The sequence below is a fragment of the Macrotis lagotis genome, chromosome 8 (assembly GCF_037893015.1).
Source record: "Macrotis lagotis isolate mMagLag1 chromosome 8, bilby.v1.9.chrom.fasta, whole genome shotgun sequence".
Classification (NCBI taxonomy): Eukaryota; Metazoa; Chordata; class Mammalia; order Peramelemorphia; family Peramelidae; genus Macrotis; species Macrotis lagotis.
In genome coordinates this window covers 3710213-3846056 of record NC_133665.1, presented here as the reverse complement: position 1 = coordinate 3846056, position 135844 = coordinate 3710213, and the positions used below count along the sequence as shown (strand labels likewise).

General features: G+C 38.8%; 2 protein-coding genes and 1 pseudogene across 6 annotated transcripts; 1 reads left to right on the top strand and 2 right to left on the bottom strand.

Annotated features, from left to right (window-relative positions):
* Nucleotides 1–5672: 5672 nt before the first annotated feature.
* On the bottom strand, nucleotides 5673–6947 carry LOC141494692 (RING-type E3 ubiquitin-protein ligase PPIL2 pseudogene; annotated as a pseudogene).
* A 9561-nt stretch (nucleotides 6948–16508) lies between these two features.
* On the bottom strand, nucleotides 16509–135103 carry MGRN1 (mahogunin ring finger 1). Of its 5 annotated transcripts, XM_074196283.1 has the most exons (18): nucleotides 134283–134527; nucleotides 100675–100793; nucleotides 93588–93676; nucleotides 91386–91532; nucleotides 85077–85194; nucleotides 59504–59570; nucleotides 58365–58414; nucleotides 53394–53441; nucleotides 50216–50284; nucleotides 47587–47746; nucleotides 35799–35908; nucleotides 33832–33897; nucleotides 31701–31924; nucleotides 31409–31532; nucleotides 31027–31072; nucleotides 26313–26417; nucleotides 22578–22622; nucleotides 19537–19625 (listed from the first exon to the last, which is right to left on the bottom strand). In XM_074196283.1, the coding sequence occupies exons 1-17, from the start codon at nucleotides 134368–134370 to the stop codon at nucleotides 22582–22584; spliced, it is 1671 nt and encodes a 556-aa protein (XP_074052384.1). In that variant the 5' UTR covers nucleotides 134371–134527; the 3' UTR covers nucleotides 19537–19625; nucleotides 22578–22581. The 5 variants fall into 5 exon arrangements, with proteins under 5 accessions (XP_074052385.1, XP_074052382.1, XP_074052383.1 ...); XM_074196284.1 differs by lacking the exons at nucleotides 22578–22622; nucleotides 134283–134527 and adding an exon at nucleotides 134824–135103 and having other exon boundaries at nucleotides 16509–19625; XM_074196281.1 differs by lacking the exon at nucleotides 22578–22622 and having other exon boundaries at nucleotides 16509–19625; nucleotides 134283–134526.
* On the top strand, nucleotides 68713–69471 carry LOC141495034 (oxaloacetate tautomerase FAHD1, mitochondrial-like). The gene has a single exon (XM_074196092.1). The coding sequence runs from the start codon at nucleotides 68761–68763 to the stop codon at nucleotides 69469–69471; it is 711 nt and encodes a 236-aa protein (XP_074052193.1). The 5' UTR covers nucleotides 68713–68760.
* Nucleotides 135104–135844: the final 741 nt, after the last annotated feature.

Here is a 135844-nt window from a genome sequence, read left to right as displayed (position 1 = left end):
ATTCTTCCTTTTATGACATATTTCTTCAAGTATCAGTTTATCTGTAAAATGAAATGGTAAGAAGTGATTAATTTTCATTTCCACACTATTGATGAAAAACTAGTTATAATTAGGTTGATGTATAATAGGGGAGTGGGAAATTTATTCAGGAGCAGGGATTCAAGTGAGGGAATGAGGCACTTCAGATAGGCTGCTTTCTTCTCCAAGGCAGTGCCTGCTTTAGGGATCATCAATTCTTTTTTTTTTTTTTTTTTTTAGGTTTTGCAAGGCAAATGGGGTTAAGTGGCTTGCCCAAGGCCACACAGCTAGGTTAATTATTAAGTGTCTGAGACCAGATTTGAACCCAGGTACTCCTGACTCCAGGGCCAGTGCTTTATCCTCTGCACCACCTAGCCACCCCGGGGGTCACCAATTCTTAAGAAGCTCACAACAAAGGATCCTCTGATTCACTGATGGCTGTTCTGAATTCTTGTTATAGCTGGGGGCTCATGCGAGATCCAGATATCCTGGGGGAGGGGGAAACCACAAAGACAAAGTCTCAACCCATCAATTTCAATGTGCTGGATTGCCCGGGTGCCCTTCTTGTGACTGTTCAGAGATCCTAGGACTACTGGTAACCCACACATAACTGACCACAGACCAAGGGAAGGAAGAAGGACTAACCAATATTAACTGTCTGTAGGAGTCAGAGACTAGTGGGTGAGTATCTGAGATGTGCTGGGATCCCAAGACTAGTGAAGCACACAGAACCAATAAGCAGAATGGGGAATAAGAATTCAAAGACACCAGGGAAACAAAGGGATAATGAGGAAACCCCCATGGACATTTCTATCTCTATGTGTGTCTCTTAGGGAGGATGTTGAGGTATTGGGAAGATATAACACAGACTAGATAGAAAAATAAGATAAAAATGATTAAATATATTTGTCTCATTTGGTCAAAGCAAAGCATATTTGCACCAGCTATGTCAAGCCTTTAATGTTTTTTGTTAATGAGAAATAACCCCTCTCAAGAGGAATTAGATTATACCTTCTGCTGGAAAGGAGAGGTGGATACTCAACTATTTCCACTTAAAACTAAGGATCAAGAACCACCTGGGAGGGCTGCTAGAAGCCAGAACCCAAAATTGAGAACTTTTTTGTAAAGGTTAAGAGACAAAAGAGAAAATAATTGGGAATGGATCAAGTCCCCAGTGGCACAAGGTCTCCTAAAGGTCCATTTTGTGACCACAGCCTAACCAGACATATGGTCATTCATTTCTTAAGCTCTTCTCTGATAGCTTGGTTATGCTGTTGTTTGTGTGTGCCTGTCATCTGTGTATGCCCGGTGTCTGCATCTCTATGTGTGTCATCATTGTCTGCTACTGTCATTGTCTGTGTGACTGTCTGTAAACTCCCTTTCTGTTTCTTTAAAAAGATAGCATAGTGCTATCATCAGATAGGCATGATCTGATTCTTCTTGGGAGCAGAACCAGAAGAACAACACTGGGTGATGATCAACTATGATGGACTTGTTCACTTCAGCAGTACAATAATCAAAGTCAATTCTAAAAGACTTGCAATGGAAAATGACATCCATATCCAAGGGGGAACTGTGAAATTTAAATGTAAACCAAAGCTTAATATTCCATAGTGTTCTTAACAGACCATCATCAATCAGTGCAGAAGCCATTGACCCTTTACCTCAAGTGAAGTCAATCTATGCCTAGCTGAAGTTCCACCTGAAGAAGAGGTTTTGAATGTCATTAGGCTCCTTTCAAATGGCAAAGTACCTGGAGCTGATTCTATTTTAGCTGAGATCTACAAGGTGAGGGGTTCATTGTTCATCCAGGTTATCCCCCAAGAATTCAAGGTTGCCTCCATCATCCATCTCTATAAAGGTGAAGGGAATAGACTGTCCTATGACCATCACAAGGGTGTTTCTCTTTTAGTTGTTGCTGGTAAGATTCTTGCCAGAGTCCTTCTCAATAGGCTGATCCTTCTCCTGGAAGTTGGTCACCTTCCTGAGAGCCAGTGTAGCTTCAGAAAGAGTAGAGGAACAGTTGATATGATGTTTGCTTCTCAACAACCCCAGGAAAAATGCCAGGACCAGAACAGAGGTCTGTTATCAACATTTGTAGATCTGATCAAAGCCTTTGATACCACCAGTCATGAGGGTTTATGAAAAATTATGTCAAAATTTGGTTGCCCAGGGAAGTTCATCAGTATTGTACATCACCTTCATGACTGTAACCTTGCCTGGGTTCTGGATAGTGGACGATGCTCTCAGAATTCCCCAATGGCATGAAACAAGTCTGTGTCCATGTTCCCATGCTTTTTAGCATGGTGTTTTCAGTCATGTTATCAAACACCTTCAATGAGGATGAACATGACATCAAAGGTCAGATACAACACTTATAGCAAATTGTTCAACTTGAAAATGCTACTAGCCAAGACCAAAGTGGAGGGAGTGTTGGTGCATGATCTTCTGTTTGCAGATGACTATACGTTCAAGGCAGCCTCTGAAGCTGAGATGTAACAAAGTATGGATCAATTCTCTGCTGCTTGTGCTAACTTTGACCTAACAATTAACATCAAGAAAACACAGTGATGAAGGGGGTGGAGCCAAGATGACGACAAGAGAGGATCTTCTCTTAGGCGCTCTCTCATAAAACTTATAAACCAATTTTCAAGAGACAGAACCCACAGAGGGACCCAGTGAAGCAGTTCTCCTACTCAAGGTAACCTGGAAAAGAGCAGAAAGGCTCTACGCCCTGGGTTGGAGGGGCGGCCCGCCAGAGTGAAAAAACTTCAGCCTCCGGGAGGCAGCTCCCAGGGTGCTGGGAGCCACAGCTCACAGCAGTGGAGGAGTTTCCTGATGTATGCCCTGGGGAGCACCGGGCACAACTTGGGGGAACAGTGGGGGGACCTCTGCCAGAGCGAGCTCGTGAAGCCCAGCCCTCAGGGCACACAGCAAGCAGCCCAGATCCAGGAACAGGAAGCAGAAGCTGGTAAGCAGGAGCCCCTAGCACACTGAGCCTAGGGAGGGAGTGGAGAGAGACTGCTGAGCTCTGTCCTCTGCCCCTGGAACAGGACTCTGGGGCTCTGACCACATTCAGATCCTGATCACAGTCTAGGCTCCCCCCATAGAACAGCAGGGCCCCCCACCTCAGCCCCATGGCAGAGGGGGTGCTTATGGTCATTCACAGACCAGGAGGGAGGACAGAGCCTCACATACTGAGATCCTTGTGGGAGTGTCCCAAAAGCTCAGGAAGCACCCCGAAAACAGGCTCACGCCAGGAAAATGAGTAAGCAGAGTAAAAAGAGAAACACCATTGAGAAATACTTTGCCTGTGAGCCCAAGAAGGCTCAATATACTCAGTCTGAAGATGAGGAAGCACAAGCTCCTGCCTCTAAAGACTCTAAGAAAAACAGAAATTTGTCTCAGGCTATGACAGAGTTCAAAAAAGACTTTGAAAATCAAATGAGGGAGATAGAAGAAAAACTGGGAAAAGAAAGGAGAGAGACGCAGGAAAAACATGAAAATGAAGTCAGCAACTTAGTGAAGGAGATTCAAAAAGTGCTGAAGACAATAGCATGCTAAAAACCAGCTTAGGTCAAATGGATGAAACAGTTCAAAAAGTTATTGAGGAGAAGAATGCTTTAAAAAGCAGAACTGGCCAGATGGAAAAAAGATGTAAGAAAGGTCTCTGAGGAAAACAAATCCTTCAGACAAAGAATAGAACTCAGGGAGATTGCTGAATTTACAAGAATCAGGACTCAATACTTCAAAACCAAAAGAATGAAAAATAAGAAGAAAATGTGCAACATCTCATTGAAAAAACAACTGATATGGAAAACAGATTTAGGAAAGATAATTAAAAATTATTAGAATACCTGAAAGTCATGATCAGGAAAAGAGCCTTGACATCCATCATTTTCAAAGAATTACTACAAGAAAATTGCCCTGATATCCTAGAAGCAGAGGGCAAAATAGAAATGGAGAGAATCCACCAATCTCCCCAAGAAAGAGATCCAAAAAAACCAACCCCCAGGAATATTATAGACAAGTTCCAGAACTCCCAAGTCAAAGCAAAAATATTACAAGCAGCCAGAAGGACACAATTCAAATATCATGGAGCAGTCAGGATCACACAGGATCACTTAGCAGCAACTACAGTGGAAGCTCGCAGGGCTTGGAATACAATATACCGGAAGGCAAAAGAGCTTAGAATGCACCCAAGAATGAACTACCCAGTAAGGCTGAATGTCCTCTTCCAGGGAAAAAGATGGACTTTCAATGAACCAGGGGAATTTCAAATGTTCCTGTTGGAATAGCCAGAGCTGAACAGAAGGTTTGATCTTCAGATACAGGACTCAGGTGAAGCATGGAGATTGGAGGAGAAGGGGAAAATATGAGGGATTTAATGATGATGAACTACATGTATTCCTGTATAGAAAAATGACACTGATAATACTCAAATGAACCTTCTTAATTAACAGAGCAGGTAGAAGGAGCTTTTATAGATGAAGCACAGGAGAAAGCTGAATTTGAAGATAAAATTTGGTGTAAAAATGGAGTCAGTAGGAAAAAAAAGGAAATGTAATGGGAGAAAGAAAAAGGAGAGGGGGAATAGGCCAAGATATTTCATATAATAAGATTTTTCTTTATTACAATGAGCTATTGAAATGATATGGAAGGGGGGAAGGCAAGGGGGAATGAGGGAATCTTCACTCTCATCAGAGGTGGCTAGGAGAAGAAACAGTATATATACTCAATGAGGTATAGACATCTAGAGTAAGAAGGAGGGTGGGGGGACAGGGGGAAGGGGTGGGGATGTGAATGAAGGAGGAGAGGATGGATCATGGGGGAGAGTGGTCAGATATAACGCATTTTCTTTTTTACTTCTTGCAAGGGGCTGGGATTAGAAGGCCTGTCCAGGACCATAGGGCCGGGTGGATGCTGGGCCTAAGTGGTGGTATATGGGCTTGGAGCCTCTTGGCCCCAGGGCTGGGGATCTGTGTGCTGCACCACTCAGCTACTCTACAGCAGAGTCAGTGAAAGGAGAGAGAAAATATAATGCATGGTAGTGGAGAAATACAAAAGGAGGGAGCTGCGATCAGCAATGGCAACAGTGGAAAAATATGGAAGTAACTTTTGTGATGGACTTATCATAAAGAATGTGATCCACCCACGACAGAGTTGGTGGTGTTGCAACAAAGACTGAAGTAATTTATTATTATTATTATTATTATTATTATTATTATTATTATTTTGGGGGGGTACAGAGCAAATGGGGCTGGGTGGCCTGCCTGGTGCCACATAGCAGGGTCATCGTTGGGTGTCTGAGGCTGGATTTGGACCTAGGTTCTCCTGGCTCAAGGGCCAGTGCTCTGTCTGCCACCCGACTGCCCCTACTATTATTACTATTTTATTTTATTTTGGGTCTTTTTTTTCTTTTTTTTTTTTTTGGTTTTTGCAGGGCAGTGGGGTTGGGGTGTCTTGCATATCACACAGCTGGGTGATTGTCGGGTGTCTGGGACTGGATTTGGGCTTTGGTGGGCTCCAGGGCTGGTGCTCTGTGTTGTGCCACCTGGCCATACCTACAATTATTATTTTTTTTTCCAAAAAGCCCCTGCTTTATTTCAGGATGACAATCCTTTCCCCCCATCAGATTTTTCCTGATCCTGCCCCAGAGCCAAGGCTTGGGCTCCTCCCTAGCTGAGGTGTCACCAGGAGCTGAAGTCCCCAAAGCCCCAACTGGGTTTCTTTTTGGCAGCTGTGGCAACACTGGTCGAGGTTGGCTCCTCTGCAGTGTGTTTTGTGGCTTCCGGGGAGATGTATTTGCCCACTCCCTGATGGTAGGCCTGAGGCCCTGAACTCTTGGGTTTTATTCCACTCTCCTTGGCCTTGGCTTTGGGGGCCTCCTGCTCCTGTTTGATCTTCTTCCACACCTCAGCCACCTGAGCATCTGCCTCTTCATATGGATCCACAAAGACTGTGGCTGACTCGATTCGAATCTCTTCTTTGGGCTGGTCAGTTTTGGGGTCACTCTCCACATTCTCCAAGGCTGTGAGGGTGTCAAAGCCACCAACAACTTTTCCAAAGATAGTGTGCTTCTTATCCAGGTAAGCGCATGACTGAAAAGTGATAAAAAATTGGGACTTGTTGCTGTTGGGCCCTGAGTTGGCCATGCTGAGGATGCCTCGGCCTGTGTGGGACAGGTTGGGCCAGAACTGTCTTTGAAGGGTTTCCCCCAATAGGACTCGCCCCCTGTCCCTGTGCCAGTTGGATCCCCACCCTGGATCACAAAGTTCCGAATTGACCTGTGGAAGATGGTCCCATTGTAGTAATCCTTCTTGCAGAGTTTGATGAAGTTTTCACAGATTTTTGGAGTCATGTCACAGTGCAGCTCTAGGTTGAGATCTCCCTTGTTTGTGTGCAGCTGGACATACCCCTTCTTCTTCACAAACTGATACCGGACAACATCATCATCATCAATGGCAGCTGCTTCATGGGTTGTTTCGGGCACCATGGCTGTGGATGTGAAGGAGGCACTGACTTTCCCAGTTGAGTAATGAGCCGCGTTTAACTTGTCCACCTTCTTCTCTGGGGCCCTCATCGTGGCAGCCAGGATCTCGTCCCCTTTGAAATTTTTGTAAAGCTCCTGCAGGGTCTCTCGAGTCTCGGCATTGGTGTTTTTCAGATGATAGGTGGGATCCTGCCGCGCTTTCTCTTCATTTGGGTCCAGGACCCGGAGGTTGTTCTTAACGTGGTAGAAGTTGGCCACATTAAACTTGTCCAGGTTCGTGGGATCCTGAAGCGTCAGGATGTCCTGGCGGGAAAAGGGCTGGTCCGTCAGCAGGTCTTTGAAGTTCTTGGTCTTGATGTTCAGCTGCTCAGGCCTCATAAGCGTACACGTTGCTGGTTGACTTGATTGCCACAATGTGGGAGTTGTTGGTGAAAACCGTGAACGGCACCAGACAATGATATTTACCTTCGTTATTCTTGGAGAAGTTCAGCTTGATCAGAGACTTGGCATCCAGCTTCTCTCCACTGCTGGGGTTGGTCCCATACTTCTTGATCCAAGGCACAATATTCAGTAAAGTCAAAGACGACTCCATCAGAGGTGCACACCGGGTACTCAAAGGGCTGCAGCGACAGGCTGCAGTGATGGAAAGGCAAACGCCAGAAGTTTGCTTGTGGGAGATCCGGCTTCTTGCCCCTGTAGAAGTGCATGTACTCCGCACAGGTGATGTACCTGGGGGAGCGGGGAGTCAGCTGGGCGGGGCCAGGCCCAGGTGCCCCCCGGCCCGGCCCACTGCACCTGCCCGGCCTCAGGAGGACCCCGGGCTGCGTGACGTGGGAGGGGGGGGTCTCCCTCCCTGACCTGTGACCCTGGGCCGCCCCCCTCCCCCAGGCCTCACATCTTGTCCTTCTAGTGCTGCCGCTTGCCCATGGCGGAGGCAGGGTCGGGGCTGGGGTCTGCCGGGTCCAGGCTCCTAACGGGTCTCCATAACTACAATTATTACTATTATTTTTATATTTAAATTTAAATTTTTTTCTCTCCCCTTTACTTTATCGCTCAAATGAGTCTATATTTTTTGGGGGGAGGGAGTATTAATAAGAGTACTTAAACAAGAATATTTTATTAATGTATAAAAACATTTGTACAGAATGAGAATGAATAAATTTTTTTTAGATTTTTTTTTCAAGGCAATGGGATTAAGTGGCTTGCCCAAGGCCACATGGCTAGGTAATTATTAAGTGTCTTAGGTCGGATTTGAACCCAGGTACTACTGACTCCAAGGCCAGTGCTCTATTCACTGTGCCACCTAGCCGCTCTGAGAATAAATACTAAATTTTAAAAAACAAAACAAAACACAGTGCTCCATCAGCCAGCACCACATCATTCATATGTAGAACCACTGATGACAGCAAATGGAGAAATTTTGAGTGGACAAGTTCACTTACCTTGGCAGCATCCTTTCCAAGGAGGCACATGTTGACAATGAGGTTGACACATTGCCACAGCTAGCTCAGTATTTCGGAGGCTCTGAAAGAAGGTATAGAAGAGTTATTAGATTGACTATCAAACTGAAAGTGAGAATTAATTGCTGTATGCTTGTGAACCCTGGTCTACCAGGGCCCCATCAGGAAACGAATTGCTTCCATTTAAATTGTCTTAGGAAGATTCTGAAGATCACCTGGCAGGAGAAGATAGCAGACACTGAGGTCCTTTCTCAAGCTAAACTGCCTAGCATTCCAATATTACTACAAATGGATTAGCCATGCTGTTACAATGCCATATGTACACTTGCTAAAAAAAAACCCAACTATTTTATGGAGAACTTACACAGGACAAGAGCTCACAAGGGGGCCAGGAGAAGTGATATTGCCACACCCCAAGGGTCTCATTGAAGAACTTTAGAATTGATTGTACAGCATGGGAGACATTGGCACAGGATGGCCCAGCCTGGTGGGCCCTCACCAGTTGAGGGTACTGTGCTCAATGGAGGAAGGCAGAATTGAAACAGCTTAAAGGAAACGTGACATCTGTAAGTTTAGAGTAAGCATCCCAGGTGTTCACAAGGACCATTTGTGTCCGACCTGCCGTAGAATATTCTAACTTCACATCGATCTGATCAGTTGGACACACTGTACTTTGTCTCAAACAGTGATGTCATTTTAGTCTTCTTCAATAACGAAGGTCAAGAACCAGCTATCTTCAATTTTTTTTAATTTTTGCAAGACAATGGGGTTAAGTGGCTTGCCCAAGGACACAGGGCTAGGTAATTATTAAGTGTCTGAGGCCGGATTTGAACTCAGGTACTCCTGACTCCAAGGCCAGTGCTCTATCCACTGTGCCACCTAGCCGCCCCATCTTCAATTTTTTAAAGTTGTCTTATGTATGATGATTTTTTTTCTCTCTCTAAAGTATTTTTCTTCTATTTGGATTTGATTCTTCTTTCACAGCCTATATTAGATTGCCTTCTTTCAGGGGAGGGGTGAGGGGAGGAAGAGGGAGAAAAAATGTAAAACTCAAAACCTTGCAAAGATAATTGGTGAAAGCTACCTTTGCATGTTGTGGAAAAACAAATAAATAAAAATCTTTTTAAAAAAGAACCAGGGTAGCTACTAGTTAGAAACTCAAAGTTTTAATAAAATAGGACTCAAAATAAGAGATATTTAGGTTTACCTGGGTATTTTAAAAGTTATAAATGAAGGATTATTTTATTTTATTTAGTTTTTTTTGCAAAGCAATGGGGTTTAAGTGACTTGCCCAAGGTCACACAGCTAAGTAATTATTAAGTATTTGAGTCTGAATTTAAACTCAGGTCCTCCTGACTCCAGGGTAGGTGCTCTATCCTCAGTGCTACCCAGCTGCCCCAAGGATTATTTTATATAAAATGTTTTGTTGGAATTTGGATGCAAATTAGATAAGAAACTTAAATACATTTTTAAAATCACATTTTAAATTTTGGAAGAAATGTTTTATTCTTCCCCATGTTAGCAACAAACAATGAATGAATGAATGAAGAAAAACTAAATCTCTTATGTATTGCTTATTGTAACTAAAGCTTTTTGGCTGACATGAATTTCACAAGATTGTTAAATGAAGTTAAAAGAAAATCTTGTAATCATAAAAAGGAATTTTAGAACTATATATATCTTTACTGTTCTGGGGAGTAAAGAGAAAAATCTTTGCATGAGAACTTCATTTAAGGATGTATTTCCTATATAGGTTAATTTGAAAATTTAATATGGGATTATCTCTAGAATTAAGGTAAAGACAAAAAATATTGGAGTAAATCTTTAGACATCAGTAAACATTGTTGTGATAAGAGTAATTTAATTAGTTACATTCTCTCTGTCTTAAACAGACCTTTCCCTTTGCAAACATCTTTTGGTTCAAGGAAGGTGATTCTTAGAAACTCTGTGGTAATTGGGATTTATTTGAATTTTTGAAACTTTTGGGAATCTATTTGTGATGCTTGGAGATAATTTTGTACCACTTGAATTTGATAAATTTCAATTTAAGATTTATTTTTGCTTTTAGGTTGAATAGGAAAGTTATCTGTCACTTTACAAGTTCCCAACTAATATACTTCATGATATTGTTTGTTACATCTGGAATTTTAAACACCTGTAGTACTTACTATATGTAAATTATTTGTAAGTCTCCTACAGATGTTCCTTAAAGTTCTTTTTAAAGGGTTCTGGAAGCAATGGTTTGTTGTTTGTCTCTTTGAATACTAACTGAATATATTAAAAGAGAAAATTGTTTTCTATCTGCAATTTGAGATTATTGTGTTTATACATCCCATATCTTTGTTGTTAGTTTTGAAGTAAAATCATCCATGCAACATGGTGAAAATGAATTGCAAATTTTTTGTGATAATCTTTTGCTATTTGAATATTTGATCCTTGTGAGCTGAACTCAAAGTTCTGATTATTTTGAATTTGCTTTTTAAGATCTTATGCAACAGTTTGATTGATAGTATTACTCTATGTCTGACCAGGTGTGATCAACAAAAGAAATTGGAGCGATGTTCTATTGATGCCTACAGGTGACAGGCTCATTGAGAAAGGCTGAGAAAAACGTATAGTAACACAAGACATACAAGTCAGGTCATCCTTGTTCACTTTAAGTGTCCTGGTGGAATAATGGAAACCCTGCAATGACTCTAAAATTGTGATGGTAATTAAAGTTAAGCACCTAAGTCAGACTGTAGGAATAGAAACAGGATATAGAGACACAAATGCCTAGGTGGAATGGATACAACATCCTGTTAAAAGCTTAAACAATAGTAATGTTATGTCTGTGCCCCAAGTCAACCAGTGACTCAGACAGTCCCTTTCCCTTTGGATGGGACTAAAAATGAACAGGGTATGAGGTCTATGGTTGCACTATAACAGAATACCTCCTGCCTTCTCCACAGTGACAGGGTGTGAATACTACCAGAGGGAGAATGGGAGACTTGTGTAGAGCTGTGGAAGGGGACTGAGGCCAAGTCAGGAAATTGCTCTGCCTTGAAGGTCCCCAGGGCAGACCTATGGTGGTGTTGCAGAGGCAGTCTTAAGACTACACTTCCCTCTGTTTGCATGAACTGATGCTGAGTGAGATGAGCAGAACCAGAAAAACACTGTACACCCTAACAGCAACATGGGGACGATGATCAACCTTGAAGGACTTGCTCATTCCATCAATGCAACAATCAGGGACAATTTTGGGCTGTCTGCAAAGGAGAGTGCCACCTGTATCCAGATAAAGAGCCCTGGAGTTTGAACAAAGTCCAAGGACTATTCCCTTTAATTTAGAAAAAAAAAGTGATCTCTTATTGTCTGATCTTGCTATCTCTTATACTTTATGTTTCTTCCTTAAGGATATAATTTCTCTCTCATCACACTCAGATTGGAATCATGTATACCATGGAAACAATGTAAAGACTGACAAATTGCCTTCTGTGGGGGTGGGGGTGGGGGGGAGGGAAGTAAGAATGAGGGAAAATTATAAAACTCAAAATAAATAAAATCTTTAATAAAAAAATAAAAAACTACACTTCCCTCAGATGGAAAAGACACCTGTGCACTGGTCCAGTTGGCCATTCCTTTTACCCTGGCATTTCAAACAGAAAGTAAGAACCAAATGACTGAATTAAGGAAGAATAGGAGTTTACCACACAGGTCTTAAAAATGTATCTGGATAGTATAGGGGTACTGAGAGGAGTACCAGAACTCTTTAAGGCTAGGAATAAGGTAGCCTCTGGATTTGAGTCATTACTATTTTGGTGACTATTAACAAAAATGTGGATTGGATTAATTATATTCATTATAACCAACAGGGGTTTATTAACTATACCAGTGATGCAGTTAAAGGAATAGCCAGTCAACTTGATGCCACAAGCAGAGTGGTGTGGGAGAATAGGATGGCACTGCACATAATGTTGGCAGAAAAGGGGGTGTCTGGCTCATGATAGGAGGTAGCTGTTGCACTTTCATCCCTAATAACACCACTCCAGATGGGACTATTACCAAAACCTTACAAGCTCTCACAGAAGAACTAGCAGAAAATTCAGGGATTGACAACCCTTTCACCTGATGGTTAGAGATGTGAAAAGGGATGGTGGTTTCTATCTTAACCTCCTTAAGTTAGTAGTGACTGGAATATTAATGGTGGTTGGATGCTGTATAATTCCTGTGTATGGGAACTAGTACAAAGGTTAATAGAAATTGCCAATACCAGGCAAATGCCTGTACAGTATAAATAGAATAACCTTTACTTACTTGATGAAATACAGAACAAGGGAAAATATCTATATGAGAAAGTGAAAAATTGTTGACTAAATTTAAGGAGTTGGAGAAGGATGTAGAAATGAAATTTTGGATGAAAGGAGGGAATGAAAAAAGTGATTAATTTTCGTTTCTACACTAGTTATGTGAGATGGTGAAAACCAGTTATAATAAAGTTAATGTATAACAGGGGAGTGAGAAATGTAATCAGAGGCAGAGATTCAGGAGGGGTAATTAGGGGTGCTCTGGATAGGCTACACCTCTGTAGTGCCCAGGATAGGGGGAACAAGGGGAGGGACTTGCATTTCTCCTCTTTGTTTCATTACTTCTCCACTTTGCCTATTTTTTAAAAAATTTGTAAGGCAATGGGGTTAATGACTTGCCCAAGGTCACATAGCTAGTGGTTATCATGTGTCTGAGTTTGAGGGGCGTCTAGGTGGCTCAGTGGATAGAGCACTGGCCCTGGAGTCAGGAGTACCTGAGTTCAAATCCAGCCTCAGACACTTAATAATTACCTAGCTGTGTGGCCTTGGGCAAGCCACTGAACCCCATTGCCTTACAAAAACCTAAAAAAGTATCTGAATCTGGATTTGGGGCCAGTGCTCCATCCACCACATCACCTAGCTGCCCCACTAATGGCTGTTCTGAATTCTTGGTAAAACTTTTTTTTTTAGTTTTTTGCTAGGCAGTGGGGTTAAGTGGCTTGCCCAAGGCCACACAGCTAGGTAATTATTAAGTGTCTGAGGCTGGATTTGAACCCAGGTACTCCTGACTCCAGGGCCAGTGCTCTATCCACTGGGCCACCTAGCTGCCCCTAAAGCACTTATTTCTTACAAAATGATTGAACTGGATGATTCTAAGAGCCCTTCTAGCTTATATCTGTGGTGCCCTTTGAGAGCTACCCCCATTGTTAATACTCTTCTACTCCAAATTACTTGTATTTCCCCCCACTACTTCTCTGTGGGGAATGCAATGTAATATCCTTGAGGGCCAGGGCTATTTAGTTGTTTGTTTTGCATTCCCAGAGCCTGGAGCACAGCCTCACTGCACAAATGCCTTTTGAATTGTTTTGAAATGGTCAGTTCCTAAAAGGATAGGATGGCTGATTTCAGTAGCCAATACAGATTTAGTTAACCTCTCACACCTTTCCCTCACCAAATCAACTGACAGGTTTATCAAGCTAGACTAAGTTGCAATCAGGATCTCTTTCTGCTGTTGAAAATACAAAGGAAGAGCCCTGAAGAAACCGTCAACATTCTGTCTGCCCAAGAATAAGACAACTGGCAAGAATCTGCAGGATATAACTAAATTAAAACCATACTTTTAAAATGAAATAACAATAAAGTGTCAATTATCCATAGTAGTGTTTTGAGGATTTACAAACCCTCCCTCAGAGATGGGGGAATTTCCAAGGCTTTACTTTTGCTAATGTCTGTACCTAAGGAGTGCTAACTTTGTGGAACTGAAACCCAAAGTTCATATATAAAAAAAGAATTTGAAATTGGTTTTCCATCTGGGCAAATGTATGATATTTAGGGAGAATACAAGCTTATTGGCATAATTGTGATTATACTTCTGTCTGGTTGAAAATGTGGATGGTTATCTTGTTCAGAAATTCAAGGGTTTTCAGTGGGTCCACAATCTGACCCCAATCTAATTTCACAGTTTCAGGTCAACACAAGCTCAAGACAGGAGGGTCTTACTATTCCTCAACCATGTGCCACTTATCTCCAGTTTGGCTGTTTGGCTCATGCTGTCTCCTTTCCTATGAAGGTTTCACTGTTCTTCTTGGCCTCTATCTATCCTAGTCATCCTTTGAGGCCCAGCTTCAATCTCCTATCCCACTTTTCTAAACTTTGGTAACATTTGCTTTCTCTTTCTCTCATATGATATTCTCTTGTTGTTTGTTATTTTCCCAATAAGACTGAACTTCATGACAAGAACTAAATCTATTAATTTATTATCAATTCAAGAACTACCAATTCATGGATAAACTTGTAGAAGGGGGGGAAGACTACTAGTGAGAAGACAGAGGACAAAGAGAAGCAGGGGTTAATTGACTGCTAGGTCAGAGAGGGGTCTGAACAAATATAAGAGGGGCAAGAATGCTCAAAGTTTGGGGAGCAGGAGTTCCCAGCTAACACCTCTTTCCTCCCACATCTATCTCCTCCCTCCAAGCTCCTGTGTTAGAGGAAATGTTCGATTACTTTCTTCCCACCCTGAATTAAGCCAAATGCAACCTTTATGGACAAGAGAATTAAGACCAGAGTCAAAGGTAATAGTAATATCTAACACTGGTATAGGGGCAACTTGGTGGCATGGTATATGTAGTGCCGAATCTGGAGTCAGGAAGAATCATCTTTCTGAATTCAAATCTGCCCTCCTGCCCTTACTAGCTGTGTGACTCTGGGTGCTTCAGTTTCATCTGTCAAATGAGCTGGAGAAGGAAATGGCAAACCATTGCAATATCACTATCAAGAAAACCTCAATGACTAAAAATCAATTACAATCATTAGCAGGCAAGTAGGTAGCCCAGCAGACAGTAAACTGGGCCTGAAGTCAGGAAGATCTGAGTTTCAATCTGACTTCAGACACTTTACTAGCAATGTGATCTTGGGCAAGTCACTTAACCCTGTTTGCCTCAATTTCTCAATTTGTAAACTGTGCTGGAGAAGGGAAATGGAAAACTACCCCTGTATCTCCTAAAAGGAGGACATGAAGAATTGAATATGACTGAAATGCATAGGCATGTTATCTCCTTTGGTTCTCACAGCAACCCTGGGACCAGATGTTATCATTACCTCTATTTCCTGATGATCACTTAACTAGTAAAGTATCTAAGGCAGAATTTCAACTCTGGTCTTCTTTAAGTTTTATGTTGACTCATGCTAGAGGACTTTCTAAAAGTGCTTCTGCTACTCATCTGTACATGCTCTTGGAGACTAACCCCTAGGATCGAAATATATTCCTTCTTCATCTACATTTTTCTGAATCCACTCCTATTACAACTTAGTTCAGAAGTAGCCTCCTCCATGAAGACTTTCCTAATTCCTAAAAGTGTTCTCTTCTTCCATGGATATTCCTAGGAGACTCTGAGGGAATTCTTCTTTTATCCTCCCCACATTCCACCTTAGAATATAATTGTCTGTATATGTCCCCCCTCCCCCCAGTGTGATAAGGACTATTGTTTTTAATCAATATTACTCTGAGTCTCACAGTGATGCGTTGATTTAGCAGTGTTCAATCATGTCCAACTCTTTGTGTTCCTCTTTTTTAAGAGTGTGATTTCTTGGCAAAAGAGGCAACGAGAGAGAGAGAGAGAGAGAGAGAGAGAGAGAGAGAGAGAGAGAGAGAGAGAGAGAGAATGAGACTGGCAGGAGGATGGAATTAAGAGAGAATTAATCAATGTCTATGCTGGGCAAAAGAGTCAAGGAATATTTTCTTCTCCACTGAACCCAAAGGAACCCAGAAATAAGTTTCTTATACTGAAAAAGGTAGAGCTAGAAGATACTTTAAAACAAGACAAAAAATGTTTAATTGAAACTTTCAAAAAACTATATTCTATGCTCAACTCAGAAAAGACTAGAGAGGGGAGCAGAGAAGTTGGATAATCTTATCTCAGTAAAGGAAAATGTTTATCTTTCCCAGGAAAGTTACGGATTGTCTGTGCTGCTCTGGGGGGAATCTTTTCTGACTAGGTAGAACTCTGATACAATTTTAGACTATCACCTCAGTCATTATTTTTCCTCCAACCTGGAAATCAAGAAAGAAAACTATGGCATTGTTTCTCAACATAAATTCTGGTGGGGTCTGGTGAAAGCTTTAGCTTCTTTGCTGCAGCTTCTCTGGCCTCAATTCAGTAGCTATGGCAGGGGCAAGGCCCTGGGAAGAAGGAAGTGAGGAGGGGGGTGTTTGGGTAACAGGAGAATGTCCATTTTAAGAAGTGAAGCCCTTCAATAATAATGGTCTTTCAGAATAGTAAAAATTTAGTGAAAGCTGATGATTAGAAAACACTGAGGGGTGGCTAGGTGGCACAGTGGATAGAGCACTGGCTCTGGAGTCAGGAGTACCTGAGTTCAAATCCGGCCTCAGACACTTAATAATTATCTAGCTGTGTGGTTGGGCAAGCCACTTAACCCTATTTGCCTTGCAAACCCCACCCCCCCCAAATACTGAACTAAAGAACCAGTCTCAACCCACTTGACTGTTATTCAGAGGAAATCAAACACATGGTATATTGCTGCATGAATTTATTACTATAAATATATAAACAAACAAAAACTAACCAATCAGACTACATCAAATAATAGTACATTTCCAGGATGAGCAAATCTGCGTTCCATCTTTAAACAAAGTACTGGCACCAAAATTGAAGAGGAAAGGTCTTAAAGGGCTTGATGGGAAAAGAGAGAAGCAGCGTGCAGGGAGGAGAAAGCCAGACTGTGTCTATGAGCAGCCAGGTCAGGAGAGATTAGGGTAAGGAAAACCATGGGGTGCTGCGGGGAAAGCAATGAGCACAAAGTAGCCTGCCTCCAGAAAGAGCCATGAGTAGAAGCCAAAGGACAAAATTCACAAGTGGCAATTACAGGGGAAAAAGTGTCTTCAGTACACAACTCTACTCCAGTTTGTCCCACTGTGCAAAAACAAGGCACCCAATACAAGGTTTCTGGACAAAAACTATATGCATTGATGAGGATAGAGAAAAAAAAAAATATCGCCTGTTCACTGATCTCACACACACACAGTGTGAGAAGGCTACCTCCAGGAGTCAGCTGTTCTGGCTCTCCATTTGGACTCTGATGAATCTGTCTTCTCAGCTGGAAATTTGTACCTCCACGTTTATTAACTCGTTTAAGTTGAACATAACTGTTTTGTTACCCCAGTAGCATTAACTAGATTGGGGCAATTCCTTATGTTTCTGGTGATTGCAGCTTAAGAAGGAAGACTGGGCCTGTTCCCACCTCCGTGGGTCTTCAGAGGGGCTTAGCTAGGGAGGAACGGCCAGGCCCCCACTAAAGTGGCTTCACATTTCAGACAGGGTCTTCGTGTCAGTTTCAGCATGAATATTGAATGACCTGAAAAAGCTTGGTTGAGGAGCGCAGCCTTGGAATGTTGCTACAACTCGTGCCATATGGCTTGTGCCTCAGGTTCCCTATTAAGTTCCACACAAATGCTGGAGAGAACTCCTTCGAGGGGGTCCCAACCTGGGACAAGAAATGCCAGACATCCTGTAATGTAAGCTCAAAGAAAGGGTCCCATTCAAAGGGCTTGGTCTCTTCCTTGAACTGTCTCTGCCATGTCTAATCCAGTTCTGAAAACCATTCACCTAAAGACTAAATCCTGAGGGTCCAAGATGGGGATCTGGTGAGCAAAAACATATTCTAGAACAGTTTGCTCAGTCCAACCTATTTATATTAGACCTCCCATTTTACTAAAAAGAATCATGGATACAAATGGATATGAAATGTCTGCCTACTGAGGCCATTGCTTTTGCTGGAGACATTCACTGCATTGTTGTTTGGCTACTGCTGAGCAATGGATTGAAGACTAAGAATGGAAAGTTCTGGGCTGTTCTGGTAGATCGACACTGGCTAGACCAAGTAAAGCTGATACAAACTGTATCGCCACCAAGGCCCCACTATTCTGCAGTATGTATTAGCTGGTATATTATGTAGAATTTTCCCTTTCTGCCTCGACATTTGCTTTCAAATGATAATGCAGAAAAGAGTATCTTGGAAGCATTGTACCTATTCACCACCTGAAAGGGCCAGATAATGAGGATACTGAAATCCTAGGCAGACTGTGTTAGCTACTGGGGATGGAGAGTCTTCTGTCTCTCAAACAGATTCTTTGAATAAACACCTACACACCAGGAGGGAAATACTAGATGATCAGGGCAGGAAGCATATCAAGTGCTCTCTCCATGGGAAAGACAGCCTATTTCAGGACTGGTCATGCCAGTTTGGCAGCTACTGAATTCAAAGGAGTCCCTAAATCTACCATATGACTTAGATACTCTGGCAACTTCTGTGAAGCTCAGCACTCAAGAGAAAGGCACCTAACCAAGAGAAGGTGCATCTGGCAGGCAAAGTGCTGACTATGTTTAAAACCAATATCTTCCTTTTCTGTGGCAATGAATCCCAGCCAAAATTCATGTTCAAATTGCAGATCCTTTGTCAGGGCACTTGCAAGGGAGGTCAAACCAAATGAAGGTAAGCTCTCCAGACCTTCTTGGTAGGTCTCAACTCAGATTCAAGTAGTCTGAATTACCTTCTCAGAGAAGAGGATGCTATTTTGACTCACGCATCCCTTGGGGTTTGGAGGTCGTTAAGCAGACCCGGCAGAGTCTGTTTTGCTTCTGGAAATAAGTGTCCTCCAAGTATATAAACTCTCATCCTGAAAAGTCTTGGGAGAGGGAAGAAAATGGTCCTAGAGTCCCCTTGGAGGAAAGGACTAATTGCCTTAAACCCAAATGGCCAACAGGTGAAATAAAAAGCAAAGAGAGCAGTCACAACAAATGAGAAGACACTACATGGACAGGTGCTGTTGCAATAGGATCATGCTTGTGACAAACAAGCATGTTGATGCTGCATACACTAGCAACAGCAAAAGGCTACTACGAGCCACCTTGAGTTACAAAATATACACTATATTTTCCTTCATCGACTTTGATTCCCCTCCTTCTTCTGTAAAGTTCTCCCCACGAAAAAAACAAAGTTAAAATTCCCCCTCAAAACCACCTCTGAGGAGAATGTTTCACCTATTCCCTAAAATTTCTCCTGTGGACAGAAATGCCACCCTAGGGAGCTGACCAGTCCTGGACCCCAAGTTTCAGAAATATGTCAGGCTTTAAAAATGCCAACTGTGTCAACTCCAGGCTGGCTCTAGAAGCAGTTACTTCTGCTCTCTGAGAAGGAACTCCCTCCTGAGTTCTGCCTACCCCAACCAACAGGGGACTGCAGGTAAAAAAAAAACAAACCCTCAGTGGCTTCGTGATAAAAGCTGCTGTCCTTCATCTTGTACCATTTACAAATAAATTGAACATACAAAAAGGGAAGTAATCAGAGTGTAAGGTTAGCTGTGCTCTTTTGGTCAAAGTCTATGTGGCGTCTCAGAGCCTCGTATTCCCACGAGGATGGAGAGAGAGGAGCCTGTGCGTGTGTCATGGTGTCCAGATCGAAAGGCCCTTTCCAGAGGCCCAAGGAGCTGAAGGCTTCAGACCACTCCCTGGCTGAGATCTTAGAGAGGAGTCACTTCAGCCTCCTGATATTCAGGGTTGGGGTCACAGACTGGAGGCCGAGTAGAACCGTTCATACTGTGGCTTTGGGGAGTCTCCATCGAGGCTGAACTTCCTAAGAGAGGAAAGGAAAGAGAGGTGAAGACTACTAGCAATGGGAAACACTAGTTAGTGTGGCAGGCAGACCAGCCCCTGAGCTATTCTCCCAGTCAGGGCTGAGTTCTCCTTCCTGGACCAGATGTGTACAGTCCCTTTCTCTATTGCCAGATGGGCATCTGTCACCAGTTCTGCTGGCCTGAACCCTCCCATCTTCTGTGAGCTCGGAGATCAGACAATCAGGCTGGTCAGAGCAGTGTCCAGAAGTGTCCAGGAACTCCAAGAGGCAGCAATACCCTTGCTCCCTGGGACCCACTTTCTACTGGACTGAATTTCAGACTGGAGTCACTTTGGGTAGAAACAACAGCTGGGACTCAACAGAGGACTCAGCATATGAGGAGTTGACATGATAGACTCCTTGTCACAGATTTTGACCATCTAGAGGTTTTGGGAGTTCACTTCCTGGTTTTATTATGCACTGAGAACAGCTATATGTGCATGCGCGTGCACGCGCGCACACACACACACACACACACACACACACAACCTGAATTTAGATTCTGAAGATCTCAGCTCAAATCTCATTTGGTCCCCTGATAATAACCCTAATTTCCATAGCTCAGGAACCACCGGAATGGGTGATTTCCAAGGTCCCTTCCAAGGCTAAATCATCTGATCCTACATGGGTGATCATAATACTATCTAGATCAGTCACTTTTACTACTTTGGGATTCTAAAAGCTGGGTCAATCCTATATTAGAATAAAGCACAAGGAAGAGGTAGAGAGAAAAAGGACCACTCAAGTAATTCTCCTAAAAACTGATCACATCCAAGGGCAACTAGGTGGTGCAGTAGATAGAGCACTGGCCCTGAAGTCAGGAGGACCTGAGTTCAAATTCAGTCTCAGACACTTAATAATTACCTAGCTGTGTGACCTTGGGCAAATCGCTTAGCCCTGAAAAAAAACAAACAAAAAAAATGATAACACTCCTTAGTGGCCAGAAGAAACCTGGCAATTATATATCTTGAAACACTAAAGTTTCCTGTTTCTTGTCATCTTTTATGGATATCTTCAAGGGGGTATTGTAATCTGCAAAATTAGTTGGACTATTTTCCTCAAACCTTCATGAAGGTATAAATATCTATGTCATGCTCCATTTCCTTGGAAGATGCTTTAACTTTCTGGTGGTTTAGTTTCCAGATAAAAAATTGAAGGTCCAACATTGAATAAGAGTGAACATAGCTAAGAGAAGAAGGTTACCTGGGTATACAAATGTGAAATTACCTAAACCACTCATATTTCTTCCCACTCTTAAGACCTTAGTTTTATTATTACATCACATTTATATAATTCTTTAAGGTTTGCATAACAGAATAGCTGGAAATTTGGCAATACTCTTGTTTTCTTGTACTTGTATTTTATAATGGAGTTTTCTACTGTACTGCATTTCCAACTAGAGTCATTTTCATTTGAAATACAAGCTAGTTCTCAATATAGTTGCAAAACTTGGCATCTGCCTCTTGCTAACCCTGGGAACTTAGGAAAAGGAGGATCAATAAACCTTGTTTGGCACAGCTTGTTTCAAGGCTGATCCTGCTATCTCAGCCTCTTTAAAACTACATCCTAATCTAATGGATATATAAAAATTCCCAACTCAGTATTAAGCTTTGGGCAGGTTTCTAGGTACAGAAAAGTCAGTTGGGCCCAGAAAGGTATTTGTAATCTCTAGTGGGCCAGCTGTGGTTTAATTACTAGGATGCTAGATGCAGGAATCAGAGAACTTAAGATTTAAATCCTGGATTTGCTAGCTACTATTTATGTGATCCTAGGCAAGTCACTTACTTCTCTAGAGTCTCATTTTCATTATAATTACAATAACAGGATTATATTGTATTTCTAAGTACTTTTCTCAATGATAAATCCCAAGACCCTAAGCAATGGAAGCCGGTGAGAGAACATCTCAATTCAAACCAGGACAACAACATTAAAGGGGCAAGAGACCATTCAAAAAGGATAACAAGGCAGTAAGACTTTCCCTGTTCTGACAGAAAGAAAAAAGCTTGATAGATCTGAATGTCCATTTACACTGGGACCTAGTCTATTTGGGATGGTCCATTCAATAATGCCCAAACAAACACAAAAATTGATACAATAAGGCTTCTGGATTCAAAAATCTCCTTTTAGGGGCAACAATGATCTCTCTTCATTTCATTCCTTTCCTTTTTTACTGCTCCAAGTCACTGTGGGTGATTCTATTAGTTCTGAGTCACATGAAGAGATAGAATTGACTGAATCATTCTTTCTGGAGACCCCAAAGGTATAAAAATTGCCCAATGGACCATCTTAGTTCAGATATGAGGGGAAAAAGTTAGCTTTTCATTTTAACATGACCCCCATTTTCCTACAAATCATCACTTGGGCTTTCCCCAAAGCGGGTTTCCCTTTAAAGCAAGGATTCTTACCTGGAATTCACAGATTAAAGGGGGACTGTGAACTTAGATGGGGAAAAAAATTACAACTCCAAGTTCATATAACTAGTTTCCTTTGAAAGTATGTATTTTATTCTGTGCATATAGAAAACATTATTGGGAGAATGGGTCCATAGGCTTGATCAGACTGCCAAAGAGGTCCCAGATAACAATAAGGTAAAAAGCCCCTGCTTGAAATTAAAGATCAGACCTCAGCTGCATTATGAGATCTTTGGATTAAAATTTATTGAACATGGAAAAAGTCTGGATGTAAAAGCTGTGAAATTAGGACAGTGTACAGGGTAAGGAGTAGAAGAAATAAGTAAAACATCTATCTAATGGTAAAAACCATTTAGATCACCTTATATCTTGACAACTTAGCTAAGTTTTTTATCTATTATTAACATAGAGTTTTACATGGAGCAGGCACCCAATACTCAACTGGACTGAATTTATCAAATAAGATAAAACCCAATTAGGCATATGAAAGGAGAAAACATACCATATTATTCCTCTATACCAATAGAGCAGGAATCAGGACCCAGTGCTATCCAGATAGGAGGCAGGAGAGACAGAAAATGAAGGAATTATTAGAAGAGATCTTAGAATAGACTTGTAAATTTTGCAGCAACTAGAATAAAGTTAGAGCAAAATGAAAGGGATGTGAGGTCTGGAAACAATGTATTCAGCGAGAACATACTGTTTTGCAGAAGCAAAAAACAACAAACAAACAAACCAAAATCATAACTCTTCTTTATCTTCTTTAAAAAAAAGGGTTGATCCAGGGACAAATTTTATGAATATAAATCAAAAGCAATGTTAGCTCTTCTTCAACTGCTGGTAAACTATGTAACTGAAAAATGTTTTCTACACACAGAAGAATTAAGTGAAATTCTTGGTTTCTAACTTTTTAAGTTTTTGCAAGGCAATGGGGTGAAGTGGCTTGCCCAAGGCCACACAGCTAGGTAATTAAGTGTCTGAAGCTGGATTTGAATTCAGGTCCTCCTGACTACAGGGTTGGTACTCTATCCACTGCAACACTAGCCACCCTGGTTTCTCACTTCTAAGACTCAAAAGGGACAAATAAACTCTATAGTCATGGGCCCAGGTGCCTGGAAAACCAGGAAGAGAGAGCTTGTTCATAGCTATTCCCAAAGATCTAGAAGCCCAAGTTCCAGGAGACTGAGAGTTTACTATCACACTGTAAGCTATGGGAAAAGAGAGAAAGTAGCTTTTGGAAACCCAAGATCAAGTTCCTATTGTTTTAAGGATCTCATTTTGAGAAATGCAAATCTCTTTCTCTTTATTAAATAATGAACTTTTGCTTTCTCTCATTACTGTTCATGTAAATGAGCCTCTCTAATGATTTTTATGTAACTGGCAGGTAAACTGAGCTTGTCAGATGATACTCTCTAATTAGACTGTTCAAAGCCAGAGACAGGAACAGGGAAACCAGCAGACAGAAGAGAAAATGCAGGACCAATGTTTTGAGGATTGCAGCTCTGAAGGATGTTGCCCCTTGATGGACACGCTCAAAGGAAGGGGCAGGGAATCAGTGCCCACTCCCCTCACTGACTGCCACACAGTGACAATGGCTCAAAGATGGTCCATATCTAGCCTTCTGGCGTTTTCTCTGGCCTGGATTTTTTTCTTCCTCCTCAGTCTCTGCCTCCTCTAGAGGAAGCCTTTCCCAATCCCTCCTAATTCCAGAACCTTCCTTCTTTATACTCTCTACAGCTTGTGTGCACAAAGCTTACAGCATGTTGCTTCCTTCATTAGATAATGAACTTTTTGAGGGCAGGGTCTGTCTTTTACCTCTCTTTCTAACACTATAGCATAGTGTGGGGCACATAATAAAATGTCTATTTATATAAAGATTAATAAATGTTTACTGACTGATGAGATGAGATAGAAGACCTGGGGTGGGGGGCCTGAAAGCACTGGTAAGTGGCCTGGTCTCCCTTCCATTCCCCCACCCCACCCCCCATGGACATCTGGGCCTTCCCTCACTCCCTCTTCTTCTACTCCCCCTCCTCCTCTAACCTCTTAGGCCAACTCCTTGGACCAGTTTAGCTTTCCCTAAGGTCCTGAATTTGGTCCTTCACTCCTGGGGGGGGGGGGGAGTCAGCCCCAAGTGCTCCTGCATCAGTCACTTAGTAAGAGCCCCCTCTGAGAGGTACCATGATAGGCTATGATCCTGTTGAGCATCCCTAAACACCCCAGACTGCTGCTCATGAATCAAATAGTTAATTGTTACAGAATCACTGGATCACCCCCCCCCCATTTTACAGTGAAGAAAAATTAAAATTTTAGTTCCTTTCCCTCTAACATTCTTCCAGAGTCTATCTAACAAGTTATAGCTATTGACATGTTATACCCAAATCATATTTTTATGAATAGGTCCAGGGAAGCTCTCCTGGAAGCAATGTGACCCTGAATTCCCCAATATATTTTGAGTCAAATCCAGCCCTTTATATCTACTATGTTTTCTGCCCTTAGAAGAGGACCAAGTCATAAAATCATAGATTTGGAACTGGGGAAAAAACCTTAGAAACCTCATTGCATATCTTCATTTTAAAGATTAAAAAAAAAAAAAACCCAGGGAGATGAAGTAGATTTACTTGCCCTGGGTCACACAGCTAGTAAAACTGACAATTAGCTAGCTCCTTTCTCCTGAAATAAGTGATTACAACTAATATTCAGTAGCTGAAGACAGTTTCATGGTTGGCTTGCTCAGACTAATTCAGCCAGTTCTTTCAAGTCTTACTCAGCTCAGGAGTCCCTTGAAATGCTTGTTCATTCCCCTTCCCTGAGAACAGCCAGAACAGTAATCAAGTACTTTGGGATAAATCACAAAAGGGACATTTAGGTTTTTTAAAAGATGCTTTCCCCATTTAAAAATTTTTTTTCAAAGCTATAATGAAGTTAACCTGAATTGCCCTGGTTTATTCTATTGTATGATTTAGCAATATTATATTCTTGCAACATAGTGCTTTTGCTCTGAGGGTAAATTATTTTTTTGGGCAACAGATTTTAGTTTGTCTTTAGATACTTACATTAATTATTCTGTTAACTAAGCCCTTTGTGGTTCTCTGTTGACCCTAACCAAGTCAGTGGTAAAAGAAAGCAATTCTAAAAAGTAGTCACTTAATTACCTCCAAGTTTTATATAAAAATAGCAATTTTCCTAATTCTTAAAATGGAATCTAGAATTCTGGTTGTTTCAGACATCTGTGTGGGAGATGCTCTCCATTCTTTGCAGTGAAATTTTCTAGCATTACGAGAAAAATGGGAAAGTTGGCTCTACCCACTGCCTAACTAGCTACCCTAAATTGGAGTCAGGAGGATGGGAGTTCCAGCCTCAGACACATGCTACTTACTACCTGTGTGACCTTGGGCAATTCACTTAACCCACATCCAGGGTCATCTCCAGTCTGGTACAGAGAAGGCATTTAATAAATACTTGTTGACTTGAAGTTATCTACCCTTTCACACTACTCTGCTTCTGATTCACTGGGGCTAAAGAGTGAAGGTGAAAAACATAAGGCACAAGGCACTTCAACAAATCAGATAAGACAACAAAGAAGGGGGAGGATCTCCTAGTCTGTGTTTTGAGGGAAGCAGAGAAGATTAGGAAAAAAAAAGACATTTTCCCTTTCAGTGTCTGGGTTGGAAGAGTTATTTAAAGGCCTGAGCAGAGTTACAATAAAGATTCAATAGCTGACATGGAAAATTTCGTTGTCAAAGAAAGAGCCACTATCCTGGGGAGTAGTTTTGTCAAGGTGGAGGTGGAGCCATTTCTCCTGTTGTAGTCTCCAATTTAAAAATTAAGCTCTCAAACAAGGGCTGCTAAGATATGCCTATGTTAGAGGTGCCCTCCAAGTTGTTTTTTTTAAAAAATTATTTGTTTAAGGCAATGGGGTTAAGTGGCTTGCCCAAGGTCACACAGCTAGGTTAAATGTCTGAGGCAAATTTGAACTCAGGTCCTCTTGACTCCAGGGTCAATGCCCCCCCCCCCCCCATTTAATCTCCATTAAATTTGAGGAGATAACTTGAATTTCTAAAATCTTATCCTGTATCTTGAAAGCTTAAATAATCCTGAAGCACAGAAATAGTACTTTGGTTTGGTCCAGGTTTTTACTATATTTTTTAGGATATAACTACATTGTGCACCACTGAACAAGGATATCTACCATTCTCCCATCATGTAACAAAAGGGAAAGCTGGTTAATTGTTACCTGGCAGGTAAATGTCTGCTGGAGGATCAATCCCAGGCTGATTAAGGCTTCTGTGCTCAGTGCTGCTGTCCTGTAAGACGTCCTCTATGGAGGGGGTTTGGTTCTCTAAATCAAAAGGAAAAGAATCAAATTAGGGATAAGTTTTCATGGAGCCCCATTTTTTTTTTTAAAAAGAAACTATCAAGGGGCAGCTAGGTGGCGCAGTGGATAGAGTACCAGTCCTGTAGTCAGGAGTACCTGAGTTCAAATCCAACTTCAGACACTTAATAATTACCTAGCTGTGTGGCCCTGGGCAAGCCACTTAACCCCATTTCCTAGCAAAAAAAAAAACCAAAACAAAACCCTAAAAAAACCCTAAAAAAACCTAAAAAAGCAAAACAAAACCAAAAAAACAAACTAACAACTATCAGTAGTCCTAACAACTAAGGCAACCTGTCCTCCTAAAGAGATATCTCCAAAGTGGCAGAACATTGGAAAAAACACTCAAATTTAGCTTCTATTAAGATCAAATATGACCTAACATTAACCCAGTAGCTTCTTGTATATTTCAAAAATTTAAATTCTAAGAATAACCCCTTATGTGTGAGTGAAAGAAATTCGCTTAGAGAGACAGGGAAAAGCCTTGCCATCTATCTATTGGGAAGACACCAGCTTTTGGATGGCTTGGTACTTAAAGAAAAATTAAATGATCCAGATAGTTCTCTAAGATTCTTGTTTGTCCTGAAACTTGCTTTAGCATTCTTCTTAGCTAAGAAAGGCAGCCTTCCTATGAAATCTGGAAAATCCTGGGGATTCCCAAAGCCTAAGATTCAGACTGGGAGACTGTCATCCAGCACCACCATATCAGGGTTTCTTCATGGAGCAGATGTGCTACTCCTGTCTGCACAGCATCCTGACTTTGGAACACAGGCCCTGCAAAGATGGCTACAAGTTCTTCTGTTCATCTCTCCCACTTTTTCCCAACTGAGAGGGGGCAATTCTTCTGTGACTATTCCCACGGAAAAAGCTCAACTCACTTCACTGGGGAAGGGACTGTTCCATTCTCCATATTATTCACAAGACTTAAACACAGTGCTCAAAAGATTGTCTGCAGAATAATGAACCCCTATGGTTTTTAGACAAAAGAGGCAAAAATCCATTTCTACTTCAGTTTTGTTTAGTAATCTAATCTTGGTGGAGAGAAGGGAGTATTTAGGAGAAGAAATGTGGGTGGTTAGAGTTATATTACATGGCTGGTGGCAGTGCTCATAACAATTCTACAAAAAGCAAGTCGTTATCACATATTTTAAGGTAAGAAATTTGCTTATTCTTCATTCTCTTGTCCTTATTTGTTGAAAAAGAAGACACTTTACCATCCAATGTCAGGATGACCCCTACCACATCAAGGAAAGGGGGTAGAAATGGGGGTTTGGCTTCAGGCAAAGGAGGTTGATAGGGTTATAAAATATTGTGATAGGGGTTACAAAGGAGAATGAAAAATTGTTCAGCTGTTTTTATTCATGTCTGACTCTTTGTGAGCCTGTTGAAGATTTTCTTGGCAGAGAGGAGTGGTTTGCCATTTCCATCTTCAGCTCATTCACAGATGAGGAAACTAAGGCAAATAGGGTGAAGTGACTTGCCCAGGGTCACACAACTGGTTAAGTATCTGAGGCCACCTTTGAACCCTGGAAGATGAGTGTTCCTGACTCCAGGTTCAGAACTCTGGAAAAGAGAGATGATTAAAAGATAATTTTCATTTATTAAACTCCTATTGTGTTCTAAACCTTGACTGAAACTAAAGAACTTGACAATTTCCTGTTCTTTTTTATTTATACTTTTTTTTGTGGGGCAATGGGGCTAAGTGACTTGCCCAAGGTCACATAGCTAGTAGTATCAAGTATCTGAGGCTTGACTTTAAACTCAGGTAATCTAGGCTCAAGGGTCAGTTCTCTATTCATTGTACTACCTAGATGCCCCATCCTTATTCTTTTTTGGGACAGACTATAAAATATGCTCTTGCACCTTGACAACAACTCCCAAATACATTTTTATGTTTAAACAATGGCATTATATTGAACTACTTTTGCTTTTCCCTTGGCTTTATATTTATTGGATTTTCATCAGACACTATCTCAAAAATATTTTAGAACTGGATTTGAATTTAACATGTAAAGAAGGAGAGTACTATAGTGGGAAAACCCTAGACTTATGATTAAGAAGATCTGGGCTGAAGGCCCAGTCTTATTATTTATTAGTCACAGGACTTTAGACAAATGATTTTATTTCTCTAAACCTCAGTTTGCTCATTTGTGAATTTAAAGTATTAAAACTAAATTTGCCTTGCCTACATTATGGAATTGTTGTCAAACTGAAAAAACAAACTATATGATATTGCATGAATGTGAATTATTATCATCTTTTATATAAAGACCACAGACTTAAATGGAAAATAATTTAATTGAACTGCATTTGGTTTCTCTAAAATAGAACCAGTTTAGGGGTGGAGGATGTTGCTATGAAACAGAGGGACATGAGTCTGGACAGTACTGCAAACAAAGCCAAGCAAAGGAGGTCAACTCCTCTCCCATAGATGGCAAGCATTATGGCAGGGGAGCATGGAACAGCTCCTCATTCCTACCTTCTGAGCACTTAGGGCTGGGGCTGTCATTGGGATGACAGAGGAGAGCAGTGTGCAGGGGCCCAGCTGATGCTGTGAAAGTGATAGGCCTCTTCCAGGGAGAGGTCAAAATTATGGAACATCTGCTAGGTTATCCCACTGGGACAATGATATGGTCTCTTCTGGCCCTCTGGTGGCCAGGAAGGATCAATGCATACTTTTATGAATAATCAGAGCAATGCAAGAAATGAAACTGAGCAGCAAATATTTAGAACAGGATATTAGAGCTTAAAATGATCTTGCGGGGATCATCTAGTACAATTCCCCTTACATCATACAGCCCAGAGATATCTGCCTAAGGCAAACAGGCCCAGGTAGTGGTAAAGTCAGGGTCAGAATGCAGATTTCATAGCCAAACAAGAAAAATACATAATTTTCAAACCTTACATAAATGTGGAATGAGAACTCTTAATGTAAAGGAATTAAAAGGGATATTTCTATGTTTTGTTAAATCTTTAATGTAACATCTGTCATTAGAGGAAAATGTTCACTTAAGTATCACAGTGGACATTCCTTTGTAATCTGAGCCAAAAGAGCCTACAAACAATGCTTCCTTACATCTTCACCCACTGAAGTCACTGGCTTTCAAACTCTATCATTTATTTTTATTTATTTTTCAAGTTTTATCAATGCCTTTTGTTTTTAATATAATAGTTACTCTCAAACATGCCCCCTTCCCCCTTACTCCCTAGGGTGTAGCTTTCCTTCATAACAAAGAATAAAAAACAAAATCAACCTTCACATGAACCCTAATACCAAATACAACAATCCACAATCATAGCCTGGGATAACACGTTCAAACTCCTCTCAGAATTGTCCTTGACTACAAATTTATTCTTTGACTGGTTAACCCCACAAGCACTTATTTATGTACCTACTACTGCCATGCTATTGGGCTGGGTCCTAGGGATCACAATACAAAGTTGAAACGTAACCTGCCCTCAAAAAACTTACGTTCTACTTAGAGAGGTGCATCATTTTCCCGTAAGTAAATTCAGGACATATACAAAAGAAATGTACAGTGAACCTAAACGACAGGGGAAATTAGAAGAGCCCTATTAAAAGAGGGAGCATTTGAGATGAGTTTTATAAGGAGCCAGGGGTCTCCCAGATGCAGAAATGAATAGTGCTAAATGTCCAAACATTGGAGTCACAGATGTATAAAAACAGCAAACAGGTTAGTCTGGGCCTGGCTTGAGTGCCCAAGATACAAGAAGGGGAGAAATTCTGGAAATATGGCTTGGAACCCAACTGAAAAAGAGTTTAAATGCCAAAAAGTGTATATGCATTTTATTCTAAAAGAAATGGGCAGGTACTGAAGACCCCTAAGCAGAGGAATGATATCGTCAGACATATGCTCTAACAATATAAATCTGGTGGCTAAGTTAGTCAATATACATTTGTTAAGTGAACGGAATGTTGACTGAAGGGTAGATTCCAAGACCCAGGGTGAACCCTGGACCCAGGAGGCTATTGCAGCAGTCCAAGTGAGAGGTTAAAAATGGATTTGAAAAAAAAAATGGATTTGAGTGACTGTGGTTTGAGTAGAGAGGTAAGTATGAATATAAGGGATGGTGAGGAAGGAGAATCAAAAAGACTGAGAAAACAATCTGAATAATCCCCAAAGGAATATCAATGAATATGAGCCACGAGTGTTTATTTCTACTGAGTTAAAGCTGACATGAACAATCAAGGGAGTTGGTATTTTTTTCTCTCAGGTTAAAACAGAGAAAATCCTATACAATTCCCTAGAATTGAGTTTAATTTTAATAAAAGATATGTCTCAGATAGCCCTTTCCCAGGAGCTGCACTATTGCTAATGAGCATTGGAATAGGGGAAACACAAAACGTCTGCTTAGCCAACTGTATTTCCCAGGGTAACAGACTGCTCTGAACCTAGAAGCCTTTCCAAACTAGTTATGCATAGATTAAGGACAATTGAAGTTCTAGCAGAGTTTTACTACCATCCTAAGACTACAAAGAACCTTGTGTAGAGCTCATTTAAAACAATGTATGCTCCCAAAGTTATAACTCTGAAGGAAGTAGAAGATAGTTTACCTTGTTTAAGAGATGGCAACTCTTCAATTTCCTCAGTTATGAAGCTCTTTAAAGAAAAAAAAAAGAAAAGAAAAATAGACCTCATTTGGCATTACACATGAATTTCTATCAATGGCCTAGGGCCTAAAACAGCATTTTACACTTTAGCCAAGTCCACAAGCTACCAAAATAAAAAGCACAACAGGGACATAAGGTCAATAACTTTAATACTTAAGGTTATTGTTGTTCACCTCCTCTTTAAATAAAGATTAACAAATGACCATTGCTTGCTTTTTTTTTTTCTAAAATGTCAGAGAAAATCTTAAAGCAAGATTCTTAGAACAAGGCTGCAGATTCAGTGACTGCCCACATGGGTCAGTCTCAGGCTGAGCAGTCAACATACCTCCGGTGAGCTGCTCTCCCGAAGGACGAGCTCAGCACCACTTAGTGGGGGAGGTGAGTCAGAATCTTCAGATAGTTTCTCTTCATCTTCTTCATGGATAGGAGATGATGGGGAACGTAATGTGCTAGAAGGATATAAGGATGATCAAAAAGATAGTCCTAGTTGCCTGGGCATCACAGAATTCATCTGCTCTGGAGATGAATACACATGAGTTCATTTCCCATGGTCCTCCCAGAGCTTGGAGGCTCCAGACTGCTAAACTATTTAGAACACTCCATACAATGCTACTGACCTGTCTGGAGATTTGTTTGGCTTGCTCTTTGGAAGACTGCTGTCCAAGGCTCTATCAAGCCCAGCAAGAGGACAACCAGTTTGAGAGAGCCCATCAGAAACCCCTGAATAAGTGATTTCTTCATAAAGAGGAGCTGAAGGAATAGCTGGAGAGACAGAGCGAAGGCCGTTCAGAGCTTCCAGCAAGGAGATGGGTTCATATCCAGGTGGGATGTTGTCAGAGTTCTGTGAATTACAGGGAGAGTTCAGGATAAGGCTGACCTTATACAGCCCTTAAGACATGGGGCCCAAAATGAGGTTCCTGCCTTAAGACAACCCTGTATCCCAAATGACATCATACTTCTATGAAGATAAGCTTTCTACAAAAACCACCTATCCAATTCTAGCTGGAAATTACTTCTTAATGGGGCCTCAGAAAGTGCTTTCTTATTTATGACATCACCCTTGAATTGTATTCACTAATATGGAAACCACCCTCCTTGCAGGTCCCTTTTGCACGCTGCTGAAAAGCAGGTCCTTTAGTTGCAGAGGGAAAAAATAAAAAGGTGAGTGTTTGTAAAGGTGAAGCAGGAAGCCAATAACCCCCTACACCTGAAGGATGAGAATGTAGGTTTGAGTATTTTCTGACCATCTGTGCTGTCAAGGAAAGGACTTCTCTTTATTTTTTAATATTCTCTGAGAGATCACCAGATCTTTAGCTCTCCCTGAGGCTCCCTGCATTTAAGCAGAGATGCAGGTCATGCTATATGGCATCAAACTAGTTAGGAAAAAGGTAAAATTTGCTGCAGAATATATGAAAATTCATCCTCATGCTAAGGCTAAGAGCTCCCTATTGGTTTTCTGTATCTATAATTAGAGAAAGAATTGACAGCTAGTGAGAGTTAGTAGAAGAATGGAGAACACAGGAGAGCTGGGAGAGCAGGGCAGGAGACATGCCAGTACCTCCCAGATAAGCCTGACATACATGAGAAACTCTTGCATTGCAGCCAAATGCTCAGTATCAAAGCATGTCACCTATCCGAACCTTCCAAAAGAGAGGGCAAAGAGCTCAAGTGTTGGGCTGAAAGACTGATGTGACTGATGGAGTGAAAGGATGGGGATTCAACTCTCCCTCTGTCTTTCTGGGTTTGACCAGTAGCCTCACTTACAAACAGAGGAGGTCTTTCAAGGAGATGGAAAGAAGGAAGTAAAAGGGCCCATGGCATGGGAAATGGAAGTAAAAAAGGGAGGCAGGCAGTAAGGAATCAAGGGTGCACTCCCTTCTTGTTTGGGTAACTAACATTCCTATTAACTTATTAGGTCAGTTTAGTCTTTGGTAAATCACATAAAATTTTTTTTGTATTTTTTCCTTTTAATATGATTTGCTTTGGGAATCCTCTCTCTTTTCAGATTCAATATTTAAAAGTAGAGATTTACTCTCTTAATACTTCCTACAGATATATTTTTATACTAACAGTTATAACTTTTGAAGAACTCTCTCTGTTCAAAAAGACAACTTCCTAATTAATCAGTGACCATTAGGAGACATAGCAATTCAGGTGACATTTCAGTGAGGCTTACTTCTAACTACATTTAAAGGTCTTAGTCTGTTCTCCAAGTTGCAAAGGACATCTGGGAAAATTCAAGTCCTTAGTCTAAATAGACAAAAACCAGTGAATTCAAACACCTAGTGCAGAAAGCAGGGTGATAAGAAACAAACACTTATAAGAAATGCCATTTGCAATAAAAAAAGCAACAATATTAATTCCACCTTCAACATTAGTTTCATTTGCCAGCAGGAAAAAGAAAGGTGAACAAGAGCATTTAAAAGAAACAAAAGAAGTTTAGCAAAGCTGGCAAGAAAACTTGTAGCTCATGGCTTGGCAAACTAGCCCCTCGAAGGAAGAAGCCCCTGTGCCTACCAGCCTTCAGTCTCAACTTTCAAAGGAACAGTATGGTTCAGAAAGCGCTCTTCTTGTGCATGCACAGAGTAGTCACTCAAGGAACTGATCCTGCTTTAATGGGTTAAGTAAATGAAACACTATGTAAGTAAATCCTAATGTTTGGGGGGGGGAAATTGGCTTTACATGAGAGTTTGTTTCCTGGTTGGGGGATGGGGCAATAATGTAGCCATATAGACCAAATACACTTACTGTTTCCCTTTTAGGTTTCTTGCTGGCCAATGAGACAGGGTTCGACTTTGATTTTTTAAAGGGACACTGTCAAGATAAAAATCATATATTTTACAATAACTAACATCCCTCAAACAATGCTAGAGTTTTCTGAAAGGGAATCCCCCAATTTTCTGAGGACTTGCTTAGGTGAAGGATTCCTTGCCCACCCCCACACATCCCCCACCCACTTTCTGGGTACCCTGGGGACAATGAATGACAACATACAGGTTAGTTTCACTCTAGAATTAGTGAGCTCCTCCAGCCAGGGAGTTTGACATAAGACTAGTTATTAAAAACAAAAACAATCCTAAGCACAATCCCCACCATCCTACATTCTCATTACTGATTCACTTGAGAAATTTACTAATTTCTGCTCATATCATGTTATCTGAGAGCAGCCTTATAAACAGCCATTTGCCCAAAGGTTAACAAATAATCTATGCCACATGAGCAGCAAAGGATATTATTTGTTAAAAAGCTGAATCTCTTTAGGGAAGATAGGTAGGAAGAAAAGCTTTGGACTCTAACCTGACAGGTATGGAGACTGATTTTTTTAATGTATACAATCTAAATTTGAGGCCTGCATTGCTTGACAGTGTCCCTTTAATTTATCACCTTTATGGGAAGGTGCCCATCCCTGTACTCAAGAAGCAGGACATCAAGCCATGGAACAAACATTCTAACATTCAACTACATGCAGCAGAAACACTGAGTTGTTGTAAAAGACAATTTGGTCACCAATTTCTTCAGGTAATTACTAAAGAAATTTTAAAAAATGAATTAATCATACAAATATGCTTCATTGTATGCTAACATGTTTCTAGGTTTTTTTAGTTTTTTTTAGTTTTTTTTTTTGCAAGGCAAATGGGGTTAAGTGGCTTGCCCAAGGCCACACAGCTAGGTAATTATTAAGTGTCTGAGACTGGATTTGAACCCAGGTACTCCTGACTCCAAGGCCAGTGCTTTATCTACTACGCCACCTAGCCGCCCCTGCTAACATGTTTCTAGAGAGCTGTGTATAATCCAAATCTTTGAGAATCAAACTATGTTTTCTGTACCAGATTGGCTTGCTATGTTACTTCAGTATGCTTTTTAAAGCAAAAAATACTTTGCCATAGCAATTATCAGTCTCCCTAATTCAAAGCACTTCTGAGTTGTTAAGTATTTCAAATTCTTCATTTTACAAAGGAAGAAACAAAGACCCAAAGAAAGTCAAGTGACTTGCCCATAGTCACACAGATGTTTGGTGCAGAACCAGGGCTAGATCTCAAATCTCTTATATCCCTTGATTTTTCTACTATGCTGCTGCCTCCTCACATTTCCATTTTCCTGTTATTTTCAACTTAAGTGAGAGCCACCTGCATTAGTAATATTAAGAGCATCTGGACTGATGCCATCAGCAGTAACTGTTTCCTATATTCAGCAGGGGTATTCAGGATAGGGGAGTGGGGGGGGGGAATCATAGACCTTAAATGCTATTGTCTTTCCTAGGGAAGAAATGAGACATCTCATTACAAGACTTAGTCACTCAGTTTGTTTGAGGCTGGAAAGTAGAGTTCTGTCAGGAATGCCAGTCCCTCAAACTGTGTTCCTGAAACAATGTAATGCAGCAGGTGCACTAATTTGTGAGATACAATGGAAAGGAAGGCTTCTTCCAAGCATAGTTCTTTACTATTTCATGCCAACTTTGACTTTGATACATGTCCTGTCAAAGAAACTGAGGCCCCACACAACTTAAGAGACTCTGCTTGCCCTGTGTCAAACAGTTGATTATTCAGAAACATTTGGATGATAAACTGAATGTTTTGGCATAACATATGTAGACAGTCCTAGGCTTCCGGGGAGTGAAACAATCTCTTAACCTTAGGCCTTGCTGCTACTGCTATGAGCCATTCTGACCAAGAGTCCCCTTTTGCTGATGGCTCAGGCAAATATGAGTCACTTACAGAGTGTTCATCATGGTCCATGCTCTGTGCTAAAACAGGACTGAATGAGACAGGGGATAGTGCTCCTGGCTTCTTCCTCACTGCCCGGATCTGTAGGAGGGCCCGGAAAGCTAAGGAAGAAGAGTGAAAACATATCAGTCATGGTAACAGCTGCTCCTGCTGCTATTTAGAATGTACATAAAACTGTGTGGCACCAAATACTCAACGATTCACCAACATGACTCCCACAAATGCAGGAATAAGAGTTAACAGTAGTTTAGAATCAGAGGCTGATTTTTATCTTGTTATGAAAAAGAACTGGTATATAAATCTATTGGTCAAATTTTTTTAGCTTACTTGAAGTACCTAAAGTGATAAAGCCTAAACATCTGAAGTGCCAAGGAGGACACCAGTATAATCAAAGGTCATATAAAGTTAAGTTGGATGAACAAAGGATGCTTAGCTTGAAGAAGAGAGTATTTGGGAAGGATAGAGGTGGGTAACATGATGGCAGTTTTCTAGCATTTGAAGGGCTTATTATATGGCAGAGAGATTACACTTATTCTGTTTGGTGCCTTAGGCCAGTACTATGCATAATGGGTGGAAACTGCAAGGAGAAAGAGTCTTGATGCAAGGAAAAACTTTCTAATTAAAGCCTTGGGAGGTGCTGGGTTCCCCCACACTGGAAGTCTTCAAGTAAAGGCTAGGTGACAGCTTATTGGGTTTGCTGTTCAGGCTGGGCTGGAGTAGACAGCCCCATCACCAAGCATCTTGTCATTAGAATTCTAAGGTTCTGGAAGAGTATGAGGTTGATGACTTTGTATAGTTCTGCTTCACTTAAATCCAATTCATGTGCAAATCAACATATTACTTGCTTAATGAAGTTCTTTATTTACCTTCCTCCCTACCTTATCCATAGTTCATGGAAATAAAAAGACACAAGCTCTTGGACCCAACACTTGTTCCAGGCCCCACAGATCAGTAGATCCTAAGCTGTTTTCCAACAGTCACCTTTTCTCTTCTCTACTCCCTAATGGTCTTGGCAGAAAGGTTTAATTTTGTATATGCCTTTGTTAAATAGGCTAAGTGAAGTTGTTAGGTAAGGGAAAATTCACATTACCTAAAAGTCACTTTACATAGGGGTCTGTAGAATGGCCCACTTACATAAAGTGAGAGTTGTCTGTATTCCAATTGAGACACGAAGACTACTTGAAAGACTTTCAGTGACTGATGAATTACACTTGATTTTGGCAGGATCTAACACTGCAGCTGGCAGCTCATCCCGTGACAAACTAACAGCAAAGCTGCCAATTATTCTGAATGAGGTACATTAAGTTACATAAGGACTGATGTTTGAATGACAACCAGTGAGTTGTGACCCACTGGACTGAATGATCCCTTGAACTCTCTTTACTCTCAGTCAAATAATCCTTTAACTAGAAAAAAAACTGCTTTGTCAATTCCTTACATGACAGCTCCCATCTAATTTGCTTCCTCTGCTTCTGAATTGTGTTGCCAAAAAACCAAACAACAACAAAAACCAGTTAAGAGTTCTAGACTTTAAATGAATTAATTCACTCTAAATGGGGAGTTTTCCTGCTCATCCACTACTGCTTTTTTTTTGTTTGCTTTTTGCAAGGTAATGGGGTTATTAGGTATAGGTAATTATTAAGTGTCTGAGGCTGGATTTGAATTCAGGTCCTCCTGACTTCAGGGTCAGTGCTCCATCCACTGTGCCCCCTAGCTGCCCTACCACTGCTTTTTAGTTGAGACCTAAAAATTTATATATTTATTTTTTTAGGTTTTTGCAATGCAATGGGGTTAAGTGGTTTGTCCAAGGTCACACAACTAGGTAATTATTAAGTGTCTGAGGCCGGATTTGAACTCAGGTACTCCTGACTCCAGGGCCAGTGCTCTACCTACTGTGCCACCTAGCCACCCCTGAGACCTTCTTTCAAACACTTTCCCTTTGTCTGTTCTTTTCTGCCTGCCCTTACCTACATATGACTGATATAAGAAAACAACCATTCCCTCATAAACTTTCTCATTCTCCACTTAAACATATCCCCATTTTTGTATCTATGCTCCTGACCTTTCCCTAAAATCTCAAAACTGTTTCCTTCGAGAAGCTAACACATTTTCCCAGACTTAAATTCTAACACCCTCTACCCTCTGCATTTATTGAGCATAATATAATTATTGTTGTTATTGTTGTTCAGTCATTTCAGTCTTTTTACACTTTTTGTGATCTCATTTGGGTTTTTTCACAAAGATACTGGGTGGTTTGTCATTTCCTTCTCCAGTTCCATTTTACAGATGAGGCAACCGAGACAAAACAGGGTTAAGTGACTTGCCCAGGATCACACAACTATTAAATATCTGTGCCAGATTTGAACTCAGAAAGATGAGTATTCTTGACTACAGGTCCATTACTTTATCCATTGTGCCACCTAACTGTTCAATAAAATATCTGATACATGCACATATTTACTACTGCATCTATCAACAAAACACATGAAAACAAAAGAGTAGGCTTAGATTTTTCATCAAACTTCTGCAGCTTAACAAACAGCTTCCAAAATGGAGAGATAGTAGCCTGGTGAGGTTTTTAGATTCAGTATGGCATGAATATGAATGTCATTTAATTGACTGTTCTTAATAAGTTTTGTTTAGCCTTTGTCCTCTTTGAGATGTACCTGATATTCTATATCAGGTATAGGGTTTAGGTAAAGATAGAAATATCAAGTAGGATTCTCTGAAGTTTCAGGAGAACTATGGGGTCCTAATTTAATATTTTCATAGTTCTATTGTTAATAAGATCAAAATCATAAGGCTTGAGCAGGTTTTCATCACATGGGCCAGTTACTGGAAAATCAAATTTAGAGATTATCCTGAATTATACTGTCTTATTTCTAGCAGATTTAAAGAAAATTACCTAAGATTTTCTGCAAGTGACTTGGAACCAAAAAACCAAATCTATTTAGTAAAAGACCCCTTCAGAGCTACCTTGAGAATAAGGCCTATTACAGAATGTGCAAGAGAAGATGTTTCCAGGGACCAGACACATATCATAAGACATTTGGGAACCAAGATGAAAAACGTTGATTAAATGGACATTGAAAATAGGTATTAGGATACAAAGAAACTTGATGGTAGCTAATACTTATAACCATTATCATATTATTTTGTTTTTTTGTTTCATGCTGCTGTTTATTGAGTTTTCTTGGTTACTACAGTGACATACACATCTTCCCTCTTGCATGAGTCCTTGGTGGTTTCTCTAGATAGTGTGAATCTCTCATTTGAAACTGAAAAGTTGGCACAGGCCACAAATGAGTCCATCTTCTTCTTCTAGGTTAAGGTAGGTTCTATAGTTCAAATGCTTTTACAAAATCACATGGTTTTAGATATTTTTTCTGCAACTCAGGGAAGGACTTGTGCTAAGGTTAATCAATGTCGTTGTTCTTATATCAACCAGCCAAGAGAAACTGTGACAAGTCTACATAATATCCAGTAAGTTATAGCATAAAAACAACTACCCATTACTGTTGCAACTCCACTTCCTGGTTCACTTGACTACAGGGAAACAGCCTATTAGGTACCCTTGTAAATGGGCCATTATTGTCCTCTGACTTATTATTCTCTGCCTCAGTTTCTGTGTTAAAGCTAGCTTTAAAATGTATCAGAAAAGGAAGTACACAGATAAGTTTTAAACAGTCAATAGAGGGAAGGCCCCAGAATAATGGAGAATTGGGAAAGGCTTCCTAGAGAAAGTAGAGTTTTAACTGGGACATGAAGAAAGTCAGAGAAGCCAGGAGATAGAGGTGAGGAAAGAGATGTCCATGCATGGAGGAAACTTAATGAATATTTAAGGAATTAGGAGATTTGGAATCTTATTCCAGGAATAATGAGGAAGCCAGTGTCACTAGATCACAATGGCTGACAGTATAACTCTGGAAAGGCAGGAAAAACAAAGAAAGGACTTCATATTTTATCCTGGAGGCAACAGGGAACCACTGTAACTTCTTGAATGGAGAGAGGGGGAAGGATGATATGATCAGCCTTGTTCTTTAACAAGATCACTTTGACAGCTGATGGGTAGCATGCAGTGGGGAGACTTATTTAGATGTTAAGTGATGATGGCCTGCACAAGAGTGGTAGCAGTGTCAGAGGAGACGACATATATATGAGAAATGTTATGAAGGTAAAAGTGACAGAACCTGGCAACAAACTGGGGGTGTGAGATATGAGGGGTAAGAGCAGTCAAATTCATATCTATATATTTATATTATGTAAAACAAGTTATATAAAATTATATATATTGGTATAAATTTATACCAATAAACAACTAGGTTGTGAGCCTAGGTGATGGAGAGGAGAGTAGTACCTTTAAAAGTAATAATAGTAATAAAAGTTCAGAAGAAGAGAAGGAATGTGGAGAAGAGAATGAATTCACTTTTAGATATGCTGAGTTTAAAATGTCCAATAGGAAGTCAGAAATGTAAGACTGAAGGTCAGCAGAGAGAACAGGACTGGATAAGTAGATCCGAGAATCATCAATTTATTATTATTATTATTTTTTTTGCAAGGCAAACAGGGTTTACCCAAGGCCACACGGCTAGGTAATTATTAAGTGTCTGAGACCGGATTTGAACCCAGGTACTCCTGACTCCAGGGCCGGTGCTTTATCCACTACACCACCTAGCCGCCCCTGAGAATCATCAATTTAGAGATGATAAATGAATACATGGAGATGAGATCTCCAAACAAAATAATATAGAGAGAGCAGAAGACCAAATCATCCCTGGGGGAAATCTCTCAACAAGAATGACCTCGATGAATATACATACAGCAAAAGGAAATGAAGATTAAGCAGATAAGTAGAAGAACCAAGAGAAAACTAATGTCACAAAACCTGGAGAAGATCAAGTTGGTGATGGGAATTATCAAGGGTCAAGAAAGATGAAGAATGAGAAAAGAACATTAGATTTCAGATCATGTTTACCCTAATTCATAAGATTATAGATTTAGAACTAGAAAGGACCTCAGTCCACTAACAGTAAAACTGACTGGCCTAATATCAAAGAAGTAATAAATGTCAGGACTCAAACCCAAGTCCTCTAATTCTGAATCCAGTATTTTTCCTCCACTGTATAACCTATTCTAGTTTTTTCTTCTCTTTTTCCAGAGTAAACATTCACAATTACTTCAATCTATTCTCATAAAGCATTAATTTAGGCTCTTCTTATCCTTGTGTCCTTCTCAGGACAATCCCCAGATCAATCACATCCTTCCCCAAATGTGATGCCCAGAACTGGACATATTACTACTAGAGGCAGGATTTGACCAGGGTAAAGTACTGAGATTCTATCACCTCCCAGTCCTTTATACAAGGGCCTTCATGTAGCCTAATAACACATTTGCTTTCCTGGCTGCCAAATCTTACTGCTAACCATACAGTTCACTAAAACTCTGAGATATTTTGATAACAAACTGCAGTCTTGCCATGTCTTCCCTATCTGACACTTGTGAAACAACTGATCAATTAATCAAGAAAAATTTATTAAGCACCTACTGTAGATCTGGCACCATGCTGAGGACTGACAATATAGTGTAACAGAGGATATGATACATACATATATAGGGGTCTATGCACACAAAATACAAGGCAACCTCAATATAAAAGGCACCAGCAACTGGGAGTGTCACCTGCAATAGGTGATGTCTGAGCTGACTCCTGAAAGAGAACAAGGAATTCCAGGAAGTAGAGATAAGGATGGGGATCATTTTAGGCATGAGAGGCAACCAATGTTACAGGATGGTGTTGGAAGGTGGAACAATACTATGTGTGAGATAATCCAAATTCCAGATTTTTTTTTTTTAGGTTTTTTGCAAGGCAAATGGGGTTAAGTGGCTTGCCCAAGGCCACACAGCTAGGTAATTATTAAGTGTCTGAGACTGGATTTGAACCCAGATACTCCTGACTTCAGGGCCGGTGCTTTATCCACTGCACCATCTTGCTGCCCCATGAGATAGCAAGTTTATTTTTTTAACCCCAACATAATATTTTATTATATGGCATCCTGAAATGTCAAAATCATATCTTATTGTCTGATCTTGTTACCTCTTAGACTTCTTGTCTCTTCCTTAAGGATATGATTTCTCTCTCATCACACTCAATTTGGATCAATGTACAACATGGAAACAAAGTAAAGACTGACAGATTGCTTTCCGTGGGGGGGTGGGGGGAGGGAAGTAAGACTGGGGGAAAAATTGTAAAACTCAAATAATATCTTTTTTTTTTTTTTTTGCAAGGCAAATGGGGTTAAGTGGTTTGCCCAAGGCCACACAGCTAGGTAATTACTAAGTGTCTGAGGCCGGATTTGAATTCAGGTACTCCTGATTCCAGGGCCAGTGCTCTATCCACTGCTCCACCTAGTTGCCCCTAAATAATATCTTTAATAAAAAAAAAAAATTTAAAAAAATGTCAAAATCATTTTGAAATGGGATTGTTATTTAGCACATTAGAGATCCCTAAAAGTTTGACAAATTTGATAAGCAGGCCTTCTAACTTTTTATCCAAATCAGTTATAAGAAAGTTCAATCATAGAAAGCCATTTGCATAGATCCCTGGAATAATTTCCTGGAGAGCATCTGTTTAGTTGACATAGAATGATTAATGATTCCTCTTTGGGTCTGACCATCTAACCAGTGCTGAATCTACTTAATTTTACTATTATCTAATCCACATCTCTATTGTCCTTAAGAATAGCATTACAATGGGCCCTGTAGTCAGGAGAACCTGAGTTCAAATCCAGTCTCAAATCTGGTCACACTTAGGTGTGTGACCTTAGACCCCACCACCCCACAAAAGACAAATAAAAAAAAAAAGAAAACATTACAGAATTTATCAAAAGATTTGGGTAAAATCTTGGTATATTATTGCTGCATAGATAGATAGATAGATAGATAGGTACGTATCCCAAAAAACTTAAAGATGGTGGGAAAGGTCCTACATAAAGCAAAATATTGAAAGCATCATTTTTTAGGGTAGCAAAAAATTGTGGGTACACATTCACAATAGCTAAACAAAAATAATGAAAAAATGAGTAAGTTTTAAGACATAATGAACACAAGGATATCAGAGAAACTTGATAACTTGTAAACTGAACAAAGTGAAGAAAACAATCAAAAGAATAGTATAAATAATGACAATAACTATAAGCACTAAAAGATATCAGAATTCATATTAATATGATGGGAATATAATTTTGAGGGTAGAAGACTGATAATAAAACTTACTTCCCTCTTCTTGGAAGAAAGGAGAAGGACAATACATATGGTAAAGCAGCATATATTGCCAGACATGGTTTATGAGTAGCTTTATTTTGTTAATTATTCTTTTTGGTACAAGGACAAATCCAATTGAAGGAGTATTGTTGAAATGCAATAGCGATGTTATAAACCCCACTATGACCTTTCTGCCCCAAATTTAAAAAATCAATTTTATATAAACTTTTGCTACAGAATTCTCCTAACCTACCAGTATATGGTAATGCTGTCAAAAAAAAAAAAGGAAATCTGTTCTTGATGAAGACATGAATATATTTATTATCACCACTTCCTTTTTTAGATGTTTGATAATTATGCTTTATAAATTTACTAATAAATATTCTAGAAATCTGTCAGGCATTAAAACTTATTGATCCATACCTTTCAGACTCTGTTCTTTTCTTCTGCTTTTTGAAACTTGAGACTTTCTTGAGTCCTTCCTCAATCCAGCAACAACTTTCCAGTTCTCTATGTTCTATGACCCTTCTAAGTTCACCTGAACTCATCAAGAGCAGCTCAGTGTTCTTATTCTATTTCTTTAATTACATTAGGTATCAATTCCCCAATGAGTTTTATATTCTCCTGTCCATTCCACTGCAAAGATCATACTCCTCAATAGAGAAAAGAAAAGCAAAATAAGAGTTTAGCATCCTTCCTTGATCCTCCTCTCTCCATATTAGGAAATCAAAAAGGTTTCCTATACCCTCTAAAGGACAAAATGATTATTAAGGCAAGTTAAGAAAATATTAGCTATGTTCTTCATAGCTACACATTTTTATCCTATAGCAAGCAATTTGCTTTCTTTAAAAAAAAAAATTATTTAAGGCAATGGGGTTAAGTGACTTGCTTAAAGTCACACAGCTAGACAATTATAAAGTGTCTAAGGCCCAATTTGAACTCAGGTACTCCTGACTCCAGGGCTGGTGCTCTATCTACTTTGCCACCTAGCTGCCCCATAATTTGCTTTCTCAAAGACAGGGAGTAGGGTGGGAGGAAAGGAGAGAATTTGGAACTCAAGGTTTTGAAAGTAAATGTTGAAACTTGATTTTTGCATGGAGTGGGGGGGAGATTTAAAAATAAATTTAAGAAAAAATAGAATTATTAGCTACTATGCTTGTGGTATAGAAAGCACTCAAGCATATATACATGGGGTGGCTAGGTGGCGCAGTGGATAAAGCACTGGCCCTGGAGTCAAATCCGGTCTCATACACTTAATAATTACTTAGCTGTGTGGCCTTGGGCAAGCCACTTAACCCCATTTGCCTTGCAAAAACATAAAAAAAAAGCATACACACACACACACACACACACACACACACACACACACACGGGAATTTTCCCTATCCCGGTGATTTACAATGTATGTCAATGAAAATATTGCTTCTCTCTTTTCCTGTCTTCACTGGCTTGCATCCAAATGTATTATTCTATAGTTTTCCTATCACATTTCTAGGTTTCCTCATTTTTTGGGGGGCAGGGTGGAGCTTTTTGCAAAGCAATGGGGTTAAGTGACTTGCCCAAGGTCACACAGCTAGGTAATTATTCAGCATCTGAGGTCACATTTGAATTCAGATCCTCCTAACTCCAGGGCCAGTGCTCTATCCACTATACTACCTAACTGCCCACACACACACACACACACACACACATACACACACACACTAAAAATTTTCATTTATTTAAGGCAATGGGGTTAAATGACTTGCCCAAGGTCACACAGCTAGGCAATTAAGTGTCTGAGGCCAGATTTAAACTCAGGTCTGTCCTGACTCCAGAGCCGAGGCTCTATCCTATGCACCACCTAGCTGCCCCAAATACATTTTTTCTTTTGGCTTTTGCAAGGTAATGAGGTTAAGTGACTTGCCTAAGGTCACACAGCTATGTAATTAGTAAGTGTCTGAGGCTGGATTTGAATTCAGGTCCTCCTGTTCCAGGGACAGTGCTCTATCCTATGCACCAACTAGTTTCCCCCCCATATATCTTTTTATTATTTTAGGTTTTTGCAAGGCAATGGGGTTAAGTGACTTGCTCAAGGTCACACAGCTAGGTAATTAGTGAGTGTCTGAGGCCATATTTGAACTCAGGTCCTCCTGACTCCAAGGCCAATGCTTTATTCACTGTGCCACCTAAATACCCCCCATATATCTTTAAAAAAAGTTTTACTAATATTCTCTTCTTTTTATGAGTACTTCCTAATGACGTCTCTGCCTAACATAACTCTCTCTTATGACAAAGAAGAACATTCAAGAAGACATCAATACCCTGGCTATGTCTGAAAATATATGCCTCAATCTGGACTAAATAATCTGCTGCTTCTCTTCAGAGAGGAAGAAGTATGCTTCCCATCAGTTTCTGAAATCATAATAGGTAATGCATTTTTTCATAAACAATGCTACTCCAGGGGCAGCTAGGTGGCACAGTGGATAGAGCATCGGCCCTGGTCAGGAGAACCTGAGTTCAAATCCCGCCTCAGACACTTTCTAATAGCCTAGCTGTGTGACCTTGGGCAAGTCACTTAACCCCATTGCCTTACAAAACACCCCACCCCAATCCAAAACAATGTAACTTCAATCTTCCCTTCTCCTCTTTACTAATTTTGTTTCTTTTGAATAAGGTATAGCCTTCCAGAGTTATATCTCAGTCAAGGGTCTTATCCCCCTAAGTCTCAAAAATCTTTAATTTGCCTCTTATTTAAGTGATAATCTCTGGTTCCTCTCTAGTTATTTTAAAACAGTTTTTCCAACTTGTTAAGAATAGTTAAGAAAGGAATAATCAAGTAAAAAAAAACAAAATAAGGCAAGTGATAACGACAACACACTACAGAAGTCTGCTGATGAAGAGGTAAAAAAAGACAAATGGATGGGTAACTGGAAGTGGAAAAGACAAACAGAGATTTTTCTGGGGGGGGGGTATTTAAATACCAAAGGAAAATAAAAAGCAAATGAGGAGATGTGAAGAAGAAGAAGAGATTCCTCTAATAGCTAAGTCTTTCCTGAGGCAATGAGGGATGTAATCCAGAGGAGTAAATTTTGAAGAGAAGGAATATATTGAGTCTTGTGGAGAAGACTAAAGGAACAAGTCAAAGTGAACACTTAGGGGAATTCATGCTTGATGGCCTTGATGTATAATGTAAGATTTGAGGATATGACATATATATAAGACAGAAAGTATGACATAAGGTTTTCAACTTCAGGTGAGAGGAAAGAAAGAGCCAGTAGAGCCTTAAAGAAGAAAAACAGATTCCAAACTGCTGAAGTCAACTGAGAACTAAGAAGAAAAGAGAAGGGAGAAAAGCAGTTAACTGGCTTCTTGTAGTTATGACCAGATATCCTAAAATTCCTGAAGCCGGGTCAAACCAGCTCATTTTCAGTTCTATACAGTCCCTACAATGGGCATGTAGGAACTCGAGGGAGAAGAAACTAGAAGTTATAGCGAGGCATTTCATTCTTCTGGGTCAGCCTCTTTTGGGATAGTCTTGACATAGCTCATGTCAAACTTGTATCTCTGGTTCTTCATCTCAATCTTTTGTCTCTACTTTTCCTTGAAACTTGATTTGTGCTCCTACAGGTGTAGGTATCTGATAACGCTTTTATTCCAGATTGTTTGCTTTGCTTGGAGGTTTGACATCCATAGTTCTGCCCTCAGAATAAGTTCTGAGTATGATAAATTCATTTATTGCTTTTCATATGGAAGAATCAGAGTCCTGTATCACTGGCAGAAAGCTGAGCAGAAAAGGAAGGCAGGGATTTCTTAGGATCATGATCAACCAGGATGCGAATGATACAAAGACAGCAAAGTAGAAGGTTATTTAGGACAAATGGAAAGGGTAGAGTTATTCCAAGATGAGAAGCAGTGGTGCTGAAAGAAATTCTTTCTTTCTCATCCCACTGCTTTCTTCCTTATTTTCATGTGTTTATAGATTAGAGTGGGGAAATTTTTTTGAAAAGTTTTATAATGTAAGTTATTCCTACATTGATCTTCCTGCTTCTTGTTAGAGTAAATTGGGAAAGGCTGCCCAAGATACAGGATATATTCTATAAGGATGAGGACAGAAATTTTATCCAAGTATCAACAGATGAGATGGCATGTTCAAATTCACAGGGCATGGCATTGGTGGCATCAGAATTAATATTTGAGTAGGCAATGCCCAAGATTGGAACATTCCATTCTTAGTGGCAAAGGTAAAAGAAATAAACTTTAAATAGAAACCCATCCTTCTCCCTTACAGTTACTCATCCTAACAGATGTTTCATTAGTACCCTAAAAGCACAGTGACCTTGTCCCATGCTATTTCCCAAACACCCAGGACCAACATAAAAAGGCAAGGATGGGTAAAAATTGAAAACAAAAATAAAACTACACAAACAGATCAAGCACAGGCAGTGTTCAAAGGCAGAACTAGTTATTCTTGTTTCTTTGAGAATTAGTGTGTGGGTCCCAGTAGGAAATGAAGAGCACATTCTCCCAGAATACTTACGTAGCCTGCAGATGGGGCAGTTATTTGCTTGATAGCGCAGGGTATCAGCACAGGAGTTACAAAGGCAAAGGTGTCGGCAGGGAAGGATCAGAGTATCTCGAAGATCAGAGAGGCACACAACACATTCATTGCTGTTGTCACTGTTCTCATCATCGGAGGGCTGTTACAATAAATAATTTCCAAGTTAGCTTCTAACAAGGTTCCACGAGTTAGAAGCAGCAGATGAATACAATGCAAGGAATAAAAAAGAAGCTTAAAGAAGGCAGGTCCTTCCCAACCAACTCTTCCTATTTGCAGTTCTTGTGCCAGCCTTGATCAAACCAAGCTGTCAGTCTTATTTATTCTGGGCAAGAAAAATTTTGAAAAATTCAAGTCTGACCAAAAGGTTGAAGCTGGGTGTTTAAAATGTGAAATATAATTTACCTGACTTGCCATCTCTCCTAGCTGAAACCTGCTATAGTTCATTAAACTCTCAGATTTAAATCTTCTTTGCTGAAATGGCAAAACCAAAGCACCATATTAATGACAAACGAGTCACTATTAGGAAGACCCTTGGCCCTGGGCATCAACATGGAAACCCTGCTCTTGCCATTCCATCAAGTGGTCTCCACTCATGCTAGTGGGAATATACAGCCCAGTCTGTGGCAGGACCTCAGCATGAGAAGCACTGAACACTGGCCAGGAAGAGCAGATCAGGTGGTGATCCACTGACCAGGTTCATTCAGGAATATAAAAAGCTTCCACCATTCTGACACTATCTCCCCGAGGAGAGGGAAAGATAAGGGTTGAGAGAGGAAAGAGACAAAGCAAGTCCTCCTACAATGTCTAACAGTGACCTGGAGGAGAGCCTGCACAGTGCTTCTAGACACTGGTAACTCACTGTAATGCTCTGCTCACTATATTGGTGGGCTGTGGGACTACTGGGTTATATCACCTTATAATGAAATCCTCCAGGCATTTCAATACTTAAGTCCCATGGACAGACAGATTATTGCAAAATTCTCACCTACTAACATACCTTAGAGGAGTTCAGAGTCTTTTACAGACATTATCTCACCTTAAGTATAGCCTTGAATGGTAGAGACACAACATAAAACCTTTTATGATGGGGAAACCTCATTAGGCAGAGAAGAGATGTGGAAAAGATTTCAGAAACCTTTATTGCTGCATTCCCAAGTTATGTCTCAGATGGGACAGAAAATGGCAAAAAGATATACAGAATATTCAGTAGGCACTTAATTCATACAGAAAGAAATGTCTATTTTCTTTGAGAGGCTAAGATGGCAACAGAAAAGTGAGTTAGCCTTGGAGTAATTGAGTTTTACAGGATCTACCTGAATCTCCAGGTAAAAGCAAAAAGATAAGATCTTACAATTAATTATAATTCCCTTTCCCTCAAATAAATCTCATCACTTAAAACCTAGTTAGAAGAGGTGCTCAATAATCCGGACTTTATAGGAGATATATTCAGAAATTTCCCAGAGTCAGTGTGGCATACCAAGTTTTGCATATACTCATCTATTTTCCTTTAGAACTCAAGAGCAACTCCAAACCAAGTCAACTCTAACCCAGTCTTCCACACAAAGCCTGACCTAATACCCAGTTGCTAAAGCCTAAATTGTCATTTATTTTGAATTTATTTCATATGCTCCTGTCTACACATTTATTTCTTCTGACAGAATATATACCTTTTGAGGCCAAGAAGCTTTATTTTTGTATTTGAATCCTTGGCATATTGATTGTTTAATCATTCAGTTATGTTCAACTCTTCATGACTGCATAGAGGACAGCATGCCAATTAGTTCCCATGGGGGTTTCTTGTCAAAGATATTGGAATTATTTGGCATTTCCCTCCCCAGGGGATTAAGGCAAACAGAAGTTAAATGACTTGCCCAAGATCACACACCTACTACATGTCTGAAGTCACATTTGAACTTAGGTCTTCCTGACTCCAGTGCTCCATCCACTAATTCACCTAGCTGCTTAATGGTAACAGAGTACAGTATATGTCTGTATGTACTAAGCACATTATCAATGCTTTTTAATGGATGGATGTGTTCTCCCCTTTTACTTCCTACTCGATAACAAGTAAACTCCTAATTTGTGAGTGTAGCCTTGTTTTGTCATCAAATGACTCAGTTCTTTGCACCTTATAGGAAATGACCATTGTATACGGTTGGATGGGATCTGAAACTATGTTCCACATCTAGAAGCTTAGTTAATTCATATTTAACTTAATTGAATGGTGTGATTTTTTATTGTCAGGGGGTCATAATTTCTTTTTAAATTCCTCATGACCAGATCCCATTCACAACATCTTCAAAAACCATCTTAGCCCTGGACTGTCCTGAAATTGTCCACCTGAAATTCCAATTTCACAAGCTTTTTTCTTTTTTGTCTTTTATAAGAACATCACAAAAGAGGTCTGGGATAATTTATAATTCTTAATTAGCTTTTCTGTCTACTACAAGAAAAATGCATTAAAAAAGTAAAATTCCACGTAGATGTTAACACTGATTTCAGTCTCCATGTCTTATTGTTGTTTAATAAATGGAGCCAATAAAAACGCATTTTAAAAATACAAAAAGAAGTAGTGCTCAATAAATAGTTATTCATTCATGAGTCCTACCTTGGTTTCCTGGTTGTTTTTGTTTTCAATACCATAGATTTCCTGGAGGAGGTAGCTGACTCGATCCACCTAAAAAATAGAAAAACAACATCATTTGTTTCTATTCTACTTTGCCTTATCACTGTAGAGAACTTTCCAATGTATCAGTTGGCATTTGATGTTGGTCCTATGCCTACCTATCCACCCCTAGATCAGATTCTGAAATTTCTGGGAATGAAAGGAAAGGTAATAGACTCCAGTCTTAATCACCACGGCCCTGTAAAGGGCACATGTACGTACATACCTGTATATATTATATAGATGATGCTTAGCACCAAAGAAGAGATCCAAGAATGTACTGTCCTGTATTTCTGAATGGGTAGAGGACTTCTAGATGTGGAACATAGCTTCAGATCCCATCCAACCATATACAATGGTCATTTCCTTCCAAACTGTCCCTTAGAGTGTCCTACAGACAACTAGATCAATCAAATGACTCCCCTATATAAGCTCCATTTACTATCTTTGTGACTCCATTAACTAAAATATTCTTCCCTGGACACTCTTCATTGTCTTGTTTATGTTGTCTTTCCCTACCAGAGTTTTAAATTCTTTAAGGATAGAGACTGTTTTACTTTAGTATTTATATCACTAGGACCAGGAAACAGTGATTGTCACATAGTAATCATTTATATGAGGTTTTTCATTCACTCAAATATTACTGGATTTGACCGATGTTAGGTGTTTTTTGTTGTTGTTGTTTTTTTTTTTAGTTTTTGCAAGGCAATGGGGTTAAGTGGCTTGCCCAAGGCCACACAGCTAGGTAATTATTAAGTGTCTGAGGCTGGATTTGAACTCAGGTACTCCTGACTCCAGGGCCAGTGCTCTATCTACTGCAACACCTAGCTGCCCCCCCATGTTAGTTTTAATAAATTGCTTCCCCTGCCCTGCTTTCTTTTTCTTTTTTATTATAAAGACTAACTCTCTCAATGGGAAAGGAGAAAGGAAAATATTGGGAATTCAAGTGATGGAATAAAACAAAAGATGTCCATAACATTTTAAAAATGATTAACAAGCCCATTTTAAATACTTAATATATATTGCCAATCTTCTTTGATTTAAACTTTTCACAATGACCATTTTCAAAAATTATTTTTGAAATCTGAGACTAAGTTTCTATAGTTCTATGCTCTCCCAGACCTTTCTGATACACACACACACACACACACACACACACAACCCTTTGCTGAGTTTTACTGTTAGATTCCAATTTAAAATATTAAAGCTCCTTTGGTACAACTTCAGTTTTTGTTTTTCTTTTCCTCTTCCTCTGCCTTCCAGAATTTCTGGAATCTTCTACCTCAGCACTTCTGACAAAGCCTTCATTTCCTGGACATTGTGGGTTATGTGTCTTCAATACCTATGCCCCACATTGGTTTTTAAAATACCATTTTTCCAGTATTATTCTGGAACTAAAGTGACACTGGGAAACTGGATTCCTGAAAATAAGCAGTAAAGTCAGCAACAAGTATCTTTTAAAATTGGAAGTACTAGAAGCATACTTTTTATGATTTGCCTCAAAAAAGAAATAAAATATGGAATTTGAAACTATGTTCCACATTTTTTTTTTAGGTTTTTGCAAGGCACATGGGGTTAAGTGGCTTGCCCAAGGCCACACAGCTAGGTAATTATTTAAGTGTCTGAGACCAGATTTGAACCCAGGTACTCCTGACTCCAGGGCCGGTGCTTTATCTGAGCCACCTAACTGCCCCTCCTATGTTCCACATTTGAACTGAGAAGTAACGTGGCAAAGAAGATAGAGAACTGGCCCTAAGTCAGGAAGTCCTGGATACAAGTCCTGACATTGGCTGTGATTTATCTCAGGCAATTCTCTAAGCCTAGAATTTATAGAGGTGCTAATACACATTAAAAGGTTCCTCTATTTGAAATAAATAAAATACTATTAAGTGCAAAAAAGGGGAAGTTGCCTCTAACAATGTAATCATTGATCTAGTCCCTTTCCAAAAATAATTTTTAAAAAAAATATACTTTAAAGATGTATTTTGTTTTTATATCACAATTACTTCTGGGAATACTTTCCTTCTCACTTTCCCACCCCACTGACACTGAATCCAGCTTATAGCAAAGAAAAAGAGTTAAGCAAAAAACATTCCACACAGTAACTGACAATAACAGCCTGTCTTAGGAGTCCCTCACCTCTCTGTGAAGAAACAGGTTAGTTTCATTAAATTCAGGTTTGGACTTATTTTTAGTAATCTTTTCATGTATATTGCTATAGGCATAGCTGTTCTGGTTCTGCTTACTTTATTAAGAGCTCTAATTTTTTTTAATTTAAACATTTTTATTTGCTTATTTTTCTAACTACATGCAACAGTAGTTTTCACCAATCTTTTTTTTTGAGAGGTTTTGAGTTTTACATTTTTCCCTTCCCTCCCTCCCCTCCCCCCTTTCCCCTGACAGAAAGCAATCTAATACAAGAAAAACCCCAACTTTTTAAAAAAATCACTTTTCAATGGAATCTGAATTTGTGAAAATGTAAATATGTGAATCAAAAGTGGCTCAATTTAAATCAACTCTTCCCTGGACCTTAAAGTTGGCTACCATCAAAAAGAGCTTGTATTGTGATCATTCTCCTGGCATAATGGAATCCCTCCTGAGACAAACAAGGTAGGGGAACCTGCCAGAGGACTGACATAAAACAACAGTTTCAGGTTTCAAAGAACAAAACCAGTTCCACAGGAACTGTTGACTTTAGTAAAGATGACTGTCCAATTTCCTCTGGAAAATGCTGGATTTGATCCATTTGGCTGAGATTGTGGAACTTAATTCTTCTACACCATTTCATCTTTTCTGCTCTCAATTGCAGCATGTCTGTGGTAAGCAACATCATGATATCTGTGATTTACAGTTTTAGTATTTAAGAGCCTCTAAAGTAGGAGCAATAATAAAAGAGGGACCTGAGTCTTTTAGATATTTAAGGTAGACTTACTAGAAATTTGGGCAAAAGAAAAGATACTATGGCCCAAGAACATTAGTAAATATGAATGGTTATTTTTTTTTTTTTTGCTTTCAGGTTTTTGAAAGGCAATGGGGTTAACTGGCTTGCCCAATGGTTATTTTTTAATCAAATACATTCACAATATTTAAAAATTTTAAATTAAAAAAATAACACACTTACAATCTGCTTCTGTTTTAAAGGTTTCACAGAGAAGCTGCCGTCAACATGCTGTAGGGAAGAAAAGATTTGTAAATGGATAAACTAATATATTCCATGTCAACTATGGTCATTTTTTTTTTGGTGAGTTTTCTGGGGGAATTTTTAGAAAAGGAACCAAATTTCTTTTGTCTTTTCCCCCATGATATTTGATATTTTTCTCTGATTTACTGAGAATGATCACTGAATCTACAACACTGAGTGAGTACTTTGTTGTTGTTGTTGTTTTTTTAATTTTATTTAAGGCAATAGGGTTAAGAGTGACTTCCCATGGTCACACAGCTAGACAATTATTAAGTGTCTGAGGCTGGATTTGAACTTAGGTCCTCCTGACTCCAGGACTGGTGCTCTATCCACTGCGCAACCTAAGCTGCCCCCTGAGTGACTACTTTGTATAAGGGTACTGTGTTAACCTCTGTGGAAGACAAAATGCTAAGACCTAGTTCCTACTCTTACGGAACTTCCAGTCTAGCTGAGGAAATACTAATTGTGAGATTCAAATAAAATAACAACTGGTTCTCTGCCCTAATGACCATTTTAAGTATTTGTAAAGATATACTGAAAGATAGCTTAATATTTCATGAATTTAATACTCAAATAGGAACAATAAAAGAGGTACACAAAACTAGATTAGATTATATTACACACAGTAAACAAATGAAAGTGAAAGCAGCTAGGTGACCACAAGCAGCCAAAGTTGGAACATATGCAGAACCAAAATTCATTCTACCCATTCTAACTCTTTTTTTTCCTTCTTCTATTTCCACGGCTTCCAAATTGGGTGACGATAACCCTTTCTATTGGTTCACTGTGTTCCAGTGTCCTAGTGGTTTCACCATTCAAGGAACACCAGTATACTCATAATATCTTGGAGGAATTTTGGAAACACAAAGTGGGAACAAATAACAGTTTGTTAACCCCCCCCCCTTATTTTTTGGCACTTTTTCTCTTTATGTTATACGTTTGTTTACTGAAGTAACAAAAATGAGGGAATTAAAATGTAGTACTTCATCAAAGGTATGAATTTTAATAAAAGAATAAATATTAAAAGCATAGTACTGTCAATTTTTTTTCACCTATGGATGGAATGAGGAAATGTTGCACTGAGAAAATGTTGCACAGATGAACATTAAAAAAAAAGAGTAAGGGATGTAAATTTGTGATTTCCACATTGGGCAGTACCCAATTACTTTTTTTTTTTTAGGTTTTTGCAAGGCAAACGGGGTTAAGTGGCTTGCCCAAGGCCACACAGCTAGGTAATTATTAAGTGTCTGAGACCAGATTTGAACCCAGGTACTCCTGACTCCAAGGCTGGTGCTTTATCCACTATGCCACCTAGCCGCCCCCCAATTACTTTTAAGGTAGCTCACAAAAGAAATCTAAGCAAAAAAAAAAGACACTATGGCCCAAGAACATTAGTAAATATGGATGGTTATTTTTTTTTTATCAAATACATTTACAATACTTAAAATTTTTTAAATTAAAAAAAAAAGATAACACACTTACAATCTGCTTCTGTTTCTTTTTTTAGGCTTGGTTTTTTTAAGCAAGGCAATGGGGCTAAGTGGCTTGCCCAAGGCCACACAGCCAGGTAATTATTAAGTGTCTGAGTCTGGATTTGAACTCAGGTACTCCTGACTCCAGGGCTGGTGCTCTATCCACTGCGCCACCTAGCTGCCCCTATCTGCTTCTGTTTTAAAGGTTTCACAGAGAAGCTGTGCCCACCTTAGTAAGAACCCTGATTACAAGTGCCATCTTAACAACGGGTACACCAAACTCAACATAAAATTAGGTATCAGTTCTGCCAAACCAGTGCAGACTGGCTGAATCCCACCACTGGAAACACTAAAAGACACTTAAAAATATAAAAAAATTTCTAAGTGAAGAAACACTGAGTTTAAGCTGTGTTTGGAAGTACCAAAGGAAAATCAGAGGTTTTATTTGGGTTACGGACAAAGCAAGGCTCTATGAAATCTCCAATTATTTCTTCAGAGTTAATTTAGACTTTGCACTTAAGGGCTTAGTAAAGTATGTAATGTGTATGTAGATTCTTTTTTTTTAAAGTTTGTTTTTGTTTGTTTGTTTAGGGTTTTTTTTTTTTTTGCAAGGCAATGGGGTTAAGTGGCTTGCCCAAGGCCACACAGCTAGGTAATTATTAAGTGTCTGAGGCTGGATTTGAACTCAGGTACTCATGATTCCAGGGCCGGTACTCTATCCATTGCGCAACCTAGCCATCCCATCACACTGTTTTAAAACAATGCAGAGGTATTGAGAAGGTCAGAGGTATTTACTCTATTATGATAAGTGACTATGGAAATGCAAATATTTATCATTTGTTCTACCAACTCTGGTAGTGAGCCCAGTCAGTAATTATCATGTAAAGGAGGCTGAAGTTCCCTACATCAGGGATTTACTTTACCAAAGACTAAATCTTTTGGGGGCAGTTAGATGACTCATTGGACAGAATGCTGGGTCTGAGTTCAATTCTGGCCTCTGACTCTTACTAGTTGTCTGACCCCAGGCAAGTCACTTAACTTCTGATTGCCTTAATTCGCTGGAGAAGGAATGGCAAACCATGCTATCTTGACCAAGAAAATTCCCATAGATAATAATTCCATGACAAGGAGTTGTACCCCACTGAAAAAGTGAACCACCACAAAAACCTCTAGAACCCAGCCAGATGTCTTGGAAAGCCTCGTGTTCCCTTTATAGGGAGAAGAGATGATAATGCCTAACAACAAATCTATCCTCACTAAAGTAGGAAAAAAATGCCATTTGCTATAAGGGGAAATCCACTGACCTAGGTTCAGAAGGTCTGGGTTCTAGTAATAGCTCTGTCCAAGTTTTGCCTATGGACATCTTTAATTCTCTATTAATTCATCTACAAAATGGAGATAATAATATCTTCCCTGCTTCCCACATAAGGTAATTATTTTTTTTTAAGGTTTTTGCAAGGCAATGGGGTTAAGTAGCTTGCCCAAGGCCACATGGCTAGGTAATTATTAAGTGTCTGAGGTCAGATTTGAACCCAGGTACTCCTGACTCCAGGGCCGGTGCTTTATGCACTGTGCTACCTAGCCGCCCCCACATAAGGTAATTATAAAGATCAATATGAGATGTGTATGTAAAAGGTTGTCACACAAGGTGTGTAAAGCCTTAGTACTATGTTAAACTGAGAGTGATTTAGTGACTCATTTTCAAACACACAGGGAGCATTATAGAGCTCTATCTATCTAGGTTTTGTGTTTGCTTAATAAGTGGAAAAAAATCATGGAAAGTAAATGATCTAAAGTGTCTGGAAATTCAATCTCTGTGAACAAGCAACTAAAACTTTCTCAAAAGCACCTGGCTTGCAAAATAGCAACATTTACCTTTAGCAAAGCCAAACTACAAAAACTAGCAAACAATTCAAAAAGGCACTAACAGTGTAGGAACATGATGTTTTCCAGGTTAAGGTAGAAATACTGCATACATAATATTTTAAATTAACAAAACTATACTCCTTTAAAAATATATTCAACAATCACCCTTTTGACCAATTCAGCCTAAGCAATTTTTTTTAAATCATTCAAACAGCTTCAGAAAATCTATTTCTTCTGCACAACCTATTTAGATGGACAATATAAAAGCTGACTATAATCCCTTCACCTTGCTCAGTTCACTCATAAAATTAAGAAGATGACTTTTCATGAATTTCTCTTCTAATTAAGCATGTACTTACCCAAACTTTCTCCCTCTCTCAGGCTTCCCACATCTAAAATACATGAAATGAAAATACTTCCTGGTCTGATGATATGTTTTCATTGGGCTCTGTGATCTTGTACATATATCCTTAAATTTTAAATTCCTATAGGTTAATCTACATAGATAGTTATATTTTTGCCCAAACTCAGCCCTTTACTGAACTTCCTTATTTCTATTTAGGGCACCACTATCATTTGCAATCTGGAACTCACCTTTGATTTCCTGGTTTCCTTTGCCTCACATATACAATCAGTTGCTAGGTCCTGATAATTCTATCTCTGAAATATCTCTTTATATCCATTCCCTTCTAACCACCTTCTGGCTAGTGTTCTAGCCCTTATAAAAAATCATCACTAGCAATCAAATTGGACTCCATGTCTCAGCTCTCTCCCCTCTTCAATCCATCTTCCACAGAGCTACCAAAGTTATTTTTCCTTGTTTTCACATCACTCTGCTACTTGATAAACTCCAATAAACAGCCTTTAAGAGCAAATATTATTATATTATATAGTTATATAATATTATTCTTTTATTTATTAAATAATAAATGTATACACAATATAGTATGTTTATTATATAATTATAATTGTCATATTACATATAATTATAATCATAAAAATATTATATACCATATATATTATATACAAATATATATACCTTTTGAGCTTTATTATGTTATCACTATTCTTCATACACTGTCTTTCTTACTGTTCTTAACACATTATATTCCATCACACCTGTAGGATAACTTTTCCTCATTTCTATCTTTTTAGAATTCCTAGCTTCCTTCAAAGCTTAGTTCAAATACCCCCTCCTACTACATAAGATCTTTCCTGATATCACTAGCTCCTAATGCTTCCCCTTCCCCTCCCAAAATTGCCTGTATATATGTTGTCTTCCCCTATATAAACTCCCTGAAGGCAGAAAGACTATATAATTTTTGTCTTTTTTTCCCTAGTGTCTAGCTCATATTTAGCACAGGATGACAGCTTCATAAATACTTACTGATTGAAAGCTGCCTATCCTAAACCAAGAGTCCTCTCACCCCAGGCCCACCAACTCCAGATTTGTCTCTAAATTTAACAAAAGGCCAATTCTTGAATTCCACCCACATTTATTAAATGCCTACTGCATACATACACTGACAGTCCCTGGACACTGGAAATATAAGGTTAGTAGGATTATACTTACCTTCTCAAAAGCAGCTAATAGCACATGGGCATGACCAGTCACTTCCACAACTAACAGGAGGAAAAAGAGAGAAGTCATAGTTGGTAGCAGTCCAACTCTCCTATCTAAGAATAGGATAATCATCAGATTAGTTTCCCATTGCATAAGAAGCTGTTCTTCCCTCTTTCCCACTCTCCACCCTCATCTTGTAAGGTTTGTCACCTTTCTAGTGAGTCTGCTGTGGGTGTGGTATGGTTTGGGACTCCTTTGCCCAGAGTGTTCTACTGGTCCCTCTCTGATGACCAAACCTCACCTGAACTCCAAGGCTGCTTACACGTAACTTCCCATGGCTGACACTACATCTGTTACCTCACTCTGCTCATGAAGGGAAATTTTTGGCAGGTCAAGCTGATACAAATACACAGCTGTTACTCTGGGAACTAGGGAACATGGGATCCTGGGATTCAGCCCAGAGGTGGTTTACCAAATATCATGGTCAAGAACTGAACAACAGTACTATTTTCAGTTGTTGAGCTGGGTTTAAGATTCTTACCCTAAGGTTCAGGAGAATTGCTACTGCCTCCGTTTAGAATTTCTATCCACAAGGCAGAAATATTCTCAAAAATAATGAACTGAAGAAAAAAACAAAAAAACTAGGCACGAGTCAATGGTCCAAAGGAAACAATATTGTCTGAGATTTTTTTCCTTGGCATGGATATGCGAATCAACACCAGCTCTATTACTCATAGTCTTGGAGAATTACCTGGGATACTGGGAGGTTAAGTGACTTGCCTACAATCCCAGGGTGTCAGACTTAGAACTTGAACTCAGGTCTTCCTGACTCCACATCCAGCACACTATCTACCCTGGACAAGTTTCATGGTCATGCTCTTCTTTCCCTCTGATTGCCTGGTTAATGTTGTTCAAAACTTCAAACTGAAATATTTTCATCTCAACTTGCTTCCTGTATAAATTAAATTGTCCAAGAAAAAGAAAAATATACAATTCTAATGCAAAAAGTAACAAAAAAAGGGTTACAAAATTCACTTTGATTTTTTTTGGGGGAAATCCTGAAGCACTAAATTCTTCCTTGAGCAGATTGCACTTAGCAAGAGACTAACTATTCAAAGGAATAGTAAAGTTTTAAAAATATTTCTTACCATCTCCTTCATCTACAATAGCCTGGATCACTACTGGAAATATTCCCCGGTCCAGATCAAAGTTCAACTAGAGACAGAAAAAGAAAGAGAAACAGGTCAAGATTCATTCTTTTCAGTAGGAAGATTAGTCAAATTAAATGAAAGTTTGACATTATTTTAAAGGGATAAAGCAAAACAAAAAAAAATGTAGTCTGACTTAAGAGGCAAGTCAATAAAAGAAATGGGTTAACCAAGCTGCTACTACTCTGATTCTTTCTTCCAAAAAAAGCTCAGGAAGGCAATAGAACTTTTTTTTTTTTAACATAAATAAGATTTCTATTTTATTTTTCATCACAACCTCTGAAACACAAATCAAATAAAGAATCTGGTCTCCATTATGGAAATAAGAGCAATTTCCCCAGGTAATCCCCTAAATTATCATCATGATAAATGACCCTTTGATCAGGGTCTACAAAAGGCACTGTGGCCTGCAAATGGGGAACACTGTCTCTCTCCTAAAGAGATTACTGTCTCTAAGAAAAGTGACTATGGGTCTAAGAAAAGTCATTAGTGAAAATATACAGAAGTACATGCTAGATTGGCAAGTGGTATGTTAGATATTGGTTAAACCTTTGATGAGTATATCAGTCCATTCAAGCATTTATTAAGTGTTTACTAGGTACCAGGCTCTTTGCTAGAGGTTAGCAGCACAAAGAAATGAAATGGACCCTCTCCCCTAAAGGAGTTTATCTTTTATCAGGGTATCTCTTTTGCAAAGACATAGAGATGTGAAATGGAGTGCTGGATGACTGAGGAGGTCAGTTTCATTTGGACATAATGAACGTGAAGAGAAATAATGTGTAATAATGCTGGACAAGTAAGTTGAGGCAGGTTGTGTGGAATTTTCTATGCCAAACAAGAGTTTAAATTTGATCCCAGGGATAACAGGAACCACAAAAGCTTATTGAGGAGTAACATATCATATCCATACTTTAGGAAAATCACTCTGGCAGTGGTGTGAAGGATGGATTAAAAGTAACAAGAAACAAGACTGGGAAGTTGATACGGAAAGTATTATAAGTCCAGGCAAGAGGTTATGAAAGTGGTCTGAACCAGTTGGTTCAGGAGTGAGTTGAGGAGGACGCCAAGGCTTGTGAATCTGGGGGTTGTCTGAAAAAGGGGTGGATATGTAGGGAAAGGCAATGAATTTTGTTTAGGACATGCTGAGTTTAAGTTGCCTATGCACCAACCAAACTAAAATGTCTGATTAGTAGGTGGTAATACTGGACTGAAGCTCAGGAGAGAAATGAGAGTAGAATATGCAGATTTGGGAAACATCTAATTAGTGATGATAAAGGTTCACAAAAATGCCCCTTATTCCTATTACTCTTTGACAGTCCTAGAAATGCTGGCTTTAACAATATGATAAAATTAAAGGCATAAACAATGGAAAAGAAAAGACAAAATTAACCACCTCTGCAAAAGGAATCAACAAAGAAACCAAACGAGGTGATTAATACCACAAATAAGGTAGAAGGATACAAAATATCCATACAACAATTCTACACTATATTAACAAAAATAATGTATGACTTAAAGTGTGAGAATTTCCACTCAAAATAAACACAAAATTCATAAAATATCTAGGAATTAATTTACACTTAGGACTTCAAGAAATACATGAAAACAAACAAATTTAAACAAATCTGAGATCAAGATTTAGTGTGCTTTTCCTCCAAGGTTAGGGTTAAGTCATGTTAGGGCAAGTAAAAATAAATACCTCTTTAAATAAAAGGTAGTCAACAGATAGAATACAGTACCTTAAATGTTATGGAAATCAAAAATCTAAACAAGAATACAGGGCAAATAAGTCAGAAAAAGAGCAAATATACAGCAAGAAACATACATATGTTTCTGAGAATGTGTGTAATACAGCTATGCAGACAAAGGAAAACACACAGGTAATGCTACACTTTATAAACTGGTTCTTCAAAAACCTGATGTCAGGCACAGTGAAAAGAAGATACAGCAAGAGATTTCATCCCAACACTAAAAACTACCAGTAACTGGAAATTCAGACAGTGTAGGCAAGTTCACTAGTTGAAATTTCACTTTCACTTGTCCTGACTCTGGCATTTAAATGAGCAATCTAACATCACATTAACATCAGCTTCCTGCACTTAATTACATAGAATTTAAAGGGCACATATCTGAGCAATTAATACACTGCATCAAGCTTTTAGAAGAGCAGTAACTTTGGGTAAGTAATTAGTAAGATCAATCAATATTCATACACTGGGGGTAGGGAGGGAAAAGAACAGTGAGAACAAAAGACTCTTGTCACAATAGTATAAAATATAAAGAGCAGAAAAAGAATTCAAAGCTTTTGTTAATTTGGCACAAATATATACTATTCAAGTCTAAGGCAATTTAGTACATGATAAAGAAAGGAGCAGGGGCAGCTAGGTGGCACAGTGGATAGAGCACCAGCCCTGGAGTCAGGAGTATCTGAGTTCAAATCCAGACTCAGACACTTAATAATTACCTAGCTGTGTGGCCTTGGGCAAGCCACTTAACCCCATTTGCCTTGCAAAAACCTCAAAAAAAAAAAAAAAAAAAAAAGGAGCCAAGAAAGTGGACATCCATTATGGCTCTCCTCTCCTCATCTATGTTCCTAAAATCTATATTCTATAAAATTTGTAATTAAAACACCTGGGTTCAAGTCTTAAGGTAATTCAATCTTTTGGGCAATTTCATCACTTTTGCAGTCTTGGTTTTCTCATCTGTCAAATGAGGGAGCTGTGGACTATATAATAATTAAGGTTCTTTCTAGTTCTAAATCCCATAATACTATGCTACTGCCCACTAAAGTCATCCACTCATGAGTAAATCAGGAGACTGAGTTTTGGTTTTACCATCAATCTGCATATGCTCTTGTGGTAATTACTTAATTTTTCACGATTTCAGTTTTCTGAGCTCTAAAAATGGTGCCAAAAATCCCTGCCCTGCCTATATCACAAAGCTATTATGAGGATCAAATTATATGCTGACTGAGAAAGTCTTTGGAAAGCATCAAGAGCTGCACAAATGAAATGTATTACTCTGATCATCCCTGGAACTCTTCTATCTGATAATTGCCTTTTCTGTGGTCTGCCTCTCCCTAACTCCTACCCTCTCTTAAAAAACAAAAAAAGCCATATGATCTTCTTTCTCCTGGAACAAACTCTCTTCCAATGAATCACTTTTCAGATTCTCTGTTTGTATGATCCCTCATGGGATTTGAAAGACAGGAAATATGAGAAAGTCAAAAGAGATCATGAAAACTAAGGAAACTGAGCCTATTTTCATAATCAGATGGTTTCCCCACAAAAGACTGTTCCACACCAAAAACTTTACCCTGCTACCAAATTACACGGAGCCAGGCTTTTCAGTGGTTCTGGAAAGAAACCAAAAGGAGTGAACCAGAGACAGAGTATTCATTATCACACAAAATAGCTGAGTTCCAGAGTTTTCAGTATAATACATCAAGTCACTTCACTCCACTGCTCAGATTCTGATGTTAGGATTCTTCAACCTTCTATTAAGAGCTACTGAAAAGCCTAGATAAGAAGGAGGGAGCTGAAGACAATTTCATATTAAACTCCAATGTCTCATCATGGAATACAAGTGAACCTGTGCTATCAAAGGGTATGCCAGCAGATCACAGGCTCCTATTGGTTCTACCATCTGGGAAAAATTTCGAATATAGTTCTGGTAACAAATTAACCACAAATGGATGAATTATTTGGCCAAGGAAACACAAAGAACAAAAAAACTATCAAAAAATCCCATTCAGTAGACAGATCCCTGTCAGAGTGGCAGAAAACAAGGCAGGTGTATAAAGCAGCATGGTTTTCAGATCATCTATAAAGTTAAATTAATTACTGGTAGTCTAAACATGAGATTCTTGTCCAACAATCAGTGAGTCAATATATATGACTGGAGACAATGACTTTTATAAACATAGTCATTCTTGTTATAAATAAAACAAGATTTAAGAAAAGTGCAGCTAGTAGAAGGAAAGTTTATGGGTTCGCTTTTGAGAAGATGGAAAAGATGGTTTTTATTAAGTACAGAAAAGTAATAAGAAACATCACTTCATAGGGACACTTAAGAAGTCATCTTGTACTGCAGTCCTCATAATGACCATATGCAAAGACTAAATTGAAAATAATTGCAGCTTATATTTTAGCATCTTTTGTAAAAAATGTCAGAGGATGAGGATGAGAACTATGAAAAACATGAAAAGAGAGACTCCAAATCTAACCAACATAAACTTTGATACTTGTTGACTTCAAGGTACATGTGCTCATTGGAGACAACAGCAAGAAAAAAATGTAGGAAAATAGGATTGTAGGTCAAGAAATTAAAGAAGTAAAAAGCTTATAGGCCATTTAGAAGCCTCTCGCACATATATACATATATACATATATATATATATATATATATATACACATATACACACACACACACACACACACACACACACACACACACACACACACAGCCAGCTAGGTAGCACAATGAACAGAGCAATGGCCTTGGAGTCAAGAGGATGGAAGTTCAAATCCAGCCCCAGATGCTACTAGCTGTGTGACCTTGGGCAAGTCATTTAATCCTGATTGCCTCGCACCCAGGGCCATCTCCAGCTGTCCAGATCTATATCTGGCCACTGGACCCAGATGGCTTTAGAGAGAAAATGAGACTGGTGACTCAGGCCAGCAACCCCTCACTAAAATCCAATTCATGTGTTCTCATGGTATCACCTTCAATAATGAAGGATAAACATCATCATTATCATCACCTACATATCAATAGCATTACATAGTGGACAGAGTCCTGAAATATGAGTAAGGAAGTTACCCTCTGATATGTAACAGTTATATGATTACAGCTAAATTACTTAAATTCTAAGTCTATTTCCTCCTCTATAAGATGGGAATTATGACACCTAAAGTATCTTACTTCAAAGGCTTGTTGTAAGGCTCACATGAAAAGTCATTTACAAACATCATTATTATTATTATTACTATTATTTTTATCCAGAAGAGATTCAGAAAGTATTAGACAAGACAAGCATCAAGCATCACAAAAAGTGACAAACTCCCTTGACAAGAAGGAAATAATGCAGGAGTTGCTTCTGAATTAGGACATTTTTAAAAAATGATTTAAATTGATTGCATTGATAACTTCATTTGAAAACTGTTCATATCTCTTGATCATTACCAATTGGGGAATAGCTCTTATTTTTATATATGTTTGAGAAATGAGGTCTTTGTCAGAGAAACTTGTTTCAATATTTTATCCACAGCTGCTATTAACAGCATTTCCCTCCATCTTATTTCCCCCACCCCATTTATTCTACTTTCTTTCTCCTTTCACCCAGTCCCTCCTCAAAAGTATTTTGCACTTTTTTATCCCCTGTGGGAATCACTTCTGAATCATTTATTCCTGTTTAGTCACACCACCAACTCATTATAACAACTGTCAAAATCAGTTATCATTAGAAGGATAACAACGATACTAAAGCAAGTAAAAGACCTACAACCTGATACTAGTTTGACTATCTCTGATGTCACTAATTTGAATTGGATAAAAGAAAACATAAATATATGGATTATCATCATTTCCCTTGGACGTTTAATTAAAATAAAGAAATCATCACATAACTAAGGTTTTAAAAAAAAAAGTCCAGAAACCACTTCAGACAGCAAAAAAGCCAGATCTACTTGTCCAATAAAAAGATGTAACAACCAAAGGCAATACCAATCTGGAATACAAAATACTAGTGAAGAGGATAATAAAAAAATTAAGAATAGTATTACTACATAAATAAGAAAGCAGAGAAAGGGAAAACAAACGAGCAGAAAGATTGGTCTGAGATCTCAGCCAGATAATCCAAAGGGTTATTATTCAGGGGTAGGGAACCTTTTTTCTGTCAATGGCCATTTGTCTATTTATAACATCATTCATAGGCTACACTTGGTCAAACATTTAATTAACTCACCCCCCCAAAACCATGAAATTTACTGGATTTTGAGTCTCGCCTGTGATTGCTTTGGCAATGCCAGGGCTAGAGATTCCTCATTCCTTCTATAGATGAACCTGAGAGAACAAATTTGAAAACGCTATCAATTGCTTAGCGTTGCTATGACAACCTATTTGCATCATAAATGACAGTGGAACCACCACCTTTGGACTTCAGCACCTTATTCTCCAATGTGCTATAGAAGGAGACAAAAATGGCATCTAAGAAACTGAAACTAACACTCTGACCCAGAGACTATTATACTAGAAATATGCTCCAAGGAAGTCAGAGTAGACACAAAGGTCCAATAATATAAGCCAAGATATTTATGGCATTTTTCTTTGTAGTAGCAAAGAACTGGAAACAAAGTGGCTGAAAAAACTGGGGTATGTGAATATAGTTCAGTAAACCATGTGAAATTCAGACAAAAAGGATAGGATTTATACAAACTAATGCACAGTAAAATAAGTAGGGTACCACAAGCCTTCCAGTTCCCCAGGCTCACAACCTAGGGTGGCATCCTCAACTCCTTCCTCTCACTCCCATACCCAAACTATTATCAAGTCCTGTGAATTTTACTCTGTAACATGTCTTGCATATGAACCAATCTCTCTTCCCTGGCACTGCCACCACCCTGGTAACCTGGTAGGGGAGCTCATCACCTCACACCTAGACTGTGGCAGTACCAGTCTGTCACAAGTCTCCCTTTACTACAGCATATTCTCCATCTGTCAAACTGATCCTCCTAAAGTAACTGTTGCCATGCCCTTATTTAATCAGCTCCATGATTCTCCAACATTTCTAAGATCAAATAGAAAATCCTGCTGGGCATTCTGAGTTCTTTATAGAGGCCCCCCTTCTACCTTCCCAGTCTTAACACACCTTAACGTTTTTCACTCATTTCTACTGTGAAATCCTGCAGAAAGACACACCACATTCTGACTACATTTTTTTTTTTTTGCAAGGCAGTGGGGTTAAGTGGCTTGCCCAAGGCCACATAGCTAGGTAATTATTAAGTGTCTGAGGGCGGATTTGAACTCAGGTACTCCTGACTTCAGGGCCAATTCTCTATCCACTGGGCCACCTAGCCGCCCCACTCACTACATTTTTACTGGCGCTTCTCCATGCCCAGAATTCTCTCCCTCCTCATTTCTGCCTCTTGGCTAACTTCAAGAAGCAATAAATTTCACCTTCTATAAGAAGTGTTTTCTTATCCCTTTTACTGCTAGGGTCTTCCAATTTATCGTGTAATACCTTATTTGTACACAGCTATTTCTAAGTTTTTTGAGAGCAAGGACAGTCTTTTGATACTATGAAAAATGCAGTGCCTGGCCTTGGGAAGCATTTACTATCATATTTCCTCTAAAAAATAAGACTGCATCTTAATTTTAGCTCCAAAAGATGAATTAGAGCTTATTTTCAGGGGATGTCTTATTTGTTTTCTCATGTACAATAACTTACATTTATTAATTTGCTCATATATGAAAATCTACATTTGTTCAAATACAGCCATTTCATCTTCTGGAACATCATTGTAACTCTCCAAACTCTGAATTCTGACCTGAATTTCTTGTGACTCCATTTCTTGTAAGAATAGACCCCAATCTTTCATGCACAGTAATAGAGTTCTCTTTAAAGGTGCACTACTGCTCCATGTAGCCTGCTGTCACCTTTGCAACCCAGCTGTCAGTGATTTTACCCCATGAATTCTTCATCCAAGTCACTATCTCTTGCAGATTCGGCTTCACAAAGTTTACACAATGATGTCTCTCCAATCTATTTTGAAAGTATTCGTTGTTTTCATGCAAAAATGGTCCTTGAATGACTCCTTTATTGCAATATCAAGAGTGTAGGAATCATCATTAGCTCTATTCTGTCAGCAAGGCTGTTCTTCACGAAATCTTTAGCACAGTGGGCATCAGTTGAATCCCAGACTAGTGGACCTCACTGGCCACTTCTAAAAACAAGTGGCAATATTAATTCGACCCACTTCCTCAACTGCTTGCATGTACCAGGCTTTTTTGGTTTCAAAAACATAAAGCCTGAAACAAGTTCAATCTTATCTTTCTCACCCTCAGCAATGATTACAGCCAGGGTTTTCTTTTTTTTTTTCAAGTGTACACACTGTTCCTGTGTTATGTCAGTACTCTGAGTGATCCTTCAGCAATAAGTTTCAAGTTCATCTGTTTATACAAAGGTTTATCTCTTCTCTAAAGGTCTGCCTGCTACAAATACTTAAATTATTTATTTTAAGTATCAATGTCAATAACATTATTTAATTCTATATTATTATTTTATAATTCAATAGGTCCATTGTGTGTTTTAATAGATATACTAAATACATCCCTTTGGCTGATGATCTTAACTGGGGCTTATATATTATGAACATTCTGAAAAAATCATGCTAGGCTTATTTTCTGGTTAGGTCTTATCTTGGGGAAATATAGCAAAAATGCAATGACTGCCTGACTATATTTATTACAAAGGAGTAATCTGACTTGTGGAGTGGGAAAGTAGGAGATCAAGTAGGAATAGAGTATAAAGGAATAGGGTAATGATCAAAAAAATGAGGAGAAAGAAAAAAGCATCAATGAGACATTGAAACACACATAGGAGTAATCAGAAAGAAGTTCAGAGGGGGACAGACAATTAGAAGAGTGTTGGTATTCCCATATGAAATTTAATAAACTTAAAAAATGAGTTACACAGCACAGAAATTCACAATTTCTTAAACTATTTCTTTTCTATTCTTTGAATGTGGAAATGTATATCATAAAATAAGACAATTTTAAAAAGGATAACGATCTAACTGAACATGTCTAACCTAGAACAAACTGCTTACCATTTTAGGGAGGGGAAAGGTAAGGGAAGGAGAGAAAATCTGGTACTCAAAATAAATTTTTTTTTCTTATCCAAGCCCCCCCCCCCCAGTTGTCCCTCAGGTATCATTTTCAAAGTAATGAAGGATTATAGATGGACTAAGCACCAGGTCTGGAGTCAGTAAGACATGTTCTTGAGGTCAAACCTGTCTTCAGACACTTACTAGAAAAGTGTGACCCTGGTCAAGTCACTGAACCCTGTTTGCCTCAGTTTACTCATCTGTAAAATGAGTTGGAGAAGTTGGCAAATTGTTATAAATGCCTTGTGAATACTTAGTCTAGAATGATTAAAATAGTTTTTTATTAAGACATCTCAGGGGCGGCCATCTGCCATGGCCGCAGCCCAGCGGCTGCCGCGCTTCTGGGAGTGGGGCAGGAACATCGTCTGCATGAGGAGGAACTACGCAGAGCATGCCAAGGAGCTGGGCAGCACCTCCCCAGCCGAGCCAGTCATCTTCCTGAAGCTGTCCACAGCCTATGCCCCCGAGGGCAGCCCCATCCTGCTGCCCCCGCAGGGCCGCTGCCTGCACCACGAGGTGGAGCTGGCTGTGGTGCTGGGCCGCCACACCCGTGCCATGTCCAAGGCCCAGGCCATGGATCCCGTGGCTGGCTACGCCCTGTGCCTGGACATGACCACCAGGGACGTGCAGGACGAATGCAAGAAGAAGGGGCTGCCCTGGACCCTGGCCAAGGGCTTCGCCACCTCCTGCCCCGTCAGCAGGTTCGTGCCCAAGAAGGAGGTCCTGGACCCACATGTGCTGAAGCTGTGGCTCAAGGTCAACGACCAGCTACGGCAGGAGGGGCACACGTCGTCCATGATCTTCTCCATCCCCTACTTAATCAGCTCCGTCTCCAGGATCATGACCTTGGAAGAAGGGGACATTATTCTGACCAGGACACCCAAGGGGGTTGGGCCTGTGGAGGAAAATGATGAGATGGAGGCCGGAATAGAGGGGATTGTCAGCATACGCTTCAAGGTGGAAAGACCCAAGCTGGACCCCGAAGAGCTGACTCCCTCCTCTATGAGGCTGGCGGCTGGCTGAGGCACACACTCGGCAGCTTGATTGCATGTGGAGGCCCGCCGAGTCCTGACTTCAATTGTCTGCAGCGTTTTTCTGCAACTTAAATTGTTTCTAGAATTAGACTGAGAAAAGAAGAAGACGAAACTAAAAAAAAAATGGAATTAAACTGAGCAAGAATTTCTTTTTCCCTGTGTAGATCATTCTGGAATTTCTGCTGTACCAAAAGCATTAAAATAGAAAAGATTCTGGGAATCGTGCTTCAAATAGATCTATTTTGTGTTTTTAAAAGTAGCCATTGATTGATGAAGACGGAATCTAAAGAATCATCCAGCCTTCTGATGAGAGGGAGTCACACCTCAACCACTATTTCTACCTACCCCTTCATTCTGCTCTATATAAACTTCTACTTCTGCACCCTGATTTTGTGTAAGAATTTCCTCACTGTTGTTCAGATAAAGCCGGGTCTGATTTTTTTGTGACCCTGTGGACCACAGCATGCCAGTACTCTCCATAAAGTTTTCTTGACGTTAGGTTGCCATTTTCTTTTACAGCAGATTAAAGCAACTAGGTTAAGTAATTTGCTCAGGGTCACACGATTAATAAGCGTCTGAAGCTAGCTTCGAATTCAGGTTTTCCTGACTCCTGGCCCAGAGCTGTATGTCATCAAGCTGCCTTTAGATCATTTTCTAGCCTTCTTTATTGACTTTTCTCCCCAGTGTGTTCATCTTCCTTCTCTTTCCATTCTTTTAAGATCAAGTCATAACAGAATCACTCCCAGGCCTTCCCTAGTAGATTCCCTCTGTGATCCCTCAAGATGATAGTTTTGAGAGGGGTCACAATTATCTCCCTATATTCAAATGTAAACAGATTATCTTTGTTTAATTCCTCCTGGTTGCTCATTCCAAGATTTTACTCAGCTCTAGTCTTTTCATCAGAAATTAGAAAAGAGAAAAACATATACACATTCAATTGGGTTATAGAATTACCTACAGGAAAGTAAGTTGGGAAGGGGATAAGAGAATGAGGGTGGGGTGATAGAAGAGAGGGCAGATTTGGGGAGGGGGTAGTCAGAACCAAAACACCTTTGAGAAAGGATAAGAGGAAAGGACAGAGAGAATAGAATAAATAGGATGCAAGGAAATACAGTTGGCAATACTATTTGTAGAAAAATTTCTGAAGCACTTCTCTTATAAAGGCTTAATTTCTCATACAGAGAACTGAGCCAAATTTATAAAAATAAGTCACAACCAATTGCTAAATGATTAAAAGAAATGAACAGTATTCTGTTGAAGTAATCAAAACTGTCCATGATCATATGAAAAAATACCCAACTCACTATTTATTGGAAAAATGCAAATTAAAACAATAGTGAGACACCACCCATACCCATTAGGAAAGTGACAAATGTTGGAGAGGAAGTGGGGAAATGAATACTAAAAATTATTTTTACATGTTTTTATAAGTAAAATACCAAAAAGAAGAAATTTACACGATAACTTAATTAGATATTTGAAAGGAATAGCAAGTTGTACCTAATAGATTTTCAGTTTGATGTGAAATTTGTTATTATACTGTTATAAAAATGATTGTTTTATTCCATAAATTAAAAATAAAATTTTAAGAAATGCTTGTAAAAAAAGAAAAGACATCTCAATAAATGGCACACTTCTCTCAAGGTGGGAGGGGGGCCCCAAACCACAAAATGATAGATGTTATATGCACTTTCTTGTTTTAAATTTTATTTATTTTGAATTTTTTACAATTTTCCCCCACAGTAGGCAGTCTGTTAGTCTTTACATTGTTTCCATGGTATACATTGATCTAAGTTGAATGTGATGAGAGAGAAATCATATCCTTAAGGAAGAAAAATAAAGTATTGTGCCTGATTATTGCACTAATGGAATGAGCAAGTCCATCAAGGTTGAACATCACCCCCATGTTGCTGCTAGGGTGCACAATGTTCCTCTAATTCTGCTCATCTGCTCAGCATCAGTGTATGCAAATCTTTCTGGCCTTCCCTGAATTCCTATCCCTCCTGGCTTCTAACAGAACAATAGTGTTCCATCACATCACATACATATACCATATTTTGTTAAGCTATTCCCCAACTGAAGGATGTTTACTTAATTTCCAATTCTTTGCCACCAAGCTGCTATGAATATTTTTGTACAAGTGATTTTTTTATACATTACTGAAATATACTTGTTTAAGAGTAAACATAATATCCCCCCCCAAATGTAAACCCTCATAAGAAATAAAGTAAAAGAGAAAAAAAAAGTGTTTCAATCTGTGCTCTGATACCATCACCTCTATCTACCATCACCTCTGTCTTGGGTGGATCACATTTTTTTTTTAAAGTTTTTGCAAGGGAATGGGGTTAAGTGGTTTGCCCAAGGCCACACAGCTAGGTAATTATTATGTGTCTGAGGCCGGATTTGAACTCAAGTACTCCTGACTCCAGGGCTGGTGTTCTATCCACTGTGCCACCTAGCCACCCCCATGGATCACATTCTTTATGATAAGTCCATCAAAAAAGTTACTTCCATATTTTTCCACTGTTGCTGTCTGTAATTCCCTCCATCCATTTCACCCCACTACCATATATTATATTTTCTCTCTCCTTTCACTCTGTCCCTCTTCTAAAATGTTCTGGTAGGGTAGCTGAATGGCACAGTGGACTGATCACCAGCCCTGGGGCCAAGAGGCCACAAATCCACATATCACTCCTGAGACCCAGCAACCACCTGGCCCTGTGGTCCCAGACAGGCCACCCAATCCCAGCCTCTCATAAGAAGTAAAAAAGAAAATGTGTTATATCATATCTGATTATTCTCTCCTATGATCTACCCTCTCCTCTATCACCAACATTACCCTCTTCCCCCTTCTCTCCTTTTTATTCTAGATGTCTATACCCTATTCAGTATATATGATGTTTCCTCTGAGATGTTTCTTTTTTTTTTTTAGTTTTTTCAAAGCAATGGGGTTAAGTGGCTTGCCCAAGGCCACATAGTTAGGTAATTATTAAGTGTCTGAGGCTGGATTTGAACTGAGGTACTCCTGACTCAGGGGCCAGTGCTCTATCTACTGCACCACCTAGCCACCCCTCTCTGAGTCATTTCTGATGAGAGCAAAAGTTCCCTTATTCTCCCTTGCCTTCCCCCATTCCATATCATTGAAAAAGCTCATTGTTAAAATATATGTGTGTGTGTGTGTGTGTATGTATTTTAGATGAAATATCTTAGCCTATTCCACCTCTCCTTTCTCTTACTCCCATTACATTTCCCTTTTAGCCACTGACTCCATTTTTATGATATATCTTCAAATTCAGCTCTCTCCTCTGCTTCATCTATAAAAGCTCCTTATACCTGCTCTATTAAATGAAAAGTTTCTTATGAGTATTATCAATATCATTTTTCTATGCAGGAATACATGTAGATCATCATCATTAAGTCCTTCATGTTTTACCCCTCTCCTTCACTCTCTATGCTTCACCTGAATCCTGTATTTGAAGGTTAAATTTTCTGTTCAGCTCTGGTCATTTCAACAGGAACATATGAAATTCCCCTGGTTCACTGAAGTTCATCTTTTCCCCTGGAAGAGGATGTTCAGTTTTTCTACATAGTTGATTCTGGGTAGTTGCATGCCAAGTTCTTTTGCCTTCTGGAATATTATATTCAAAGCCCTATGAGCCCTAAATGTAGTTGCTGCTAAGTCCTGTGTGATCCTGACTGCAGCTCCATGATACTTGAATTGTGTCCTGACTGCTTGTAATATTTTCTCTTTGACTTAGGAGTTCTGGAACTTGGCTATAATATTCCTGGGGGTTGGTTTTTTTGGGATCTCTTTCCAGGGGAGATCAGTGGATTCTCCCAATTTATATTTTACCCTCTGCTTCTAGGATATCAGGGCATTTTCCTGTAGGATTTCTTTAAAAATGAGGTCAAGACTCTTTTCCTGATCATGACTTTCAGATATCCCAATAATTTTTAAATTATCTTTCCTGAATCTGTTTTCCAGATCAGTTGTTTTTTCAATGAGATGTTTCACATTTTCTTCTAATTTTTCATTATTTTGGTGGTGAAGTATTGTGTCTTGACTTCTCTTAAAGTCATCAGCTTCCTTGAGCTCTGTTCTACAGCTGAATGATTTGTTTTCTTCAGAGAGCTTTCTCATCGCCTTTTCCATCTAGCCAATTCTGCTTTTTAAAGCATTTTTCTCCTCAATAACTTTTTGAACTATTTTATCCATTTAACCTATGCTGGTTTTAAACATATTTTTTCTTCAGCATTTTTGTGGATCTCCTTTACTAAGCTGCTGACTTCTTTTTCATGTTTTTCCTGTAACTCTCTCATTTCTTTTCCCAATTTTTCTTCTCTCTTATTTGATTTTCAAAATCTTTTTTGAGCTCTGTCATAGCCTGAGCCCAACTTCGGTTTTTCTTGGAGGTTTTAGATGCAAGAGCTTGTACTTCCTAATCTTGAGATTTAGTAGTTTTATGCTTCTTGGGATCATAGACAAAGAATTTCTCAATGGTGTTCCTCTTTTTTCTCTGTTTACTCATTTCTCCAGCCTGTGCCTGGTTTTGGGGTGCTTCCTGAGTTTCTGAGTATTACTGGGACACTCGCTTTGGGGGTTTTGTTGGGACACCCCATTGAAAGCTTTATTTCTCCAAGGTCTTATGTTCTCTTGCCTCTGCAAGATGACCATAGGCACTCCCCTCTGCCCTGGAGCTGTGAGGAGGGTCCCTGCTATCTTAGGATGGAAGGCCAAAATGCAATCTGGATCCGAGTGTGTGCAAACAGCAGAGTCCTGCCCCAGGGAGAGCAGAGAGATTTCTGCAGTCTCCCCTGACCCCCTTACCATCTGTGGGCTGTGCTCTGGAGGTGTAGGCTGGTTTTCCCAGATTCCTACTGCAGATTCTTACTGCAGGGTTGCTCTCAGGCCAGTGCTCCTCACTTCACATTCATTCTGGTGCAGCAGAGTTCTCTCACAACCCCTTCAAGCTGTTTCTGGTGATCCCAGAGCTGTGCTGGGCTGTGCTGTGCTGAGCTGTGGGCCAGGGATTTTTTCTAACCTTCAGTCCTTGTGAAACACACTTTTCCGGCGGAACTTCTAAGTTATCTTGAACTGGAAAAAAGTATCACTCAGTCTTTCTGTGGGTTCTGCCCCTCTAAATTTTGACTAGAGTTATAATTTGATGGCTTTTGGAGTTTATTGGGGAATAAGTTTCTGTGAAAATGAATATTCAAAATTATTTTTACATGTAAGTGGGAAAAATAAAATATTTTTTAAAAAGATGATAGTCTTAGATAATGAAAAATACCACCCTCTTTCTGGGAGGGAGATAGGAGACTACCAAGACAGAGTGCTAAATGTATTGTAAGATGCAATCCCTATGTTTAATTGTTTTCGTACCATTCAATAGGATGGTACCATTCAATTTGAGGAGGTAGTTTTTGCACCAGAAATGGTTGTGCTATAATGACAAAATATACCAACACACAGCACATTTGATTTTAGTTTGATTGTTTGTTTTTTTATAAGGCAATGGGGTTAAGTGACTTGCCCAAGGTCACACAGCTAGGTAATCATTAAGTGTCTAAGGCTGGATTTGAACTGAGGTTCTCCCGACTCCAGGCCTGGTGCTTTATCCCCTGTGCCACCTAGCAGCCTAACATAGGAAGAAGGAAGGAGGAGGAGGATGATGACAAGGAGGAGGAAAGCAGGTTGAGTAGACCAATTATACATTTTAAAAAAATCGAGCTGGATGTGACGTAATTTTGAAAGTATGGCAAACATTTTCAAGACTTCTGGTAAGTGATATTATTCCAAAAACACAGCCAAGAAGGGATCACTTACTACTAACCATAAGTTTCTTTAACATATAATTGAATGACAATTATATCAACAACAAACCTATCAGAAATTATATGATATCAATAGATGTTGAAAAAGCTTTTAACAAAATACAGCACCCATTCTTACTAAAAACACTAGAGAGTGTAGGAATAAATGGATTGTTACTTAGAATAATAAGCAGTATCTACCTGAAAGCATCAACAAGCATTATATTCAATGGGGAGAGGCTAGAGGCATTCCCAATTAGATCAGGGTGAAACAAGGATGACCATTATCACGACTACTATTCAATATCGTATTAGAAATGTTAGCTTCAGTAATGAGAGAAGAAAAAGAAATTGAAGGAATTAGAACTGGGAAGGAAGAGATAAAACTCTCACTCTTTGCAGATGACATGATGTTATACCTAGAGAATCCCAAGAAATCATCCAAAAAACTACTGGAAACAATTAGCAATTTTTAGCAAAGTTACAGGATATAAAATAAACCCTCATCAATCTTCAACTGTTCTACATATGACTAGCAAGATAGAGCAGGAAAAGCTAGAAAGAGAAATCTCAAAGTAACTTCAGACAATATAAAATATTTGGGAGTCTATTTGCCAAGGCAGACTCAGAAACTTTTTGAAAATAGTTATAAAATACTACTCAGGGGCGGCTAGGTGGCACAGTGAATAGAGCACCAGCCCTGGAGTCGGGAGTACCTGAGTTCAAAACCAACCTCAGACACTTAATGATTACCTAGCTGTATGGACTTGGGCAAGCCACTTAACCCCATTGCCTTGCAAAAACATAAAAAAAAAAACAAAAAAAAACACCTCTCACACAAATTAAATCAGATTTAAATTAACTGGGCAAACATCAACTGCTCATGGATAGGTCAAGCTAATATAATAAAAATGACAATTCTACCAAAACTAAACTACCTGTTGAGTGCCCTACCAATCAAAATTCCAAAAAGTTACTTTAAGAGTTAGAAAAAGTTGTAAGTAAATTCATATGGAGAAATAAAAAGTCAAGAGTTTCCAAGGATTTAATGAAAAAAAGTACAAAAGAAGGTGGCTTAGCACTACCTGATCTAAAATTATATTATAAAGCATCAGTCATCAATACTGTCTGGTATTGGCTAAGAAATAGAGTGGTGGACAAGTGGAATAGACTAGGTGTAATAGCAGAAAATGATTATAATAATCTGCTGTTTAATAAACCCAAAGAGTCCAGCTATTGGGATAAAAATTCTCTCTTTGACAAAAACTGCTGGGAAAATTGGAAGTTAGTATGGAAGAAACTTAGACCAGCACCTCACATCCTGTATCAAGTTAAGATCCAAATGGATACAGGATTTAGACATAAAAAACAATACTATAAGCAAACTAGAAGATTAAGGACTAGTTTACCTGTCAGATTTATGGAAAAGGAAGCAGTTTATGACTAAGGGAGAGATGGAGGACATCACCAAAAACAAACTAGATGATTTCGATTACATTAAATTTAAAAGCTTTTGCAAAGACAAAACTACTGTAACCAAGATCAAAAGAAATATAGTAAACTGGGAAACAATCTTTACAACTAATGTTTGTGACAAAGGACACATCTCTAAAATACACAGAGAACTGAATCAAATTTAAAAAATAGCCATTCTCTAATTGAAAAAAGGTCAAAGGATATGCAAAGGCAATTTACAGATGAGATCAGAGCGATCCATAGTCATAAGAAAAATCATTATTTTTTACAGAAATGCAAAGCTTCTCTGAGGTACCACCTCACACCTCTCAGACTGGCCAATATGACCAGAAAGGATAATGATCAATGATCAATGTTGGAAGGGATGTGGGAAATCTGGGACACTAATACATTGTTGGTGGAGCTGTGAACTCATCCAACCTTTCTGGAAAGAAAATTAGAATTACACCCAAAGGGCAATAAAAATGTGCATACTCTTTGATCCAGCAATACCACCACTGGGTCAATACCCTGAAGAGATGATGAAAAAGGGTAAAAACATCACTTGTATAAAAAATATTCATAGCAGCCCTGTTTGTGGTAGCAAAGAATTGGAAATCAAGTAAATATCATTCAATTGGGGAATGGCTTAGCAAACTGTGGTATATGTATGTCATGGAACACTATTGTTCTCAGGAGGGATGGAAATTCAGGGAAGCCTGGAGGGATTTGCATGAACTGATGCTGAGTGAGATGAGCAGAACCAGAAATACACTGTACACCCTAACAGCAAAATGGGGGGGATGATCAACCTTAGTGGACACGCTCATTCCATCAGTGCAACAATCAGGGACAATTTGGGGCTGTCTGCAATGGAAAATACCATCTGTATCCAGAGAAAGAACTGGAGTTTGAACAAAGACCAAGGACTATTACATTTAGGAGGAAAAAACCTGCTATCTTATTGTCTGATCTTGTTATTTTATTTTTTTTAGGTTTTTGCAAGGCAAATGGGGTTAAGTGGCTTGCCCAAGGCCACACAGCTAGGTAATTATTAAGTGTCTGAGACAGTATTTGAACCCAAGTACTCCTGACTCCAAGGCTGGTGCTTTATCCACTACGCCACCTAGCTGCCCCGATCTTGTTATTTCTTATACTTTATGTTTCTTCCTTAAGGATATGATTTCTCTCTTATCACATTCATTTTGGATCATTGTATACCATGGAAACAATATAAAGACTGGCAAATTAGTGGGGTGGGGGGAGGAAAGTAAGATTAGAGGAAAAAATGTAAAACTTAAAATAAATAAAATCTTTAAGGAAAGAAAAAGTGTCTGAGGCCAGATTTGAACTTAGGTCCTCCTAACTCCAGGGTCGGTATTCTATCCACTGCACCACCTAGCTGCCCCATATTAATTTCATTTTTAATCAGTTTACAAAAATATTCAAATTTGTTCATTTTTAACAATAGTGATGATACAGAATAAACTTTTTCTGGTTCTGCTTACTTCAATCTGCATTATTTCAGATACATCTTTCCATTTTAAAAAAACAATTTTTATTGACATTTTCTTTTTATTTGACCCCATCTTTGATGCCTTCTCTATCACTCCTCAAGAGGCATCCCATAAAATAGAGAGTAATTCGTTGGGTTTGTTTGTTTTGGTTTTTATATTTTTTTGCAAGGCAATGGGGTTAAGTGGCTTGCCCAAGGCCACACAGCTAGGTAATTATTAAGTATCTAAGATCGGATTTGAACTCAGGTACTCTTGACTCCAGGGCCAGTGCTCTATCCACTGCACCACCTAGCTGCCCCTTAGTTGACTTTTTAAAGAGGGGAAAAAAATCAGCATAACTGATTGATAGATTTAGAAAATCACCAAACATGTGCAATGTATAACATCTGTGGACTTCCCATTGCTATTAAGTTGAGGTTGGGGTGTCTTCTCAAATTTTTTCACTTGAGTTCTATTTTATAATTTTGTTATGTTTACTTTTGATTTTTTGGTGGGTCATTATTTTTTTTATTCTTATTATGTCTTCTGGAAATCAACTCCCTCATTCTTGAATCTTCTAAATACCCATAGTTTATTGAGCATATTCTGTCTCTCATCTGTGCCCATCAGGTATAACCTCTCCCTAGTAGGTAGTGGAAGCTCATTACTGGAATATCACAAAATGAAACAAATTTCTCCCTGCTCCTAAAGTGAAGTACATCACAATAAAGGGAAATATTATCATATGTGGGGGTCAAGGATTAAGTTCCCCTTTGGGGAAGTTTCCAAATAGGTGTCAATGTCATGCTCTGGGGTTTCTGCATCTTATCCGATATTGGTTCAACAGTCAGACAATTTTTATGCTTGCAGTAGAAGCCAATGGAAAATATAGGACAGAGAAGCTCTGAAATGTACAGATGTGGTATCTATTGTTTCCAACATAAAACATTATGTCTCCTGTCTCATAATTCATTTTGGGGGGTTTCCCTCTTAAAGGAATGTTCATCTTAGGTGTGGTACAAACTATATACTTTTTTATCTTAAGACTCAAAAGCCAACATACAGTAGAAAAAGATGGTGAAGTCTTTCCAGATTTTTTTTACTGAGGTCATATAAAGACAAACATCCCAAGCAGAACTGTTTCCCACTGCCACTTTACAATGTCTTCCAGACATGAAACTCTGAATTGCTAGAACTGTACCATATAGATCAGATCTCTTCACAAAACAAAGCAATTTCTTCCATGAATCTCTTCCTCTCATTGTTTTCATATCTGTGGATAAGAAGATTCCAGGATAGGCTGTTTCAGGATCCAGACTGATTTCCTCATGAAATTTTTTTCTTGCTCATATCTCTCAGCTTGCAGTTCCTCATCATGTGAAATGTGAGCAATCTGAAGGATCACATTACTGTCTCCAATTGTCAGGCCACAGATTCTTCATACACTTGTTTTTGCACTTAAGACATTGAAATCTGGACTCTGAAATCTTTATAATAAAAGCACGGACATATCCTTCACAGAAATTGTGACATTCTACATGTAATGAAATTTAGGAAGATGGGGCACTTCAGTTCTTCACAAAGTTTTGAAATGAGAATTTTTGAAATGAGGCCATAACTTTTTCTGATGTTTCTACTCTGAACTTTCCCCTTGGAGTTCTAGATCAATTTTCTTTCTTTTTAAAGTACAAGATGTTTAATTTATGAAATCTGGTGTGATGTATGTGTCCTAATGTTTGTCTGGCAATTTTGTCCAGGTCTCCTTGTCCCTGAGGTGTCAGCTTCCAGCTCCCATCTTGGTCTTCTACCATCTTGAAGTCTTCCAAGGCTTTCAGGACCCTTTGGGTCACATACTTTTTTTTAAATTTTTTAAATTTTTTATTTTTTTGGGGGGGGGGGCCACATTCTTGGAACCTCTGCTGAAGTGAGTGGACATGACCCCACTGCACTGTCACCCACTCTAGATCTAGGTCATGGACACCACACTTGCACCACCCTTGGAGATACAGGTGACAGGCCATGGATATGGCCTGGTGTAGAACTGATTCTTGTCATAGGGCACCAGCTCCTCATGTTTGGTCAGTCTGATTGTATGTACCCATCTAAGGACTTTCAGTTTCCCTGACTTTTTCAGAAAGGTACCAGGGTCTGGATGAACTCCTGCTAGTTTAGGTCCTTCACTGTGACTCTGGCATCCTGCAGAATCCATGCAGCCAACCCAGAGAAACAGAATTAAAATCTTCTTGAGGCCAGGGATTGTTTGGCTTTTATCTCTGTAGGTTGAGAGCCTAGCACAGTAACTGGAATACATTAAGTGTTTAGAAAATTCTTGCTGAATATATATTAAATGAATACAATGGAGTTTATCCTATTTTAGCCTTCAAAAATGTAAAGTCAATCTTTATTTTAAAACTTTTGAGCAAGAAAATAACATGATTAAAAAGGTCATTTTTAATTTAAGATGACTGTTCTAGCAGGATTGTTCCGAATGAATTGGAGGAGGCAAGGTCATAATGCAAGGAAAGTCTAGCCAAACGCCTTGCCCCCTCCCCGCAACTCCTCCACAAAGATTTGGAAAATGTACTTGCTGTGGTGCTGACTGACAGCCTTGCAGAAATTCACAGTGAGTCAATCCTCCAGCTCAAGTACCTGGGCTCCCTGAGAATGGAGCCTCCTCAGTCACAGCCCCACAGAATATTTCACAGGCACTTCCTGGGTGCTGAAACTAGACAAGGCAGAATCAAGTCCCAGACAACCCCCCCCCCCCCAGGAGAAGACCAGCCACATTCATCTGTACACTGGCAGCTCTGCTGCTGACTCCTCAGTTCTAGGGCACATATCTAGGGAAGACTGTAAAGAGAATTAAAGCTTAGTACAAGAGGAAATAAGAATAACAGTTAATATGTATATAGTATCTACAATGTACCTGACATTGTGCTAAACACTTCACAAATTATCTCGTCTGAGTCTTCCAACAATCTGGCTATTACTGTTCTATTCTACAAATGAGGAAATTAAGGCAAACAGAGGGTAAATAATTTGCTCTGAGTCATACAGTTTACAAGTGTCTGAGGCAGGATTTGAATTCAAGTCTTTCTGATTCCAAGTCAACTGATCTACCATTATGCTTTTTAGATGCCTAGAGTACTTTTAATTATATTTAATATACAATTTCATATAGTAAAACTATAATAGTGGGATGACTCAATTAATCTCCTTAGGATAAAAGGACCTAAACAGAATTTTAGAAAAGTTAGATATGATAGACCTCTGGAGATAAATGAATGGGAACAGAAAGGAGTATACAAATTTTTCAGCTGTGTGCAGCATCCTTACAAATGTTAACATATTGTAGGACATAAAAACTTCACAAACACATGTACAAAAGCAGAAATATTGAACTTTTATATATTCTAATGTAATATAAACTATATTGAATAAAAGAACACTAAAAATTGAGGACTAAATAACTTAATCCTAAAAAATAGTTGGTTCAAAGAATAAGTCATAGGAAAGGAGAGAGAATTATTTTGTCAGTCAGCAAATAATATTATTAAAACTCTCTTGAAAATATGCTTCTCCAGTCCCAAAATACATCTTTTCAAGTTAATATGTTTAATACATTTCAACAGATTAAAAGATACTTCAGGGTAGAGAAGTATATATATATAATACACATTATAAATGTCCAATTAATGGCCTACACAACCTAAAGTAAGCTGTCTATCTGGAAATAGGTAAACATTTTTGCATAGTGCAAAGAAGATTGAAAGGATTTAGAGCTGGAAGGAATCTTGCAGAACATCTAATCCAAGACCCTCAATGTACAGATGGAGAAAATGAAGTCTTAAGGAATTGTTTTCGATATTTTCTCATGGTATCCAGATAGTAAATACCACATTTCCCCATGAATAAGATGCACCCTTTCCTGAAAAATTTGGGGACTAAAAACTGGAAGCATCTTAAACAGTAGGTGTAGATTTTTTTACTTGCATTTCCCACTTTTTCCCCACTTATTTTTGTGCTCATTATTATAGATTTTTTTACTTGCATTTCCCACTTGTTGTCTTCTTTGTGTTCATTGTTTCACATTTGTTACTGGTATATTGGGTTACTTTTTGCCACGTTCTATCCAGAAATGACACAGAAAAGATTTTTGTCCAGTGCTGAATTCAAGTTCAAAGTGATCCAACTTGTACAAGGGAATGGAAATCGTGCTGTTGGACATCAGTTTGGTCCTCCAACTGAGAAAACAATCTGAGACTGGCTAAGGGAAGAAGAATCCCTACTGAAAAAGCCCCAGCAGAGGAAGGCCATGAGAAGCAAGTCAGCAGAATAGCCTGATTTAGAGAGGGAATTGAAGAGATGGATTGAAGAGCAAAGAGTCATTGGAAATCCTGTGTCCACAAAGATGGTTCAGCAGGAGGCAAGAAGAACTGCTGATGAAAAAGAAGTGGCTGATTTCAAAGGAGGACACAATTGGTGCTTCAGGTTCATGAAACAGAATGGACTAAGCAAGGGTACACTCACCAGACTTGCCCAGGGATTGTTTGTGGTCAACCACAGACCAGAGCACAGGCAGGAGAGCAGTCAGAGCCTCTCCTGAGAATGATTTGTCATCAAACACAGATGAGGACAAGCTAATGGATGGGAGTTTTGACAGTGATAAGGAGTTGTAAGAATTTTATGATGAATTAAACTTGAGTTCAATAACTTTATGTAATACTGTTTTTCATATTTCAGACCCCAAAATTAAGGTGTGTCTTATACATGGGAGCATCTTATACATGGGGAAATACAGTAGTAGACCAGGGATTTGAGCTGAGATTCTTTGACTCAGAATTCAATATTTTTTCTATTTTCCTCATTTGCCTCTTCAGCAATGGACTATAAACCCATATGTCAGAATGGCATTGAAAATTAACATAAGTCATCTGCTGAGTATGCAAATTTTTTTAAAAGAGAAAACTGAAAGTGAAAAGGACTTTTCAATGTGTACCACGTGCCATACAAAGGTAAGGGGTATCCAGTATAAACTATCAGGAAGATGAACTTGGAGGAAGGGAAGAATGAATTGATAGTAACCATGGGCTGGAGTATCTATTGAAAAAAAAATCTCGGGCGGAGCCAAGATGGCAACAAGAACAGATCTTGTCTTAGGCGCTCTCTCATAAAACTCATAAGCTAAGGACTCTAACTAAATTTTCGAGAGACAGAACCCACAGAGGGACCCAATGAGGCAGTTCTCCTACTCAAGGTAACCTGGAAAAGAGCAGAAAGGCTCTGCTCCCTGGGGTCGGAGGGGCGGCCGCCAGAGGGGTGGCCCACCAGAGCGAAAGAACTTCAGCCTCCCAGAGGCAGCCCCAGGGCGCTGGGAGCCGTGACAGCAGTGAGGGAGTTTCGTGAACTACATCCCGGGGGGCACCAGACACAAATTGGAGGAACAGTGGGGGGACCTCTGACAGAGCGAGCACATGAAGCCCAGCCCTCAGAGCACACAGAGAGAGGCGTGGCCAGTGCAACAACAGAGTTGTTTGTGTTGGAACAAAGACTCAATAACATTTTTTATTATTATTATTATTTTGGGGGGAGGGTGCAGGGCAAATGGGGCTGGGTGGCCTGCCTGGGGCCGCATAGCAGGGTGATCGTTGGGTATCTGAGGCCGGATTTGGACCCAGGTGATCCTGGCTCAAGGGCCAATGCTCTGTCTGCCACCCAACCACCCCTACTGTTATTACTATTTTATTTTATTTGGGGTCTTTTTTTTCTTTTTTTTTGGTTTTTGCAGGGCAGTGGGGTTGGGGTGGTTTGCATGTCACATGGGTGGGTGATTGTTGGGTGTACGGGGCTGGATGTGGGCTCCGGTGCTCATGGCTCCAGGGCTGGTGCTCCGTCCATTGCACCACCTGGCCATACCTACAATTATTACTATTATTTTTTTTTAATTTTAATTCTTTTTCTCTCCCCTTTATTGCTCAAGCGAGTCTATATTTATGGGGGGAGGGGGTATTTCGTTTACTCTTAAACAAGAATGTTTTATTAATGTATAAAAAAACATTATTTGTACAAAATGAGAATATTAAATTAAAAAAAAATCTCTGACTCCATGCTCACCAAGCAACTTTCTATCAATTCATTTAATTTCTAAATATATTGATATCAGAAATGGAGTGTCCTATATGACCCAAACATGAGAATTCCGACTTATTCACTGGGTATATCCTTATGATAAAACTGGTTTCCTTATGTACAAATCAATCCAATGGATGTTTCACTGGCCTAAGTCAGTACCTCAACCCATAACAAATCTTTTTTTCCCATTTAAAAAAAAATTTTATTTATTTTTTCAACTATATGCTATGGTAGTTTTCAACAATTATATTTTTGCAAGGTTTTGAGTTTCACAATTTTCTCCCTATCTCCTTCCTTCTAATATTGGTTATACATGTATAACTATGTTAAACATAAATCCATTTTAGTCATATTCACAACAAATCTTTATGCTGCAAGGACATATACCAAAGACAGAGTTTGTTGCTTCATTCTTCCATAGTTTTAGTCAGTCCCAGAAACCAGGAGCTTTCTCCCTCCTGAAACATATTTCAATTCTTCCATTCTCACTTAATTAACCCACTTTAAAACCCTATCAACCACTTTCCACAACCCTTCAGTCACCTTCTATGAATAAAACATATCAGTTGTTCTAAATGATTTTTTTCCAAGAGCAAGTAATTAACATGCAGAATAAATAACCATAGTATTTTATGAACAGAAGGGTATTCAAACAATGTTGCTGGGGAAGAGTAGAAAAAGTGAACAAAAGAATTACCTCATCATCTTTCCATTCTGAAAAATCAATCTTGAAGGAAGGAAGGGAGAATTGCTGGCTCACCCCTCTCTTATAATGGACTGTCTCAGACTGCAAAGAAGGATTCTTTGTGCTGTATCTGAAAAAGCAATGAGGACATAGGAGAGAAAGTAAAAAAGGTGAAATTTTCAGTAACAAATGCCTTCTCTATATCCAATTCACAGCAAGTCATTGATGCTTGTGTGCCTTCCAGGAATCACAAATGGCAGCTCTGAATGCTTGACCTGAAGCCATTTTCCTTTCAAAATTCTATTAGTGCAGTGTTTTTAAACTTCCTTCTACTGTCAGATATAACAGAATACTTGTAACACCATTTCAAAAGGCTTTTCCCAAGTTTTTATGATTTATTTTGAATTACATTCACATAAATCAGCATAGATCAGCTCTTCTTGAACATTCTTTATTCAGGCTGTCAATCTCTTGCCACTAAAAAAAAAATAGGAACTTACACATTTCTCACTTCACATCTCCTTTTCTGGTACTCAGTGTTCCTAAAAAAATGGGTTGGCTATTTCTGGACTAAAAAATCAACTCCTCTTTTTCATATAAGCTCCTTGGTATCAATGGCCCATTTGAATGGATGAACTAAGTGAGGTCACCAGGAAGAATACAAAAAATAAAGTGATATTTGTCAATGATTCAAGGGCAGAATTCACTATTTCGAAATCTGAAATATTCCTTTTCTAATCTTATCATTTCTGAATACTGATAACTACTAGATAGTTGACTCTAGGCTTCAAAGTATGGACACAGGGAGTATGAAAGATATACAATGAGGGAGAGACATTTGATGTTCTTATCGTTCAACAAGAAACAGTATTAGGTCCTGTGCAAAAAAAGGGAGCAGAGCCATCACCTTAAATAGAATGGAATATCTATGCCATTATTAATTTTCTTTGACTATTATGCCCTCTTCAATTTAATGTATATTCATTAAGCATGTGCTTATTCACAGGGCTATGTGCTAAATGTTTAATATTTATCATTGAAACCAATTTAGGGGAACCCAGAAAACATTCACATAGAGGGGCTATTCATTTTCCATACTGTGTGTTTTGGAAAAGAAGCCAGAGTGATTCTTCCAGCAATATTTTCCTGTGTATCTCTATTCAAGTACTGGGATAACTTTATGTATTTTAGGAGATAATACTGATAAGAAGCTACATTCATCTTTGTGTGATGCATATTTCAGATAAAGCTTAGTGGCTGCATGAGTGTATGTGTGAGCCATAGCACTCAGACAAGGCTGGTGGCAGAAGTCATTTCCAATTGTCTGAACCTATGGCACTGATTAAAAACCCACCAGTTGGCTACACCTGGGGAAGATGAAGCTGAGTATAGCCCAGATACACAGAAAATATCCTGAATTATGTCAGCTAGAAATGCTGATGCTAGATGAAGAGGAAATATACTGGATTTCCAGTAAATGTTATATAAATGCTAATTATTGTTATTGTTGTTATTGTTATTGTTGTTGTTGTTATTATTATTATTATTATTATTATGAGGTCTTGATAAGATGTACATGGTGTTAGATGTCATAGGCCAGGGGAAACAAGCATAGATTTAGAAAAACTAAGAGCTACCCAGTGGACCAATGTATTAATAGTTTGCTAACTCTATTCTCTTATATTTCTATATGACTTCCACTAACATCTCACTCCAATGCCTCTCTGTGATGTAAAGAGTGCCAGTGGAACACAGGTTCTTGCCAAGGTGGAAAAATTTCAAGCACAAATCTGGGGACAGTGTGTGTGTGTGTGTGTGCTATCTGAGAATCAGCTAAGTTAAATTCAGAGGCTCACCACAAGGCTAGAAATGAGGGAAATAATTTTTCAGCTATATTTATATGGTGCTTACCATGCAGGCACTATGATCTCACTTGGCCCTCCCAATGACCCTGGGAGGTTATTTTACAGATGACTAAACTAAAGAAAACAAAGGTGGATGACTTGACCAAGAACACATAGGGATTGTGTAAGTGCCTGGTGCTTCATCCACTGCACCACCCAGCTATCCCACTTTTTAAAAGTCTAATCAAGCCATGCAGCACTAACTACATGGTTCTGTGGAGAGCTGAACTGATGGGCCAACACTTGTCATAGAAGTCAGGTCAGGGGTGGAAGGTGAGAGGAAGAAACGTGGCAGGGTGATGTTTGTCTATTAGATCAGATTGTAGATGGTGTGGTGTGAGGAAGTTGCAATACCAGATATGCAAATCAAGTTTTTGCTTTTTGTGTTTTTAAAAAAATAAAACACACAAAGCCAACCAACTAAAAACAGAGTTAACTCATATGTAGATCCATGAAGATATAAACAGAACAATGGAATGAATCTCATAAGAGATATAATAGGGATATTATGCCCTTTATTTGGAAAAAGTTGCTAGATATCAGATCATCTGAAAAAGAATTGGATGTTTTAATGGACTACAAGCTTAATATGATTAGACATGGTGATATCAGAAGCCAAAAAATCATAGTTGATCTTTGCCTGCATTAAAAGAAACATGATATTCAAAACAAGGAAGGAAGAGTTCCATTGCACTCTCTTCTATTTCCAGGATTATGTCTAGTATATCATCTTCCATTCTGAGTGACAAATTTTAGGGACAGGCTACCTAGGGGTAGACAATCAGGATGATAAAGGGCCTCAAGATCAAGTTTAAGATCAATATCAGTTGAAGGTACCAACAGTGCAGCCTAGTGAAAGAAAATTTAGGATAACTGTTATCAAATATCTGAAGGGCTGTCATGTGGAAGAGTAATTAGATTTGTTCTGCTTGACTCAAGAGGACAAAAGGAGGAATGATGGATAGAAGGTGAGAAAAGGCAATGTTTTGTTTCGACAGCAGATATCTCTACAAAAAGTTGGAACTGACAAGCAAGGTGAAAAGAGTCTAGGGTCATACAATAATGAAAAAAAGAATAAACGGATGATCTAAAAGCACTCAAAAAAAAAGTCCTCAATGTAGGAATAAATGGACTGCTCCTTAGAATAATAAGCAGTATCTATCTGAAACCATCAACAAGCATTATATTCAATGGGGAGAGGCTAGAGGCATTCCCAATAAGATTAGGGGTGAAACAAGGATGCCCATTATCACCACTACTACTCAATATAGCATTAGAAATGTTAGCTTCACCAACCTTTCTGGAGAGAAATTTGGAACTATGCCCAAAGGGCAACAAAAATGAGCATATCCTTTGATCCAGCAATACCACTGGGTCTATACCCTGAAGAGATGATGGAAAAGGGTAAAAACATCACTTGAACAAAAATATTCATAGCAACTCTGTTTGTGGTGGCAAAGAATTGGAAATCAAGTAAATGTCCTTCAATTGGGGAATGGCTTAGCAAACTGTGGCATATGTGTGTCATGGAACACTACTGTTCTATTAGCAACCAGGAGGGATGGGAATTCAGGGAAGCCTGGAGAGATTTGTGTGAACTGATGCTGACTGAGATGAGCAGAAACAGAAAAAGCACTGTACATCCTAACAGCAACATGGGAGTGATGATCAACTCATTTCATCAGTGCAACAATCAGGGACAATTTTGGGCTGTCTGCAATGGAGAATACCATCTATATCCAAATAAAAAACCATAGAATTTGAACAAAGTCCAAGGATTATTTCCTTTAATTTAGAAAAAAAATCCTGATTTCTTATTGTCTGATCTTGTTATCTCTTATACTTTATGTTTCTTCCTTAAGGATATGATTTCTTTCTCATCACATTCAATTTGGACCAATGTATAACATGGAAACAATGTAAAGACTGACAAACTGCCTTCTGTGGCGGGAGGGGGGGGAGTAAGATTAGGGGAAAAATTGTAAAACTCAAAATAAATAAAATCTTTAATTTAAAACCCCCCAAAACATAAAATCTTTAATTTAAAACCCCCCAAAACCCAATACTGTAAGCAAACCAGAAGATCAAGGACTAGTTTACTGTCAGATCTATGGAAAGGGAAGCAGTTTATGACTAAGGAAGAGATGGAGAACATCACTGAAAACAAACTGCTCAAACTGATGACTTTGATTACATTAAATTAAAAAGCTTTTGCACAGACAAAACCACTGTAACCAAGATCAAAAGAAAAGTAGTAAACTGGGAAACAATCTTTACAACTAATATTTCTGACAAAGGACTCATTTCTAAAATATACAAAGAACTAAGTCAAATTAAAAAAAAAAGCCATTCCCCAATTGACAAATGGTCAAAGGATATGCAAAGGTAATTTACAGATGAAGAGGTCAATGTAATCCATAGTCATATGAAAAATTGCTCTAAATAATTACTTATTAGAGAAATGCAAATTAAAGCTTCTCTGAGGTACCACCTCACACCTCTCAGACTGGCCAATATGACCAGAAAGGATAATGATCATTGTTGGAAGGGATGTAGGAAATCTGGGACACTATTACACTGTTGGTGGAGCTGTGAACTCATCCAATCCTTCTGGAGAGCTATTTAGAACTATGCCCAAAGGGCAACAAAAATGTGCATACCCTTTGATCCAGCAATACCACTACTGGGTCTATACCCAGAAGAGATGATGAAAAAGGGTGAAAACATCCCTTGTCCAAAAATATTCATAGCAGCCCTGTTTGTGATGGCAAAGAACTAGAAATCAAGTAAATGTCCTTCAATTGAGGAATGGCTTAACAAACTGGTATATGTATGTAATGGAACACTATTATTCTATTAGAAACCAGGAGGGATGGGAATTCAGGGAAGCCTGGAGGGATTTGCATGACCTAATGCTGAGTGAGATGAGCAGAACCAGAAAACCACTATCTACCCTAACAGCAACACAGGGGCAATGATCAACCTTGATGGACTCGCTCATTCCATCAGTGCAATAATCAGGGACAATTTGGGGCTCTCTACAATGGAGAACACCATCTGTATCCAGAAAAACAACTCTGGAGTTTTACCTTTAATTTAGAAAAAAACAACTGATATCTTATTGTCTGATCTTGATATCTCTTACACTTTGTTACTTCCTTAAGGATATGAATTCTCTCTCATCACACTCAATTTGGATCAATGTATACCATGGAAACAATGTAAAGACTGACAAATTGCCTTCTGTGGGGGTTGGGGGAGGGAAGTAAGATCAGGGGAAAAATTGTAAAACTCAAAATAAATAGAATTTTTAAGAGCTTTTTAAAAATTAAAAAAAAATTTTTTTTAAAGTACTTCATCCAAGAAGACATTGTTTCAACTGCCTCTACATTGTGAAGCAGCTAATATTTCCCCCCAGTGACCTGCAAAAGAATGTATCCCAACTCCAGGGGATGTTGTAGTAGACAGATTAATAGCCAAAGTGGACTCAAGATTGATGTTAAAAATAGAGAAGGGTCAATTTGACAAAAGACAAATTTTCAAGAACAATGGATGGAATATAAACTCAAAGTCAATCAAAGTATACAGGAGAATTAGCAAAAGCAGGGGAAAATGGATAAAGATAAATCTTCACCGTCTCAAATGAAGACTCCATTTTATATTTCATCCCATAAAAAGAAACCATTTGCTGTCCCTCTTATCCTCTCCTCTTCATCCCCTATCACCCATATTCCTTTTTCCATTGCTTTGGCCTTCATCTCTCTGTCGTGTAATACGTCCATGAAGACATGTGGCCCCATTAGACTATGCTCCTTGAATTTAGAGCTATTTTTTGTCTCTCTTTACAGACATGGCAATAATTAGCACAGTACCTTGCACATAACATGCATTTAATAAATTCTTGTTCATTGACTGGTTAAATTTAAGTTAGAAATTTGAAAGTATAAATGTCTGGATCAGTCACAGGAAATCTCAAGAAAGGACTAGAAAACATAAATTGTTCATGTTTCCCATTCAGTTCAAAAGAAAGAATCCTACAATTGATTTCAATTCTAGATTTATGAGATAAGGAAAAAATTCTCATCTAATATAGCAGAAAAAGAATGAACAATCAAATTCTCAGATGACTTGACAAAGTTAATCCAAGAAATCATGTAACTTTCTTTGCTTTGATTCTATACTTATCAAGTAATTTTCCAATTTTAATTTTGTTTTCCAAATTGGGTATCCTAGTGGGAAAGGATTGTAACTTTGACCATGTCCTTTCTAAGTGTCTAGCTTTGAAATTTAGCATCTAGCGGGAGATCATCTCCCCAGTCTTGTAGTCCTGTATTCAGGCTTAGGAGAACTAGCAGAACAATGAGGTCAAGTGAGTTTTCAGTCCCTGAACACACATACAATTTCAGCAGAGACTCACACTGCCATTCCATTCATGAACTCTTCCATTGCTTGGCAATATATTGTGATAGCCACTCGAGCATCTGCATCAAAAGTGAACTCTAGGCTATACATGACTCTTGGCTTCTCATTCTCTTCGGTTGGGCTGTCAGCATCATCTTTGTACCTAGATAAAGAAGAGAAAAAAAGAATAGTAAAGTCAAATTATACAACAATGAGCCTATCCCTCATAAGAAAATTTGCCAAATTTAGAGCTATCACATTATCAGGATGCTAAGAGAAAGGAAATCAAAATTTTATCTTGTACTCATCAGCCTGCTTCAAAGTTAAAGTGCTTATTTCCTCCAAATAGCTCTGCAGTCCTATATAGTTGCTATCATTGATAAATTTAAGAAAATGTCCACTTTCCATTCACTTATTTCTTTTCTCCCATTATCAGAAATACACGCATATGAAAATGAGTCATGTCACCCTGGAAGACATCTCAGACAATAATCTATTTCTAAATAGGTCTTTTCTCAGAGGTGTGGCTTAAATGTAAGCTCTGGTGTGTCATTCTTGGAAGTAACATCACCTCTTGTTCGACATCTAAAACTGGATTAGTGATATATTGGAGCTAGGTTATTATCATCTGCTTAAAAAAAAGTCCTACTTAGGAAATCTCAATTTTGGCACTCATCATCCATGAGACTGTGAATTCCTTGAGGGTAAAGATTATCTTTTGCCTTTATTTGTGTCCCCACAGCTTAGTACAATCCTAGCACAGAGTTGGAATGAAGGTTGCTAGTTTAAACAATGATAGGTACTTACTGACCGACCTACTCATCCCCTACATCATCACAGCAGTTTTGTGCCCATAAAGATGGTCATGTTTTTGTGAAGATTATTCTGAAAGTGTAAATTTCGATGAGACCTAAATGAGGGAGAATCTATACAGGTTCAAAGCTAGCAAAGAATTCTACTCCAGGCCCAGAGAGATAACAGGAGATTCAGATAATCCTTAGGCAAGTAGGCCCTAGATTTTCTTGGTGGATTAAAATCTAGGTTATAAACTGGTTATGGTCACATCTGCTATCTCAGGTATATAAAGGATTCTATCATTATCCTGATTCAACCATATATGACTCCAAAAATAACCTGAGGTCAAGGTTATAGGATGACCTCACAGACCATAATTGCTATTATTTACACCAGAATGAAAAAAAAGTATTTTTTTCCCCACTTCAAAAAACAAGTAGATCTTTAAGCTATGATTGAGTTTGACATTTTGATGCATCACTCTCTTCTCAATGGACTCCTAGTGGGGCAACAAGGTAGCATAGTGAGTAGAGTACTGGCCCTGAGTTCAAATATGACTTCAGATTCTTGACACTTATTAGCTGGACAAGTCACTTAATCCCAATCACCTCCTCAAAAACAAAAAGGACCTTCCTTCCCCACCTTTCTTTCTCTCAAGAGGCAAAAGTGGGCCCTTCTTAGCATAGAGAAATCTCTAGGGGGTAGCTAGGTGGCACAGTGGATAGAGCGCCGGCCTTGGAGTCAGAAGTACTTGGGTTCAAATCCGACCTCAGATACTTAATAATAATAATAATAATTACCTAGCTGTGTGACCTTGGGCAAGCCACTTAACCCCATTTGCCTTTCAGAAAACCTTAAAAAAAAAAGAAATCTCTTGATACCACAAACCTTTAAAACAGTCAGTTTTAGAGTTTAATATTCATGAATAATACTGTTCCCTCAAACAATCAGAAACATTGGGAATTGCATCTAGTTCAAAGTTCTCTGTTCAGTTCTTAAAAAGAAAGGAACAAAAAAAAATTCATAATGAAATCATCAAAGAAATTTATAGTCCTTCTAGACCAGAGGTGGGGAACCTTTTTTTTCTACCAAGGGCCATTTTGATATTTATAGCATCATTTGAGGGCCAAATAAAATTATCAACCTAAAAATCCTAACCCTAAAAATCTCCTATATTTATTGAATTTTGAGTTGTTGCATGGGTAGGGCCAGACCAAATGGGCCTGATATTCACTGACTCTGCTCTCTGGACTCTCAGACTCTTTTTTCCTTCTGTACTTTTTAGAATAGTGAGCCTCTTTCCATTTAGTAGAAAATCTAACTAACCATTCACACAGACCACACCTTAAGCTTCATGAGAACAGGGTCCAACTGTCTTTTCACTACTTTTCACTATTCAAGAGAGAATGTTCAAAAAAGTTACCTCACAAGCCGTAAGGAGTCTTTACGAATATTCACCAAGCTTCTTAGGGTCTTCACAGGTTCATGGGGTGCAGGAGTGACATAGGGAAACTAGAAGACAAAAATCAAAACCAATTTGAAATTAGTTCCTAAGGACACTTAACAGTGGATAAATACTATGCTGTACCATCACCAAATTCAAATACAGGTTTTACTGGACCTAGCCAGGGATACATCTAGGTACAATCAGCCGGACCATAGGGTTCCTGGGGAAAACTTCAGGGTATAACACATAAGACAACAATTTAGTATTTGAGCTTTCTATTTGGCCACCAATATATAATTCTGTCAAGATCCAGAGAGTGAATCATCTTATTTACAGATGAAAAAAAAAATGGAAGAAAGGCTTAGAATTTAAAGATTATCAAATTCCATTTCCACACTCAATTCTTAAAGATGGGCTCCCCTGACACTTTAACTTATTTGATATTAAACAGTTCCTAAAGTCCTGGAAGGGTGTGAGCTTTTGTTTAATTATTTTTATTCTTCTTTTTCAAAAAAGCTATCTTCACCCTTCTAAAGAAACAATAGAACTCCCTTCAAAAATGTTTAAACACTGTTGAGTTTGCAGAATACTTTAGGTCAAGAATTATAGCAGTATTCTAAATTTCAAAGAAATTTACACTAAAGGCAAAAGTTATCAACAACTTTGGCTATATAAGGTGGAAGACAGATGCAGCAACAGTTAATGATGTGTCACAGGCACCAAGTTAAATGCTAGTGACTAGGGGAGAGAATCAAGAGAAAATTTCCAGCAGAATAACGTACGTTACTGTGAGCCCTATAGATAGAAAAGAAAGCTCTCTCCTATATTCAAATACTCTGTCAAATGACAAAGATTAGTCATTAAGTCAACTAGCATTTATTAAGTAGCTACAGTGTGCTCAGCACTGGGTATTAAAATTTTTAAAAAGGCAAAAAATAATCCCTGACTTCAAGGAATTCACATTTATTGGGGTAGACAACATGCAAATAGCCATGTTCAATAAGGTAAGCATGTAAGGTAACTTAGAGGTACTCTCAACTAGAGAAGTCGGGAAGTAGAAATGAAGGGAGGCAGATGGTGCAGGTGTGGCGGATGGCCAGCTAGAAGGCCTGCAGTCACAGAATGCACAGAAAGGAGGCCAACATCCCCAGACTGCAGAACATGAAGAGGGGAGAAAGGTCTATGAAGACTGGAAAGGCAGAAAGAGATCAGGTTACAAGGGAATGTTATATCTAATCTGAAGTCAGAGGAATTCCCTGTAGATTACTGAATTGGGTGAAAGGAATGTTGGGGGAGAAGAGAAAATGCAGCAAACTTACATTTTAGCAAAATTGTTTTGACAGCTGAGTAGAGGATGGATTAAAATGGGGAAGAGAATTGTGGCAGGGAGGTTGTTAACAATAGTCCAGCAAAGAAGGATTAGATAAGGGTCTACACCAAGATGGAACAGGGTCAGAATTAGACTTGAAACCTGATCAGATATGGAGTTAGGAGGGTAAGAATAAAGAACTGAAGATGCCATCTCAGCTGTGAATCTGGGTGGCTGAAAGAATAGTAGTACCCTTGACAGTAGCTAAGATAAATAAGAAGGAAGGGTTTAGGGAGAAAGATGCAGTTTTGCTATGATGAATTTCAGAGGTTTTTGGGAACATCCAGTTTGAGATGTCTAACAGGGAGCTGGATATGTAAAACTGGAAGTCAGAAGAGAAATTAGGGCTAGAAAGGAGATCTGAGAGCATTCAGCAAAGAAATGATAACTGAATAGATGGGAGCTGATGAAATCACCAAGAGAAGTGGGTCTCAGGACAGTCTTGGGAAATTCCCATGGATTAGAAGGAATGATCTAAGTGAAGATCCAGCAAAGACAGAAAAGGAGCAATCAAAGAGTAGGAAGAACTATGAAGACAATAAAGTCACAAAAACCAGGAAGAAAAGAAAACTAAGGAGATGCCGAAGGTGATCAACAGTGGAAGTATGAGAATTAAGAAAAGGTCATTAAATTTGTCAATTAATCAATGTAATAACACTTAGAGCAGCAGCTTTGATTAAATTAGACTAAGGGCACCATAATTTCAAAGGACCCAAAGTCAACCTAGAGATGACTAAAGAAAAACTCATGGAAATTCAGGTGATGGCCATCAATTGAGGAATGGATGAACAAATTATATGAATGTAATAGAGTACCATTGTTCTATAAGAAATCATGAATGGTTGAACTCTAGAGAAGCATGAAAAGAATTACACAAACTGATACTGAGGAAAGGGAGTAGAACCAAGAGAACATTGTTCACATTAACAACAACAATGTTGAGTTAATCAACTATGATGGATGCAGCTCCTCTCGGTGGTTCAGAGAGCTAGGGCAATCTTGGGAAAGCTGTTATAGACAACATCATCCACATTCAGAAGAAAATAAAACAAAACCTCAAAAAAAAAAAACTACAGAATCTGAGTGAACACTATGTTCACTTCTTAAAAATTTCTCTTATGTTATACCTCCTTATCCCATGGTTTTCTTTCTTTTCCCTTAATCCTAATTCCTTGTATACACAAAATGACTAATATATAAACATGTTAAACACAAATGTATATGTACAATGTTCACTAGACTATTTGCCCCTGAGATGAGGGGGGTAGGAAGGGGGGGTGGAAAACTGTGTAACTTATAAATATACAAGTGGATGAATATGGAAGGCTTTCATAACATGTTATTGAAAAATAAATTGAAAAAAGGGAAAAAAGAAAAGAAAAATTCAAGTCAAGGAAAGTAAGTTTTGAAGTTGCTAAAGTACTTTATCGAGACTAAAGGAGGTATCTGTTGCTGAGAATTCAAAAGCCCCAATAAAAACTTGACCACAAACAAAGATCAAGATTTGGTTTACAGTCAACCTATATTTCTACTCACCCCTACCTGGAATGTTTTCACTTCCTGCCACCTCCACCAATCCAAATGCTATCTCAAAGTCCTCTCTGAAAGTCATGCCCTTCACTGAACCTTCCCCAAACCCAAAATTCAGTATTCATTGTTCCCATGGTACTATTCCTATACAAAGTCTATACCACAACCGTCTCATGTCTGTTTATATTTATAAGGATTGGGATTGATACTGGAACCAAGATTTCCATGTGTAGGAAGTTCCAAACAAGAAACTTCTTCTACCAATATGTCAGCACTTTATAAATCTTTTCCAAAAATTAAAAAATTAAAAAAAATTTTTTTCAACAAACAAAAGTCTTTTTTCTCTTTTCTTACTTCTTAGGAGGAATAAGAAAAAGAAAACTCTTATAACAAATATGCATAGGTAAGAAAAACTAATTTTGGGGGCAGCTAGGTGGTGCAGTGGATAGAGCACCTGCCCTAGAGTCAGGAGTACCTGAGTTTAAATCCAGCCTCAGACACTTAATAATTACCTAGCTGTGTGGCCTTGGGTAAGTCACTTAACCCCAATTGTCCTGCAAAAAACTAAAAAAAAGAAAAACTAGTTTTCAAGTTGGCCATATTCAAAAAATGTCTCATTCTGCACCTGAATTCATCCCCCCTTTGTCAAGAATCCACTGGACTACCTGAAATCCATGAATACCTATATATGTACAATGTTGTTTTCCTCATTGAAATGAAACTCCCTGAAGGTAAATAACTTCATTTTTTTGTCTTTGAATTCCTAGCAACTCACACAGTATTTGGCATATAGTTGTTTAACTGAAAAAGTAGAGAAATGGAAAGTGAAGCCTCACTGGAGTTTAGATGTCATTTCAAGTGAACTGAACAAGCATTTATTAAGAACCTAGTGCGTGAAATAATTGTCTTAAGGTTCTGGGGGCCAAGCTTCTGTCAAGTGGTCTATTTTGGCTCTGCAGAAAAATATATAGACAATTCTCACTTTGCATAACCAGACTGTCCCACAGTCTCTCTCTACATAAAAGATTTTTTAAAAATTTTTGAAAGATTTTATTTATTTTGAGTTTTACAAATTTACCCCTATTCTTGCTTCCCTCCCCCCACCCCCCGCCACAGAGGGCAGTCTGTTAGTCTTTACACTGTTTCCATGGTATGCAGTGATCTAAGTTGAATGTGATGAGAGAGCAATCATATCCTAAAGGAAGAAAAATAAAGTATAAGAGATAGCAAAATTACATAATGAGATAACAGTTTTTTTTCCCCAAATTGAAGGTAATAGTCTTTGGTCTTTTTTCAAACTCCACAACTCCCTCTCTGGATACAGATGGTATTCTCCATCACAGATAGCCCAAAATTGTCTATGATTATTGCACTGATGGAATGATCCATCAAGGATGATGATCACCCACATATTGCTGTTAGGTGCACAATGTTCTCCTGGTCCCACTCATCCCGCTCAGCACCAGTTCATGCAAATCCCTCCATGCTTCCCTGAATTCCCATCCCTCCTGGTTTCTTTCTTTCTTTCTTTTTTTTGCAATAGAGTTTTTTTTACATAATGCAAATCCCTTGGATGTAAAGAAGGGAGGGAAAGAGGGTGGGCTGAATACCTATGTAGGGAATCTATCAGTTCAAGTTCAAGTGGGAGCCAGGGCCAGAGAAGTGAGAGCAAGAGGAGGAACATGTGGGGGGCTGGGACCAGTCACATAGAGACATGACCAGAACCAAGAGAAGAAACACCTTGGCTGGGCAGTCTTGGTGGGTGGAGGGGCCAGACACACAAGTGGGTGGAGAGAGGGGGCAAAGGTTTCCTATTTTAGTGCCAGAGGTCTCAAGACAAATCCCTGATCAGTGAAGCTCTCTCCATATATCTGTTCTACTTTCACTTGCAAGGGTGTTTTTTTAATGTTTTTGTTTTTTGGTAGAGGGTAAAATAAGCTGTGGAGCACCAACTGAGAGGTCAGAGCAGAAAGAGAGAGAGTGCACAGTTCTGTATGTGATATTAACATTGGTGTTCTTTGATAATGGGGTTTTCTTTTAGAATTTTTTTATGTAAAGTTGAACTTGCAAAATATGATTTTATATAAAGCAAGAACTGCCTGTAGTGGAAAATTCCCTGGATTTGAACACAATTTCAATCCTTAATTACTCCCTTAACCTTTTCTGGGTCACAATTTCCTTATGGATAAAAGTGAAGAGGTTGGCCTAGATGATTTTAAAGGGCCCTTTTACCTCTAAGTCTATATTTCTATGATATAAAAAATAAAGGGCTGAGAATAAATGACTTCTAAGGTTCATTTTCCAGTGATAGGGAACTCATTGTAATCAATACTTTCAATACTTTCAGACTTCTAAAAATTTTATAAAGTGCCCTTTATAAAAGATCTGGGGAACTGCCAGGAAGTCAAAGACTCTGAATCAAAGAATTCATAGAAGAGTATAAAGTATAAGAAGCCTGAATATCAGGAAATTATTATAGTAATCTGCTGTTTGATAAACCCAAAGAGTCCAGCTATTGGGATAAAAACGCTCTCTTCAGTAAAAACCTGGGAAAATTGGAAGTTAGTATGGCAAACACTTGGATTAGATCAACACCTCACATGCTATACCAAGATAAGATCAAAATGGATATAGGATCTAGACATAAAAAAAATTATTACAAACAAACTAGGAAAACAAAGAATAGTTTACCTGTCAGATCTATGGAAAGGGAAGTAGTTTATGACCGAGGAAGAGAATGAGAACATCATTAAAAACAAACTAGATAATTTCTACCACCTCACACCTCTCAGACTGGCCAATATAACAAGAAAGGGCAAAAATCAATGTTGGGATGGATGTGGGAAATTTGCAACACTAATACATTGTTGGTGGAGCTGTGAACTCATCCGACCTTTCTGGAAAGAAATTTGGAATTATGCCCAAAGGGCAACAGAAATGTGCATATCCTTCCATCCAACAATATCACACCTGGGTCTATAGAAAGGGTAAAAATATCACTTGTACAAAAATATTCATAGCAGCCCTGTTAGTGGTGGCAAAGAAATGGAAATTAAGTAAATATTCTTCAATTGGGGAATGGCTTAGCAAACTATATATGTCATGGAACACAATTATTCTTTTAGAAACCAGGAGGGATGGGAATTCAGGGAAGCATGGAAGAATTTACATGAACTGATGCTGAGCGAGATGAGCAGAACCAGAAATACACTGTACACCCTAACAACAAGATAGGGGTGATGATCAACCTTGATGGACTCGCTCATTCCATCAGTGCAACAATCAGGCACCAATTTTGGGCTATCTGTGATGGAGTACCCCAACTGTATCCAGAGAAAGAATTGTGGAGGTTGAACAGAGAACAAAGACTATTACTTTTAATTTAAAAAGAAAACTGTTATCTTATTATTCAATTTTGCTATCTCTTATACTTTATTTTTTTTCCTTAAGGATATGATCTCTCTCTCTCTCATCACATTCAACTTAGATCAACGTATACCATGGAAACAATGTAAAGACTAACAGACTACCTTCTGTTGGGGGGGAAGGGAAGCAAGATTAGGGGAAACATTGTAAAATTAAAAATAAGCAAATAAATTTTTTAAAAAATTTAAGAAACCTGGAAAGGCGAGGGGAAGGAGGATCATGAAGGGCTCTGAATGCCAGAGAATTTTACATTTCATCCTAGTGTGAGAGAGTCACTGGAGTTTAACAAATTAGAAGATTCCTTGGTCAGAACCACACAGAAAGGAAACATCAATTTACTGCCATTTTACTGGTTGATTATGAGATCTGGATAAGGAAGTTAGGGAATTTGATAAGCCATAGCAAAAGAGAGTTCCACCAACTGACTCTCATGCCATGAAGCTAAACTCATTTCTAACAATTCTCATTGCAGTAGCCCTGCATATCTGCCAATATATGAAATCTTTATATTCATTTATTTTCCAATTATATGCAAAGATAGTTTGACAATCATTTTAATGCAAGGTTTTGAGTTTCACATTTTTCTCCCTCCATCTCCTCCCCCCTCCTGATAGAAAGCAATCTAATATAGTTTATACATGTATAACTGCATTAAACATAGAGCCACAATATATGAAATCCTAAAAGACAAACAAGCCCCCTGGACTCTAAAATGGGGAGCCAAGGTCAAGGACTTGCCTGCACTGGTCTGTTGCCGAGGAAGTTCAGATCCATGTTCTCTCCAAAGAGATAACCCTCAGGGTGGGGGGTGTCGAATTTCTCACCTCCCATGAAAAAGTGTGTGGCAAAGTAGTTTCCTAAAAAGACAAAAACATAACTTCAGATCATGCAGGTCATTAGTATGATGGGAATATGTCAGGGATTAAATAAATCCTTCCCCAAAGGGAAGCTATTCTGTAAGCTGGAGCTGGGAAATAAACTAGTTTCCTTCATCTTTCTTTGGGAGAACATGGAGGATGGCCAACTTCTTCAGATCTGCTGTATTTTTAACTTTGCCATTTCACCCCTCTGACAACCTCCCACTTTTTATCTCTCTTTGATGACTAGGAAAAAAAGGGATTGAGTAAAATGGCCTAAACTGGGGACCTATATTAACCATTTCTTTTTTCTTCATATTTATTTATTTTTTTCTGACAGGTACCTCTAGATCAGCCCTTCTTTCTATTAGTCCTTTTTTCTTTTCTTCTCCCTCTGCCCTTTTACTTTTCTTTTTGATTTTACCTTTACTTTTACTCTCACCCTCCCTTTTTATCAGTTCCTTCTTCCCCTCCCCACCTACTTCTCTGTAGGGCAGGATAAATTTTTAAACCCAATTGAGAATATATGTTATTTCCTCTTTGGGTTTTAAATCTGTTGAGAATAAGATTTACTCAGAATCAAAACATTGGTGAGGAGGGATAAGAGAAAAGGAAAGAGAAAAGTATATATGGGGGAAGACAGCATGGAGGGAAAATGTAATCATAACTGTAAATGTGAATATAGAGTAATCATAACTGTAAATATAGAAATATAGAGTAATCATAACTGTAAATGTGAATGGAATGAACTCTTCTATAAAACAGAAGCAAATAGCAGAGTAAATAAAAACCAGAATCCTACAAAATATTATTTATAAGAAACACATTTGAAGCATGGTAAACATAAAAGACTGGAGCAGAATATATTATGCTTCAGCTAAGTAAAAAAAAAAATGGGTAGCAATCCTGATCTAAGAAAAAGTAAAAGCAAAAATAGATCTCATGAAGGTATCTTAGACAATTAAGTAATATCAATGTTAAACATGTATGCACCAAGTGGTACAGCATCCAAGTTCTTAAAGGAGAAGCTAAATAAGTTACATAAAGACAAAGACAGCAAAACTACAATAGTGGTGGAACCTCAACCTCCCTTTCTCAGAATTAGATGAATCTAATAAACAAGAAGGAAGTGAATAAAATTTTAGAAACTTAGATAAGATTAACCTCTAGAGAAAACTAAATGTAGATAGAAAGGAATATATCTTTTTCTGCAATACAAGGCATCTACACAAAAACTGACCATGTACTAAGGACATAAAACTTCACAATCAAATGCAGAAAGGCAGAAACATTAAATGCATCATTTTCAGATCATGGTGCAATAAAAACTACAAGTAATAAAGGGTCATGGAAGGAAAAAACTAAAAATTAACTGTAAGCTAAATAACCTAATTTTAAAGACTGAGTGGATCAAACAACAAATCATAGAAATAATCAACAGTTTCATCCAAAACAATGACAATAATGAAACATCACACCAAAACTTGTGGGATACAGCCAAGACAGTTTTTAGGGGAAATTGTATATCACTAAATGCTTATATGAATAAAATAGACAAAGAAGAAATCAATGAATTGGCTATACAACTAAAAAAAGCTAGAAAAAGAACAAATTAAAAATACAAAATTAGAAATTCTGAAAATCAAAGGGGAAATTAAGAAAATTGAAAGTAATTAAACTATTACTAAGACTTGATTTTATTAAAAAAACAATAAAAGATAAAATTTTGGTTAATCTAATTTTAAAAAAGGAAGAAAATCAAATTACCAGGAGGCTGTTAGGTGACACAGTGGACAGGAGGACCTGAGTTCAAATTTGACCTCAAAAACTTTATAATTACTTAGCCATGTGACCTTGGACAAGTCACTTAACCCCACTGCCTTGCAAAAACCAAAAGAAAAAAGAAAACCAAATTACTAGTATCAAAAATGAAAAGAGTGAACTCACCACCAATGAAGAGGAAATTAAAGTAATAATTTAGAGATATTTTGCCCAACTATATGCCAATAAATCTGACAATATAAGTGAAACGGATATTTACAAAATATAAACTACCCAGATTACTAGAAGAGAAAATAAAATACTTTAATTACCCCATTTCAGAAAAAAGAAATTGAATTAACTGTCAATAAACTCCCTAAGAAAAAATTTCCAGGGTCAGATGGATTTACAAATAAATTCCATCAATTATTTAAAGAATAATTAATTCCAATTGTATATAAATTATTTTTTAAAATAGGTGAAGAGGGGTGGCTACGTGGTGTAGTGGATAAAGCACCGGCCTTGGAGTCAGGATACCTGGGTTCAAATCCAGTCTCAGACACTTAATTACCTAGCTGTGTGGCCTTGGGCAAGCCATTTAACCCCATTTGCCTTGCAATAACCTTAAAAATAAAATAAAATAGGTGAAGGAGTTCTGCCAAATTTCTTTTATGATACTGACCAATCACCCTAATGAATGAATATTGATGCTAAAATTTTAAATAAAATTTTAGTAAAGAGATTACAACAAGTTATTACTAGGGAAATACACCTTGATCAGGAAGAATTTATACCAGGTATGCAGGGATGGCTCAATCTTAGGAAAACATTTATTTATTTTGTTTTCAATTTTTTTAACTTATGGAATAAAACAAGTTTTCCTATAACATAGAATAATAAAAAGTTGACTGCACATGAAACTACATATCTATATTTCTCCTCACTCTGGCATTAAAAAAATTTTCTACAGTTGGTTCCTCTACTTTCTCTCCCCTCACTTTCCTCTAAACCCTTATGTAATCAGCTCCAGACTGAACTCATCTGAGCTGCTCTCTCCAAAGTTAACAATGATTTTAACTGTTCTAACTGATGGTCTTTTCTGAATCCTGATATTGCTGTGCCACTAGGCCACATTTCAGACACTGAGGACTATCTTCTCATTCTCTGGTTTTCCTGAAACTGCTCTCTCCTGGTTCTCCTCCTCTTAGACCACTCTTTCTTTCTTTTTTTTTGAAAAGGTAATGGGGTTAAGTGGCTTGCCCAAGGTCACACAGCTAATTAATTACTAAGTATCTAAGATCATATTTGAACTCAGGTCCTTCTGACTCCAGAGTCGATTCTCTATCCACTGTGCTACCTAGTTGCCCCCTTAGACTACTCTCTCTTGGTCTCTCTTGCTGGATCATCTTTCCACACTCATCATACCCATTCTCTATGAGTGTAACCTAAAGTTCTGCCCTGGGCCTTATTCTCTTTTCCCTCTGCACTCTCTCTTGAGGACCTCATCAGCACTCATAGGTTCAATGATCATCTTTATGAAGAAAATTTCCAGACCTATGCATCCAACCTTAGACTCACTTCCTGAGCTTTCAGTTCCCTCTTACCCAGTACCTATTGGCCTTCCCTGAATCACCCCATCAATCAATCATTCATTCACTTAGAAAATCTTTAATAAACACCTACTATGTGTTTAAAATCTAGACTAGGGGGTGGGCTAGGTGGCGTAGTGGATAAAGCACTGGCCTTGGAGTCAGGAGTACCTGGGTTCAAATCCGGTCTCAGACACTTAATAATTACCTAGCTGTGTGGTCTTGGGCAAGTCACTTAACCCCCATTTGCCTTGCAAAAAAACCACCCTAAAACCTAAAATCTAGACTAGGTAGGCTCTTCCAGATCAACAAAAGAAAATAAGGGACTGCTTTCCAAGATTTACAATCAATCTAAGTGAAGAAACAAGATTACTCTACATAAACTAGATTCTCAACATTTAATTAAAAGAATGAAATGCTGAAATAAATAAGTTGAAAAAATTATCTGAGCATGCTGTTATGTCCATGGCATTGTGTTTGACCTGTAATGCAACCTAATACAATAAAAGATTTAATAAAAACAAGTGATAGAGATGATGAACTAGGATTCAAAGAAAGGTCTGTCACCCTGAGCAAAACCAGAATGCAAAAGGCCAGACCTTGCTCCATTTTTCTCTGTCCCCTCAGCAGTACATAGAGGGTTTCTTCTACTAATTTGTACTGACTAACTTTGGGGTTTCTTTGGAAACAGTCTGTATGTTTTCAATTGTGTTCACTCTATTCATACTTGACTACAAGTTCTTGAAGAAAAGGAACCATGCCTTCTTTTCTATCTCCTCAAGGTTGAACAAGCATATTCTGAATCTGCGAATCACTGAAGGGGCCATGGATGCTACTGTCAAGCCTAAGCATGCTTTGTAAGGACTCTCTTCCACCTCTATAGATCCTCACAGTGCCAAAGCAGAGATGGGTACCCAATAAAGATCTTTTGAGGGACTGGGAAAGAAATGCAAGAGAATAAATACCCTTCCTTAAAGAACTTACATCTAACAAAATGTAATGAAGTGCCTGCATTATTTTAATCCCACAAGATGTCATCACCATCAATAGAGAAACGTCAGCTATAGGGGGCAAGAGTGGTCTAATGGAAAGAAGGGAAGAAAGAGTTCTTGGGAGTCAGAAGCCTAACTAAAAGCCCAAACTAGAAGCTCAAACCCCTCACCTATAAAATGGAGATAACAGAGATAACAGTGCACTAGCATCCCCCTCATGGGAATGCTATGAGGAAGGTGCAGAGTAAAAGTCCAATGTAGGAGGGCAACTAGGTGGCCCAGTGAAAGAGCACCAGCCCTGGAGTCAGGAGGACCTGAGTTCAAACATGACTTCAGAAACTTCAGACACCTAGCTGTGTAATCTTGGGCAAATCACTTAAAACCCCATTGCCTTAAATAATTTGTTTTTAAAAAGTCCAATGTAAAAAGTAGGTTATGTTTGTAACTACTTAGTGAGAACCGGTTGTAGATAAGATAGGCTTTTGGATCAGAAAAGCATTTTAAAATAAACCCGAGAAGATGGCAAGAGAAATGACAAGGGACTAGTCTGAGCTCTCCCCCAAACTCTTCTAAACAATCTTAAAAACAACTAAAACAAATTCTGAAGCAGCAGAACCCATAAAAATTCAGGGTAAAAAACAATTTCCAGTCCAAGACAATTTTTAAACCAGCAAGAAAGGTCTGTTGCATCAAGGTGAGAACAGAGCTCAAGTCAGCACAGATCATGGCCGAGCAAACCAGTGACCAGACTCAGTGGTAGCCCACAGAAAGGAAGGGGGTCAGACAAGAGACTACAGGGGTCCTATGCTAGCACGAGGGACAGGATTCTGTTGCTTTGCCCATAGCCAGAGCAAGGAGGAACACAGAACTTGTGGCCAGAGGAGAGGCTGGGACCCTGGTCACAGTTTCAGGGTAGAAAACTGAACTTGTGGTTGCTCATGGACCAGAACATGGATCAGGAGAGTAGTAAACACACCTCTCCAGAAGTTAGAAGAACTGGAAACTTGCAGGTCTCCAGAAATATCTCTGCTTAAAAAACCTGAAGCTTGGAAAGTGCCCCCCTCCATTCTAAAAGCAGAGTCCCAGTTTAACATAGAGTTAAAAGTCAAGAAAGAGGCTAGAAAAATGAGCAAACAGCAGGTGATATGCTGACTACAGAATCTTATTATGGTGACAGGGAAAATCAAAACACAGGTTCAGAAAGACAACAGAGTCAAAATTACCACATCCAAAGCCTCAAAGCAAAATATACATTAGTCTCAGGTCATAGAAGGGCTCAAAAGAGTTTTTAAAAAGCAAATAAGAGAGGCAATAGAAAAACTGGGAAGAGAAATGAGAGTGATGCAAAAAAATCATGAAAAAAAAAAGAATCAGGGGGCGGCTAGGTGGCGCAGTGAATAAAGCACTGGCCCTGGAGTCAGGAGTACCTGGGTTCAAATCTGGTCTCAGGCATTTAATAATTACCTAGCTGTGTGGCCTTGGGCAAGCCACTTAACTCCATTTGCCTTGTAAAAACCTTAAAAAAACAAAGAATTAACAGTTTGGTAAAAAAGGCAAAAAAAAAAATACACTGAAGAAATTAACACCTAAATATAGAATAAGCCAAATAGTAAAAGAGGCACAAAAATCCAAGGAAGAAACAAATGCCTTCAGAATTGGCCAAAAGAAAAAAGAAAGACAAAAATTCACTAGAGAGAAGAATTCTTTAAAAAAAATGGTCAAACAGAAAAAGAGGCACTTAAATTCACTGAAGAAAGGAACTCCTTAAAAAGCAGAATTGGTCAAAGGAAATACAAAACTTCACTAAAGAAAATTAGAATTTAACAAGTAGACTCTAAGACTCTGAGACATCAAGAAATAATAAACCAAAATTTAAAGAATGAAAATATAGAAGAATATGTGAAATATCACATTGGAAAAAAAACTAACCTGGAAAATAGATCTAGAAGAGCTAATTTAAGAATTACAGGTCTACCTGAAAACTGTCTTGATAGTCCAGAACCAGAGGGCAAAGTAAAAATTGAAAGAATCCACTGACCATCTCCTGAAAGAGAACCCAAAATGAAAACTTCCAGAATTATTATAGCCAGATTTCAGAGCTCCCAGGTCAAGGTGAAAATAGTTAAAGCAGTCAGAAAGAAACAATTCAAATATCATGGAGTATAGTCAGGAACATACAAGCTTTAGCAGCTTCAATATTAAAGAATTGGAAAGCTTGGATTATGATATTCTAGAAGGTTAAAGAACCAGGATTACAACCAAGAATAACTTATCCAGCAAAACAGTACAATCATTCAGGGGGAAAAATGAATATTCAATGAAAGAGAGAACTTTCAAGCATTCTTGATGAAAAAAATCAGAGCTAAATTTTTTAAAAATTACCTTTTAAAAACAAGAATCAAGAAAAGAGAAAAAAGTTAGAAAAAAAATAAATCATAAAGGATTCAATACAGTTAAACTTGTTTACAGTTCTAACATGGGAAAACAATACTTTATAACTCCTAAAAATTTTCTCATTATTAGAGCAGTTAGAAGTTTACATAGAGGGCATGAATGTGAGATGAATATGACAGGATAATTATCCTCTCATATTTTATCCTGAAAAAATGAAATTAAGGGGTGATAAAGAGGAATGCATTAGCAGAAGCATAGAGGGAGAGGTAAAATGAGGTAAATTATCTGATATAAAAGAGGCAATATAAAGCTTTTAGAACAAGGGGAAAATTGCAAAAAACATGGAATCTTATTTCATCAGAATTGACTCAAAGAAGGAAAAATACAAGATAAGGCTACCTTATCCTTAGAGAATGGAGTAAAGGAAGGGGCTGTTGCTAAGGGATTTTGAAATAAAGAGATGTCATGGCATCACCTCTCTGATGTCATGATCTTCTCTAAAATGAGGGATAGACATTATTATTCTCCTCTCTCATTTGTTTATCTCAGCTCCTATGAGTTTAAATAATTATCTCTCTGCAAATAACTCTCACCTTTATATCCAGACTCTGTCTCTCTTCTTAACTCTAGTTCCCCCATCACCAAATGCAAAAATAGTTGAGAATAGAAATTGACTTTACAAGAAATATGAGAGGAAGGAAATGAGAAAAGGGAGAGGGAGTGATAGAAGACCGGGTGGATAAGGAGGACAAAACCAGAAGCAAATCATGTTTGAGAATGGACAAGATGAAAGGAGAGAGAGAAAATACATAGCAATCATATCTGAAAAAATATGTATAGTAAATTTCTCTGATGAAGACTTCAATTTCTTAAATATGTAGAGAACTGAGTCAAATTTGTAAATAAGAGCTATTCCTCAACTGATAGTCAAAGGATATGAACAGTCAAGTTTCATATGAAGTAATCAAAATTCTTCATAGTATATGGAAAAACACTCTAAATCACTCTAAGCTACCAACTCACAATTTTCAGATAGGCTAATATGACAGAAAAAAGGAAAATGACACATTTTAGAGGGGATATGGAAAAATTGAGACACCAATGCACTGTTAGTGGAGTGGTGAACTGAGCCAACCATTCTGTAGAACAAATGGGAACCATGCCCAAAGGACTATAAAACCATGCATATCTTTTGATCCAACAAAACCATTATGAGATCTGTATCCCAAAGAGATAAAAAGAAAAAAGAAAAAGAATATCTCTCTCTCTCTCTCTCTCTCTCTCTCTCTCTCTCTCTACATGTAGAGATAGATAGACATAGATATATAGGTATGTGATAGCTAGTGATGGCAGAGGATTGGAAATTGAGGAGATGTCCATCAATTAGGGAATGGCTAAACAAGTTGTCATACATAACCATGAAGGAGTACTATTGTGCTATATAAGAAATAACAAGTGGAGATACTCTCAAAAAAAACCCTGGAAAGATTTACATGTACTGACTCAATATGAAATGAGTAGAACCAGGAGAACATTAATATTGTATGATGATCAGTTATTAATGGACTTAGCTATTCTCAGCTATACAATAATCTAAGATAATTCTGAAGGACTTATGATGAAAAATGTCATCCATCTCCAGAGAAAAAACTGATTGATAGAGTGTGAATGTAGATCAAAGTATACTTTTTTATTTTTCTTGGGATTTTTTTTGCCTGTATTTTCTTTCATAATATGATTAATAAAATATATTATGTTTTTCATGACTGCACATGTATAATCCATTTTATTGAATTGCTTGCCTTCTCAATAGGGGAGAGGAGGAGAGAGAATTTTGAAACAAAAAACTATTAAAAACTGTTTTTACAAGTAATTGGAGGAAATAAAGTATTAAATATAAAGGAAAAAACAGCTAAAAGTCAATACACAAATAGGGAAATTAAGTTACCTAAGAGAAATCATAATGAAAATATGAATATTCAATCTAAGTCTTCTTTCATCAAGCTTTTGAGGTCACTAATTATCCACATACATAGAGGGCAGAAATAATTCTTGGTTCCTGACTGACTCAACCATTTTCTATCCCTCTAAGAATCTGATTTTATTTTACAATGTTTTTCCTGTTGAGCACTTTTTAATACACTTCGTTTTAGTACATTTAGCATGGATGCTTAAATATACAGTCTGCCTGACTTACAGCTTTACAAGTCACAACAAATTCACAAGGGAGACTTGGAACCAAAGTACTATTTAAACTGGCTAAAGAGCAGCCTGTCTACAGACTGTAGCTATTGGGCTGTGCTGGTCCTCTACCTTTGCTGATGCAGACCTTTTTATAGAGGGAGGGGATGGGCGCACCTGGAAGTCAGACATCTTCAATAATAATACTGATATTTATACAGCTCCTTAAGGTTTACAAAACCTTTTACAAATAGTATCTCATTTTTATTCATATAATCAACCTCAAGAGATAGGTGCTATTATTATCCTTTCAATTATCTCCCTGGGAGGCAAGCCAAATTTACAGCTCTAGATGTTCAGGAGTTCATGGTGGGCAGGGACAAATATAGGACTACTGCTTCCAGAATCATCGGGTCCATCTTCACTCCTAGGCACTACACTCACTCTATTCTTTTCACACATCAATGTGTGAATTCTTTTGCCCCTTTGTCTTATTACTGTCCTATCACATCTTGCCAAAATCTAACCTTGTATTACTCTAATCATCTGCCCTCTCTGCATCTACTAATTAGGGTCACTAGAAGCCTATATTTTGATTTCTAGTTTCAACTTGCCCTCCCTTACAAGACAATCTTTTTTTTACTCCTCCTTATTTGTTTCAATCCCCACAGAGACTGTTACTAAACTTTTCTTCTCTTCACACACTGCCCTCCCCACCCCCTCAGATGGGAACTTCACCTCATACTTTATTGGCTGTGTTCCCTCTTCTCCCCATTTCTTTATCTCAAAATACCTTAGCAACAGCCCCTTCCTTTACTCCATTCTCTAAGGATAAGGTAGCCTTATCTTGTCCTCTCCAAGGTCAATGTCTCTACATGTACATTTGCTCCCATCTTCTCTGGCAGTCTGACCCTTCAATCATTTCTATTTAATCTTCAATCTCTATCTACTGTTTCTTTTCTTCTCTGCTATCTACAAACATCTTCATCTTTAAAAAAAAATCTTTTAAATTTATTTATTTTTTTTAGGTTTTTGCAAGGCAAATAGGGTTAAGTGGCTTGCCCAAGGCCACACAGCTAGGTAATTATTAAGTGTCTGAGACTGGATTTGAACTCAGGTCCTCCTGACTCCAGGGCTGGTGCTTTATCCACTGTGCCATTAAAAAAAAATCTTTATTAGATCTTACTATCCCCTCAAACTATCACATAGTCTTTCTCCTCACTTTTCCAGCCAAACTCTCAGAAAATACTTGGTACCCCTACTTCCTTTCCTCTCATTCACTATTCAAGTTTTTGACTCTTATCATTCAAGTGAAATTGCTTTCTTCAAAGTTACCAAATGATCTCTTAATCATCAATTCTGATGGTTTTTTCAAGTCCTCATATTTTTTTTTTGACTTCTTTGTAGCTTTTGTAACTGTTGATCAGTCTCTTCCTGGATATTCTCTTTTTTTTGGTTTTATGACAGGTTCTTCTGCTACCTCTCTCACCACTCATTCTCAGTCTCCATTTCCAACTCTTCATCAATATTATGTACCTTAAATATGTGTGTAATCCAAAGTTCTATTTGGGTCCTCCTCTCTTTTCTCTCTTTCTCCTCCCTCTCGAGGGCAGCTCAGGTGGTGTAGTGGATAGAGCACTGGTCTTGGAGTCAGGAGGTTGGGAGTGTGAATCCTTCCTCAGACACTTGATACTTACTAACTGTGTGGACAAGTCACTTAACCCTGATTGTCTTGCATTCAGGGCCATCTTTAGTCATCTTGATACATATATGACCACTGAACTAGTTGGCTCTGGAGGAGAAAGTGAGACTTAGCACAGCACCCCCTCAATCAAATCCAATTCATAAGTTTGTCATGGCGTCACCTCTCTGATGTCACGATCTTCTTGAAAATGAAGGACAGACATCATTATTCTCCTCTCTCATTTGTTTATCTCAGCTCCTATGAGTTTAAATGATTATCTCTATGCAAATAACTCTCACCTTTATATACAGACTCAGTTTCTCTTCTTAACTCTAGTTCCTTCATCACCAAATGCAAAAATAACATTACATGTATTTCAAACTCATGTCCAAAATAATTCATTATCTTCCCCCCAAAAACCCACTTCTCTTCCAAACTTCTTCATTTCTCTCCAGATCACCATCATCCTTCCAAGTCTCCCAAGTTCAAAACTTCAAAATTGTCACTATCTCTCATGCCCACATAGTGTAGCAATTGTCACATCTTCTGCTTCCTTCCTGGTCTCAAAATTCACACATCTGGAGGTAGTTCAAATTAGAAATATTAAATTTTTGGTGTGAGCATTTTCACCTGAGAAATTTGTAAAAACTACTAATCAGGGCTTCATTTACTGTTTTGTTCATTGTCGAGATGTAAGAAAGTAATAAAGAAATGTTAATGCAGATAAAACTTAAAAAGTGTAGCCTGGGTATCTCTCTCTCTCTCTCCCTCCCTCCCTCTCCCTCCCCCGCCCCAGTCCCTCTTCTCTCTCTCCCTCTCTCTCTCTAAAGAAAGCCAGCTCTGAAACATTTACTGGCACACCTCTGCTTCAAGTCCTCCTCATCTCTTTCCTTGGACTACTATAATGGCCTCTTAATTGATCTCCTTGGTTACAGTCTCTCTCCCTCTGTATTCCATCTGTCCTCCTGATAGCTAGTTGCCAGATCTTTCTTAAGTGAAATTTGGACCATTTAACTAACCTAAGACAATAAATTTCAGTGACTTCCTATTGCTCCTAGGATAAAATATAAACTTGTTTGACTTTTAAAGTCTTTTCACAATCTTCCCAACTGACCTTTTCAGCCTCATTATTACTTTACTTCTTGCACTTTGGTTTTCATCCTTCATTATTGAATAAGACCAAAACAACATCACTATGTTAGAGTAAGTTACAGTGTGTCTGACTGTGCTGATCAGACCAATACAAGCTCCAAATGCTCTACCACAGGCTGGACAAAAATAGTCCACATGAACACTGGGATAGTTACTCAAAATTTCTGCATCTTACATTTCCTTTAACTTGCTTCCATTCTGCCTTGCTCACAGGGCACAGCAATTCCAATCCTGCACTCTATTGTCTATCTAAAAAAAAAGTCTTTTTCTGTTTATATAGGTATATTCCATAGCCTGTGATCATACCCTAAGTAAAAAACATGCCCAGATAAAGTATAGAGACAAAGGGGAAATGACCAACTACTTTTACAATTGTGAAAAATGGAGACACAACTTTGAGGTTTCTTATCCAAGGACAAAAAGTAGCTGTTTCAAATTGTAGATGAGACCAACTGCTTTATCATTGCCTTATTTCTTCTTTAATAATGGTTGGGGATTTTCTACTGTATTAGACCACAAGTGATTGCAGGTTAGTTCATCAAGACACCTGTAAAATCACCATGGTTCCTATTTTTCTCTTACACTCCCTGATTAGAATGTCAGCTCCAAAAAGTACATTATTTTTGTCTTTCTACTTCAAGCACCTAGCATAGTCCTAACACTGTAGATACTGTTAATAATTGCTGCCTAATTAATTGACACAAAGTGAAAATGATCATTAAACATCTTTTTACTTTGGGAATAAAATAGAATCCTAAAATTTTGGTCCAGTTGTGGTATGTAAATCTTCCTCCTAAAGCTACCTTATTCCTAAAAGTTAATTATTAGACCCAGGAAATTTGGAGTTTTAGGTGATAAGTAAAATCAGAAAATTTGTATCAACAATTTTGAAACCTAGTTTTTGTAACCATAGTAACATTTTACTATCTAGAATGAAGCTACTCTGAAATTTCACCTATCTAAAATGACTAAAATTCTAAAATATGTGCTTGAAGCTATTTAAAAAAAAAGTGGATATCCAGAAGCTGTATGACCCAAAAGTCCCAGATAGCCATGAACAACATAATCTCAAAAAAAGTCACTCCTCTCTGATATCTGGCTCTGATCTATTCCTCCCACTTAGTATGGTTGCAGGGAGCAAAAAAGAAGCTTTATAAACTGTAAGTCCTTTGCTAAGAGTGAGTCATTATTATTACTAGTGGCTGGTTTGAGTGGTAGACAAGCCAGCTGCAGTCTTAGGTTCTCTTAGAACATCTTCGTTCATCCAAGTGACACTCTACAAGTCATTTCAACCAGGAGCCTGTCATTTAGTTCAGTCTTCCTGGAGGAGCTGCTATCAACTATTTCTCTGACTTGTTGTTTGCCTGGTCTCTTACTCCTCACCTCCAGGATGTTCACCTATGTGAGTACTGGATATTAGAGAGCAGTCATTACAAGAAAGCAGAGTATCTAAAGTTCAACAGGACATTTTGTCCATTCTATATTCCTGTTTCATTGATTGGTCACTCATACTTTGAGTCCTAGTGAATGATCTATTCATTTAATGAATACTTATTAAAATGCCTACTATATGCAAGGCAATTGTGCTACTGAGGCTTTACAGAGATATATAAGCTATAAATTTTCATGAATTTGATTATCTCCTAGGGGAATTCAGTTCTCATTAACCCACTGCTTCCTGACGCTAGCTATACTACATAATGGTATTAAATTCCTGACTTGTCCTCAAATCTATTGTCCTCTGTAGTAATACATCTCATCTCCTACGAAGCCAGGCTTTGAGGGGCAATCCTAACTAACACTATTCCTGAGGCAAAGCTGCTCATGACCCATGGGGCTGATCTCCTACTTCCTCCTCCTCCCTAGCTGAGTCCCAACTCAGGGTGTGAACAAAAAGAAACACAGGTCAAGGACTATCAGAGTGGCAGCATCTGAGCTCTTAGAGAATAAAACCTTCACCCTCTGCCTTCAGCATTTCTAACAAAGATACAAATGACTAAAAGGAGATCCCACACCTCTTCTAAAGAACAAAGACTTAAGTAGCACATGTTTGGCATATAGTAAATGCCTAAAAATGATTTCTGATTAAAGGCTTTTCATCTGTCATCAGGGCAATATGAATGTAATGGGGAGCAGAGAGGAGAGTTCTCAAAGGTGAACAACACCCTAACCCCCAAGCCAAGCATCCAGCAGTACTTCCCTACTTATTACAATAGTGAAAGGAGGGCAGATCACGGTGTGTTTGAACACTGAAAAGTATCAGTCTCCTTGAGGAAAAAAGAAGACTGGTACTAAAAGCCTGTCCTGGATGTTGACAGATGCATAGAGGTTGGTCCTCAATTTGGTCTAATATGTAAGTAAATTAATTTTTGTAGATTTAATTCTAGTTGAGTCACATTAAGTTGATTTGTTATTTAAAGGCATCTTATGGGCGAATCCAAAAACCAGTCTCTAACTTATCAGCCTATCTAAATTACTAAATTCTAAAATCAGTAAGTCTAAATTCTAATAACATCATTTTTGGATTAAGTAGATTATATCTGCAACTTCTCTATTGCAAGTAAAAGCCTGATTTTTCTCACCTACCTATGTCTATGTTAGCTTAAAAAGGAGGAAGAAGAGAAAGATCATGGGATAAGGGGTCCTACTTGGAGGAACCAAATAGCGGTTCCTGGAGGTGCCAAGCTGTAGTAAATGCAGATAATGCCATTTTCCTAGGATCGTGGTTTTTAATCTGGGGGCATCCTGGTAACATGAGAGGCAACAAGGGGATCATGTTGGGAAGGGATTCAACTAGTAATATATACCAATAATGTGACCTTGGGTGACCCATTTAACATCTCAATGTCCTAAGGTATCTAAGACTACCAAATGCAGTGTAGATGCTAGTTAATTAACTAACTAATCTGCTTAGTTAGAAGGAGTTCCTCACCTGCAACTCCCCTAACTAATGAAATCGAAGACTAGACCCCAAATTAAAAACCTTCATACAATGGAAGCCAGGTTTATTAATCTCAATCTTCAAAATGAAGGCTTTGAATCAATAGCGAGTCTAAGAGTCAGCATCATAAACTGTGCCAGGCTCTGTAAACAAAGGCCCAGCCACAGATCACAAAACAATCCAGTTGGGAAGGGGGAGGATTAGCCTAGAAAGGAATGCTACTCTGACACTGATCTTTGTGGTCACAAATGGAAATGAGCCAGAAATATCCTCTCACAAGAACAAAAGACACAAGTTTATGTATATTAGACTGTACAAAAAAAAAAACCCCAAAACATTTCTAACCAAAAGAGTTGATGAGACACTTAGAAATGGTTCTGTAGGTAAATCAGTTTGCGATTTGATTCAACTGATAAAGAATTTGTTTTGGAAATCACAGTAGAACAATGCAGATACCAAAGCTACCAGAAAATTATGCTGGCTGTGATTTGAATTAGAAAATCAATAGCTAAGGAAATCTACAGCTCAGAATGCTACTTATTCCATTCAGTAAGTCCCCTGATGCATCTTGAAAGTATCTAACTTACAAATTTTCAATAGGCCTGGATAATAATTTTTAAAAATAACAATAATTAAAAACTCTCTAGAAAATCCTTTCTCTAGGGAGTTCAAATAACATGCCCACAAAATGTTATCTGTGACCTCACCCATATGGATACTTCCTAAAAAACCTACAACAACCCATGTTTTTCCATGAATCCTCTCAAAACAATCTACCTAATATTCTGGAGCTCGTTCTCTGGATCTTATAAATTCTCTTGGTAACATCTGGCTATGGCTATCTTGTTCCCAAACTAACCTGACTTCTTTTTTGGATAACATGTTTCCTGGATGATAATTTTTAATCACTTTTTACACATGGACATTGTTGGAAATAGGTTGTGCCCTTCTTACAGCCACTACATATCTCTTCATTGAAAAAATAGCAGGATAAATGTGCAGTAAAATTGGCATGAGACAATGTTAAGTCAACTAAAACTAGAATGACTCAATAGAAAATAGAAAAAGTGTTTCTATGACAATCTCTTTTCTTTATCAGTGGAAGTAGAATCACTGCATTTGGATTCTAACAACTCAGTCCTGTGTAAAAGTTGAAATGGTATTTAAGAATTATGAGAAGTGGCTGGATTAAACTAAGGACACACAGGGAAAAATACATGAAGGCCACACACTTGTGCAGGGAAGTCCTTGATGAAAACAGAAGGGAGCAAGCATGCTTCCATTTATGATTTTATGAGGCCAACTATATCATCACAAAAGTGAATGAAATACAGATCTCTATTTTCCAAAGTATTTCTCAATATCATTCCTTGTTCCCACCTTCACAATGAAGTCACTGATAGTAAATGATCAAAGTAAAAATGATAACTTAGTCTGGAAGTCCTGTCAAGTTTTTCAAAGTATCTCTTTATTTCTTCATTGTCTATGACAGATAAATGTGGATACATAAGCCACAATTATTTTTTCTCTTGTGGTCAATGTAAAAAACAAGGTGATAAGATCATTTTACAAAATTAAGACTCAGCAAGCTTCAGTTTCTTATCCACTGATAAGGGAATCTAGGTGAAGAGTATAGAGCATTGATTTTGGAATCTGGAAGATTCATCTTCCTGAGTTGAAATCTGGCCTCAGAATCTTAACTAGCTGTGGGACCCTGGGCAAATCACCTGTTTAAGTCAGTTCCTCATCTGTAAAATGAGCTGAAGAAATGGCAAAGCATTATCTTTGACAAGAAAACCCCAAATGGAGTCATAAAGAGACTGAAATGACTAATAACAAATAGTGTGTTACACAACTACTTAAAAGATAGAAGGGTATCTTTCTCTTTCCATTGTTATCTAACCTGATATCCTTTAAGATGGAATTAATATTTCTTGATCTGTATAGTTCCGATTCTGTTAGCTCTAATTATGGCAGAGTGTTTATCTGGCCCTTTCCATAGAATCTGTCCTTTTGTTAGATCAAAGGGAAAAATTTTGTGTAGACCTTTTGAAATTCATGCATCTCAAGAGTGGTTTTCAAGTTGTGTATCTGATAAGAGAATCATCCTGCAAAAGCAGGAGGAACTGTTCTGGTTCACTGAATCAGAGCTAAATCCTTCCTTTTTAATACCTTGGTAAAAAAAGACAGCAGTCCTGGAAGAAAATCAGACCTCATTAGTTTTGATAGATAACCAGACATCAGGATCAAAGTAATTTAATGACAAACAAATGTATAACCTAACTTGTTAGGCATCAAAAGGTTTACAATGCTTTGTTTAAACTGTATAAAAATTCTCCAAAATGTTCGGTCAGGGTTGACATTTGAAAGAATGTCATCCACCCATGGGTTTTGGTAAGACCCTAGAGAATTAAACTTCATTTATAAAACTAACTTTGTTGTTTTTGTTTTAGCCAAAGAGAATTATGGTTAATAACACAAACTCCATTTTATTGACAGGCCTTTTAAAACATTAAATCCCCAAACTCAGACTCTGGATATCAAGAAACTTAAGCATTAAAGATATTAATGATAACATTAATGATTAGCTTTCCATTCCCAAACACTGGTGTTAATTTGAGATCCTAAGACATACTTATTAAATAGCTTTATAGTTTGGAGTCCATAATTTGATTTGCTCGACATTTTAAGCAATAATTCAATTCAATTCAGCATATTGATTGGTTGGTGGTTCTTGTCCTTCGTTATGAAAAAGACCAAAATGACATCACTATGTCATGGAAGGGGAAGGGCAGGAAGCCAGCAGCTTGGGAGTCCTTCAGTGGCCTTACCAGTCATGCAATATACGCAACATCCTCTGGTACCATGTGTGTCAGAGGGTGGAGGTAACATAGGAAATAGTGAGCTTTTTAATGTGGAAATACAAAATAAGGGAGGGAAAGGAGGGAAAGAAGTGAAGAAGGAAGGTGGGGGAGGAAGAGAAGAAGATGGCTTTATTATCTGCTACTGGACTTAAGAGGTGAGTCCTATTTGTGTCATTTGTGCCTTTAATAAAAGAGGCAGTATGCTGTGGTGGAAGTGTGCTGGGCTTTGACATACTTTAGTTCAAATCTTGCCTCTGGTACACCCATCTTTTGAATACAGGCAAGTTACTTAGTCTGTAAACCTGGAGCAACCACATCTAATAGGTAGGTTGTAGAAGGGTTAAAATATGCTAGGTGCCCCATTGATAAAATGAAGAACTCTTGGTAAATTTTTGTAATTAAAATGTTTCATGATCAAAATGGTAGCCCTGATTACATGCAGGTGAGCTAACTCAAAAAGCCCTGGGGAGAGTCAGTAATGGGTTAGATTCAGGGGGGGGGGCAGGGGAAGGGAAAGGAAAAAGGAGAAGTAAAGAGAGAGGGAATCCTCAAGTGTATCAGCAAAACTCAAGTAATGTCTATGGTATTAGAAGATACCAAATAATGAAGTGGGTCTATAACTCCAGAATATCAATTTTTAAGCATTCAAGTTATATCAACAACTCTGAACAACACAATAACTAAATATGAATCCAGAATACTGATGATACACCATGCTATTTACCTCCTATCAGAGGGGTGACATTCAAAATGCATATTGAGACATATTTTTAGGCAAAGTCATTGTAAGAATTTGTTTTACTTTCCTATGCTTAGTTGTTGCAAGGGTTCTTTTTCTTTTTTGCCATTGAGGGTTGGGGGTAGGGAAGAAAATAAATGCTTATTAATTTTTTAAAAAAATAAAATATAAGTCACATTAAAAAGAGTCTATCAATCAACTTTCTTTAGTTCCATTCACTATCCCTGTGAGATCACAGACCAAAATTCTCTTCCCTAGCTACCAGTACTCCTTCATATATGCTGAATGTAAGCCTTTCTTTAAGGCAGACGCTATCCTTCTTTTGTATCTGTAACCCTATCCCTATCACTTAACTCACTGCCTGCCACCAAGAAAGCTCTTCATGTATTTTCATTCCTTCATTCTCCAGAATATTTTTCAAAATAGGCAGGAGGGAAGATGTTCTAATTGTAACATACTCTTTCAAATAAACTCATTTACATTAAGGTGATATTAATCATGAGATTTGCCTGGTTCAAAAAATCCATGATTCTAAGTTTCTTTTTTCTTTTTTTTCTTATTAGGATTTTGCAAGGCAAACGGGATTAAGTGGCTTGCCCAAGGCCACACAGCTAGGTAATTATTAAGTGTCTGAGACCAGATTTGAACCCAGGTACTCCTGACTCCAGGGCCGGTGCTTTATCCACTACGCCACCTAGCCACCCCCATGATTCTAAGTTTCAAAAAGGAAGAAGATAAACTAGAGGAAGAGAGAAAAAAAGTAATTTGATGATTAACTTGAATATATCAAATTATGGCTATGGACACCAGAAGCAGCAGTCTTTAGTTTGTGTTTCTGCAAAGAAACTGGTCAAAGAAAGCACAACTCCTGACCAGGGAGTTCAAGTTGAGTACACTACAATGTGTGATCTTTAAAGAGTCATAAACTCTGAATGCACATACAGACACTATATAATGTAAAATGACTTGAGCAAAGCAATTCCCTCTCTGGATCTATGTTTCCTCATCTCTAACCTGAGGGGATTGGACCAAGGATCTCCAGGGCCCACTCCAGGTTAAAGTCGATTTGATGATACTAGAAAAGAAGAGCTCACTAGGCTCTTTCCCAATGTAAATACAAGTTGTTCCCTTCAGGCATTATATGTAACTATAGAAAATCATGGTGGGGGGAGGCTAAGGAAGGAAGAGTCTGATTAATCAAACTTTCTAGTTAATAGATAATTATTACAAATATAATAAATGAATTATCAATTTTTTAAAGAATTGTAATAGCACAAATTATATTTAACACTAAAACTAAACTGAAAACAATCCCAATTTTCTTTGATGTCTCAGAAGATAACTTAGAATTCTTTGGTACCTGAGGATCAGTTTCCAGACCATTGATATCACTATATTGTTAATTTGAAGAGACATAAATGCTGGTTAATATAGTTCTAGTTAATAGAACACCACATAAAAGAGTTCGTTGTATCAATATGAAAGGGGCTATAATATAGCATCTATTTCAAAAGTAATCTTGCAGGAAAAAAGGTCCAGATAAACGGTACAGCTCAAAGAAGCAGGAACTAGATAAAATGTCTCTAAAGTTTATTTTAGATGGAATACTAGTATGCTGTAAAAAAATAAGTTGGCTGATTTTAGAAAAATATGCAAAGATTTGCATGAAATAATGAAAAGTGGAGTAGAACCAAGAAAATGTTGTATACAGTAACAGAAATATTGTTCAAAGAATAATTGTGAAAGCCAAACTATTCTGAGTATTCTAAATATTCAAATCAACTATAAAGGATCTGTGAAGGAAGATGCCATCAATCTCCAGAGAAAGAACTGATAAATAGAAACATATTTCTGAATCTGTGTCAAATTGAGCTCTTCTCTAGAGCTGTGTGAAGGAGAGAAGGCAGTATGGAAATCAAAGTGTAACAAAAAATTAATTTATTAAACAGAAGGTAAGAAAATAAAAAATAATTTAGGAAGTAAAGAATACTCAGAACTAGAAGGCCTAGGAGCAGGAAAGACTCGAGGGAAGGCTAGGTGGCTCAGTGGATAGAAAACGGGCCCTGGAGTCAGGAGTACCTGAATTCAAATCCAACCTCAGACACTTAACAATTACCTAGCTGTGTGGCCTTGGGCAAGCCACTTAACCCCCTAGTCTTGCAAAAAAAAAAACAAAACAAAAAAAACTTAAACTAAGTATTTTAAGTGGATAAGAAGTTTGACATTCAAGGCAGTTACATTCTTGCCTTTTACAAAATCATGAAGACTAAGACTGAAGTACAGTTTGTGAAACAGTTTGGCTAGAATGAAGGATATAAAGGAGGAGTAATGTAAAAGAAGTCTACAAAAGTAGACTGGAGTCAAGACAGCAGAGTTTTAAAGTGCTAGGTTTAATAGTCTGTATTTTGCTCTAAAGGCAAGGTAGGGTCTCAAACACTTGAGCAGGGCGGGAAAATGATAAAAGCAGTGCTTCAGAAAGATTATTTTGGCATCTGAGGATAGATTGATGGTGAAAGAAACTTGAAGTAGAGCAAATAGAAGGCTACTGAATGAATCTAGACAAGCTTTTAAATGGCTCAACTACAGTAGTGGTAATGTAAATGGATAGAAGGACATGGATGAAAGGTATATTATGTTGAGAACTGAACAGATCTCGAAACAAACTGAGTGAAGAAGGAAGAATTAAAGATGATACCCAGAAGTGGGAGGTGGAAAGTGAGTCCTATGTTGGATAGGAGTTTAAAATGCTGACAAAATACCCTGGTGAATATTTTCAGCAGGTCGTTGGTATTGAAAATTAGAGCTCAACAGCGAAATCAAGGCTAGATGACACCTTGGGAGCAAATATAGACAAAAAAAAATTGTTCCTATGGGACCCAGTAAGCTCACCAAGAATTATTCCCCAAAGCCCTCCTTCTTCCACTTAACTGCATTAAAAAAAAAATCAATACATCAATAAAACACACAAAACTGTTTTTACAAGATTAGGTGACTTAGATACTTTCCCTGAATTTCTCCTGCCATAAAATTGGGGGGGGGGGTTAAAGCAGTATTAGAGACATAAAAATTTGAACTTCCTAATTACCATAATTATGATACCAATCCTAGAGGCTGGAAAAGCTCTAAAATTAAATGATATCTAAAGGAGCCAGACCCAAACTTCAGAGTTTCCCGAGTTCAATAATTCAGTTTTTAAAACATTACTGAACATTTACTTTGTGTCCTATCCTACCTTAGCCCTGAAAGGAGAGAAAGGTAAGTTCAATACAGGACAGAACCTTACCCCAAGTTCACTGGAAGAGGATTTAGAAGAGTACCCAGATTACAATTATATAGGATGAGAAGGCACAGATGAGCTATACCCTGAACCAATGGAGGGAAGGCCCATGTCCACCCACAAAATCCTTAATCAGAAGCAGTCCTGAAGTAGATGTATGAATACTTTCTATATCTGAACTCCCATGGAAAAATTAGAGAAAAACAAAACAAGAGAATTAGTAGGATAATGAAATGCTAAACTGAATTCAAGTGTGTGCCAATGTATATGATTCAGTCAATAAATGCCAAGATGACTAAAGAGGCAAAAATCAACAGTCCAGAAGCTGGAATTTTCCAGAATAATTAGATTATTCATAGGATCCTATGATCATAGACTTAGAGTTAGCAGGGACTTTAAAGGCTCTTAAGCTAATACTCTCATTTTATAGGAGACTCAGAGAAATTCAGAAACTATCCACTTTTTTTGTTTTTGTAAGGCAATGGAGTTAAGTGACTTGCCCAAGGTCACACTGCTAGGTAATTATTAAGTATCTGAGGCTGGATTTGAACTTAGGTCCTCCTGATTCCAAGGCCAGCATAGTGCTCTTTTTGTATTTATTTCTTTGTGTGTTGTTGTTATCTCAGCTTACTGCAACCTTCATGCCCATCCTCAACCCAAGCAGGGTCTGTTTATGTATTTATTTCAAGCTCAGAACATTGATTCGCACAAATGAGGTTCTCTCTCTCTCTCTTCTTCTTTCCCTGTCATTGACTACTCCTCCTCTTCCTTCTTCTTCTTTAACTTGGAGGCAATCTAGGTAGTGTAACTTGCTCGCCCAGGGTCTCACAGCTAATAAGTGTACGAGGCTGGATTTGAATTCAGGTCCTCCTGATTCCAGAACCAATCATGCTCTATTCACTGCACCAGCTAGCTGCCCTGCACATGGGTTCTTAATAAATGTTTAATTTGTTGAACTTAATTGCCCAATATCAAAGACAGCAGAGCTCCTAATTTCAAATTTAATTTAGTTTTGCCCCCATGATGCCTCCTTTCAAGTTTTCAGGCTTTGTTTATATTGATATGGTTGAGTTCACAATAATTCATAGCAACAATCAGGAACAATTTTGGGCTGTCTGCAAAGGAGAGTGCCATCTGTATCCAGATAAGGAGCTGTAGAGTTTGAACAAAGTTCAAGGACTATTCCCTTTAATTTAGAAAAAAACAGATATCTTATTGTCTGATCTTGTTACTCTTAGACTTCTTGTCTTAAGGATATGATTTGTCCCTCATCACACCCAATTTGGATCAAGGTACAACATGGAAACAAAGTAAAGACTGACAGATTGCTTTCGGGGGGGCAGTAAGATGGGGGGGAAATTGTAAAACTCAAATAATATCTTTAATAAAAATAAATTTAAAAAACAATAATTCATAGCACCAAATTCACTGAACTAAAATCTCATATTTAGAATACCTTCTGTTGTTTTGTACCTAAAAATTCTAAATCTTAGCATCTTCTTCCCTCTTTTCTACCATTTCATCATCATCATCATCATCATCATCATCATCATCATCATCATCATCATCATCACTGAGGTAATGAAATGGGACTCAATTTTAATTTTTGTGTCATATATGACTATGTCTATGGTCACAGAATTCATCATTCAGTACCCAACTAATAAGTGAAGAGTCTCTGAGCCTTCCAAAAGCTAATTCAGTCTGTCTTAAGGGCTATACAGAACGGTTTGTTTGTTTTTTTTAAGGATAGTAGCATCCCCAGAGCTTATGTTAGGCTTCCAAAGTCTTTGAAAAACTAGGGTTACTTTGATGAATCCTTTAAGTAGAGCATTTTGTAGAGGAACACAAATGTTAAATCTTTTTATGTATTTTTGGGGGACAAATGCAATACTCCAGTTGTGTAGTAGATTGAGGAAAAAAAAAATCTCTAAATTCTTTATGAATTTCATTTTCACTTAAACAACGATTTTGTTCACTGACAACAATTCAATTAAACAGCCACAAGGATGCAGCATCTCTAGCCCACTCTAGTTCTGCTTTACCATTTTGTCAATTTACTGCATTTTTATAGATATAAAACCAATACTACTCAAGCTACCCTTCAACTTTTAAATCCCACTTTTGAAGTCCTACCTGTCTACCCTGTTCTGCTCTGTTCTACCCAAACCAGGATATTAAATGTCCACTAATCCATTCTGGACTTCCTCATGTCCTTTTCTATGTGCTGAAATATTTCTTATTGTTCAAGAGGGAATTCAAATGCTACTTCCTTCATGAAAATTTCCCTGATATTTTCTATAAATGAAAGTTCCTACAGTATTTTGCAGTATCATGGAAAAGTAGTCTAGTCTGCCACATTAGGCACAAATGCTGCCTCAGCTGTTTACTCTCTGTGTGACTTTGGACACACTTAAATGGTCCAGCTCAACAGCATTCCTCTCACTCCATAGGCATCACACTTGTCTCCTCAATGTGTCATTGCATTGGCTGACCCAAGGCCTGAAACGCTCTCCCTCCTCAACTCTCCTCAACTGGAGGATCACTTTCTAGAAGCCTTTTTTTGATTGCCTCAACTGCCAGAACTTCTCCCTTAAAATTTACCTTGTACTGATTTTGTATTTATGAGAGCCAAAAGGGATGTGATGCCTGAGAATCTGCCCAAGGTCAGGAAGATCTGAATTCAAGACTTGTCTGCCTCCTGGTTGTGCAACAGGCAAATCATTCAAGTTCTCAGGGACCCAGAAAACTCTTAAGATCATAAGTTACAAATCAGGTATTCCTCTAAATTGGTAGCATGTGCTTCCTCCCAGGGACTTCCTTACAGCAATGAGATTATTTTGTCTCTACATCTCTCTGAGGACATTTTCTGGCCCTCTCTCCACCCCCCACCCCCAATAGAATGGGAGCTCCTTGTGGGCTGGAACTTGTCTCACTCTAAGTCTTAACACATAATAAATAAATAAATCTTGTTGGTTGATTGAATGCAACTTTCATTTTTAATATTACTTCCCCTTTCCAGACCCTATTTTTGACCAAACCTCTATTCCAGGAACACCTCCAAATTTCTGGAATCATGGTAATACTCCTTATCATTAAATCATTTTCCTGTCCTTCTCTGCCACTTGAAATCCCACTTAAGCTTCAAGGCCCTATGAAGTTTTCCTTGATCCCCTCCTTGGAAATAAGCTCTTCCTGTACAACATTCATAACTTGAAGTACTTTTGCCCTTTTTAAATATTTCTTTCTTATTTTTTATAAGTTTCCTGAAGACAAGGGCTATCTTATTTATAATATTTCCCTCAGTCCTTAAGCATAGTGCTTTGTTAAGTTTGTTGAAATGGCTATACCTCAGTGCTTTAATCATTGTGCCCCTACCACCTGAGCAGAACAGATGACAGAGTTAGCTTGGCAAGCAACCATAAGCAAGAAAAACAATGTTGAGAGAGGAGAGATGTAGGCAGCAACCAAATGGTAACCTACAGAAGGCATGCCAGATGGGACAACCCATTACAACTTGCCCACTGGTGGACAACAAAAGCCATATGAAATTCTAAGCAAAGCTAAAACTCAATTCTTAGAAATATTATATCTAGAGTTAGGGAAAAGTCCCTTTGACTTTTAAAAATGTATTCTCTTTAATCATATACTCACTCAGTCTCTATTAAGTATTTATCACTGGGTTACTGGGGTTTGGCCTAGGATTATGAAAGTGAGAAAGCATTTACTATATTTATAATCGTCTAAGGAAGAAGGAAGATAAGTTAGATGGAGTAGAACTCAGTAAGGTGTTTACAGGATTGTGAGTATTGTCAAGTTGGGAAATGACTTAATCGATATTCCATCTCATAGAAGTTCACATGGGACACAGGAGGAAGGGTAGAGGCTTTAGTGGGGTTAACCCCAGCTCTAGCCAGGTTGAGGTAGAAAAAGTCCAAATGTGACTCGATGGAGTCAATATTCTTAGTGCTGAGAAACAGAGGACTGATTCCCAAGTGATGGGGCAGAGAATATGGGGGGTAGGGGGAGAGGATGGCTCAGTGGGTTTGCAAACACCAGCTCCAGACTAGAGTAACTAGCCCGAGGCCTGTTTGATTCCTTCTAAGCTACCCCCCCTTGTCAAGGTGAATGCCTTTAGGGCTACAGTTTAGCCAGTAAAGGCCCCACCAACCTAAATGTAGCCATATCCCAGGAACCAAGACCTGTAGAGATAAGACTTGGTAATTACTTCTGCATATGCTGTAGCCCCTGCCCACCCAGAAAAATAAAGTTCTTAGTACCAAAGTCCTTGGTGCTGTCAAATGGTTCAGCACTAGAAAGGGTTATAACTATCAGAAGAAATAATGTTAAAGAAAATCCATGACCATCTGCTTTGCCACTGAGCCCTAAGACCCTTTCCATCTGACTTGCAGCTGAAACTACTATGTTGTTTCCCCCCATTAGAGGAGGGTTTCTTGCTTTTCTATCTAGATATCTACATAGCCAGAGATCTCCAGCCACAAGCACAAAACTTTGCCCACAGTGAGTGCTTTTTCATTCATTTGTTCACTCACTTATGTATTCCTCTAAGGGATCCCCTTTCCCACTCTGCTCAGTCTGAGTTGTGAAAACATGGGGGCTCAGAAAGTGATAAGGGTCCACAGTGAGCCCTCATCAATACCCTGGCTTAAGACATGGGAATGGCAGGGTAGGAAAAAACTGACAGCCTCTGCTCCTATGCTAACTCTGGGCCTCTGTTAGACAAAATAGAGTCTCTAAGGTCCCTCCCCTCACCCAATAGACAATCAGGTGCCAAGTCCTATCAATTTTACTTTCTCCATATTTCTCAAATCTATCCCTTAAAGGAACCCTAGCGCAAGCCCTCATCAGATCTTGCGAGGCCAACTATAACAGACTTCTGATTGGTTGTGCATCTAGACTTTTTCCCTCCCTAATCCACACCCTCCACACAACTGCCAAATGGAGATTCCTAGAGCACACTTTACTTCCTGGACCAAGAAGCTTCAGGAGTTCCCCAAAGCCTCTAGAATAGTTCCTTTGTTTGGCATTCAGAGTCCTTCACAATCTGGTCTCTGTCCATATTTCCATGTTGATTACACAGAACTCCTCCTCTAGAATCCAACCACAGTGCTCTAAGTACCATTCATACATGTAATCTGCTGGCTTCGCGGTGCTTATGTTTGTGCCTGACTCTTTCCCTCTTTATCACTTCCTTTTGAACCCCCTTGGAGATCTTGCCAGGGATCAGGTCAATTGCCAGCTCCTTCAAAAGACCCGGACTCTTTACCTAAGTGACCTACAACCCACCTCACCCATTTACTTGTTTTTTATTTTGTATACATTCTGTGTTTACTTATGATATGCACTGAGTGGCTGCAAGGAAACTGTAGAGGGAAAGACATTAGTACATCTAGGGGAAGGCCTGCCACAGAAGATGATCAAGCTGAGTCTTGAAGGTAACCAGAAATTCTAAAAGGTAGAAGTGAGAAGGAAAAATATTTCAAGCCTGGGCAACAGTCAATACAAAAACTTAAAGACAGAAAATGGAGCACCCTGGGTAAGGAACTAGAAAGAGGACAGTAAGGAAGTTTAAATGCCAAGCGCTGAGTTTACTAAGTAGAGAATAATATGGTCAGACCAATGCTTCTGGAAAATTGCTTTGGCAGATGATCACAGAATGGACTGACAGGGATACGAGGCAGAGAAACTTATTAGAAGACCAAATGAGATGGAATGAAAATCTGAACTAGGGAGGTATCCCTGTGAATGGAGAGAAAACACAGAATGTGGAGCCAGAGATGACAAGATCTGATAAGCAGTTAGATATGTGGAGAGTTGAAGACAACATTAAGGTAGTGAGACTGGGACTGGAAAGATGGCAGTATCCTCTTTTTTTCAGAACAGGTGAGTTTGGGGAAAAAAAGATGATGAGTTCTATTTCAAGCATGTTAAATTTAAGATATTTGGGGGATATCTAGTCTGTAGTATCCACAAATAAAGCTCAAGAAAGAGAATAGACTTGGATAAAGATTTCTGAGAATCATCAAGATGGATAATATTAGTGAATGGCTGGATGATAGTTGATAAGGAGCAGACCAGAACATTAAGTGAAACAAATGAGATAAAAGTAGAGACAAATGAGAAGATCTAAGGGGACAAAAATGGATAGTGGGCATGACACAGATGAATATCTAGCAGAATACTGAGAAAAGGAAGTCAGATCTGTAGGAGGAGAATCAAGAGAGAGCAATGTCCTGAAAACTCAGAAAGAAGAGAGTGTCTAGGAAGTGACTAATAGTGTCACATAGTGCAGAAGGGTCAAGAATGATAAGGATTGAAAAAAAAGATCATAATATATAACATCCTGTCATGATACTATAAGGGTTTTAAAGGGCTTAGCTTCAAGCCATCTCACCGAAAAGATCCATTTGCTTTTGGGATTCCTTTTATATCTCCAAACCCCAGGAATCAGACTACTTCTATCCCAAAGGTGAAGGAGATTATTTTAGTACTAGTTAGCAAGAATAGTTTGTCAAAACTGAAAACTGCCAAATCCCCTCTTCATCATCTTATGTGACTTCTTTAATTATTTCTTCATAGTATTGCTGGACTTCTGTCCATGGGTTGCAGGCTCCCTGTCTCCAACTGGGTGAGGTCCACCTAAAGGCAGCTTCTTACTGCTTGCCCCCCCCAAGCAAAAATTCCTAGTTCTATCTGTTTGTGTCTGTTCTTTCTCTATCTGTTTCTTGGCCCAATAAAGCAAAATTTCTACCTTCCTTGTTCATTTCACTTTACTGTTACATTTTTTTGGCCACTAAAAAAAGAGAGAGAGAGAAAGGGAAAATGGTTATGATACCAATAGGAATTGTCTTTAAAACATCTCTAAAACAAGAACTAGAGAAAAGGGAAAGAAGCTCCTTAAAGATCTTGTCTTTTCTTTCTTTTGCAATCCTTTTGCACATAATACATTGCTCAGCACAAAGAAAGCCCTTACTAAATGTTGTTGATCCATAGTAAAATGGAAAAGGGCCTAAACATGCAGGAATACAAAAAAGTAGGGTTTAAAATATTTTCAACAGTTATAAAAAACAAAACAACCTTTTTTAAATTACCTCCTTCAGCCCCAACACACACACACACACACACACACACACACACACACACACTCTCTCTCTCTCTCTCTCTCTCTCTCTCTCTCTCTCACTCTCACTCTTCTCTCTTCTCACTTTAAAACACTTCAATATAATTTCAATGGTCTCAATCCTCTTCATTGTCTCAAGGTTTCTCCTTATCATTCCAGTCCATTCTCTATACCTCTGCCAAAGTGATTTTCTTCAAGTATAGATCTAATCTTCACTCCCCATTCAATAAATTCTAATGTATCCCTGTTGTCTCTAGAATAAAATATAAATTGTTAGCTTTTAATGCCTTTCACAATCTGACCTGAATCTGCCTTCTAGTCTCATTAAATATTATTCACCTCCTGCACCCTACTGCCCAGTCAAACTGGCCTTCTCTATTCTTGGCATGTGACAGCCACTCCATCTCCCAAGTTCATGGCTTCACATCCCTGAATGAGCTCCCTAGTCACTTGTGCCACTTGAAATTCCTCACTTTCAAGCTGCAGCAGTTCAACACCAACTTCCACACAAAGCCTTTCCAGATCTCCCCAGTCGTTAATATTCTTTTTCCCAAACTATCTAGCACTTTAGCTACTTTTATTTCTTTTTCATTTGTACCTGCTGTCTCCCTCATTACAATGTAAGCTTCTTGAGAATAAGAATTTCTTCATCTTTTGTATTTGTATTCTTAGAATCCAGCACAATGCCTGACAAAGAAATGCTGGTCGACTCATTACCAACCAGGAAAAATCCAGAGTTGGGTAAGCATACATTGTAATTAACAAATAATCCTGGTCCCAGCCCCAAAAGCTTAGAACAGTGGTCTGGGCTGGCAGCATTTTGGGGGTTTGTAAAACTTAAAATAATGTTGAAAAGGTCAATAAACCATAAGAAATATGAACTTTTCACTGGCCAAGTTATTCCATGATCAATCTAAAACATCTTTCTTGATTTCTCCAGATTTATCTAGTCATCCAAGGCCATCTTACATATATATATTTAGAACAGAGTAAATCATCTGAGGAGTTCAGAATGATGTTTTACTGTAAGAAAACTAGCAATAAAAACATAATGAACTCAAAGTCTAAAGTCATGATTATAACCTCCCACTACCATATAAAATCATCTAAGACTAAAGATCATTTTTAGATTCAAGAACATCAACAAGCCACAGCTTGTTCAGGCATCAAGATAACTACAAAGGAGGTAATGTCTACTGTATAGAAGAACATACACTGGCCCTATCACTAGCTGTATGACCATAAGCAAATCAGCTCATCTGAGCCTTAGATTTCTCTTTCCAATGGCAATAACAACATCTGCCTCACCTATCACACAAGAATGCTGTGAGCATTTAATGGGATAATATATCCAAAGAAAGCATTTTGAAAAATGTAATGCAGTCTTTTTGTCTGTTTTTTTCAAACTGAGCCCACCACATTACAAGTTTCCACTTAAAACACCTAGTTCCCTTAGGCCCACTTGGAATAATTCAGCTTCAAGCAAAATATTTTTTAAAATTATATACATCTGTAATATATTACATTATATATTCTTTATACTTGAAATATATTATTAAATATTATATATACTATATATTGTTTAGAAAATATATTATATATATACATATATGTTTTTCATTTATGTATTTATACCCTAACTAGTGTGTGGTCACAAACACTTCATAAGAAACATAGCAAGCAGCCATTGTGAGGAATTTCATACAACAGGCGAAGCAGATTCCCCAGATTTCAGGCCAATATTACTCCCTCTCATTATTCAGGAAGGGAAAAAGATATTACCTTGTATTCCAGAAAAATGTCCCATGGAGGGGTGGCTAGAGTGGATAGAGTACCGGCCCTGGATTCAGGAGGACCTGAGTTCAAATTCAGATTCAGACACTTATTAATTACCTAGTTGCATGACCTTGGCCAAGTCACTTAACCCCATTGTCTTGTAAAAAAAAATTGTCCAGACTGGTCATAAAATCATCAACTCTATCATTCATTCAATTTAGGATTGCAGCTACTGAAAATTCTCTTATAGAATCTGTAGAGCTCCTAATATCCCCTTCTCAGACAATTCCTCATCATGCTGCCCATGATCCCACCATTGTTTTCATCTTAGCCCATTGTAATATTGGACTCCCCTCCCTGACTCCTCTAGTTCTGAAAGCAGAACTTTTGCTTTATCTTGCTAGGAGCCAGGCTTCCACAACATTTCTTAGTCATCTCCATACTAGTGTAACTTACTTGCTAGCCTACTTTCTAGCTCCCATTCACTCAGTAGAATTTATGTTCCCTGAAGACAAACAAAGATCATCTTTTCTGTTTGCATCTGTATCTCTAGTGCTTGGCACAGTTCCTGTCACAAAAAAAAAGACTTATCTATCTATCTATTCATTCAATCCTATGTGCTTAGAGCTATGAGACTCATCACATAAGAGACAAAAGGTCTGGGAAGGTGAACAATCACTGAAACTCACTATTAACCAGAAACAGATTGGTAGAGGAAAATTATTTGAAAAGACAGCATGAGTCTTGAGATTGGCAGAGCCCAAAAGGGGAAGGATCATTCTGAATATATTTAAAATCACTTATACTGTGTGGAAGAACTGTTTATCTGACAAGGAAAAGAGGATCTGATCCCAGAGATTTCAAAAAGTAGATACTCTTTTGGCTTTGCCCAGTGTGAAAAAGCAACAAACAATACCACTTTTTCCAACCTCCTTTCATCCACCTTTGAATTCTGAGACAGATTAGTTTTCTTTTAAATAATGATTTATTCTGTGGCAAGATCTTATCCTACCTGATATTAGGAAACTACTGATAAGTTGCAATGCACCCTGCTAAAGGTATAAATAAAATACAAGGCTATATCCACCATCCTTCAGCACCACCACCTAGAGAGACAAAGGCACTAAGATCATATCAGATGAATTTGATCAATCAATACCAGGTGCCTGGAAGTCAATATTCTCCTTGTGCCTGAAGATCATAGCAATATGTTGGGGGAAAACTAAGCTTTTCCCACAACTCCAGTCCCTCCCCCTACAAACAGTTCCTGGGTGCCCTTTTCTCCCAAGACAGCACCTGCTCAAGGTATATTTAAAATATGGAAGATTTGGAGCACCTGATCTGGGTTCCTCCAAGGTCCCCAACTCCCCTTATCATAGTCAAAGACATTCTTCACCAAGGGTCCCTCACAAAAACACACCCTTGGTCTCTTATCAATTAGTTTTTATCAGTATCTATGAGAATAGGCCCAATCATCCCCATTCCCTACTTTTGTGAACTCTTGCAGTTTTGAAAAAGATCAGGAAACAATGCCCCAGGAAACAATTTCACAACTTGGTATTCTAACAGAAGGAAGTCTGCTGCAGTGGGGAAAACCTCAAGATGGCAGATTGAAGAGATAGGAGCAAGAACAAAAATACTTTGGGCTCAGTGACAAACTGGATGAAGAGGAGGCGGGTAAGGCTGTGGGTCTAGATTTATGGGAAATTAAGTGACAGGATGGATGGAAAAGTGATTTCCATAGCGGTTCTAGTAGGATTTCAAGGAGGGGAGGGCACAAGAAGTAATGGTCCCAAATAGAAAGCCAAATAGAGATGATGCCAATGAATAACCTCAAAGAAATCTTCATGAAGGTAGGAGAGATGAGGGGAGACAGAGAGAGAGAGAGAGAGAGAGAGAGAGATAGAGAGAGAGAGAGAACAAAACAATGGATTGGGAATCAGAGCACGGTAAATTCTGACTCCTACCTAGTTATTACCCGTGTGACCTTGAGCAAGTAACCACTTAACTCCTATGGATTTCAGTTCCCCCAAAAGTAGGTTACACCTTCCAAGGCAAAAATCTGTGATCCCAAGTCCCTTCAAGGATTGAAGAAGGTGAACTCCACTACTCTTAATTCCTGGGAAGGGAATCAGGAAACCTAACTATTAAACAGAACCTAGATTGGCTTCAAACAATTGGTCTGCCTCACAGTCTGGTGCCGACCGGCACAGTGTGTAGGCATGTGTTTCAAACTGGGGCTTTATTTATTTAAAGGGTGCGCGGAGGGGGAGGGGAGCCTCTGTCCGTTTTGACTCCGGTCTGGGGGAAGAAGGTTAGTATAAGGGTTCTGCGTCAATCAGTGAGTTTTGTATTCACCGAGCCCTGGAAGCGTCGCGCGTCTGAGGCCGGTGACGGGGCAAGTGGCCCACCAGGGTTCCCTGGAGAAGCTGGACCAGAAAGCTGCCCCGGGAGGGGGCAGGTCCAGCCCCGGGGGGGGGGGCAGATCCAGCCCCGGGAGGGGGGGCAGGTCCAGCCCCGGGGGGGGGGGCAGATCCAGCCCCGGGAGGGGGCAGGTCCAGCCCCCGGGAGGGGAGCAGGTCCAGCCCCGGGGGGGGGCAGATCCAGCCCCGGGAGGGGGCAGGTCCAGCCCCGGGTGGGGGGGGCAAATCCAGCCCCGGGGGGGGGCAGGTCCAGCCCCGGGGGGGGCAGGTCCAGCCCCGGGGGGGGGGCAGGTCCAGCCCCGGGAGGGGGGGCAGGTCCAGCCCCGGGAGGGGGGGCAGGTCCAGCCCCCGGGAGGGGAGCAGGTCCAGCCCCGGGGGGGGCAGGTCCAGCCCCGGGAGGGGGCAGGTCCAGCCCCGGGGGGGGGGCAGGTCCAGCCCCGGGGGGGGGCAGGTCCAGCCCCGGGGGGGCCGCGGGGGCAGGTGGGGGAGGGGCCCCGGGGACGGACAGCGAGCCAGGGCAGGTGGCTCGGGAGGGCACTTGGGCCGACAAGGAGGCTCGGGGAGGAAGCGCTCACCAGACTTGGGAGGGTACCGATAGGCCGAGTTCGCCTGGATGTCGATGTCCTCCACCCCGGCGATTCGGCGGCTCAGGATGGACCCCATGGCGCCAAGGACGGGGGAAGGGCCGGCGGCGGCTCCGGGGGGCCCAGGGGAGCCGGGAGAGTCTCACACGGGCATAATCCGGCTGGGGTCCAAGCTGCCCGGCCCCAAACACAAACACCCACCGCGACTGCGGCGACGGAGGCGGCGGCGGCGGCGGCGACGGCGGCAGCAGCGACTCCGCCCCCTTCTCCCCACCCCCATCGCGGCGGTTGGCTCCTACGCCACTGCCCTCTCCACTCCGGCTCCCTGACCCAGGGAGCTTATGGGAAAGAAAGTTCCCTCGCCGCTGAGTGAGCCCGCTCACAACGTGGGAATTTCGCCTCTGGAACTACAAGTCCCAGAAACCCCCACCACCCGAGCCTGCTAGACTGTTGACATTCATTCGGAACTATACTAAAGGAACTAAAACGCGAAGGGGATAAACAAACAACCTTTCCTCCTCCGGTCCCTTACCCTGCCTTCCTTCTTAAGATCCAGCGCGTCAGCATTCTTTATAATTTGAGTTGCCATGTTCCCTTTGAGGAGAATATCCATTAATCAAACGCAGCTCTTCCATTTGTCCCCTCTAATCGAAAATCCCCTCCGTTGCACGGATGGTTCCCTCCGTTTACCGGGGGTCCGGTTCTGCTAGGCAGGGCCGGCAGAGGGTGCTTTGGCACTTTTCACCTTGTCTGGGAACGAAGGGGGCTGGGCCAGAGCCGAAGTTTTCGAGGGGCCCCGCAGAAACTCCAGCAAATGCGGTAGCGGTGACCGTGCTGCCCGGCACCGGCGCGTCCGGGGAAACGCGTGGCTTGGACAGCCCCGCGCAAAGCCCGAGCTCTCGGTTTACCGATGAGCACGCTGAGACGCGGCAGAGCTGGAACCAGGCCAGGCTTCGCTCACCGGCTGCCGGCGAGCTCGGACCTACTCCCACCTCGCAATTCCACGATCTGCAATCAGGCCACAAAGATTTATTCAGCATCTTCCAAAGCGCCACGCACGAAGCTCGCAGGAGAGGAGCTCGCAGGGGAAGAAGCTTTAATGTCCTAGGTGTGGGCATTCCCTCCACTGGGGCGGGCAGATCGCAGCCGATTTGTGATTTGATCGAGAATCTTCTAGGCTTGTTATGGCAAAATGCCAATCACTCTGCAGATGCATCGGGGTTTTTTTTAGATTAAAAAAAAAAAATTTTTAGGGGCAACATTGAGCTGCCAGAGCCTTCAGGAGCCCACGGTTGCTCTGCCCAGCAATAAAACACTGGAGTATGTCTTGAAAAAAATTATACCCGTGCTAGGACTATAGATTGAGTCATTGGGAGATTTCATTGATAATCCAGTCTGTGACGCAAGTATCTATAGGCATTATGTTGAAATCTTCATAGAACTTTCTATGTAGATAAGTAGATACATACTGATATAATTATATTCACATAGGCATATATATATGTATGTATGTTTGTATATGTCAAGCTACATAAAGAACACCTTGGGCATGA

Bases quoted from the DNA above. Each gene is read 5' to 3' on its own strand.
- LOC141495034 (XM_074196092.1), top strand. From the start codon at position 68,761: ATGGCCGCAGCCCAGCGGCTGCCGCGCTTCTGGGAGTGGGGCAGGAAC.
- MGRN1 (XM_074196281.1), bottom strand. From the start codon at position 134,370: ATGGGGTCCATCCTGAGCCGCCGAATCGCCGGGGTGGAGGACATCGAC. The intron at 58,415-59,503 runs GTAAGAAATATT...TCCTCCTGTTAG, and splicing joins TATTGTAGATGAAGGAGATG to TTGTGGAAGTGACTGGTCAT. The intron at 53,442-58,364 runs GTAAGTATAATC...TCTTCCCTACAG, and splicing joins TATTAGCTGCTTTTGAGAAG to CATGTTGACGGCAGCTTCTC.